Source organism: Anabrus simplex, chromosome 1 (genome assembly GCF_040414725.1).
Source record: "Anabrus simplex isolate iqAnaSimp1 chromosome 1, ASM4041472v1, whole genome shotgun sequence".
Classification (NCBI taxonomy): Eukaryota; Metazoa; Arthropoda; class Insecta; order Orthoptera; family Tettigoniidae; genus Anabrus; species Anabrus simplex.
The window spans coordinates 475156192-475300370 of record NC_090265.1 but is presented as its reverse complement, the minus strand read 5'-3'; the positions used below and the strand labels follow the sequence as shown (position 1 = coordinate 475300370).

The 144179-nt window shown below is 40.9% G+C and overlaps 1 protein-coding gene across 1 annotated transcript; it reads left to right on the top strand.

Moving 5' to 3' along the window:
• The first annotated feature begins 64771 nt into the window (after positions 1-64771).
• On the top strand, positions 64772-66426 carry LOC137498973 (uncharacterized). Its single transcript, XM_068226908.1, has 2 exons — positions 64772-65322; positions 65678-66426. The coding sequence occupies exons 1-2, from the start codon at positions 65108-65110 to the stop codon at positions 65922-65924; spliced, it is 462 nt and encodes a 153-aa protein (XP_068083009.1). The 5' UTR covers positions 64772-65107; the 3' UTR covers positions 65925-66426.
• The last annotated feature ends 77753 nt before the right edge of the window (positions 66427-144179 follow it).

The window sequence follows — 144179 nt, the reverse complement described above, 5'->3', positions numbered from 1 at the left end:
GTAAGCCTGGGTGTTCTGCCCGCCCCACATAATCATAGGAAGGTGGAGTTAAAAAGTAGAAAAGAAAACGATGATTCGGTAAAGGTTCAGTGCCATCGAGGTTATTCATAATCTCTGTTGAATGAAGACCTCGGTTAGAGTATGGTTCCAGTGTATGGGACACTCACTAGAAGTGCTTCACCAGAGAAGTGGAAAAAATCTAAAGAAAAGCAGAACGGTTTGTTCTCAGTGATTTCCGACAAAAGAGTAGCGTTACGAGAATGTTGCAAACTTTGGACTGGGATGACTTAGGAGTAAGGAGACCAACTGCTCGATTAGGTGGCAGGACCTATGCTCCGAACTGTTAGTGGAGCGATGGAATGGAATGACGTTAGTACAGGATTAAGCTTCATAATACGAAGATAAAGTTGGAAATCAGGAGGACAAATTGCGACAGATATTCGTTTATAGGAATGGGAATTAGGGATTAGTATAACTTACCAAGGAAGATGTTTATTAAATTTCCATTAAATTTCCAACTTCTTTAAATAAAGAAACGACGAGGTAAACAACTGATAGGGAGATATCCTTAAATGCAGATCAGTGGTGACTGATGATGATGATGATGATGATGATGATAAAGAATTATGGCCGTTGAAGTAACAATAAGGAAAACATTATGAAAGTCTGTAAGATTAACACCTTCCAAACCCAGGATCAGTGAAAGAGCAACAGTAAAACAGGAGTAGTCGGACAGGAAAGATGCCAGTTTGACCTAGCCGCTGAGCGTATAGAAATAAGGGAAACTTTCTCAGCAGGTTCACTGGCTTTCTAAAGAAGTTTTTTCGATAAATTCCTTTATACCGACACCCCTTAGCATATTTTCACTTGAAAGGGTGTTATAATAATCTATTATTATTATTATTATTATTATTATTATTATTATTATTATTAGTAAGCAACGTAAGTTATAGATTTATTGTTCGCTAGATGTAATATCTGGCGCTGCACGGGTAATATTTCTAGGTTACATTTAGGATTTGTATTACTTATTAACGTGTCCGCCTCTATAGTATAGTGGTTAGGTTGATTAGCTGCCACCCCCGGAGGCCCGGGTTCGATTCCCGGTTCTGCCACGAAATTTGAAAAGTGATATGAGGGCTGGAACGGGGTCCACTCAGCTTCGGGAGGTCAACTGAGTAGAGGCGGGTTCGATTCCCATTCAACCATTCTCGAAGTATTTTTCCGTGGTTTCCCACTTCTCCTCCAGGAAAATGCCTGGATGGTACCTCATTTACGGCCACGGCCGCTTCCTTCCCTCTTCCTTTCCTATCCCTCACAAGGCCCCTGTTCAGCATAGCAGGTGAGGCCGCCTGGGCGAGGTACTGGTCTTCCTTCCCAGTTGTATCCCCAACCCAAAGTCTCATACTCCAGGACATTGCGCTTGAGGCGGTGGAGGTGGGATTTCCCATTCCGAAGGAAAAACCAACCCTGGAGGGTAAACGGATTAGGAAAGCAAAAAGAAAGAACGAAAGATAAAAAGAAAGAAAGAAAGAAAGAAAGAAAGAAAGAAAGAAAGAAAGGAAAATCTGTTAATTATATGTGAAGTGAAATTTTGTGGATTTCTTTAATGTGATGTTGATTGATATTTTGCGAATTTTTTTTAGATTTAGAGTAATTGTTGTGTGTTTAAATTTAAGTTTTTAAATTATTTGGTTTGGTGTTAAACTTGTCCTTGTGGCAGGCCAGATCGTCTGGAAAGTAGTTGATCCTTTCAAATTAATAAAAATGCGTGATTTATTTACGCGTTGCGTTATAGATGTGATGTACACGATTCTAACTGCCATTACTGTCACCGTTCAGTTTTGCGACTCCGAAAACTGTGGATTCAATACTACAGTAATCTCGGTCATTTTGGACATTTTCTTCTCACCCTCATGTCGATAGGGGCTGAACTTGGACTTCATTGACATCCGGTGTGTCCTTTTCTTCCTCAGTTTGCTTTACGTCGCACTGACACTGAGAGGGCTTATGACGACGTTGGGATAGGAAAGGGCTAGGAGTGGGAAGGAAGCGACCATGACTTAAATTATTTGGCTGAAAATGGGAAACCACGGAAAACCACGGCTGCCGACCGTGCGGTTCGAACCCACTATCTCCCGAATGCAAGCTGATATCTACGTGATCCAAACCGCGCAGACACTCCCATGGCGATATCCGAAGTGTCACAATATCTCAGCGACCCCAAAAACTATGGATTCGACAGTAATATCGGTCGTTTTCGATCATTTTTATGTAACCCCCTTCTTTAGGGGCGTCTTACCCCCAGAGTACTTTTTTCCAGATAGTAAGTTACATGTGTATTAAGTTTGGTTGAGATCTATGCTGGAACACACAAACATATGTCCGTAACATTTTAATTTTCACCCGTTCTAACCCCCTATGCCAGTGGGGAAAGAACCTAAATTTTAAAAACCACATCCGGAGTTTCACTATTTCTCTCAAAGACCTCGACATGTATGGATTCGACACTAATATTGGTCATTTTCGATTATTTTTGTATGTCACCCCCTCCACAACCCAGATGCGTGGGGTGATAGGGTGTCCTACCCCCACAGTATCTTTTTTCAGATAGTTTTTTTAAAGTTGCTTTACGTCGCACCGACACAGATAGGTCTTATGGTGGCGATGGGATAGGAAAATGATAGGAGTAGGAAGGAAGCGTCCGTGACCTTAATTAAGGTACACTCCAGCATTTGCCTGGTGTGAAAATGGAAAGCACAGGAAACCAACTTCAAGGCTGCCGACAGCGGGGTTCGAACCTACTCTCTCCCGAATGCAAGCTCACAGCTGCGCGCCCCTAACCGCATGGCCAACTCACTCGGTTTTCCAGATAGTAATTTATGTGATCATCTACTGAAAGGTATACAGTGCCAGGGAGGGACTTTTTTGTTTGTTTGGTAGTTGCTTTACGTCGCACCGACACAGATAGGTCTTATGGCGACGATGGGATAGGAAGGAAGCGGCCGTGGCCTTAATTAAGGTACAGCCCCACCATTTGCCTGATGTGAAAATGGGAAACCACGGAAAACCATTCAGGGAGGTATTAAGTTATGTAGAAATGTAATAAGCATACCGACGACTTGGCGTTAGTGATATCTGTGCTGAAAGCCTGAAGTCTAATTTTAACATGAAAATAGGTGCAATGAGCATGGTAATAAAATTAGCCTTTCAAAGACTAAAGTTATGTGATTTGGTAAGATATCAAAAATTAATGTCAGGTTGGGAATACGAAGCCAGAATAGGTAGATAATTTCAAATATTCAGGTCGTGTATTCTCCCGGGACAGTAGTATAGTAAATGAGATTGAATCAAGGTGCAGATAAGCTAATGCAGCGACCTCGCAGTTGCGATCAATAGTATTCTGTAAGAATGAAGTCAGCTCCCGGACAAAAACTACTGTATCTCTACAGCGGTCTGTTTTCAGACCAACCTTGCTTTACGGTAGTGAAAACTGGGTTGACTCTGGATATCTTACTCATAAGTTAGAAATAATAGGCATTAAAGTAGCGAAAATAATAGCTGGTACAAACAGGTGGGAACAATGGCATAAGGGTACTCGGAATGAGGAGATAAAGGCTAAGTTACGTATGAACTCGACTGATGAAGCTTTACGCATAAACAGGCTTCGGTGGTGGAGTCATGTAAGGCGAATGGAGGAGGATAGGTTACCCAGGAGAACAATGGACTCAGTCATGGAGGGTAAGAGCAGTAGAGGTAGATCAAGATGACGATGGTTACACTCAGTTTCTAATGATTTCAAGATAAGAGGTGTAGAACTAAACGAGATCATAGAACTAGTTACAAATAGAGGATTATGGTGGCGTTTAGTAAATTCACTGAAGCTTGCAGACTGAACGCTGAAAGGCTATAATGAGGATGTATGTATATGTATAAATATATAAAGTAAGTAATATGTGTACGAAGTTTGGTTAGCAGGTATGCCGGAAGATACACACATAAATCAAAGGCCGTTCCCAGGGGGGAGCGGGGGGGGGGGGGGGGGGAATTCAACACAACCCCTCTCCCCCACACACAGAATAAAATGGAACTTGACAAATTTAAATAGTACATATCGGTTTTTAAATTCAAAATATTAAAACAGTACTATTAGAAAATTAAGCACTTGGAAAATAAAACAATTGAATTTAACCTATAGGAACTATGATCTTCACATCTGTGATCTCCCGAGAGACTGGGCGTGATAATCGAGTCGCATTATCAGTAGCTTCTTGTCAAGTGGCCGCGATTCAAGTTCTGGTCAATGCAATGGTTTTTGAAATGAAAGTTCACATCTCTGTTGTTTGGGTTCCACATAAAATATATATTCCACCGAAGTCTCATTCTCACTTATGGCTGACATAGTATGGACGCGGCTGAGGTGTGTTATTTTTAATGTGTTACTCAGATGGCTGGTTGTGCTACAATAGTAATTTCTGGTCCGTTGAGGAAAGCAATGGCGAACTACCTCATTCATCATGTCTTGTAGGCGTCATTATGGCGCCGCCATCGATTTTTGCGTTTTCCCTACAACAGCATAACTTTTGGTGGTGGTTTCTTGAGAAACCAACCAGCCCTTGGTCTAAACACTTAACAAAGTACTGCTTTATTTCATAAAGCAGTTAGTAGCTATCTTCATCCACACAGAACACACAGCACAGCCAACCAGCACAATAACACACAATAATAAACGCATCCCTTCCCGTAGGATTGGCATCTGGAAGGGTGTCCGTCCGTTGAACTGAACCAAGTCCACGTGAAGTGCTGACTTCACGAACAGGCCAGCAATAAGAAAAAGGTTTCCATGAAGTCATTATCAAACAATTCTTAGATATTTTCTCAAATTAACTTGAGGTTTTGTAACATAAGCAGGCAAGTTATTCGCCAAAAGTATGGGAATTTCCCCTAAAATATAGAAAAATAAGGGGTGGCAGAACCCAACTATCCCCTCCCTCTCGTCTCTACCGAGCAGTATCCAGTAGGACTATCAGTATAATACAAATCTGGGGGTATAATCGTAGATGCTATGAGAAAAGAATGAGCCGATTGTTTCAGGAATTAAGGTACGAGCAGTAACGTAGCCGGGATCGACCAATGCGGGGGGTTATAGTTAATAGAACATAATGAAGGTGCTTGTGCGTGCGTAGTGCGCGTATGCATGAGTGTCGTTATAGACTAAGAACACTGATACAAATGAATTATGTTGATATTCAGATTGCAATACCGACAAAGTACAAAATCTAACATTAAAATACAGATCAAGAACAAGGTGTAGTTTTACAACAAATGGTATGTTCAGGTTACAATCTAAAATCCAACTTCCGAGGCTTCTTAGAAAATAGATTCAAGAGATCTGTTGGTTTTTCGTCTCTGCGAATGTTCAAAAGAGCAACCCATTGAGTCGACTTTCACTCGTTTATTGTCAGTTTCCGTTAATTTTCGTTTGAAAAAGTTCCATTGGGGTGGGGCGGGGGTTCTGACGCACCAGTAACCCCTCAAATCAAATCAAAATCTCTTTATTTGCAAACGAGGTGTCTACTTCGGTGGCAAATGGTACACTAAAATACATTATTGTCAAGTACTAAATTTTAAATTAACAAGAGAAGATTTTTTTTCTAGAATACAATAATATACAATTTATGATAACAATTTTTTTCTATTAAGCAAACAGATCATCCTTAATACATTTATATTGTTTACAAAATTCTACTTATAATATCTCCTATACTTACAAACATAGTCAACTCATATACAATATGTGGAATTACTTCAAATAATACTATGCAACTGGTATAAGATTAAAATTTACATTGCATTTATTTACTTTTTTTAAACCCATTTTGGAACCTAAGTAGCATAACGACCTGCTGTGTCTTAACCAGAGCCCCCTTTTGCCACCACTCCTTGACAACGCTCCTGGATACAAACACATTTCTCAAACATGTTTTAAAAATAAAATTATCTGATCTCTGCGATCACCACTATTGTAGCTGGCTGCAGCTGGCTGACCGGGACGAGGAAGCTGTCTATCTCCTCGTTATTAATTACAGTACATAAACTTAATCCTACTTCACTTTTGCGACAGCAATTAAGAAGAAGGCTCTCTCTCCATCCCTTGCCATCAGAGGGCTCTTTACTTCTCCCGTCCTCTCCCTCCCGCCCGGCTATCGATAATCCCGCGTTCGGTCCGTGTTACTCATTTCAGAGTGGTGTGACGTCACGCGTGATTGATCGATAGTTTACACTGTCAGAAACCCGAGTGTAAACATTTTCACCGCCATAATTTCTTAAGTAAATGTTGGCATCTGTCAGAATCACCAGTGTGCTTCAACCCGCTCTGTGACGCGATGGATTTGTACCCATTATCAGTACCGTTCAAGCTTGCTTGTACTGGATTTCCGTTGTATTTAAACATATTAACGGTTGACGAAGAGTATCGATTTTATTCTCGTGCTTTAAGGGGATTTAAAATAAAGTCAAGTGTCAGCATGGGATACCGTGAGTACTTTTTCAACCTTCGCCTTTTATCAATAAATAGGTATTCACGTAACAGATTAGGTTAATGCTCAGCCGTCGAATCACTACGCTCCATCGATCGTGATAAAGATGTTGGAAATAAGATTTCTCCTTTCCCAAGGTTCAGCAATTCTCATATCTTCAGAGTGAGAGATTTGGTTCAGTCTTCGTATCAATATAAATGCAATATGCATCCTGAGGCTATAATGATAATGGACAGCGGATTAAAAGTACATCTGGCCCAGTTATGATGATGATGATGATGATGATGATGATACCAACAACAAAAACGTAGAAAGAGTTAAGTGTCAATTGGACATGAGATATCATCACTTTATTGACTATGCCAGCGCTATTTATAACCTGAGTGAGCGCCCTAATAAACGTGTAATGTCAATGAATTTTGAACTACGGCACAGCAATTTATAGTCTATAAATAAAATTGTAGGGGGTTCGCTGTCTGTAATGTTTAGTTTTGTCAATTTTTCAGATATTTATCCGTTTTAGGTCAACTCAAGACCGAGTCGGTGGATTTTATTTTTCGTGTCTTTTGTTTGTTTGTTTGTTTGTTCCACCATCACGGCAAAACGGCTGGATACATCTCGCCCAAACGTCATAATTAGTGTATACTCATCCAGGGGAAGGTTTTGATATGCATATTACTTTGAAATCTTTGAACAGACGGGTGGTTTATAGGAAAACTAGAACGGTTTTCCTCCATTTTCTCTTATACTATTGATTTTCAGTAAACTCCGTGGATTGTATGTGAAACGTCTCTTCATTATAAACCACTTTTGTTAGTTCATAATTTACCTTACTACTCAAATGACGGAGAAAATTACTATTTTCTGCAGGTATCATGCTCTGCATTGAGTGACCGACAGACCAACAACGAACCTACAGGTTACCATGGCAAGGTCTCTGACTGCGTGGAAGCAGGGAAGCAACTTATTGCCATTTTCGTCATCATTCCTATAAATTCGTGGTTGTTCATTGGGTAGAAAGCAAGAGAGGCGTCAATCGGCCGTTCTGCATGGATATTGGTGGAATATCGTTGGAGGTTATAAACCGTCCTTGAATAGGTTAAGTAATAAAACCATTAGTCATCTTCTTATCTGTTTACCTAAGAATCTCTGCGCCTAAATTTCTCCTCTGTTACCGCTTTCTTATATCCATAACTCACACCAGCATAATTTATTGAGGGCATTAGATTTTCCAATACATTCCCTTGGTATTTACATATTTGTCCTCATCCGGCTGTCCTCAGTTTATAATCCATTTTCTATTAATTTTACTTTTCTTAACTATATTATGTTCTTCCTTAATTACTCCGTATGTATGCGAGTGCTAATCCCGAAATCTGGACACTCTTTTCTTTGAGGAAATATTCTAAGCTATGCAAATGTATACATATTGACCCACGAAAATATCGAAATATGGATGCAATTTTAACGACGGTGCAGACCTTCGTTTTGGGATAATTGGTGGCTAAACGGTAAGTCGTATCACAAAATAGAAAGCACAATCGCTTTTCATTTTGGAGAGATCTACAACTTTGGTCCTATGACTTTAGTCGTATTTCTATCCCTTATACATTAAATAGAGCTGTATTTCTCGATTTCAAGTTAATTTCGTACTTTTTACACGTATATGTTATCGTTTAGCACACGAATAAGAAGGATAGAATCATGACATACGCCACGCACATTGATACGACCAGTGGCCATATGATAGTCAAATTTTATGATTCTAGCTGTCACATGAGTATAAAAAATATAAAGTAGTATGTGAAAACCGTACAAAATTTCACCCTATTCAATGACTGTAACTCAATCTAACCCATAAATATAAGAGATACGAGAAGAAGTCATAGGACCAACCATGTAGAACAATGAAAGAGGCGTCTGATGGTGAGGTCCGTTTGTAGATATGTTGTACGGTTTGTAACTCTCGAAATAAAGATCTGCACTTCTAGTGTGTCCATGCTTATCTGCTAGGTATATCAATAAAATCGTCACGACCGTGTGTCTTTACATTGACTATTTTGGCGAAATTTCCGTACAGTTATCCGTTTCAGGTGTGATAATGACCATCTAAATATTTTTTAGCATTGGCGCCTGTCTGTTTTTTGTTTGTTTGTTTGTCTATAAATTGGAAACTACTGGACATATTTCCACCAAACTTCATATTTAAAATCTACCTGTCCTTGGGTAGGTTTAAGGGCAAATATTGTTTCTAAGTCCCTGAAATGACTGGGGTTCTTTACGAAACGGAAACCGTGATTTTGCACACCCACAAAATATACACAACCAAATTTAATGGAAATCTACCTGCCTTAACGGAAATTAATTTCTAAACCTTTTCTCATGTGCATCATTTCGATACGAGGATTAATAAGGGAGATATCATTAACGGGCCGCTTTTCGGTCAAGTCCCACCGGACGTGACTAAAGAGCGGGTGCGTGTAAAGCGTATTTCTTACAACTTGAAAACTGCTGAATATATTTGAACCAAACTTTATATTTAGCATCCACCTGTCCAAAGGTAGGTTTTAAAGGTCAATAACATTTCATGTTCCCGGAATGGACTGGGGGTTTATAGGGAACCGAAATGGTGATATTACTCTCCCACAATATATACAGTACAAGACCAACCTGACTGGAAATCGACCAAAATTCATGGAAATCTATTTCTAAAACTTTTTCGAAAGGAGGATTAATAAGGGAGATATTATGAATGGTCGGTTCTGCAGGTTAAGTCCAGCGGACATAGCCCAAAATGTGTTGTACGTGGAGCAGATTACTTATCTATCTATATAAATAAAATCGTAACGACTGCGTGCCTGTACATTGACTATTTTGGCGAAAGTTTTGTACAGCTACCCGTTTAAGGGGCAATAATGACCATCTGCATATTTTTTGGTTTAGTTTCCTGAAAGTACTAATCTTTACCCCCTCGCCCTAAATCCAGATTGCGGCATAATCTGCCAGACGAGCAAGAAAATTTAAATTTGGCAAAATTATACGTTTTAGCCTTTAACGGACGGAAAACTTCCAAGATTTTTAAAATTTTCACTTTTTGTCCCCGAAGAATATCGAAATATGAAGGCAATTTTGATGATGGTGCAGACCTTCGTTTCGAGGTATTTCGTGGAATAAACGGGAAGTCCTATCACATAACGGATGGCACAATCTCCGTTCAATTTGGAGTGGTCTACAATCTTGGTCTTATGACTTTTTGTCGTATCTGTATCCCTTATACGTTAAATTTGTCTCTATTTCTCGATGTCAAGTTAATTTGGACTTTTCACTTGCATAATTCGTACTTTCAGTCACTTATAGGAAAGATAGAATCATCAAACTCTACACGAAAATTGGCCCACCCAGTAGCCATATGTGAATCAAATATTATGTATGTAGGTGTCACATAATTATCCGAAAGGTAATGCAATGTGAGATAATCTTACACAAATTTTACCCTATATTCAACGTTTCTAAATCAATCTGACCCATGAATAGATGAGATATCATAGGACCAGCCATTTAGGCTGCTAAATCCGGCGTCTTACGGTACAATACTTTGTCGATATGACGTACCGTTTAGCAGCAATTACCGAGCTCGACTGCTGCAGTCGCTTAAGTGCGGCCAGTATCCAGTATTCGGGAGATAGTGGATTCGAGCCCCACTGTCGGCAGCCCTGTTTCCCCATTTTCACACCAGGCAAATGCTGGGACTGTACCTTAATTAAGACCACGGCCACTTCCTTCCCACTCCTAGCCCCTTCCTGTCCCATTGTCGCCATAAGACCTATCTGTGTCGGTGCGACATAAAGCAACTTGTAAAAAATTGTAGCAGCAATTAATCTGTAAATGAGGGTCTGCAATATTGTAAACATGTGTATACCTTCGTATGTCGATCTATATATATTCACTGATGTCGATTTGTGGCGATCGATAAAGGGTGTGTCTGCTATTGTAATCAGTACTCCCCACACCAACTTTGACTGGCAGTAGGAATGGCGTCCTTCTCAAACTCCTGTGTAACTGGCATTAGTAAGGAAGGCTTACCATTGTAATGAATAATTCACTTCTCGATTTGACTTGCAGAAGGCAAGGGAGCATGCAATTTTGTTTAAAACTCCCCTACCTGACTGTGCTTGGTTGTAGGCAAGAGTGCTCGCCATTATAAACAAATGTACCCATCTAAAATGTGACTGGCATTAGACACAGTGACCTGCTATTTTAATGGAAAATCACCAACTCTGTGTGACTAGCAGTAAGCTGGCTGGCAGTAGGATAAGGGGCCTGTCATTATAAGGATAAATGCACAACTCAATTTTGACTGGTAGTAGGGAAGTTGCCTGCCATTATAATAAAAACTCCTCAACTGTAATCTGTCTGGAAGTAAGAAAGGGGGGCTGCCATTGTAACCAAAACTCCCCAAATCGATTGTGACCGCGCAGTAGGCAATGGGGCCTGCAATTATAATGTAAACACACCAACTCGATTGTGAATGGCAGTAGGCAAGTGAGCCTGCCGTTATCATCACAAGTCCGCGACAAACACTTTACATTGTAAACAACGTATGAGAATCTACCCATGCTGTTTCTCGGATAACGCTAAGAGACATGCAATTTTCAAACAATCTTATTTACTGCATGTACAGTATTTACTTCGATATCCGAATACAATGTAGAATACCGTAGCGAAGCACGGGTACATTTGCTAGTTCTTTTATATGATTCGGTGGTACACAGTAGGAATACATATAGGCTCTGATAGTTCCCGGTCGCTTGCGCAGTGTGGTTTATTAAGCGTCCACTCAGTATGCTCAAGTTTGCAGGATTGAATCGCATGTCTGTAGATTTACTGTTAAGTTAAGGAACCCATTTTCGAGGCAAAAAATCGTCATTCCAGCACATCATAAACTGATAATTGAAGGGAAGTCATGCTAATGTTTGGATCATCCGTCCATAGCCTGTTTTGTTGCAGCTTTCGATAACAACCTATTCTCCGCAAACTTTTACATCTGTATGTATCCTTCCTCCGTCATTTTCACTCCCTACAAATCCCTGAAATACAAACTGTGAGAGTTCAGGGTGAATCGATATATTTCCTTTCACTGTCCCTTTCCTTCAATGTAGTTAAATTACGTCGAACCGTTCTACCTTCATCGCCTTGATTCATTACCGGTATATTTTAATTTGTGATTAATATACCGCCCACCTCACCTTCAAAATCTATAACACTGCGTTTCAAAGCCTTCTATTCTTCTCTTTCTGGCGCAATTATGATTGCAATAATACCAATAATAAGAAACGAAGAGAGAGGTATTTGAAGTGGTAATTGAACATAAGAAATCCATCACTTTCTTGATTATGCCAGAGAAATTTGTAACCTATGTCAGAGCCCAAATAAAGGGTAGTATCAGTCCTCTCAGTGATGTGCAACAGAGATCGGTTCCTTTGTTGCTAATTCGATGCATGAATAATGAATGGAATAAAATTAGTGATGTGAAACGATGGTGATGGCATAGCGCAGGTCTATAAGGGGCACAACAAGATAAATGGTCGTTGCCTTAAGACCTATATATTGTTTCTTCAAGAGCAGGCACACAGCCACTCTACCTTACTGCCATTACATAGCACTATACGGACACTGCTGTGCCAGTATGTCCGTTGTGAGAAGGCAGGGCTGTTGGAAAATAAGAATAATTATTGCCGTACATAGTGTCACACGATTTCCGAGTCATAAGGACTCAACATTATTCCTAATAAACACTGCAAAGAAGAGTTTGGAATATCAAGTATGCAATGTAATAATAAAGTTAGAGAATGTTGTTCATTCTATCACAGAGAAGTACAAACTGGACATGTAAACTTTTATTAACTCAAAAAATGTTTTTCTTCCAATGTCTAACGCAAATAAAACAGTAATAATGAAAAGGTTACAATTCGTGAGTTTTAGTGAAGGTCGTCCTTTCTTCACTCTACTTTTGTACTGTGTATGATCTCCTATGGCATTGTTTAGGTCTCTGACAATCTGCGGTTTGCTTGCGAACAGTACATTCACATTCTCTTGAGGAAGAAAGTCCCATTGCATCTGAGCAACTCTAATGATATCTGGGAGTGTCTGTGGAGGTTGTGGACGATCAATAACAACTTTTTTCAACCTGTTCCATGCATATTCAATGAAGTTCATGTCCGGTGAATCAGCTAGCCAAACCATATGGTTCATACCCGTCTCTCTCATGAAGTTCCTCACCGATAACGACAAGCATTGTCGTGGACGAAAATGAATTCAGCACAATATTCATCCCTAATGTGTTGTACAAGTGGTCGTAAAATTTCATCGGTGTACCGCTTGGCAGTTAACGTCCATCGAACTGGTATTAAAGGTGTACGACTGCCATGCATAATCCCAACGCAAAATGTTACACCACCACCTCCAAAAACATGCACCACTGGAACAAGCTGGTACTTTCTATAGCGTCCTTCACGTCTCCACTCCCTTTGTCGTCGTGTATCTGGTCCAAATGACATCCGTGTTTCATTTGCAAACATGACGTTATGCCATTCATCCAACCCCCAATAAACATGTAGGATGGCCCCGTCTTCTCCTCTCAGAAAATGATGATTCTCTAAAGGAACACGTTGGATTGGTCGACATGACCGTAATTGTGCACCATGCATCCGATTGCGTACAATTTCTGGAGATAAACGGACCCTGGTTGCCTTCAAGAAGTCATTGCGTCATTTTTAAGGTGTCGAAGTCGGTTTTCACTGCACAGTTACCTTGATATACCGATCTTGACGTGGCGTTTTCACCCTCGGTCTATCGGTCACATCATTGCTCTAATGGTACCTTTTCCACAATTTTTGACACTGCATTTTGGGTAATCCCTACGATTCATGATACTGCTACTTGTGTATGTCCACCCTGAATCAATGCCACAATTCTGGCTTGGTCACACTGAGATATAACATTGCACATGAAGAGTAAACACTAGCTGAAGCTCGTACTACACAGTACACCAGTCTTCATCTGAAATATAGTTCAGCCCAGGGTGACTGTAGGCACGGAATCTGCTCTATTATAAACAAGCACTTTGTTGTTTACGCGTATACTGGGTTCTCTGTCTCTTGCAACGGGGCCACACACACCCTACCATATAATAGCATGCCTAATCCCACAATATTCCGATTTATTTTCTCGAGGTGTATGGTTGCTGTGAACATGTGCCGTATGACGCATGATAATAGCAGACCTTTCCCAGCCAACCATACAGATCAGTTACTACGACGCTACCCCTCGGAGTTTCTATGAACAGGCGCCGTGTTCTTGCACGATAACACTAGGCCTCACTCCGCCGTCCGTACGGGTGCTTGTTACAATGCTATACTAAGGGAAGTTATTAGAATGTACCGGGACCAACTGATATCCCTCTTTTTATTTTTAAGAAGTATTTAGATGGAAGAGGAACCGACAATGAAGGTTAGAGTTGTCGAGTCCTAACGTCAGGCATTTGGTTTTAATTTAATTTATGTCGAGAAGGCTCAATGTACCGTTCTTAGACCAGTGTTCTCAACCGGCATTCGAATGAGGTTTTTAGTGTATCATTATTATTCATCCAGAAAGTCTTTCACTAATATGTGTTTAATAATTAGAATCTGTCTGTTCTGAAGTGCGGTACAGAGAGTTTACACTGGAAATACTAAATACGTTCACTTTTAAACCAGAGGACGGGGAACCATTTTAAAAAGCTTCATCGTTCCGTGCATAACAGTACACCGCGTACAACATACCGTAACTGATTTTCAAGTTCTCTAAATCTGTCCTTCAAATATGTCAATAACCAAAAGAGTGAACTAATTCATTAACGTTTGTTGTTTGTCAGCAGTATTTACGTGACACGTCTTTAGAGCTAGTAATGTGATGATTCAAGTTGGCACTTCCCAGTTAGGTGGAACTGTCTTTAAAGCTAGTTTCATTCTCCTCAAATTTCCAGAAAAAATTATGTCTAATGGAGAACGTCAATACTGTCAACCGGAATTGGTCTTTGCCTGTATAACACAACACTTTAATGCTTGAAATTACAGTCCAATGTCAAATATGTGTGGGATTTCCTTGTGCCATTCTTGTACATTCCGTTAGTGTGACACTGAGTGGTCAGTGTCTAGGCTTTCACACTCCTCACGGCCCCGTGTTCAATTCCCTACTGGGTCGAGGGATTTGACTCGTAATCAGTTAATTCCTTCGGCTTCTAAACTGGGTTTTGGTGCTGTTCCCAATATTCCTGCAACTCATGTACAACACACAACACTATTCTCCACCACAATAACACGCAGGCAGGTTCCTCGTCGGAGGATCTGCCTTACAAGGGCCGAACCAGAATAGCAATGGGCACACGGTATTATTATTATTATTTATATTATTATTATTATTATTATTATTATTATTGTTCATTGGCTCTCAAATTTTCTGGACCGAGCTCGATATCTGCAGTGGCTTAAGTGCGGCCAGTATCCAGTATTCGGGAGATAGTAGGTGCGAACCCCACTGTCGGCAGCCCTGAAAATGGTTTTCCGTGGTTTCCCATTTTCACACCAGGCAAATGCTGGGGCTGTACCTTAATTAAGGCCACGGCCGCTTCCTTCCCACTCGTAGCCCTTTCCCGTCCCATCGTCGCCGTAAGACCTATCTGTGTCGGTGCGACGTAAAACAACTAGCAAAAAAAAATTCTGGATTTCTAAGCCCAACATGACGGGTTCGATCCCAGCTCAGTCCGGTGGAAATTTTGAGAACTATGGGACGTTGTTGTTATCGTTGTTTTAGATGTTGTTAGTCTAATCGTTGTTTTAATGGACACAACAATGTCGTTAACATCCGAAGCAAGGGTAGGCCTAAAACGCCGACTTTCAAATACGCCCTCAAAACACTGCAACTTGTCTTTGAAAAATACATTGAATAGGGCCTACGTCTCTGAGGTTTGTGACTGAGATGGTAGAGCACCGACTTCCTGAGCCCATGAGGGGATGTGATCCCGGCTCAGTGAGGTGATATTTGTAATTGATCAGTTACGCCCGTTTCTTGTCGACATATTCATCGGCAGATATAGAGAAAGAACTTCCGCGGGACAAAATATCCGGTAGCTTGGAGTATCCGAAAACCTTAACAGTCGCTAGTAGGACGTGACACCGACTGTTATTATCATCTTGCGGAAGTCATGATAAAATAGAGTCAAACAGGAATTACATACATTTCGAATAGAGGATTGTTGACCATTCAGTATTTAAAAATGTGAATAACGTTTACAGTATATAATAATGATATGAGTCAGTGATACAAAACACATCAAGAGAGCTAAAAATGTGAAGTACCTCGGAGAGTGGGTATCGGAGGACCTAAGTGAAACGATGGCTCTTGAACAAAGGAGAATCAAATTAGACAAGGCCTACCATGCCTGCAGAAAACTGTATGCCTCAAAGCATTTATCAAAGAATGTAAAACTGAGACACTATAATGCAGTAGTCAGACCATCAGTCCTCTATGCAGCAGAATGCCTATCCCTAACTTAAAAAAAACCACTGAGAGCCCTGGAAGTGCAAGAACGGAAATTCCTGAGAAGAATAATAGGGCCAAGGATCCTACCAGATGGAAGGCGATGGTACAAACCCAACAATGAGCTCTACCAGCATCAAGAAAACCTCCTAGATGCCATCAGGAGAAAAAGTCTGACTTTCTATGGGCACCTATACAGAATGGATCCTAATAGATTATCCCATAAGATCTTCAAGGTTGCTAACAAAGGCAAAGCTACTGGATTCCCCTGGACCAAACAAGTGGACAAAGATCTTGCAGAGCTTAATATTAATCAAGCCGCCATTACTGACAGAAATGCATACCGTTTAATGGTCAAAACTAAACCTTTCCTAACATCCCTTACATCAGCTAGCCACAAAGGAGCCGGGAATTGGTCAGAGGAGCGCAGGAAAGAATTCAGCGAGAAAATGAAGGAATACTGGGCCAACAGGAAGGCTCAAGAGGCCACTAAGAACACAATCCAGTATGCTAAAAGGGGCAGACGAAGACAAAAACACAGCTAGAACACAAGCACCGTGGTCCACAGATGGCCTAAACGCAAAGAGAGAGAGAAGAAAACATGTGTTTTAAATATCTTATTTAAGTGGTTCTTTACTCAGAAATGACAACTACCTATGTACATCTGCCAACTTACAGGCTTAACGAAGTCTGACGTAAGCATCTCACTCTGGAAGAAAGGAAGGGAAGGTAATCTAAAGAAGTCAATTCAAGAAATATTTCGTGTTGTGCGACAACTGACAAATCATTTTTGATGGAATAGAATAAGTAAAAGTAAACTCCAGCTGAGAATGGCCCGGAACCATCATGTCTTGTGACATATCTCATTGCGCCTGCGAAACCCGCTATGTGACGATGTTGTTGGAAAAATACTGACCCGCAGCACATACTTCATTAGGTATGAGAATTGTTTGAGGACATGGCACAATATTGAACCTTAGACGACAAATCCTAACCAGCCAAAGTTCTAAGCCGATATATTTCACATAGCGGTTTTTTTTTCAGGCGCAACGACGATGCAGCATTTACTGTGCACTGTCTCTTCTGACATGGGCTAGAACAAGTTTGTTTACAGTCTCATCTTTGGGTTTGACAGTGTGACATTTATTGACTGAGGTATGAGCTATGATAGTAACGCCTTCCCTTACGGAGCCGGTCTCTGTGATGAATGATGTGAAAGTGGTACTCATAGAGTGGGTTGGTGTATGCATTTCACTACGCTTGGCAGCTGCCTCTGTGGATCAGTGGTATAGTGTCGGCCTCCGGATTCCAAGATAGCGGGTTCAAACCCGCCAGAGGTAGTCGGATTTTTGAAGGGCGGAAAAAAGTCCATTCGACACTCCATGTCGTACGATGTCGGCATGTAAAATATCTCCGGTGACACATTTGATGCTTACCCGACAAAATTAATTAAATCTCAGCCATAGACGCCCAAGAGAGTTTCGGCTTAATCGGTCTGCCATCTAGTGGGGCTAGAGTAAAACGGAACTTCGAAATTGGCGAGCAAGCAGCCAGATGGCGTCAAATTGAAATGTCTGCACACAGTAGCTGAGGCCATACGATTATTATTATTATTATTATTATTATTATTATTATTATTATTATTAATACTAGGCTTGGCACTCTGATAAGCTATAGGAACTTCGCGAGAAAAGCAACGGGATACCTCGCTCGTCATTTCCGTAGTACACTTCTACAGTGACGCCTTGGCTACCAACTACAGCTGACGGTGTAGCTATTGGTGTCCAACTGGCCTTTGAGGTGAGAAAGAGAACTCGATATACGTATAACTCTTTTCAAGTAGATTACAATCATGGCACGTGAATGCTACGCAGAGTTCGTTTGTGTTACCCTTCGAGATTTGGAGCGTGATGGCATTTAGGAGACCAAGAAAGTGCACGCTTGTTCTCTACATCTTCGAAACAGTCTTCAGCCTCTAAGTATAGTAGAATATGGTGTTCTAAACTTCAAGAATCATATGATTTTTTTTTTTCATTCTAACTGCAAAGTCTTAATTCTTCTTAACTTAAACTTCTTCTTAACTTCTGTTATTAACTTACAGTTTCAGCTTACGACAGTATTTAGTGTAATCAAGTGGACTATTCTGAATGATGACGTATTTATTTCCAATGATAGGCCTAATATAAGCAAAGCAACATCATCTCCGTACATACCATGAAGGTCTTAGGAAGAGTGGAAAGTAACCTCGGCATTTGGTAGGGTAAAGTGATTAGCTCTACGCCCGGACAACTTTGACCCCAGGAATTCAGCTGAGTGAAACTCAGGGCCATGAACACCTCCGGAAGTGGAAATGGTCATTTCTTAAATGTTTAGACTTCCTGACAGGGAATCAAACCCACGTCCTTCCGGGTGAACTGTCGGGTAATACAACCTGTGACAATAAAGTTCGGTGAATAGTCCTGTACTATCAACATAGATGAACAATGCACGACAGTGACCTTACTGTCCGTCGAAATAGTCCCATCCCATAACTATGCACTGCTAAGATCGGCGATACATGTCCTGGAAACTTTGCAAGAAGGCTTCCTTTGGGATGGTGTTCAAACGCCTCGTCAGATTTCGTTGGTTGTCAGGAATATCGTCAAATCTCTTTCCTTTCAAAGCGAGTTTGAGTCGTGGAATAGGAAGAAGTCTGGAGGATTGAGATCTGGCCATTCCATGCTTTGCCGTTTCGTTTCAGGGTCGTACCTGAGACACCACGTTTCATCCTCAGTGATGACTGACGATACAGTTCAAGAAATTTGGTGTCGCACCCGCCGTTTCGACAAAATCCCGTGAAGCCTCTAAACGTGCCTGCTTCTGATCGTCAATTAAGTAGAGTGGCACAAGACGAGAACACGTTTTCCTCTTCCCTAACTTCTGGGTAACGATTTGTCGCACGGATTCAAGGTTAATCTGCAGTTCATCCGCTATCATGCGCACAGTTAATCGCCGATCGTTCGTGATTAATGTCCTCAGCTTCTCAATGTTTTCGTCACTGACGGCGGTCACCGGTCTTCCGCTACGGGAGTTGTCAGAAACACTTTCCGGCCTCCTCAAAAACGGGCGAACCACTCGTACACACACTTCAAGGACAGGGCTTGATCTTCATAAACACGTACCAGCATCGCATGGGTTTCTTTCGGTGTCTTGTCAAGCTTAAAACAAATCTGTACATTGATCTTTTGGTCGTTCATGTTCCTGTTCGCAGTTGAGAACCAACGCACTAAACACGCACTGTGTCAAACAGGTCTTACCCGGCACACACGATGCTCAACTGAACAACGTTGGGAGCAGGTGGTCAAAACCTGCTGCTATGCAGGTGCAGCATTGTGTGTCGCCAGCGTTGCCGGATCGACCGTTCTGACTTCATTCACCGAACTTTATTGTCACAGGTTGTATACACATCCATAATCCACAAAGGAAGGGGTTTGTATCCTTTTTTTTGTTTTTTTACAGTTGGCTTTACAATTTGCCTTATGTCACACTGACATGATAGTTCTTATGGCTATGATGGGATAGGAAAGGAATAGGATTGTGAAGGAAGCGACCGTGGGCTTAATTCAGGTACAGCCCAAGCATTTGCCTGGGGGTTTGGATTCTTTACGCATTCTTCATGTACTCTAGAGAACGAAGGCAATGCTACAGGTGAATAATCTTGATCAATGTAACTTATAGGAGACTTTATGATTAACCAACGTTTACCGGTATGAGTGGCCGTGGAAGCTATGGAGGCACGCCACAGCTACTATCAGATGTAGATTACATAAGCCTGTTAGTCTTGCACTCTGAAGTAGTTGCCAACAAATCTGAATGCTATTTGTTTAGGTTGTGATATAATAACGCCGGCCCGTAGTGTAGGGGTGACATGCTTGCCTCTTACCCGGAGGTTACGGGTTCGATTCCCAGCCAGGTTAGGGATACTGATCTCAGGGCTGGTTCGAGTTCCACTCAGACTACGTGATTACAATTGAGGAGCTTTCTGACGGGTGACAGAGGCCTCGATCTAGAAAGCCAAGAATAACGGCCGAGAGTATTCGTCATGCCGGTCACACGACATCTTGAAATCTTTCGGGTTGAGAGCGGTTGCTAGGTAGACCATGTCCGTTCAGAGCCTATCCTTCCGTAAGTTCTGTTCCTAGTTTTCAGAAGTAGCGTGAAGATGTTAGTCCGCCGCTTAGTAAACGTCAAGTGAGGAGTCAAAGAGAACCGCATCTCATTGATTGCGTTACACAAATGTAACGATACTCCAGTACAAAATTTTTATTTTTTGCGATCGCTGCAAATAGCAGGGAAATTTGAGTTAAACGATACAGAACCAGAAGGTCGGCCACGCGAGATCAGGACTCCATAAGCCGAGAGAATTCGGAGAAATCCTATCCTCAAGCAAAGGATAATGGCACGAGAAATGAAAAACTCTCTCCGCGAACGATGTCAGACATCATTATATGAGACCTCAGGTTTGGAGCGTGCCGAAGAAGCACAGGGCATCGAACTGCCATCTTGAACTGACTCGAAGAAGAAGGGGAAGACTGCAACATTAGCATGCCAACCAACTGCCAACACAACAAACTCACAACATGAGTCCACCCATTTACTAACAACTCTTCACTAACAATTCAACTCTAACAACTCCCAAGGCTGTCTCTTTATATACTTTGCCTGGCCAGGCTTCTAGAAGAGCATGACACAACATGTTTTAAAGTATCTTCTCTAGTGTCCAATAACCTATGTACAAATGGATAGAACATTCTATAAAACTCGAGTGACAAAGGCTTACGTCGGATTTATACATCATATTTACAGGTAATAATAAATTAAATACTATTAATTACGTGTTCTTACATTAAATAAAGTCTTATTAATATACAGTACATACAATAGACGTACCGTGACATAACCTCACATTTTTGTTACTTAAGATAGATCATACAACACACAAATAATAAATGATAAGACCACGAATTATACCAAATAAAGTCCGTAAAAACTACGTAAATAATAATAATAATAATAATAATAATAATAATAATAATAATAATAATAATAATAATACCTACTAATCGAGCTCGATATTTCCACTATTTACCCTTGGGTTTAGAGAATTGTTTCCGAGTTATACTACAGTAGTCCATTACACTTACTTGCATCAGAACCTCCGTGGCAGCGGGCCGGCCTTTCAGGGCTGGATTCCGTGGTTCAAATCCCCGTCAGTCCATATGAAATTTGTACTGGACAAAGCGGAGGTGGGACAGGTTTTTCTCTAGGTACTCCGGTTTTCCCTGTCATCTTTCATTCCAGCAACACTCTCCAATATCATTCCATTTCATCTGTCAGTCATTAATCATTGCCCCAGAGGAGTGCGACAGGCTTCGGCAGCCGGCACAATTCCTATTCTCACCGCTAGATGGGGGCTTCATTCATTCCATTCCTCACCCAGTCGAATGACTGGAAACAGGCTGTGGATTTTCAAGAGCCACAAAAGCCAAGAGACTAGTGGAGAAGTATGCGATTGGCAGTCACTGTCAAATAATCGTAACGGACGAGACATTTTTCACCGAGGAAGAAAAACTGAACCACTAGAATGATACACACATACACTTCTTGTAGTTGTCATTTCTGTATACACTAGCCGCCTCTGTATGAGGGACAGAACTAATGGAGTTATGATGAGACTTAGAACATGAGACGAAGATCCATCCATTTACAGTGCACTGTGTCTTTGGTATGAACTAAAACAAGTTTGGTACTTTCATCAACCCGTCTCAATCTCTACATTGACTTTGGTAAAATTTACTCAGGTGTGAGCACTGTTTGTAAATAACATTCCCTGTCCAATCGGTTACTGTGATAAATGGTGTGAAAATATGGCTTGTATGTTTGGTTGGTGCTTACGTTTCAGTGGGAATGGCGTCCGGTTCCATGGCTAAATGGTTAGCATGCTGGCCTTTGGTCCAGGGGTCCCGGGTTCGATTCGTGGCCGGGTAATGAATTTTAACCAACTGGTTAATTCCGATGGCTCGGAGTCTGCGCGTGTGTGTCGTTTTCATCAACGCTAGGGCCTGGTCCTCTCAGATACGCAGATCGCCTATAGGAGTCAAATTGAAAGACCTGCACGAGGCCTCTCCGGAGGCGACACACCATTATTATCAGTAGGATTGGCACAGTGATAAGGTTTTATCTTTAAACTCCTGTGGACTCAGTTTTGAACGAGTTTACATATTTTTTTTTTATACGTTGCTTTACGTCACACAGACTCAGATAGGTTTTATGGCGACGATGGGACAGGAAAGGGCTAGGAGTGGGAAGGAAGCGACCGTGGCCTTGATTAAGGTACAGCCCCAGCATTTGCCTGGTGTGAAAATGGGAAACCACGGAAAACCATCTTCAGGGCTGCCGACAGTGGGGCTCGAACCCGCTATTTCCCGAATACTTCAGCGACTGCAGCTATCGAGCTCGGTATGTATTAATCAAATGAATTTTAAGAAATGGTGCTGAATGAATGATATTTCTCATATATATACAGTGTACTGAACATATATCATTTATATACAGTGTACTGAACATATGTCTGAAGAGTAAGTTTATTTACACTTCTTCTTTTGTTCATTAGAAATGTAGACATTCCCCTGTTAACCGAACAAGTACAGACGGCTGGGACAACATGGGGAAATACGAACATGTTCTGCTAAATATGGACTTTTATTGACACTAGTATTTGAGGATGTGGTGGATGTGGCATTAAACAGGCATTTGTGTGCTAATAATAATAATAATAGTAATAATAATAATAATAATAATAATAATAACAAAATATGCCTTTGCTGGCGAGATGTAGTGTATACAGTGCACTATACAGTATATTCTGGTATGGGCCAGAATAAATTTGTTACTTTCATTGACCTGTCTCAGTTTCATCCTTGGCTTTGACAATATGAAAGTGACTGAGGTATGAGTGATGTTAGTGATACCATTCGTTATGCAGCCAGTCCCTGTTATGAATGGTGTGAGAATATCGCTCATAGGGTCGGCTAGTGCATGCATTTTTTTTTCTTTTTTTGCTATTTGCTTTACGTCGCACCAACACAGATAGGTCTTACGGCGACGATGGGACAGGAAAGGTCTAGGAATGGGAAGGAAGCGGCCGTGGCCTTAATTAAGGTACAGCCCCAGCATTTGCTTGCCGTGAAAATGGGAAACCATGGAAAACCATTTTCAGGGCTGCCGACAGTGCGATTCGAACCCACCAACCTCTGGCTCGGTGAGGAAAGCAACGGGAAACTACCTCACTCCTCATTTTCCTAGTACGCCTCTTCAGTGACGCCTATGCTATTTATGACAGATGTTGGCGGAGCTGTGGAGGATCAAACCAGCCTTCGGCTTGATTACACAAAATAATAATAATAATAATAATAATAATAATAATAATAATAATAATAATAATAATAATAATAATAATAATTTCAATTTCGTTTGGTTACTGTAGCCTGGATGCAGTCAAGTTTGACAGACATTCCGCGGAGTGTGGGGAGTGTCTGCTGTGCGGGATACTGTGCGAAACCAGAGGAACGTCTTGTGTGTTGTGCATGAGTTGTACAGAAGTGTAGGGACACCCAATCCATTGGAACTGGAATTAACTATTCAACGATAAAGTAACTCAGCCTGACCGGGAATGGAACCCGGGCCCACGTGAACCGAAGATTAGTGCGCTACCACTAAAAGAGGCATGATTTGAGTAAAATTTCTCGAACGCAGTTTTGATCACAAGAAGTAGGCTTGTCAATCAATTCGTTTCGTCCAGGCAAACGCGAACAAAACGCTGAGAGAGAGAGAGAGAGAGAGAGAGAGAGAGAGAGAGAGAGAGAGAGAGAGAGAGAGAGAAGCTGAAGAAATATCTAAGAGCTCCGCCCACTAACAGATAAGATGGTGCTTGGCAAATAGGACACTACCTTGACATCGTCAGCCATTAATGATGTTACATGTTCAAAGTTCAATATTCAATTCTAGATACCAGATTGCTGCTCTGTAAATGGACAGTTTCTACCTATGTTCTGTAACTGAATGCTCCCTGTCATTACCGAGTCTGGCGACAATAATCCCACCAATGGGTGGTCATGACACATACAGAATTTCGTAAAAAAAAAAAAGTTATAAATACAGAAGCGGTCTTTATCTTAACGACGGCGGGAGCATTTTTACTTATACATTTTCAGTCAACTTCATCGACACAATATTAATAACAATGACGTTAGGAAGGTAGCGGCCGTGGCTTTATTTAATGCACTGTCCCAGCAGTTGCCTGGTGTGAGAATAGGAAAACCCTCTTCATAGCAGCCGAATTGCAAATGATCCTTACCGCACAGCCAACTCGCTCGGTTCTTTAATGATGTGTGGCCTCTAGAGAGGCCTGTTCCAGATCTTCCGAGTTGACGCACATGGGAATCCTGCGCGTCTGTGAGGGTGGGGCCGTGCCTAGGAAGAACTTTAATGCTGAAGAGGGCACAAACACTGTACATTTCAGACAGCACAAATACCTATAGTGCGTCTACCTTAACAGAGATTATGGTATTAGATGCAATATTTGCCTCTAATTCAAACACGTATGTCCTGCAATTAGGTTCGGCCTTTTCTACCGCCGAGAGTTTGCCTCTTACCCAGTAATCCAAAGTAATACAATAAATAAACTTATAGCGTGGTATTATAGAGTATTTCCCTATCTTTCTGGTCATTTCAAATATAAAATAATACCAGCCCTATTTTTCACAATTATGTTATTTTGGTGCAAGTCTATATTATTGCGGACAAGTAACTTATCACACCCAGATGAAAAATCAATGATCAAAACAAATAAAGACATTTTTGTCTAGCTTGATGTTGATAGAATATATTCTCTTTCCCTAAAAGATTCATTTTACATAATAAAAAAGCTTTCTTTCGCCAGGTTGAATGGCTCAGATGTTTAAGGCACTGGCCTTCTGACCCCAACTATGCAGGTTCGATCCTGGCTCAGTCCGGTGGTATTTGAAGGTGCTCAAATACATCAGTCTCGTGCCGGTAGATTTACTGACACGTAACAGAACTACTGCCGGAATAAATTCCGGCACCTCGGCGTCTCCGAAAACCGTAAAAGTAGATAGTGGGACTTGAAGTAAATATTATTATTATTATTATTATTATTATTATTATTATTATTATTATTATTATTATTATTATTATTATTATTATTATTATTATTTTCTTTCTTTCTTAATCCGTTTACCCTCCAGGATTGGTTTCTCCCTCGGACTCAGGGAGGAATCCCGTCTGTAACGCCTCAAGGGCAGTGTGCTGCAGCGTGAGACGTTGGGTTGGGGATACAACTGGAGAGGAGGACCAGTGCTTCTACCAAGCGGTCACACCCGCTATGCTTAACAGGGGCCTTGTGGGGGGATGGGGAGATTAGAAAGGATAGACAAGGAAGAGGGAAAGAAGCAGCCGTGGCCTTAAGTGAGGTACCACCCCGGCATTTTCCTGGAGGAGAGGTGAGAAACCACGGAAAATCGCTTCGAGGATGGCTGAGAGGGAATTGAACCCCTTTCTATTCATTTCAGCTCCAGAGTTTGTGTGGACCCTGTTGCAGCCTTCATACCACTTTTCAAATTCCGTGGCAGAGCCGGGAATCGAATCCGGGCCTTCGAGGTTGGAAGCTAATCACACTAACCACTACACCACAGAGGCGGACAATAAGAGAGCTATTGTTAAAATTAAATACGACACAGAGAAGTTATGTAGCGAGTAACCTATTATTTTACTGACTGTAGCCTACGTTGGTAACTGAACGAGAAGAAATGTTTATAAATGTCTGAATTTATTAGTTTTTAAAACAAACCAGAAGGCTGTGTCACATAACATTCATCAATTATCGCACTTCCACCCAGCGCTGTATTTTGATGCAACGCCAATTCGATTGAACCTGGACAACTCATGAACACGAAAGAATTTGTGGAAGGAATAACGCCACTACTTGAGGATAGTGGACAGACCTAACGGTACGTAATGTATTTTAACTATTACTTTCCTAATATAATAACATTCGTAAGTTATTATTATTATTATTATTATTATTATTATTATTATTATTATTATTATTATTATTCTCGTTTTGGTCTTGTATGGACCACGCTATTTCAACTGCTTTCTCCTACCATCTTTCACATTTGCCCAGTGTTTCCCCATTCTTCTTCGGTGAGCATCCCTTCGTTCTTCGGTCCACTTCTTGCCAGTTTTCATTTTGGGTTTTGACTGAAAACTCTGTACTTCCCCGAATTTCTTCTTCAAAAAGTCACGTTCCAAGATGTCCAGCGATCCCCTGTTTTTGTAGTAGAACTTATATGGCTAATATTAATTTTTCTCGCCCAAAAATCTCTTCATCTGTGCACTAAAAATTTTCCTCCGTTCTTTAGTCCGTGATTTATTGGTCATGGTATTAATTTTCTCAGCAAAATGATGGTTGTTGACGGTTTTCTTTAAATTGTGGTCAATACTGAATAATATTCTGTGGGATGCCAATTTCATGAAAGTCGTTTTCTTTTTCACTAAGCCAGCTGTGTTTGGCCTTCAGTGAGAAAGCAAGGCTGAGAATCCTTTTGTTGAACCTGTCTTTGTTAATTTTGCGAATGTAGCTATAGAACTTTAATCGACTTTTCCCGATGGTGTTGGCGATCTTTTCAAAATACTTATAAAGCTCCCGATTCTCCCGTTTCATCCAGATTCCCTCTGAGTAGACTGGTGCAAAGATTTTCCTGAATTTTTCCTATTTTGTTTGTCTATGTCTTTAATCTGCCTGCTGTCATTTCTTGATGGATACAGTACTTTTGCATCCATCTCTTGGCACAGGTCAGAGAAAAGTGTAGCTTCCACTGAAATCCCAGTCTCATCCATGGCTGTGACAATATGGAAGCTGCTGGGGTATGGGTGGTACTGATTAATGACATTCAGAGCACAGCCAGTGTGTCTGACTGTCATGAAAGGTGTTTCTCATAGGGTTAGTTGTGCTACAATAGCACTGGCCCAGTGAGGAAAGCAATGGTAAACTACCTCTCTCCTCGTCTTGCCTAGTATGTCTCATTTTGGTACTGCCATTGGTTTTTGTGGTTTCCCAATTACTGCATACCCTTTGGTGATGCTGTTTGAGGATCCAACCAGCCTCTGAACTGATGACCTAACAGAAGATGTCTTTAATAAGTGATTTGTCTCCAATGATAAGGTTTCCTAGGCGAATAGTGCTTCAGTTTTGAAAACTGAATTGTAATGTCTTAATTTTGCATTCCTGGAGATTGATTTTTGTTATATCTGACCAAGATGAGTCTATAGGCCTTCTTATTTGGTTTACGATTCAAGCCTGATGTCTGAATGACCTCTCTTAAGTACCTGAATTTATTCACTTGATTAAATTTGTCGAATTTATTTATTATTAAATTTAAATTAAGAATTATAATTTATTATAATGTGTACATTTAAATCGTGCTCTGAACTTTGCCGTAACATACCTAAATAATACTAACGACGTTCAATCTCTATGGCATAAGGTAGGCCTAAAATTATATACAACAAACATGTAATCGGAAATCGGGGGCGTAACTAGGGAGGTGGGGTTCCTGGGGGTTAGACCCCACCCCCGAATTTTTACAAAAAGAATATAAACAGAAACTGAAAATAAACTATAAAGTAAATAAACATTCAGAGACATAATTGTAGAACCAACAGATCTGTGCTAATAATAATAATAATAATTTCGTGTGGCTATTGCTAGCCGAGTCCAGCCCTTGTAAGGCAGACCCTCCGATGAGGGTGTGCGGCATCTGCCATGTGTAGGTAACTGAGTGTTATTGTGGTGGAGGATAGTGTTATGTGTGGTGTGTGAGTTGCAGGGATGTTGGGGACAGCACAAACACCCAGCCCCCGGGCCACTGGAATTAACCAATGAAGGTTAAAATCCCCCACCCGGCCGGGAATCGAACCTGGGACCCTCTGAACCGAAGGCGAGTACGCCGACCATTCAGCCAACGATTCGGACAGATCTGTGTTGAATCTATAGTTTAAGAAGGCTCGGAAGTTGGATTTTAGATTGTAAACTGAACGTACAATTCTCTGTAAAACTGTTGTCCTTGATCGTATTGTTCTTTTTTTCTGTATTTTATGTAAGATTTTGTAGCGTACTGTAATCTGTACCTGTATCAGTGTCCTTATAATGACATGCCTTGCATGAGTGCACCACACACAGACAAGCACCTTAATCGTGTCTATTGTGTCCTATCGTCATTTTGTAACTAGAAACTCCCCCCCCCCGCCCCACATCGCCGATCTTCGCTACACTACTGTCAAAAATATCTAGGATTTTCACTAACAACACGCCTGTGTAAGAGTTTTGTCATATCATGTGCCTGGCCTCGCACAACTTTGTGTTGGCATCAGTGCGCCCCATTTAACGCGTACAGACGCACTATAAATTCCAGAGCGAGGGGAAATAACCAGTTTAGATTAAAATCTCTGACCGGACTGGAATCGAACCCGGGACTCGGCTCGGCTATCACTGACCCCTGAAGGAGTAGAATATAAATGCTCTCAACTACATAAATTCCACACTAAGTGGGATAGACTGTTTCTCTATATCCGGCCGTTTTTGCCACGGGAAATAAACCTGGCACTCTTTTCTGATGAAAGTTGAATGAATATTAGTGACATGATCCCCTCCAGTGCTTCTAAAACCAAACTTATTGATGGGGAAGAACTCAAGTCTCTCAAAGTTAACTGAGAGCGTCTGCTAGACTCTCTGAATAAAAAGGGACTATAGATCTCGCAAGCCCTTGGCTGCAGATCGACACTGCTTGCAGTGTCGGGTGGTCGGAATGACAGATATCACCACCGTTATGGTTTACATCAGCGGGTTTGGTACCTACCGGGTACCGCAGTGGCGTGCGGTGAACATATTCATTACCCCAGCTGCAAAAAAGATTTTAAAAATCGTAGCCCCTCTACACTCTCTAAAGTCAACATTACCATTTTATACGGCTGCATTTTTCGTGAAAAAGGTCTACCTGAGAAAGATCTTTCAAGAATGTTTTCAACCACACGCTCGCACATACTTCCAAATTGATATTCACAGCAGTGACGACACCATCATAACTTAATCTATAGCAGATTTTAAACGATGTACTTACAGTGTCATCCGGTGACGCTTCGTGATAGTAAAGTCATGGTTTTCACAAAAATACACTGGGACTATTTGTTTTTAACTTAAAAATCTTAATCTAAACTAAACAGAAAAAAAAACTGGTATTTTACCGTCGTTGAAGTCTTATAGTCTCACTCGCATACTGAATGTACGTGCATCAACGACAAACGAGGGAAAATATTTGTCACGACGTATAACACACGTTACAGAATTCGCGAAACCTTCACCTATAATACAAGAGGAACACTAGAAAAATTCACTATATTCCACCTTCACAGACAACCACTCGCGCTTAACTCTGTGTTCATGCTGAGCAGCCTAAATATTTTTCTGCGGCTATTGGAACACATAGTCTACATGTGCCATCGTGAATTGCTCAAAAGAACTGTATACATGCCAAAACCCAATACTAAAATATATTCTTCTATATTACAATTGCTTTCATTTACTGGCTCCATTTTCTATTAGCAAGGCGATGTGCAAGTGGCTATACTGTTAAGATGTTGATATTTTTCTTGCAGTCTCTAATGTGTGGCGCCGAAGACTTCGAGTGTCAAGTATTAAAACTATCACCCCTTACCTAAGCTAGCTGGCCTGTCACCGTAAATAGGGATGTATCACGCAAAACTTGTCCGCTAGGCAGCGTAATGGTATTACCCGGTATGCGCTTTCCGCTGCTCGATTGTTTTATATGAGACTTATATGGAGTATTCCTACATTTGCGATCATCGAAACGAAACTTTTGCTTTAAATGCATTAAAATGGAGTTACCATATTCTGCTAATGTTTTCAACAAGACGGGAAATGGTATAGGTGCAATGACGATTGCGGACTTGGAAGCAGAATTGAAGAAAAGGGGCGAAAAAATATCCGGAAAAATGCAAGAGTTGATTGAAAGGTACCAGTAAGGAATAAATGCAGCAACTTCTTCTTTTAGCGTTTTCCTTAAGATTGAATTCTTAAAGTACAAATAGCATTTTGAAAACATTCGTAATAAGGTATTTTTTCTTTTCTTTGCCGGTTATAGGCGTACATAAGGCACGACATTGGTGTGACAGCAGTGCCTGGGGCTACATCCAGTACGACTGAAATTCATTTCCGTGTAGCGCACGAGTTTCAGGATATTGTTTCGGACCATAAGACAAATGCCGGTATAAAAATTTCAAATTTGGAAGTAATGTTCAGGAAGTCTGAAAATAATGGTGCTCCAGTGTCAAATTATAGGTCACTGTGTGATTCAGGGTACCGTACCGCACACGGTGTTATGGCTGTTTTCCTACTTCTATATCTTCTTCCTCTCGGAGTTATTTCCATGGTACCGGTGCCATACCATGACAATATCGAAGGTACAGCGTTCTCATTAAGTCTTCGTCTTTCACCTAAAATTATTGAAATAGGTCATATTAACTTTTTAGAATGTACTACCGGTACCTTATTATAAAATTATTTCTTAATTAGTACTAATTAGCTTACTTACCAGTTTCAGTAAATGACATAATCTTCAACTGTAAAATGTTTCGTGCAGACTTTGATATTAGGAGTCATACTTTTAATTCGTAGGTCCTGCCTATGAATCGCATGCAACCACTTTTTACGGAAAGCATCTTGCTTAGGAAATTGATGGTATGAATACGGTCGACCTTGATTTTGGGACATTGGGACACAGCAATAGTCAGGCATCACAATTTTCTTGTCATCTTTGTTGTCGTAACGATATTTTAAATCTTTAATTTCAGCATTTAACTAGGTAACTTCCATTAAAAACACATACAAACAAATGACGATCGACAAGCGCATACCGGGTACTACACGTGAGACATCTATCGGTAGTGTTTCAGTACATCCCTATTGCTGTCGGGGGAGGAGGCACAGCTCCGCCTCGAGAAAGCTTCAAGTGCATGCGTCACCCAAGTGACCTTAAATTTTGCTGGGGGTAGCTCTCGTTCGCGCCGGCAATGAAACCCAGCTCGCTGGAGAAGCTGAACTGCAGTACGTGCGAGCTGATTGTCGAGGCAGCTGTACTTGGCTTGGCTTAGAAGTTCGCAATTTTCAAACATTATAAAATGCGTTCTAAGGAATAATTGGAAAATGTTAATGCAAAGTTCTTTACCCCAGCAGCGCTGGGGTAGTTGGGTTTCAGTGCACGCCACTGCCTATCAGTATGGATAGTTGATCAATTATCGAGTCCGACTCGTTGGCTGAATGGTCAGCGTACTGGTCTTCGTTTCAGAGGGTCCCGGGTTCGATTCCCTGCCGGGTCGGGGATTTTAACCTTCATTGGTTAATTCCAATGGCTCGGGGACTGGGTGTTTGTGCTGTCCCCAACATCCCTGCAGTTCACACACCACACATAACACTATCCTCCACCACAGTAACACGCAGTTGCCTAGACATGGCAGATGCCGCCCAACCTCATCGGAGGGTCTGCCTTACAAGGGCTGCACTCGGCTAGAAATAGCCACACGAAATTATCATATCAATTATCGACATAGGACTGAGAGAATCACTGTAATAATCTTGACAGATCACGCCCGCGGTCTACAGGAAATATCTTTTCCGCTTTGAACTCTATTTTGGTTTTTTAAATGTAAGGTAAGGTAACGGTGTATTCTGCACGAAGGCAGGTCCGAACCTCCGCAGAGGTGTTCCTGAGCCGGAGTATACGTGCGGTAGAGTGGCCAGCTCCTTTCCGCTCCTCCATTCCCTTACCCCCACCAAGAGCGCGTGGCAACCCATCCAACTCCTGACCACGCCCAATGTTGCTTAACTTCGGAGATCTCACGGGATCCGGTGTTTCAACACGGCTACGGCCGTTGGCGTTTTTTAGGTAGAGAAACAATAAAGAAGGAACATTTAGGCCTACTAGGAGACGCATAGTAAAAATATCTTGCAGGCAAGCGCGCCGTCTTCGGGTAATTATTGGGGGAGGGGGGCATAATTAACATTAACACAGGCATGTGAAATGAGGAACAACTATTAATGCAAACATAACTATATAATATTAAAAAATAAACAGAAAAATAGAACAATAATAGAACTTGTTCCTCAAGTACATTTTTGAATGAGTCTTATGTAGAGTTTTCAATAATATTGAGAAGCGTACAGAAACATAGAACTTGATTCATAAATAAATATTTTGAAGGGATATTTTGTGTACGAAAGTATAAAAAGACCACAAGTAAAAAATTAAAATTTGCTTCATAAATACATTCTTAATAGGTCTAAATGTCCTTAATAGTCCTTTGCAATTCATGATACGAAACCTCTAGATGTACCGCCTGAACAGTCTCCACAGTCTGTTCGAGTGCCCGCTTTCTAATCTCATTTCTTGATATAAAACCATCTACCACCTTCTTCAAATTTAACGCCTTAGCAGCCTACAAAGACTACCAAACTCCACTTTTGGGGGTCGGGGGTTTGGGGGGGGGGGGCAAATGGCACTCTGTGCCCCAAAGTCGGCGCCAGTGTTTGTAGGTGCATCAGAAGTTAAAAAGGGAAGAAGAATTTCACACAATTGCCAAACTACTACACAAATAGTGGATCGAACCGAGAAATACAATTAAATTATTTTGTTTATGAGGAATAAGTAGGTATCACATAGTAGGATAAACACTAATAGAAGCATAGGATTCATAGTTGTCCTAGAATACACAGCACTGTTTAATATAACGAGGTTTTTATGAGTAACGCTTAATACCAATAAAACTACAATTAACTATTTTACATTTCTGAACACACCAAATTTAATATTTTAAGAGAAATATTTTACAGAAACAAAAGAATTGTCAGGCATTATTATAAAGGATGTGACGTTATCGATCTCTTTTTTTTAACAAGAAGAATTTCACACAATAGCAAACTACTACACAAATAGTGAGTCGAACCGGGAAATAAATTCAATTATTTTGTATTATGAGGAATAAGTAGGTATCACATCATTTTTTCTCAAACGTCGCATGCTAAATTTAATCTGTTTCGTACAGAAGGTGTGGTTGCTGTGGGAATAGTTTAATTCTGGACTTGTGTATCAGATTTTGTAATATCAGTCTAAAACAAAATATTTTTAATACGTCGCTTCACCGGTAAAAGGTTGTAATCCACAAAGCTCTTCCTATCGATTATTCTCCTTAAGACTGGTCACGCCTCCCAGCCACATATGGTAATGCAGTCCATCAGAACAAATTTTTATAGTGTTCATTTTCCTATGCCCATGTGTAAAGGAAAATTAACCTTACTGTACCGTACTATACGAATGTATGCTTGCATTACGTATTTACGCACTCCTATTGTATAATGCACGTTAGGTTCATTTTCGGTTACTCGTCGGCATAGGAAAATGAACACAACGGACATTGTTCTGATGGGCTGCATATCCATATGTGGTTGGGAGGCGTGACCAGTCTTAAGGAGAATAATCGATAGGAAGAGCTTTGTGGATTACAACCTTTTACCGGTGAAGCGACGAATAGAAACGGAAAGGATTGAAATCCTGATGGTGGAGATTGGTGCACAACAAACCGTATGCACACATTTCAACGAAACTCATCCAAATCTGCTACAATTTCAAAAGCATCCGTTTGTAGAATAGGAACAACAGTCAACATTCAAAATAGCACTCACATGTGAGGGATAAAAGAAGGTCCGCAAGATCGTCTACAGACCAAGATGTGCAACTTTATGTTTTACTAACAGCTCCAGAGAAACCACATTCCTCTCCCAAATAATTAGAAGCTGCGTTTGATATCTTGGAAGCAACTGCCTGGAGAATATTCCGCGGATGCTTTTGTGACTGGTAAAGTGAGTTGAAGTTGCAGCACTGTACAGAAATCAGGGACATTACTAGCAATGACCGAGTTACTACTATAAGAAGTTCGGCCAGTCCTTTTACAGTTCACAGGTCCCAAACTTCCATTTCTAAATATCTAACTCACCACTGTACCGGCCACGATATTTCAATTTTATTTTTCGCACTATCAGTTCCTAAATTACTCTGTTGTGTCGAAATGTCACTAAAATACATTTCAAAATTATTTAGTACTGAAATTTCACTAGCACAAACATTTCATTCCCCTGACATTTGTCCTGCATTCTTACTTGACGTTTCAACCGACACACCCGATTCGGATTTATCGCAATACGTAACACTATTGGCACTGCAACCTGTTATAGAATCTCCACCTACACGTTTAAAGAAACAATCAATTTTTTACATTTTAACAGACTCTTCCTTTTTACGTTCAATCTTGCGGTCTTGGAAAGCACTTAAATACCTATATGAACCAGTATATGATCTTATATCAACTTGTGCACACGTCACCAAATCACAAACTGAACTGACCACAACTGATTCTGAATGACCATCATGATCTGATTAATGCCGGATCAGGGATTTTCCTCGGAATGATCAAATGCGATCAAGTGTGAGTTTCTAGGGGAAAGATGACCTAACCCGAGCCTACAACTTACAATGATTGCGGGAAAGTACCTCGGAAGACCTGGCAACACTGACTGACAATCAGTTTCACTGTGTTGACATTTTTGTGTTTGTATGTTCTATCCCAGCCCAGTTCAACTGCCAGTTAATAGACAGCTCGCAGATTCAACAAACTGCATCGACCCTGAATTGCATCTGTATACGCATCGTTCTAAGAGAAAGTTGCACTATCATGTGCAACGTGAATCACATCCGTAAAAAGCAGACGAAATTTAGATGTCACATCACCACAAAAGAACAAGACAATTATTATAAACTGCATGATTTAATTTTGGCACGGAATAGGCTCACTCGTTTCACTTCAAATATAAACGAAATTACGTATTCAGGTATACTGTACTACAGAATGGCTTTGTGGGTCAACCGCACGAAGGGGGGACTTACGGGTCCGTTAGTTACGCCTCTGCTGGGAAATAAAGGAAAAATTCCAAGAGAAAAACGTATTACGATTGATATGATTCTCGCCAAAAGTCTTGTAAATTATTATTTACAGTAAATATATTATATGTTATTTTTTCTTGAGAATATAGGCTATACAACAGAGTTAAACAGTTAGAGTAATTTATGTTACCCTTGACTGCATGCTCCAACAATTTTCTATCGTTTTCAGGGTGTATAAGGTCAGGCCCAGTTAACCGGATGCCAGTAATTATGTAAACTTATCCGAGATAGAATGTTTTATTTTCTACCGTAAATGATGAATTTTTATTCTTTTGCTTCTGTTTCTTATTCTTTTTATTATTATTATTATTATTATTATTATTATTATTATTATTATTATTATTATTATTATTATTTTTAATGTAGGGATCCTATGGTGACCTCTGGCGTCATTTATGTATTACTAGCTGTTACCCACGGCTGTTACCCAGTCTGTGGACTTATGACTCAAACACACACCCACGGCTTCGCCCGCGAGGATTTGGCAAGTTGATTAAAATGCATTGTTCCCCGGTACTGTACTAAGACATTATCTGAAAATCCCTAAAGCATAAAAACTCACCGAAAAATTGCATTTCATTTACCCGTTTGTGGCATTGCCTTTTGGGGCTAAGATGACCAGGCTACTGGCAGAGCTAAATCTGGAACATGCGACATGGAACTCTACATGTGAGAAACAGTCCTCTTTTAAGAAAAAAAAGAGAGGTTTCTTTATGTCTAAAGGAGATTCCAAATACCGATTTTCACGTCTGTAACATCTTAGTTTTTGAGATATAAGTATCTTCATAAAGAGAATTCGACTCATTCTTCACTTATTTTCCATCTCCAGCTCAATTTGATATTCCGAAAACACGAAGTATGTGTTTCTTTACTTTTAAAGGGGATTACAAATACTAATTTTCACGTCTGTAACATGTTACGTTTATGAGATATACTGTAAATATATACTCATTTTAAAAACTGACCCACTCATTGGCTGAGTGGTCAGCGTTGAGGTCCTCGGTTAACTGGGTTCCGGGTTCGATTCCGGGCTGGGTCGGAGATTTTAATCCCGTATGATTAATTCATCTGGCTCGGGGAAAAAGGTTGTTTGTGTTTATCTCAACATTCTCTCCTTCATATTCACTCAACACACCACATTACTAACCACAACAGAAACACGCAATAGTAATTACATTCCTACACATGGGGTTGGCGTCAGGAAGGGCATCCAAGGTCAAATCCACATCTGCGACACAGTTCTCACCCGCGACCCTATATGTGTGGGAAAAACTATAGAAGAAGAAGACACTCATTCTAAAAATTCACCCGCATTTTTAATTATTTAACCCCCTTTTAAGAAGTGAATTTTCCAAAAGGAGTGTGCATTTATTTTTAAAAGAGATTACAAGTACCAATTTTAACGTCTGTAACATGAGATATATGTATCCTCATATAAAGAATTCAACTCCTTCCTACTCCTTCCCCCCCCCCCAACCCTTAAGTGGATTTTCTGAAAACAAAATTTGTGTTCTTTCATTTTTGAAGGAGATTCAAAATACCATTTTTTTATCTGTAACATGTTAGGTTTTTTTTATATAGCCTGCTAGCAAATGTACCCGTGCTTCGCTACGGTATTCTGCATTGTATACGAATATTGAAGTAAATACTGTACATGCAGTAAATAAGATTGTTTTAAAATAGCATGTTCCTTAGCGTTATCCGAGAAACAGCATCGAGAGGTCCCCATACGTTGTTTCCAATGTAAAGTGCTTGTTACGGATTTATGATGATAACGACAGGCTCACTTGCCTACTGCCATTCACAATCGAGTTGGGAAGTTTACATTACAGGCTAATTGCAGGCCCCATTGCCTACTGCGCGGTCACAATCGATTTGGGGAGTTTCCGTTACAATGGCAGCCCCCTTTCCTACTTTCTGACATATTACAAATTGAGGAGTTTTTATTATAATGGCAGGAAACTTCCCTACAACCAGTCAAAATTCAGTTGTGCAGTTATCATTATTACGACAGGCCCCTTTTCCAACTGCCAGCCAGCTTACTGCCAGTCACACCAAGTTGGTGAGTTTCCATCAAAATAGCAGGCCATTATGCCTAATGCCAGTCACATTTTAGATGGGTACATCTGTTTATAACTGCGGGAACGCTTGCCTACAGCCAAACACATTCGGGTAAGGGGAGTTTTGAACAAAACTGCATGCTCCCTTGCCTTGTGCAAGTCAAATCGAGAAGTGAATTATTCATTACACTGGTAGGGCTGCCTTATTAATGCCAGTTACACAGGAATTGGAGAAGGACCCCATTCCCACTGGCAGTCAAAGTCGGTGTGGGGAGTACTGATTACAATAGCAGACACACACTTTCTCGATCGCTACAAAATCGACATCATTGAATATATATAGTTCGACATACGAAAGTATGTGCTTGTTTACAATATTGCAGACCTTCATTTACAGATTAACTGCTGCTACACGGTACATCATATCGAGAAAGGAGTGTACCATAAGACGCCGGATTTAGCGGCCTAAATTGCTGGTCTTATGATATCTTATCTATTCATGGGTCAGATTGAGTTAGAAACATGGAATAGGGTATTTGGGTAAGATTATCTCACATTGCATTGCTTTTCGGATAATTAAGTGACAGCTACATACATAGCATTTGGCTCATATATGGCTACTGGGTGGACCAATTTTCGTGTAGAGTTTGATGATTCTATCTTTCCTATAAGTGATGGAAGGTATGAATTATGTATATGAAAAGTCCGGTGGGACTTGTACGGGAAAACGGTCCGTTAATGATATCTCCCTTATTAATCGTCGTATTGAAATGATGCACGTGAGGAAAAAGGCTTAGAAATTAATTTCTATTAAGGCAGGTAAATTTACATAAAGTTTGGTTGTGTATATTTTGTGGGAACGCAAAATCACGGTTTTGGTTTCGTATAATCCCCCAGTCAATTCAGGGATTTAGACACAATAGTTGCCCTAAAACCTACCAAAGAACAGGTGGATTCTAAATATTAAGTTTGGTGGAAATATATCCAGTAGTTTCCAAGTTATAGACAAACAGACAAACAAACAAACAAACAAACAAATAAACAGACAGACACCAGAACTGAATATATGCAGATGGTCATTACTACACCTGAAACGGATAACTGTACGGAAATTTCGCCAAAATTGTCAATGTACAGACACACTCTAGAAGTGCAGACCTTTATTTCGATAGTTACTGCTTTGAAACTGAACGACGTATCCACAAACGGACTTCACCATCAGACGTCCCTTTCAGTGCTCTACATGGTTGGTCGTATGACATCTTCTCGTATCTCCTATATTTATGGGTTAGATTGAGTTAGTCATTGAATGGGGGTGAAATTTTGTACAGTTTTCATATACTACTTTATATTTTTGATACTCATGTGACAGCTAGAATCATAAAATTTGGCTATAACATGGCCAAAGGTCATGTCAATGTGCGTGCCGAATGTCATGATTCTACCTTTTCTATAAATGTGCCAAATGATAACATATACATGTAAAAGTACAAAATCAACTTGAAATCGAGAAATACAGCTGTATTTAACGTATTAGGGATAGAAATACGACGAAAAGTTATAGGACAAAGTTGTAGATCTCTCCAAAATGAAACGCCATTTGCTTTCTGACATGTGATACGACTTACTGATTAGCCACCAATTACCCCGAAGCGAAGGTCTGCACCGTCGGTAAAATTGCATCCATATTTCGGAATTTTCCTGGGCCAAAAGTTATACATTTGCATAGCTTAGAATATTTCCTCAAAGAAAAGAGTGTCCAGCATTCGCGATTATCACTCGCATACATACGTGGTAATTAAGGAAGAAAATAATACAGTTTAGTAAGTTGAAATTAATAGAAAGTGGATTATAACTGAGGACATCCGGATGACGACAAATATGTAAATACCGAGTGAATGTATTGAAAAATCAAATGCTCCTCAATAAATTATGCCGGTGTGAGTTATGGATTTAAGAAAGCGGTAATCGGAGAGAAATTTAGGCGCAGGGATTCTTAGGTAATCAGATAAGAAGATGAATATTTGTGTTATTACTTAAGCTATTCGAGTACGGTTATAACCTCCAATGATATTCCGCCAATATCCCGCAGAATGGCCGATTGACGAGTCTCTTGCTTTCTACCCAAGGAACAACCACGAATTTAAAGGAATGATGATGAAAATGGCAATACGTTACTTCCCTGCTGACAAGCAGTCAGAGACGTTGCCATGGTAACCCATATATTCGTTGTCGGTCTGTCGGTCACTCAATGCAGAGCATGGTATCAGCAGAAAATAGTAAATTCCTCCGTCATTTGAGGAGTAAAGTAAATTACGAACATAACGAAAGTTGTTTATAATGAAGAGACCTTTCACATACGGTCCACAGAGTTTACAGAAAATCAATAGTATAAGAGAAATTGGAGGAAAACCGTTGTGGTTTTCCTATAAAACCCCCGTCTTTTCAAAGATTTTAAAATAATATGCATATCGAAACCTTCCCCGGGATGAGTATACTCTAAATATGAAGTTTGGTTGAGATCTATCCAGCCGTTTCGACGTGATGGTGGAACAGACAGACAAACAGACACGAAAAGTAAAAACCACCGATTCTGTCTTGAGTTGACCTAAAACGGATAAATATTTGAAAATTTGGCAAAGCAAAAGGAATTACAGACAGCGGACCCCCTACAACTTTATTTATAAGGTAATTTCGCTGCTGTAGAATCCTGGAGCTGACGTTGCCATGGTTACGGCAGTTCATTACTTTATTCGATTCCTAGAGCAGGGATAGAGTGGTGCCAATATCTCCAGAATGGTTGGTTTTAGGGCCTTAAAACATGGTTTTTGGGCTCGTAGGACTTATCGAGTTTTGTTCTTTACGTCAAGAGGATTAAATTGAGCTTTGTCTCGTCCTTATACGATAAATTAGATATTTTGCCTATATTAGCCTATTATTTTTAGATTCCCCCCGTCCCCCCACTTGGAATTGTTTTGAAAATAAAATACAGCCCATGTTACTCACTCTCAATGTAGCTTTCTATAGGTGAAGAAATTTTTAAAATCGGTTCAGTAGTTTTTGAGTCTATTCGTTACAAACAAACACATTGTTCCTCTTTATAATATTAGTATAGATTGTAGATCATCTCGCTGCTGTAAGAATACTGGAGCTGACGTTGCCATGGTTACGGCAGTTCATTTCTTTATCCGATTCCTGGAGGAGGGGTAGTGTGGTGCCAATATCCCCATAACGGTTGGTTTGAGGACCTTAAAACATGGTTTTCGGGCCCGCAGGGTTTACCGAGTTTTGTTCTTTGCGTCAAAGGGCTTAAACTGAGTTTTGTCGCGTCCTTGAACGATAAATCCGATATTTCGTCTATATTAGCCGAATATTTTTGTATCTCCCCCCATGGCCCCCCATCGAATTGCCTTGAAAATAAAATACAGCCCATGTCCCTCAGGAATAATGGGTATTTATATTAGTGAAATAATTTTTAGAATCGGTCCAGTAGCCTCTGAGATTAGCCATTACATACAAACAAACATATTTGACTTATGCTCATAAGTGGAGATAGTACATATAAATAAAATCGTAACGACCATGTGTCTGTACTGAACCCATCATTCACAGTCATACAAGCAGCGAGATAAGTTGCTGGGAGAGGAGTATCCATTTTTACATAATTACGTTTGAGGAGACAGACAGACAGACAGACAGACAGACAGACAGACAGACAGACAGACAGACAGACAGACAGACAGACAGACAGACAGACAGACACCATAATAAGCTCCAACTAGTCCAAAGCAGCAGTAGATATCTAAACTTATTTGCCTGCGGACGGGGAGGTCGAAATATCCACGGAATCCCTCGTAATAGGCGACTAAAAGGACTCTCAAGTTGGAATCAAGCGTTGGCGACGAAGTGTCCGTCCCTTAACTGAGTCTAGCACTGCTTCCACTTACTTGTACTAGGCTCCTCACCGTCATGTTTCTTCTTACACCTCCCTTGGTCGATACTTGTTCTCTTCCGACCCCAAAGGAATTAGGTTTGCGAGGCGTAGGGTGTCTTTCATTTTTACTCCCCTCTAGGCCCTTTTCTTTCTTTACTCTCATTCTTCGAAGGGTAGAATTTCTTCCGTATTCCCTTTCTGATTAGTTTTAAAACCGGATGGCTTCCCAGTTGTACTCCTTGTTAAAAATGCTTATCTCCTCCATCACCTAAACGTTAGTGTTATTACACCTCCAAGAAGAGTTAGAAGGACGGAGGAGGACTGAGAACCGTCAGCCATCGCCTTCTGCTTCTAAGCTGAGCCTACTGTACAGTCAGTTGTGTACGTTGGGTATTCAGCCCGAAGGCTGGTTGGATCCTCAACAGGTCCACCATTTGCTGTCATTGATTGCCTAGGTGTCACTGAAGAGGCGTACTAGGGAAATGAGGAGTGATGTAGTTTCCCGTTGCTTTCCTCACTCAGTCAGTTATACAGACACAATATAAAGGAACGAACTATGCCAGTGAAGTATTTTCTCCAGCAAGTTAAGTTCCATACCTACTACTATTTCAACATTCTGAGTAATAAAGCTACACCTGTGTGCTATGTCATAGGATTTACTCCATCATTCTGCGACATTTGAGATGTATTAGTCCATTATTAAAGCATAAATAATTAATCATATTTGGTATTTTAGCGCACATTAGTTATAAAACACAGTGGATACATCAATGATTCTAAATGTGTATACTGCATATTCCATTATTTTTGTTTTGCGTTTGTTGCGAATCATATCTGTGTAATTTTTTATGACTGAGTTTGCATCGATTCATCACTGCAGTTTGATTGAAAACATTTATTATCCGTCAACGTAATTTGTTTTTATGTGAGTACGCAATAAAACGATGGAAAATAATAATTCTACCCAATTTCATGCCATAAAATGTTTTATATGCGCACGCATCTATTGATCTTCCTCTTCATTATTTTAAAGTGCATAGTTTAGACAGATCATTGCAGATAGACTCCGTCGAAATTCCTTAGACTGTTATACAATTTACTGAGAATGAGTTTCTAGGAAATGTAGTCCGACGTCTGCGAGGGATGCTGTAAGAAAATGGTTCATCTATCCACTGCTTTTAATATGGTATATGATCTTTTTTTAAAGTTGAGGTACTAATTATCTCAAACTAACGATTTCCTTCTCTGTAGACCACTAGTGCCTACAAAAAAAAAATGAAATTCTTTCTTTCTTTCTGAAAGTAATGAATACAATCTGTTGCTCTTTTGCTTTCCTTCTTTCCTAAAAGTAAAGAGAGTGGGCGAGTTGGCCGTGCGGTTAGGAGCGCGCAGCTGTGAGCTTGCATCCGGGAGATAGCGGGTTCGAATCCCACTGTCGGCAGCCCTGAAAATGGTTTTTCGTGGTTTCCCATTTTCACACCAGGCAAATGCTGGGGCTGTACCTTAAGTAAGGCCACGGTCGCTTCCTTCCAACTCCTAGTCCATTCCTATCCCATCGTCGCCATAAGACCTATCTGTGTCGGTGCGACGTAAAGCCACTAGCAAAAAAAAGTAAAGAGATCATTATATATATGCTACTTTCCTTAATGCTCTTTCTTTCTTTTCTAAACGTAACGAGTTTCTCTGAGGCTCGCTACCTTCTTTAATCTTTTGTATTTTTTTCTAAAAGAAAAGTTCTCCTCTGTGGAATTTTCCACTTTCCTTATTCCTCCGCTTTCGTACTTTTCTGAAAGTAGACTGTTCATCTGGGATTTGTTACTTCCGTTCCCGCTTTCCTTTTCTTTCGTTCAGAGAGTGCAAACTTTAATAGGGATTTTTTACTTCCTTTTCCTTTATTTCTGAAAGTAAAGAGTTTACCAACGATCTACGGGTGTTGGGACATAAGTCATAGCAACTATATTTTTCCCCACAGTTTCACGGTGCTATCATACAATAGTCATATGTCCTGCAAAGCATGACACTCATAGTACATGGGCACAGCATGAGATGGCGGTGTACAGTACTGGACAGGTATCACGCACAGGATGATGGGACAGCAGTAGTATGAAAGGCTTCGTGCAGAATGGATATGACGAGGCAAGAACAGAGTGGGAATTACTGGAACACCTGCCATACTTACCAGACTTGTCTCCGTGCGATTTTGATCCCATCCCCAAAGTGAAAATAAAAACCATTGGGTGGGAGACGACTTGAGACACGAGAGGACATTCTCATCGCTGTGAAACATGAGATTCCTAAATTCACACATGGTGAGGTGACTGGTAGGCCTATCCGACGTCTCTCGCGTGATTGGCAACGAGTTATAGATAATCTAGGGGACTACGTTTAGGGTTTACCGTAAAGATTACTGTACTCTCTGAGAACGAACATTATTATTTAGCACAAGGATTTCATGGCTGACAATTTCGTCGTTTTATATCCTATACATGGTAAACCTACTCGGCATTCCTTATTCATTACCCTGCCCCTTCAGCTCCCTATTCCCATTTGTATATTTCCATGTGTCTGGTAGATCTCGCATCGGGGCCAATAAAATAGATGCAGTGACTAACCCTCCTATTAATTCCGTTAATTTCCTTTCGGACGAAATATTTAAAGTTGACGGGCGAATTATTACTTTCGTTATTTTCCTGTTTCCCGCTTGGCTTTCTGAAGTAATATTAGGAGTTTACGGGTGAATTGTTACCCCTGTTACTCTTTTAGGAGCTCTCGGATGAGTTGTTTCTTCTGTTGCTTTATCGCTCTCCTTTCTGATTAAATATTATTGGGAACTCACAGGCGAATTGTTAACTCGTTACATTCCCGCTCAGGAGTTAGTGGGTGAATTCATTTTCACGAAAGAGCAAGTTCATATCCAAAATTCTATAACCTATCCATCTAGTAGTGTATCGAGTTGGGAATCGATTTGAGGAACGAGAGATTCCGCTCGATACAGCCTTCTATAAACTACTTCTACTTCGGCGCGAGTAAGGTTTGCTATATCACTGGTGGTTTCGAACGTGGCGAACAAACCTTCGGTCAAACGGATATGTACAATCTTCATTACCATGCAGCGGTCTTCACTCCGTGACTGTCTCGTCTACGAATTTCACTCGTAGCCATCATAAAGGGAGTGACCTGACCGATCTTGAATCAACGCTGTTCACCGAGACAGATACTTGGGAAAGAAAGCTCTTAAGGGTGTTCATTATGAGTTTCTGTACAATGTCCGATGCGGGATCTCAATACTTTTCCTCCGTCCATATTATAACACGTTGGTTAGCGTGAAGCAACTGGTATAGAAATTCGTTATCGTCTGGAATCGAACTAAGAGCTTGCGTTCTAATACCAACGTATAGATAACGCTGCCGACCTAGAACACGGATTGCCATAATGGTGCCGGGAAACAGATACCGCTAATTCCAGATAGACCTCTAGCACAAAATCATATCCATGTTAATAAATATAATACGTAAATAAATAAAACATACCTTTCAAAAATGCGCACCTTGAACGAGCCGCGAGAGTGCAACGAAGGTTCCCACACAGTACCATCCGAGGCTGAAATGTGCCCCACAGCAAGGAGAATAGGCTTCTACTTAACAGCGCCTAGTTTTAGCTAGCCTTGCCGTTCTACCTTCGGGAAGCGGAGGGTTTCGTCCCCACCGTCGGCTGTCCAGAGATTGGTTTTCCGTGGTTTTGCCATTCTTCTGCACTAAGGTGAATGTGGGGACAGTTCCTATTTTACGCCATGGCCGCAGACACGTTACCTTCTCCGAAAATCACACCACTTCCACAAATCTCCCTGGCATGAGAGACTTGGAGGCCCGCCGTACCCTCTCCGAGTGCGGAACGAAAACTTACACCCACTCATGTGCCCCATTTGCGTTTAAAGCTGATTGCTTGCGCGGAATTGCTAAGCGTTTCTCTTTCATTCGTAGATGCAAGCCTCCGAATAAGGTCTCAGGAGCAGTGTGAGCCTCAGAACTAAACAGAGTAAACCTGCAGCATGCCCCGACGACACATACGAGAAGTCTTTGACCAGCTAGATGTGTTTGAGAAAGGCCGCATCGACCGACTAAGAGAGGCAGGTTGGACGTGTCGGCACATTGCCCGCCACTGAAAACAGTTCTGACTACACAGTGCATCGGGGTTGGACGCCGTGGGAACACACACGTCGGGAATGTTCAGGTGTTTCATAATGCGACAGGTTGTAAGCAATCCACAGGCAGTGTTCTTCATTATCTAGAGAGATGACACGGCAGCTGGTGATACACCTAGGCGGCTAGCAGATAAGGATTTGTCGGCGACCCGAGCATCGTTGAGCATTTCGGACTTCTGCGAAAAACGAGCAGCATGACAGCTTGCGGATTAGCGACAAGTGGTGTTCAGCGATGAATCACGGTTCTGTCTGGATACGACCGTCCTAGCCAGCGCACTGATCCGCGTCCCACCGAGAGGTGTGATAGTGCGGGGTGCCATTTCCTACGATTCTCCCTCCTCACTAGTGGTGATTGAAGGAACCCTGACGTCACGGTGATACGTCCTGTAAATTCTATGACCGTGTGTGCTTCCCAACCTGGCGCAGCTCGAAAACTCAATTTTTCAACAGGATAATGCCCGGCCTCATACAACACGTGTATCTCTGGCCGGCTTTCTTGATATCAACATGTTTGTTTGGGCAGCACTGTCTTCTAAGCTTTAACCTAGCGAGAAAGTTTGGAACCAGACTCGACGGCAACTTCGGCCAGCGGCAACTACGATAGAGATCAGTTGCGCCAGCTGTGGCAGGATCTTCCTTAGGAGAATACCCGACGTCAGTATGCCTTCAATCTTCGTGCTACGGGTGGTCCAACACCTTACCGAATCCATCCTGCAAGTGTTCATTTCCCTACAATAAATACTTGGTATGATACAATATTTTGACGTTTTCTTTATGTTGTACTAGCAAATGTACCCGTGCTTCGCTACGGTATTCTACATTGTATACGGATATCGACGTAAATACTGTGCGTGCAGCAAATGAGATTGTTTTAAAATTGCATGTCTCTTAGCCTTATCCGAGAAATAGCATGGGGAGGTCCACATACGTTGTTTCCAATGTAAAGTGAGGGTTGCGGAGTTGTGATGATAACGCCAGGCTCACTTGCCTACTGCCATTCACAATCGAGTTGGCAAGTTTACATTATAATTGCAGGCCCCAATGCCTACTGCGCGGTCACAATCGATTTGGGGAGTTTTAGTTACAATGGCAGACCCATTTCCTACTTTCAGACAGGTTACAGTTGAGGAGTTTTTATTATAATACCAGGCAACTTCCCTACCACCAGTCAAAATTGAGTTGTGCAGTTATCATTATAATGACAGTCCCTTTTTACTGCTGCTAGCCAGCTTACTGCCAGTCACACAGAATTAGTGAGTTTCCATGAAAATAGCAGGCCACAATGCCTAATGCTAGTCAAATTTTAGATTGGAACATTTGTTTATAATGGCGGGCACCCTGGCCTAGAGCCAAAAACAATAGAGTAGGGGACTTTCGAACAAAACTGCATGATCCCTTGTCTTCTGCAAGACAAATCGAAAAGTGAATTATTCATTAAAATGGTAGGCCCTCCTTACTAATGCCAGTTACACAGGAGTTGGAGAAGGACCCCATTCCTACTGCCAGCAGTCAAAGTCGGTGTAGGGAGTACTGATTACAATAGCAGACACATCCTTTCTCGATCTCTACAAATCGACATCAATGAATATATATACAGATGGACATACGAAAGTATATGAATGTTTACAATATTGCAGACCTTCATTTACAGATTAACTGCTGCTAAACGGTACGTCATATCGACAAAGGATTGTACCGTAAGGCGCAGTATTTAGCGATCTAAATGGCTGGTCCTATGATATTTTCTCGCATCTAATCTATTCATGGGTCAGATTGAATCAAAAACGTTGAATAGGTTGAAATTTGTGTAAGAATATCTTACATTTCCATTACTTTTCGGATAATTATGTGGCATAGCATTTGGCTCACATATGGGTACTGGGTGGGCCAATGTTCGTGTAGAGTTTGATCATACTATCTTTCCTGTAAGTGATTGAAATTATGCACATGAGAAGAAAAGGTTTAGAAATTAATTTCCATTAAGGCAGGTAGATTTCCATAAAGTTTGGTTGTGTGTATTTAGAGGGAGTGCAAAATCACGGTTTCGGTTTCGTATAAACCCCCAATTAGTTCAGGGATTTAGAAACAATATTTGCCCTAAAACCTCCCCAAAGGACAGGTGGATTCTAAATATGAAGTTTGGTGGAAATATATCCAGTAGTTTTCAAGTTAGAGAAAGACAAACAGACCAACAAACAAAGAAACAAACAAACAAACTAACTAACTAACTAACAGACACCAAGGAAACCTACCCCTGGACAGATGGATGCTATATATAAAATTTGGTTCAAATATCTTGTTAGTTTTCAAGTTGTAAGAAGTACGCTTTACACGCACCCGCTGGGATTTGTACCGAAAAACGGTCCGTTAATGATATATCCCTTACTAAATCCTGTTATCGAAATGATGCACATGAGAAAAAAAGGTTTAGAAATTCATTTTCATTAAGGCAGGTTGATTTCCATTAAGTTCGGTTGTGTATACTTTGAGGGAGTGCAAAATCACGGTTTCGGTTTCGTAAAAATCCCCACTCAGTTCAGGGATTTAGAAACGATATTTGAGCTAAAACCTACCCAAGGAGAGGTGGATTCTAAATATGAAGTTTGGTGGAAACATATCCAGTAGTTTTCAAGTTATAGAAGGACAGACAAACAGACAAACAGACAAACAGACACCAAAGATAAAAATGATGCAGATGGTCATTATTACACCTGAAACGGATAACTGTACGGAAATTTCGCCAAAATCAATGTACAGACACACGGTCGTTACGCTTTTATTTTTTGCGCTAAAACCTACCCAAGGACAGGTGGATTCTAAATATGAAGTTTGGTGGAAATATATCCAGTAGTTTTCAAGTTATAGAAGGACAGACAAACAGACAAACAGACAAACAAACAGACAAACGGACACCAAAGCTAAAAATGATGCAGATGGTCATAATTACAGGTGAAACGGATAACTGTACGGAAATTTCGCCAAAATAATCAATGTACAGACACACGGTCGTTACGATTTAATTTATATAGATGACGGATAAGCATGAGCACGTTGAAAAGTGCAGACTTCCACTTCGAGATTCATATCTCCTAAACGGTTTATGATATTAAGAAACGGTTTGCGCCATCAGACGCCTCATTTATCGCTCTACATGTTTGTTTCTAAACCATTTCCTCGTATCTCCAATATCAAGGGGGTAAATTGAGATCAAATTTTGAATAGGGTGAAATTTGGGTGCATTTTTAACATTTTACATTACGTTTTGCCTACTTATGTATAAGCTAGAATCATGAAATTTCGTACACATATGTCCCTTAATCGTGCCAATGTGCGCACACAACGTGATGATCCTATCATTCTTATAAGTGTGTCAAACAATGAAATATACTTGTAAAAATCACCAAATTTACGAACAATCCAGAAATACGGCCAAATTTAACGTATAAGGGAGAGAGATACGACAAAATGTCACAGGACCAAAGTTGTAGATCACTCCGAATTGAAGAGACATTGTGCCATCCGTTTTGTGATACGACTTACCGTTTAGCCAAAAAATAGCTCAAAAGGAATGTCTGCACAGTCATTAAAATTGCCTCCATATTTCGATATCTTTGGGGGGTAAAAAGTGAAAAATTTGAACATCTTGGAATTTTCCCGTCGGTTAGGGACCAAAAGCTATAATTTCACCAAATTTCAATTGTCTACTTCGTCTGGCAGGTTGTGCCGCCATTTTGATTTGGGGGATAGGGGATAAAAATGAGGAAATTCTCGAAAATTTTTAAGCCCACGAAACCTATAGGTTATCGTTTTGGATATACTATACGACTGTGTTCTTATGCTGAGCCCAAAATTTGAGCCCCCCCCCGCGTGCCCCCTTCAGGGAATTTTGAGAATTTCCGATTTTTCTAGGGATCCTGGGGTCATCAGTTTCCTCCGTACAAAGTTTCAAATTTCTGAGATTTCTGGAAGTGCCTCATTAATTCACGTCTTTTTTCATTTTTAAATATTTATATATACATCGCTCCAGCCCGACTTGCTTTTATATATATAGATGACGGATAAGCATGAGCACGTTGAAAAGTGCAGACTTCCACTTCGAGATTCATATCTCCTAAACGGTTTATGATATTAAGAAACGGTTTGCGCCATCAGACGCCTCATTTATCGCTCTACATATCTGTTTCTAAACCATTTTCTCGTATCTCCCATATTAAGGGGGTAAATTGAGATCAAATTTTGAATAGGGTGAAATTTGGGTGCATTTTTAACATTTTACATTACGTTTTGCCTACTTATGTATAAGCTAGAATCATGAAATTTGGTACACACATGTCCCTTAATCGTGCCAATGTGCGCACACAACGTGATGATCCTATCATTCTTATAAGTGTGTCAAACAATGAAATATACTTGTAAAAATCACCAAATTTACGAACAATCCAGAAATACGGCCAAATTTAACGTATAAGGGAGAGAGATACGACAAAATGTCACAGGACCAAAGTTGTAGATCACTCCGAATTGAAGGGACATTGTGCCATCCGTTTTGTGATACGACTTACCGTTTAGCCAAAAAATAGCTCAAAAGGAATGTCTGCACAGTCATTAAAATTGCCTCCATATTTCGATATCTTAGGGGGGTAAAAAGTGAAAAATTTGAACATCTTGGAATTTTCCCATCGGTTAGGGACCAAAAGCTATATTTTCACCAAATTTCAATTGTCTACTTCGTCTGGCAGGTTGTGCCGCCATTTTGATTTGGGGGGATAGGGGATAAAAATGAGGAAATTCTCGAAAATTTTTAAGCCCACGAAACCTATAGGTTATCGTTTTGGATATACTATACGACTGTGTTCTTATGCTGAGCCCAAAATTTGAGCCCCCCCAGCGTGCCCCCTTCAGGGAATTTTGAGAATTTCCGATTTTTCTAGGGATCCTGGGGTCATCAGTTTCCTCCGTACAAAGTTTCAAATTTCTGAGATTTCTGGAAGTGCCTCATTAAATCACGTCTTTTTTCATTTTTAAATATTTATATATACATCGCTCCAGCCCGACTTGCTTTTATATAGATGACGGATAAGCATGAGCACGTTGAAAAGTGCAGACTTCCACTTCGAGATTCATATCTCCTAAACGGTTTATGATATAAAGAAACGGTTTGCGCCATCAGACGTCTCATTTATCGCTCTACATATTTGTTTCTAAACCATTTCCTCGTATCTCCCATATTAAGGGGGTAAATTGAGATCAAATTTTGAATACGGTGAAATTTGGGTGCATTTTTAACATTTTACATTACGTTTTGCCTACTTATGTATAAGCTAGAATCATGAAATTTGGTACACACATGTCCCTTAATCGTGCCAACGTGCGCACACAACGTGATGATCCTATCATTCTTATAAGTGTGTCAAACAATGAAATATACTTGTAAAAATCACCAAATTTACGAACAATCCAGAAATACGGCCAAATTTAACGTATAAGGGAGAGAGATACGACAAAATGTCACAGGACCAAAGTTGTAGATCACTCCGAATTGAAGGGACATTGTGCCATCCGTTTTGTGATACGACTTACCGTTTAGCCAAAAAATAGCTCAAAAGGAATGTCTGCACAGTCATTAAAATTGCCTCCATATTTCGATATCTTTGGGGGGTAAAAAGTGAAAAATTTGAACATCTTGGAATTTTCCCGTCGGTTAGGGACCAAAAGCTATAATTTCACCAAATTTCAATTGTCTACTTCGTCTGGCAGGTTGTGCCGCCATTTTGATTTGGGGGGATAGGGGATAAAAATGAGGAAATTCTCGAAAATTTTTAAGCCCACGAAACCTATAGGTTATCGTTTTGGATATACTATACGACTGTGTTCTTATGCTGAGCCCAAAATTTGAGCCCCCCCCCGCGTGCCCCCTTCAGGGAATTTTGAGAATTTCCGATTTTTCTAGGGATCCTGGGGTCATCAGTTTCCTCCGTACAAAGTTTCAAATTTCTGAGATTTCTGGAAGTGCCTCATTAATTCACGTCTTTTTTCATTTTTAAATATTTATATATACATCGCTCCAGCCCGACTTGCTTTTATATATATAGATAGATGACTGATAAGCATGAGCACGTTGAAAAGTGCAGACTTCCACTTCGAGATTCATATCTCCTAAACGGTTTATGATATTAAGAAACGGTTTGCGCCATCAGACGCCTCATTTATCGCTCTACATATTTGTTTCTAAACCACTTCCCCGTATCTCCCCTATTAAGGGGGTAAATTGAGATCAAATTTTGAATAGGGTGAAATTTGGGTGCATTTTTAACATTTTACATTACGTTTTGCCTACTTATGTATAAGCTAGAATCATGAAATTTGGTACACACATGTCCCTTAATCGTGCCAATGTGCGCACACAACGTGATGATCCTATCATTCTTATAAGTGTGTCAAACAATGAAATATACTTGTAAAAATCACCAAATTTACGAACAATCCAGAAATACGGCCAAATTTAACGTATAAGGGACAGAGATACGACAAAATGTCACAGGACCAAAGTTGTAGATCACTCCGAATTGAAGGGACATTGTGCCATCCGTTTTGTGATACGACTTACCGTTTAGCCAAAAAATAGCTCAAAAGGAATGTCTGCACAGTCATTAAAATTGCCTCCATATTTCGATATCTTTGGGGGGTAAAAAGTGAAAAATTTGAACATCTTGGAATTTTCCCGTCGGTTAGGGACCAAAAGCTATAATTTCACCAAATTTCAATTGTCTACTTCGTCTGGCAGGTTGTGCCGCCATTTTGATTTGGGGGGATAGGGGATAAAAATGAGGAAATTCTCGAAAATTTTTAAGCCCACGAAACCTATAGGTTATCGTTTTGGATATACTATACGACTGTGTTCTTATGCTGAGCCCAAAATTTGAGCCCCCCCAGCGTGCCCCCTTCAGGGAATTTTGAGAATTTCCGATTTTTCTAGGGATCCTGGGGTCATCAGTTTCCTCCGTACAAAGTTTCAAATTTCTGAGATTTCTGGAAGTGCCTCATTAATTCACGTCTTTTTTCATTTTTAAATATTTATATATACATCGCTCCAGCCCGACTTGCTTTTATATATATAGATAGATGACTGATAAGCATGAGCACGTTGAAAAGTGCAGACTTCCACTTCGAGATTCATATCTCCTAAACGGTTTATGATATAAAGAAACGGTTTGCGCCATCAGACGTCTCATTTATCGCTCTACATATTTGTTTCTAAACCATTTCCTCGTATCTCCCATATTAAGGGGGTAAATTGAGATCAAATTTTGAATACGGTGAAATTTGGGTGCATTTTTAACATTTTACATTACGTTTTGCCTACTTATGTATAAGCTAGAATCATGAAATTTGGTACACACATGTCCCTTAATCGTGCCAACGTGCGCACACAACGTGATGATCCTATCATTCTTATAAGTGTGTCAAACAATGAAATATACTTGTAAAAATCACCAAATTTACGAACAATCCAGAAATACGGCCAAATTTAACGTATAAGGGAGAGAGATACGACAAAATGTCACAGGACCAAAGTTGTAGATCACTCCGAATTGAAGGGACATTGTGCCATCCGTTTTGTGATACGACTTACCGTTTAGCCAAAAAATAGCTCAAAAGGAATGTCTGCACAGTCATTAAAATTGCCTCCATATTTCGATATCTTTGGGGGGTAAAAAGTGAAAAATTTGAACATCTTGGAATTTTCCCGTCGGTTAGGGACCAAAAGCTATAATTTCACCAAATTTCAATTGTCTACTTCGTCTGGCAGGTTGTGCCGCCATTTTGATTTGGGGGGATAGGGGATAAAAATGAGGAAATTCTCGAAAATTTTTAAGCCCACGAAACCTATAGGTTATCGTTTTGGATATACTATACGACTGTGTTCTTATGCTGAGCCCAAAATTTGAGCCCCCCCCGCGTGCCCCCTTCAGGGAATTTTGAGAATTTCCGATTTTTCTAGGGATCCTGGGGTCATCAGTTTCCTCCGTACAAAGTTTCAAATTTCTGAGATTTCTGGAAGTGCCTCATTAATTCACGTCTTTTTTCATTTTTAAATATTTATATATACATCGCTCCAGCCCGACTTGCTTTTATATATATAGATAGATGACTGATAAGCATGAGCACGTTGAAAAGTGCAGACTTCCACTTCGAGATTCATATCTCCTAAACGGTTTATGATATTAAGAAACGGTTTGCGCCATCAGACGCCTCATTTATCGCTCTACATATTTGTTTCTAAACCACTTCCCCGTATCTCCCCTATTAAGGGGGTAAATTGAGATCAAATTTTGAATAGGGTGAAATTTGGGTGCATTTTTAACATTTTACATTACGTTTTGCCTACTTATGTATAAGCTAGAATCATGAAATTTGGTACACACATGTCCCTTAATCGTGCCAATGTGCGCACACAACGTGATGATCCTATCATTCTTATAAGTGTGTCAAACAATGAAATATACTTGTAAAAATCACCAAATTTACGAACAATCCAGAAATACGGCCAAATTTAACGTATAAGGGAGAGAGATACGACAAAATGTCACAGGACCAAAGTTGTAGATCACTCCGAATTGAAGGGACATTGTGCCATCCGTTTTGTGATACGACTTACCGTTTAGCCAAAAAATAGCTCAAAAGGAATGTCTGCACAGTCATTAAAATTGCCTCCATATTTCGATATCTTTGGGGGGTAAAAAGTGAAAAATTTGAACATCTTGGAATTTTCCCGTCGGTTAGGGACCAAAAGCTATAATTTCACCAAATTTCAATTGTCTACTTCGTCTGGCAGGTTGTGCCGCCATTTTGATTTGGGGGGATAGGGGATAAAAATGAGGAAATTCTCGAAAATTTTTAAGCCCACGAAACCTATAGGTTATCGTTTTGGATATACTATACGACTGTGTTCTTATGCTGAGCCCAAAATTTGAGCCCCCCCAGCGTGCCCCCTTCAGGGAATTTTGAGAATTTCCGATTTTTCTAGGGATCCTGGGGTCATCAGTTTCCTCCGTACAAAGTTTCAAATTTCTGAGATTTCTGGAAGTGCCTCATTAAATCACGTCTTTTTTCATTTTTAAATATTTATATATACATCGCTCCAGCCCGACTTGCTTTTATATAGATGACGGATAAGCATGAGCACGTTGAAAAGTGCAGACTTCCACTTCGAGATTCATATCTCCTAAACGGTTTATGATATAAAGAAACGGTTTGCGCCATCAGACGTCTCATTTATCGCTCTACATATTTGTTTCTAAACCATTTCCTCGTATCTCCCATATTAAGGGGGTAAATTGAGATCAAATTTTGAATACGGTGAAATTTGGGTGCATTTTTAACATTTTACATTACGTTTTGCCTACTTATGTATAAGCTAGAATCATGAAATTTGGTACACACATGTCCCTTAATCGTGCCAACGTGCGCACACAACGTGATGATCCTATCATTCTTATAAGTGTGTCAAACAATGAAATATACTTGTAAAAATCACCAAATTTACGAACAATCCAGAAATACGGCCAAATTTAACGTATAAGGGAGAGAGATACGACAAAATGTCACAGGACCAAAGTTGTAGATCACTCCGAATTGAAGGGACATTGTGCCATCCGTTTTGTGATACGACTTACCGTTTAGCCAAAAAATAGCTCAAAAGGAATGTCTGCACAGTCATTAAAATTGCCTCCATATTTCGATATCTTTGGGGGGTAAAAAGTGAAAAATTTGAACATCTTGGAATTTTCCCGTCGGTTAGGGACCAAAAGCTATAATTTCACCAAATTTCAATTGTCTACTTCGTCTGGCAGGTTGTGCCGCCATTTTGATTTGGGGGGATAGGGGATAAAAATGAGGAAATTCTCGAAAATTTTTAAGCCCACGAAACCTATAGGTTATCGTTTTGGATATACTATACGACTGTGTTCTTATGCTGAGCCCAAAATTTGAGCCCCCCCCGCGTGCCCCCTTCAGGGAATTTTGAGAATTTCCGATTTTTCTAGGGATCCTGGGGTCATCAGTTTCCTCCGTACAAAGTTTCAAATTTCTGAGATTTCTGGAAGTGCCTCATTAATTCACGTCTTTTTTCATTTTTAAATATTTATATATACATCGCTCCAGCCCGACTTGCTTTTATATATATAGATGTCCGGCGCTCCCTTCTCGCTCCGCCAGCCAGCTACACGCGCGCCAGTGTGTCATTCTTCTAGCCTCGACGCGCAGCCCTCAGTGCGCATGCCTGGACCGTCGTGTGTGTACTATAAAGAGGAACTCCCGGCCTGTCCAGATGAGCTCTGGTTTCCCTTCAAAACGAATAAGCGCAGGGAATCGCTGACGAGACTTCACTTCTCTTGGGGAGCGGACGCATACTTCCCGTCGCAGCAACTTCAAATCTTTTGCTCGGCCGGGTGGCCTTCATCTATATTCGCTACCCAGCCGACCTCAATTCAAACATATAGGCTGGCACCTAGTTGGAGGTCAGCCTTCCCAACACCACCATGCACACCTGTCTTCTCAGCGGTGTTGATCCCGCTCTCACCGATACTGACATCTATCACGAACTCCGCTCAACTGGCGCCCCCATCTACGATGCCTGCAGGCTGTTGGATGGCACTACTGGATTACGGTCATCAAAGGTTCTTCTTTATCTCCCCAGAGTGGACGATGTGACCCGCCTCCTCGATACCGGCGTTACTATCTATCAACGCTCTTACCAAGTGGAGCCTACTCCTCCGAACATCATCGCCCAACTCAACACAGATCCTGCTAACCTGCCCGCCGAATTTGATTCTCCACCCAGGACGCCGCAAGAAGAGTCACTGCCCCCTTTTCCCACTTCCACGACCACGACCACCACTACCACCACCACCATTACGACTTCAGTCTCTACCACTTCCAATACTCCCCCCGCTACTGTAACAACCTGTCATCCTTCGTCAATAATGATATCATCCCTTCCTCTTACTTCACTTCCCACACAATCTATCCCTCAGCAACCCCCTACGAACGTCTTGGACTCCCACGCAGCACCGCCACTATCTCCATACCCTGACGCCGCAACAACAGCCAATTCTCTGTCATCGCCAACGCAGCTACCACCATCATCCACAGCTATGCCTAGCTGTGTACTTCGCGGCATCGACCCTACAATCTCATCACGGGAAATACTCCGAGAACTTCAAGCAGCTGGTGTCCCCGCCCGCCGTGCGTCCAGGATCCAGAACGACTCCGGTCCTACATACATGGTCAGACTACACCTTCCAACTGCCAACGATGTACACCATCTTATTCACAACGGAGCAACTATCTACCGTCATCGGTATAAAGTGGAACCCTCTCGTTCATCGCCCCTACAACTTCGTCATTCCCTTCCAAACACATCTCGTCGCCCCCGGCCAGCCCCTCCATCCTTCGAACCTCGTCAACCAGTCTGTCCGCCCCTTCCCCCGCCAAGTTTCTTCGCTACACCCCTTCCGACGTACGAACTCCTTCGTTTCCTCACTACCTCCCTTTGTAATCTCACCGCTACCCTCAATCTTCTAACCTTTCATCTCCACCCAAGCACACCGCTCTAACCTCCACACCTCGCACATAGCCCATCTGTCCTTGTAAATCTGTCACTAAAGCCATCGATAACCGACACGTCCTTTCTTCTCATCTCCATTACTTACTCATACCGCATTTTCCCCATCTCCCCCTCTTTCTCACTTCCTCTCAACCCCGTCATCTCTCCTGGCCAGAGAGAGGGCGACACCCTCTAGGTGGCCCGCCCCACCCCTTCAGGGTGGGGAATGAAAGCATTGAAACAACAACAACTGTCCAGATGCCCACTTGCCCCGGTGTCCAGCTCCAGAATACACCCTACGTCGAGCACGGAGGCTACTCCTCTTGAAAATGTGCTTCGGCCAGGTGGACTGAATTTCTGGCAGTACGAGGTCTCACCTCTGGACACCGCTCCTCTTGCCTATTCCTCTGCACATGTCCAGTCATACTATTACATGCCGTATATTTCCCTAATTAATGCAAGCTCCCTTGGTTTCGCTAAGTAAGAATTCCTCCAACATTGAACTTGCTTTTATGAACTCATCAAGGAAGGACTTTCAAAGACATTTGTGTCAGTGCTTCTGATAGTTTTCAACTATCAACTTTTCAGATCACAAGGACTATCTTTTCGAGATAGTAGTGGATGTAAATACTGCAAACTTGTATATAGTGTACAAAAGATAGACTCTTTCTCAAGATTCCTAATTCATTTTGCTTCAAGTTAAATTGAATTGTTCCTTGTATATTTTCGTTTTCCTTTCTGATGTAATGTTTGGAGTGAATCATTACTTCCACTGCTTTCCATTTTCCTTTCCGGCGGATTGTTATGAGTGCGTGGGTAAATTTTTCCTTCTATTACTTTTTCGTTGTCTTTTCGAACGGAATGTTAGGAAGAGGCCAAGAGGCCAACCGACCAAACAACAGCCAATGACAAATGGAACTACAGTTTTTATTGTGTATGAAGAAAGAAGTGTGTTTACCTTTTACCGCCAGACAACATTCTACACGTAAATGACGAGGTCATATGATAATGATTAAATCGTAATTGATAACTGTATGACAGTATCTTTCTACTTCAAGCTCACGACGTTATCATCTCATTACTGTCGTTTTGAAAGACGAATGGTATCTTACATCTGAGTCACAAGAAAAGTCATTCCACTCACTGGAATAGGTCAGTGAGATAACCACCGGTCCTGGAGCTACCCCCAGTCAAAAAGTGCTGCTAACATTCCATTTCGTCATCGGACATAGAGTAAATGCTCCACGGTATTCCTTTCTGGTTCCCACTCTGATTTCATTAAGCTGTGAGCATGTATAGCATAACAGTCTCATTTATCTTCAGAAATTTATGACAAAGTAACATTTCAATTGCACTAAAATAGGTCACCTACTCTTCGTTAGAAAATACTGCACTGAACGTTTCAACAATCTCCTTTCCTTTCAGATTGTAACACCGATCAAATACAACGGATTCCTGAATAATAACGCAATTTACCTGATTTAATTTTTCACATTTGTCAATATTTAAATGAATATGATTAGCAGCCTATGAGAGGAACTGTATAACAATGGCTCGCTATTGGTAACTACGCTGACTTTGCTAGCATTTTGATTATTGGCTATGGTCCCTACCATAGCTTTGCCGTATATTCCCTCAATTTTAACTGGTTGATTAGTTACGATACTTAATGAAATGAAAGGGTACAAAAAGTACTCTACCGAGCTCGATAGCTGCAGTCGCTTAAGTGCGGCCAGTATCCAGTATTCGGGAGATAGTAGGTTCGAATCCCACGCTCGGCAGCCCTGAAAATGGTTTTCCGTGGGTTCCCATTTTCACACCAGGCAAATGCTGGGGCTGTACCTTAATTAAGGCCACGGACGCTTCCTTCCCACTCCTAGCCCTTCCCTGTCCCACCATCGCCATAAGACCTATCTGTGTCGGTGCGACGTAAAGCAACTAGCTAACTAAAAAGTACTCTAGTAAAAAACAGAGAGCGTATAAAAGTAGATACCTCAGAAAACACTACATGTGCAACCCTAGTTAAAACAAGAACAATCACCACCACCAGCTTACTGAGAGGCCATTGATCCTTATACTTCATATCCTGATATTGAAATGAAATGGCTTTTAGTGCCGGGAGTGGCCGAGGACAAGTTGGGTTCGCCAGATGCAGGTCTTTCGATTGGACTCCCGTAGGCGTGTCGTGAAGAGGGTGAAATGATGATGAAGACGACACATACACCCAGTCCCCGTACCAGAGAAATTAACCAATTATGGTTAAAATTCCCGATCCTACCGGGAATCGAACCCAGGACTCCTGTGACAAGGCCAGCACGCTAACCATTTACCCATGCAGCCGGACATTTTCATATTAATGAAATCATTCATCAATAAAGCTCGGATGTTTAAGACCTAAAAATAGCCCAAATAAGCAAGCAAATATGACCTAAAAAGTGACGAAATATGACCTCAAAAGCGATTAAATATGACGTAAAACTTCACAAAATATGACGTAAAAATTTCAAAATATGACCCAAAAATGATTAATCTAAATATGGTCCTTTTAAAATATGTTATAAATCGAAACGAAAAAAAATTCTTTGATACGTATTTGTTAACTAAATTCTTTATTCTTACTTTCATATTAATTTTCTGAATATACATGTTTAGCAGTTATCAAACATTTGTGAACACATTCCTATAAAGTAGGCCCTACAAATTTCGCTAAGAATATCAGGTCACACAACATTTTAAGTTTAAAAGTCAAAACATGTTTGCACCCTTAATTGGTGGATTGAAATACGAGAAATTTTTTAAAACATTACTTTGGAACGTTTAAGCTCAGAATATATTAATATTATTCAAATGCGTTAAAGTTTAAACTGAGCGCCACGAAACAAAGTAAGTAGATGTCTTTCGATACATTATGATAGGGCGGCAGGGAAAATAGTGCAAACTCACATAACTTTTTCATTCTTCTCCGCGGGTGGTACTGAAGTGTATGACAAGGTTCATCTTCAAAGAATCAGGCGCGAAAGACCTCCGATTATCACTTAACACATTCTTGTAAGAAGAGAAGCTCCTTTCTACGCCACGAGACGTTATTGGTGCATATTTAAATAATATTAAATCACTGCTGTCGAGTATGCACTCATCATGAAGTGTACTGGTACCTTCTCCTCTAAGAACATCATTTCTCTTGCACACACAGCGAAAACCGTCACTTCGATTTAGCATGTTTTGAAGTTTCCTTTTCACACTGACGCCAACTATTCCATGTGATTGTTGTGCTGAAAGTTCAACACTTCTCATAATTTCAATACTTGCATGAATTTCTAAGCTAGCAGCTTCTAAACGAGCAATTGCACTCGATATAATTTCAAAGTTCGACTTAATATATGCCAGACTTTCTGACAAACTGTTGGAAAACAATTCCTGCGCAATCTTGATAGAAGAGGCAGAGTATTCCACTTGTATTAAATACAGATGTGATACGGAAAAGCAGTTTTGTGAATACTAGTTCTCATTCGGAAAGTTGACGATAATTTTGCACACCTACAGCTGTCGCCAAACCAACGAAATATGACCGAAATATGACTTTTCTACGAAAATAGCTCAAAATATGACCTTATGACAAAAATAGCCAAAATATGCATGTACATGACAAGTAAAAACCACTTCATTGTGACGATAATCGCCTGATTTGCACCAAAATCCAATCAGGCAAGAAAATAGTGACAAAGAAAAAATATGACTTTTTTCTAAACATCCGAACCCTATTAATCAGTATTAAACCGAGCGGAGTGGCAGTGCCATGTTAACGCACTAGAGCTAAGGAGCCAAGCTCTGCATTGGGAACACGAGCGGGTTCAAACCCCACGTCGGCTGTCCTGAGAATGATTTCCCGTGGTTTCCCATTTTCACTTCCAGGAAAATGCCGGGACAGTTCCTATCCATAAGCTACAGCCGATTCATTCCACCTCCTTACCCCACTTCATTCACCATCTTTCATTTCATCTTCATTAGCTCCGCAACTGAGGTTCGCGTCAGGAAGGGCTTCCGGGCGTAAAACAGGGACAAATCACATGTGCGACGCAGTTCGCACCCGCGACCCCACAGGTGTGAAGCATGATATTAGAGAAGAGATGATGAACTTTAAATGATAACAGTCGGGCTGAATGAGTTAGATGTACTGGCCTTTCGAAGCCAATCTGGCGGGTTCGTTCCTGTCTCTATCCGGTGGTGTTCGAAGGTGCTCAAATCCGCTAATCTCGTGGTGGTACATCTACCAGCATCTTAAAAAGAACGGAACTCCAGAAGAAGAAAATCCAGATACCTCGGCGTCTCCGAAAACCTTAAAAGTAGTTAGTGGGACGTAAAAATAAGATTATTATTATTATTATTATTATTATTATTATTATTATTATTATTATTATTATTATTATTATTTCTTAGTTATGACCATTCAAAGGGCGCGTTTGAACTTGTTCGTTGGCTGGATGGTTTGCGCCTTCTTATACTCCCAAAATCTTATGAATGCAGGGTAATGCATCTTGTGTTCTGTGGAACACTTCCTACGAGTTTCCTTTTTACTGTTATTATTAAATGATAATATTCGCTATAGATTGCCCTAAACGCCGCGCTAGTCTTTTTTCTAGCATAACAGAACTACCGGTACTCAAGTTTATTGGCAAAGTATGTATTGGATATATTATGTAGCCTATATGAAGACAGTAAGTCAATAAATATTGTATTACGTAAGACCACAATACGGGACGATGTATTCAAAGTTTGACACTGATTTTTCCATACTCGAGTCCGATCAATTGTGTGAAGAACAGTTATTTTATTAAAGCCAAGAATGATAACTTTCCAGCACTAGCCTGTTCCTAAATCAGTGTCGCCAAAAACCTTCCTGTGCTAGTTTGACGTTAAACATTTAGATAAAGAATAGTGGCATTGTCAAAAATCGAACTCGGGCCGATCGTCTAACTACTACGCCAACCCTTCACACACGATGGAAGACAAAATAATTTATTTTCTAGTTTAAGTGAAACAAACTCTTGATATTTCTAATCTGTTTTGAATAATATTCACCACTTCAAAAATAATCGGGAAATAATTGAGTTCGTTAAATATTTAAAGTGTGGCTTCTGCTCTGGTTTATTTATATAAGAAGTGACGAAGCAATTTCTTTTCTCCTTTAAAAGATATAAAAGATGTTTAATCATTGACGTTATCAGCTGTCTGCATTCCTCTGTTGATGTGTTTTGATGTTCTCCATAGCAAAGTGGCGCAGCCCGCCAGCCAGACAGGCACAAGACCGTACTCTTCCTTGTTCTCATGATAGACTGCAGACGGTCGGGGATGAAGGGGGTGAACAACCCTCACTGCGTGTGTACGTCTCGTGGCGGGGTGAGCTGGAGAGTGGCTCCCAGAGCCATCTGTGGCCCGTACCACGTATCAAATCCGACAGCCTGTCATGGCCCCCATCCACGCTCCCGCTTCTCACTCATCAATGGCTTCCCTTTGTGCCTGATATTTATGACTACACACTTAAAAAAAATAACGACCAAGTGTGGATGGTGATTATATGAGAATTCCACAGGATGTCTCGAAATTAACGCTGACTTAGAAATAAGATCAAGAATGTTGTCAGTACTAAGTGAAACTCTCAAAGGGACCTTTATCTGCGGTGATCATTTATAGTTGTAAAAGGTATTTTCCTCCTGTGCGTGGGGTTGGTAGAATACATCCATGGTTTTCTGTCCCAATCTTAGGAGGCGACTAAAAGGGGACTGAGTGAATTGGCTGCGCTGTTTCGTTCACGTAACTGTGAGCTTGCTTTCGGGAGTTGGTAGGTTCGAACCTCTTAAAGCTCTGAATATGGTTTCCCAATATTCCTAATTTTCATACCAGGCAAATGCTGCGGTGTTCCTTAAGTAAGGCCACGGTCGCATCCTTTCCAGTCCTAACTGTCCTCTTTCACCACCGCCATAAGACCTGTCCGAGTAGGAGCGACGTAAAACGAAAATAAGGGAATTATATGCAAGCATTCGTAATAATAATAATAATAATAATAATAATAATAATAATAATAATAATAATAATGCTATTTGCTTTACGTCCCACTAACAACTTTTACGGTTTTCGGAGACGCCGAAGTGCCGGAATTTAATCCTCAAGGAGTAGTTTTAGGTGCCAATAAATCTGACACGAGGCTGACGTATTTGAGCACCATCGGGAACCGCGTGGTTCCTAGCTGAGCCTGGCATTATTTTCACCTACTTGTAATGGGCTCCTCGATTTCATCTTCCCTATCTGCACTCCCTTGGTCAACTTTTGCTCACTTCCGATCCCGGTGGTATTAGGTTGGTTACGTGCCAGATGCGACCGTGCCGGATGCGACCCGGCCATTATCGTGCCAATAGCGACCGAGCGGACATGCACCGTGCCGCATGCGACCCATCAATCACTTACAATTGATCTGCATTAAGGGCTGTCACCAATTGGCAGATTGCTTATCAGTAGCTAACTTGGTCTTTTCTAAAATAAAGGTCTGACACCGTTGTTAGCAGGTTCGAGTGCCGTTGGTCGAAAGAAAAATATGATAATGTTGCTGGCTTTACGTCCCAGTAATTACTTTTATGTTTAAGGAGACGCCGAGGTGCCGGAGTTTAGTCCCGCAGGACTTATTTTACGTGCCAGTTAATCCACCGACACAAATATGACGTATTTGAGCGCCTTCAAATACCACCAGACTGAGCCAGGATCGAACCTGCCAAGTTGGAGTCGGAAGATCAGCATCTCAACCGTCTGAGCCGTCGAGCCACTTAGCCCGGATGAAAAAAATTTCACCATGAGAATGTAAGCCGGCAGGGTAGGAAAGTTGGTGCATACAATTTGTAATCACTAGATTGCATACCAAAAGCCTGGATTCAAATCTAAACTTCTTCGCAGTGTTCAAATGAAGTGAGGCAAAATGATGCTGTTGATGGTGATTCGGCCGTCGGATAGGGACGTAAAGCATTGAGCAGACCCCTTGGTATTATTCGAGAGGAGTAGGGTACGTGCCGATACCGGGTTTCATCTTTCCCTACCTCATTATCATAATCTCACATCCAGACGCGCAGGCCTCCCATGTGCGTCAGGTAGAAAGTCCTGCACCAGGCAAGCCGAACACGTCCCCGGACACTCCCGGCACTAATAGGACACGATAAGTAAGTAGGCCTAAGTCGTAAATAATTTCAGGGAATTAGGATCTTCTTTTGTTGCTAGTGGTATAACGTCGCACCGACACAGACAGGTTTTAAGGCGACGATGTCCGACTCGTTGGCTGAATGGTCGGCGTATTGGCCTTCGGTTCAGAGGGTCCCGAGTTCGATTCCCGGCCGGGTCGGGGATTTTAACCTTCATTGGTTAATTCCAATGGCCCGGGGGCTGGGTGTTTGTGCAGTCCCCAACATCCCTGCAACTCACACACCACACATTACACTATCCTCCACCACAATAACACGCAGTTCCCTACATATGACAGATGCCACCCACCCTCATCGGATGGTCTGCCTTACAAGGGCTGCACTCGGCTAGAAATAGCCACACGAAATTATATTGAACCATTCTGTTCATTGAAGCAATTGTATTAATTTGAGTATTGGATATTGGAATCATACTAGGCCACCCACGAAGCCGATGTCTTACAGTATATGTCATAAAGGGGTCCAGAAGAAGCGTTCTTATGTGAAGTGAGCGCGAGCGTCATTATGAGAAATCTCCAGAACTCATTAAAAGAAGTTATGTCCCAAGCCAAGCCTCTTGATGAAGTTTGGGGACGCTTTCCAGTTCGCGGCTAAACTTATTCTAGGAGGGAAGAATGAAATAAATTAATATCTTTAGTTACAGAAGAGTTGCATTGGATTGGAGACAAAAATTGCAACCTGTATTATTTCCGCTTTAGTTTGATAGGCATTAGGGCTGCATTAATTAATGCATTCGCTAATTTGAGCCCATGATATAATTAATGCGGGAAAGTTTCCCGGGCACGCTAAGATTGCACGCAGCCAAGCGGCTTGATGACGCGACCCGGAATTATAAATTAAGGCCGCCAGGGCATATCAGAGTCATTCTTGGACCGAGAGGCTGTGGGAACGAGTCGTCATACTGCGTGTTGGTGCTGAGAACGACGCTTTGTCTTCAAGCTACATCGACTGCCTGTACTGCTATTTCTGCAAAGATGTAAGTAATCAACTTGAATATTCAGAGGAATTGAAGATTTTCCCTGTGAGATTTATGCTATGGGGAGAGGAGGTACTGCTTACATGAGACTAATGAACTAGTAGCTCCCTATTTCTGTGAGGTCAAGGGTTGCAGACGGAATGCTAGAATTATTATTGGCTCAGGTTAGGAATTCTAAAACTATATGTTGTCCATGTGATAGGGTGATAGAACAGTGACGGAGAGTAGTAAAGAAACTCTTGTGTACCAGGTTAAAACTCTGAACGAGACTTGGTCAGTGTGACGTGTGAGACACGCTAACAGTGAAGACAGGCATCGAGTTTGGACAGTCTGTAATATATGAATTTATTTTCAGTTACCCCAGCATCAAGTCAGAACGAGGGTTTGACAGCATCATTGCACAGAAGCCACAACCAGGAGCTGAAGCCAACACAACAACGGGCATCGATCCAGGAACGTTGGGAGCACCTGACCAGCACAACATCGAAGAGGACACCTTCCGACTACAGAGGGAGCTGTACGAAGACGCTACACCAGCAAGAATGTCTCCAAGTGGTCAACAGTATCTGATGCAAGCCCGGCAGTCTATCAGAATGTGGTAGATCCAGTGGTCCACAGGGATGGCCGCTCCGCTATGTTCTCAAATTTAAGGTCAGAGCTTTCCAATTCTGTTTCAAGCATGTCATTTAAATTTAGATAGGAATATGGGGGCCGTCAGTCAACTAATTTGTGGTAATAGGAGAAGTTCCCTTGTAATATAGAGCTAGGCCTCAAACTCGAACCCCGTACTTTAAGGTAGATGTTATTTGTAAAGTCCTTGTTAGTGAAGTTATGGTTCATTGTAATTGCGTTATTTTATTGTACGTGTTTTTGTAAGGGTCTGATTGAACTCATTTGGGCATAGGAGGTTAGTCTACAGATAGGTACTTTTATGAGATCCCATTCAGGCATTTGTTTCTGCAGACGTAGAAGTGTATAGTTATGACCAGATGGTGACCAAGTCGTGACCAGGAATTCACCCAGATTCACTGATAGTGTGCGCGAGTCCAATATTTAAGAGGTTTGAGCCCATAAGAGGCAGAAGTAGAATTTGCAGTTGGTATGAGAGAGCCGAACCATTGAGAGTTTATTGAAGATATTTTGGAAATGCCTAGTATGGCAATGTGACGATCGCTTAATGATTAGTGTTTTGTAGCACCAGGATTTAGCCCATGAGAGGCATTAGTAAGATGAGCGAGATTGCTGAAGGTATGGAGACGAGGGCAGATAGCCCAGGTATATTTAAATGATGGCTTTAACAGCTGACTACGTGAAATGTACTTTTGAAAGGCAAGACTTTAGCCTGTCTCCTCGGTGGAGCTCATAAATTAGGGGGACTGCTGCAAGTGGAGGGGTGAGAATGGAGGTCATTGAGCTTGACGTCACAGGCTGGTGTGTTGGTCGTCTGCAGTATTTCAAGTATGCTAGGAGGGGAAGAAACGACCTTCTTGTTTTGAAAGCAGAGAGAGAGATTTGTTTTATGTCCCATTTGTTTTACGTAATATTTTAACACTGGCCCGTTTTATACTGACACCCTTGTATGTGTTGATTGGATTCTTTCATTTTGTTTGCATAGGTATCTTGGACACCTTACCTGTCATAGGACTAGGGTTCGTGACCAAGTCAGGTCATGGTAAATTTTGTGGTGATTTTGTTAGCACCGGGGTTCGACGGCGCGAGGCATTGTAAATTTTTATGGGAATCATTGTTTTTGTGTAATTAAGCAGATATCCATCTCCAAAACTTCGTTACTTACATCATTGTAACATGCTTGTTGCAGCTCACGAGTTATTGTGAAGGCAGTGAACTGATAGTCATCGGCTCAGCGTCATTTTCCCATCTCATATCGAAATGATCTTTTATTTGTAAATAATTCAATTTTATGTAATAAATCCCTATTTGTTAAACTTGGAATGCAGCGGTGTTTTCTGTTAGATATTTTATTTTTTTAATTTAGTCGAATTCTTACCTGAGTAGGCACATGTCCTAGTGTTTTATCTTTATGTTGCCCCGTTATACCCATGTTATCCCTGAGAAGAGCGTTCTACCGGCTGATTGAAGAGGACAGTGTTCAGGTAAGACTATGTGCACCAGCTCACGTCTGTGAGAGTTTGTTCACTACTGTACTCTAGGTTCGAGACCGGCCTTCGCCTGGACGGAACTTTATAGTGCAGTAGGGCACATAGTTTACTTGGCGCAAGCCATCGTGGGGCTCGATATTGCTGTAATGAGGGCTACCCAGACAGTGTAAACAGAGCGCCATAGTTTACTTGCCGAGCAACGTGGTGGCCGAAATTCCGTAAAGGGCTAACCATAGCGCCATAGTATAATTGACCAAGCAACGATGGGGCTCGATAACTTTGAAAAAAGGGCTAACCATAGCGCCATGGTATTAATGACGACGAGTAACGAATGGCCCGATGTTTCTGTAAAAGGGACCAGAGCGCCATTGGCTACATTGTGAACTTGGTGTGGCTAACTGAGGACCCGATATTGCAGTAAGGAGGGTCATACAGCTTATTTTATTATGCCATCAGGTGATGCTTGATATTTGTGTAAACGAGCTCACATAACCAAGTGGTATTCTGCTGTTTTTCCCCATAAAATAGGGCTATAGGTCATAATGTGTGTCTATAAAGGCAGGACCTGATATTTTGGTAAATAAAGGTCGTGCAAGGCTTGATTTCAGGCATATGTTATGACAGCTGCATTCGATTAGGTGTTACGCAGGTATACCAAGTCTGGTCGGTGATCGGTACTGTTAGCTTGAGGATATATTTGGAGTAGGTTGTTAAACTTGTGAAGTTGAATGACTGCCAGTTCAGAGAGGTATTTTGTGAGGTTCTGTCTTTGATCTTACCATTTGTTTATGGATATTGCTGTTGATGGTGTAGCGAGGATGTGCTGATTTTGGGGCTCCAATTGAAGCGATGGATGATATTCGTGCGGGGATTTGACCTGCAAGGTGTTATGTTTTACAGGTGTATAATCGTATAGCTTGGATTTTGCATGTGGTAGTTTTAGCTGTTTTTTATGTCATGTGTTGGTGAATTTTATGTTTGTGTTGTATATATGTTTTGTATCATAGTGTTGTACTGACGGTTACCCTATGTTTGAATGACATGATATTAGATTGAGGTAGCCAATTTAGGCTTTGAAAGTTCGAGAGTTTAGCAGTAGAAACATTTTGATAAATTAGAAAGTGTAGGAAATTTAGAGTATTTGAAATTTAATCGAGAACATACGGAGCGGCTTTTCCCGCCGGACTTTATAACCAGTGAGTCGAATGTCGGTAGACATAGGAGAGATGCTGAGGCAACTCAGCGAGCAGATGAATGAACAGTTTGTGGCGCTTAAAGAGGAGGTAGGAGCTATTAAAGGACAACAGACTACGCTTAGAGAGGATGTAGGAGCTATTAAAGGACAACAGACTAGGGATAGTGAGCGATTCAAAGAACAGTTTGTGGCGCTCAAAGAGGAACTTAGGGAAGATATAGGTGAACGTCTGAACGAACAAGTGACTAGGAATCGTGAGCTATTGGTTCAGAACGGGGAGCGTTTGAACGACCAAGTCAGTGCACAATTTAAAGAACAGGAAATTAGGAACTCGGATCAGATAAAGGAACTGAAGGAACACTTGACCGAACAAGTAGTACGCACCGAAACACGGGTATCTAACCAAATAACTGAGCTAAGGGAGCACACTAGCATTCGTTTGGAGCAATTGACCTCTGAAAATGAAGCGACTAGGGAAACCATAGCAGAATTAGATACCAAAATAGAAAATGTACGGCTGTGCTGTGTTACCACGACCGAAAAGTTAAGTCAACAGATGGAAGAATCGCACAGAACGGTAGAGAAGCAAATTCAGGAAGTAAAGAATAGTATCGAGGGGATAGAACAGCGCATGGAAGAAAAAGATAAGGAGACTCAGTCCGAACTAGGAACATTTAGAGAAAACTTGGTGGCAGTCGTAGTCCGTATGGATCATACTCAAGAAGAACTAGTCAGAATAGAAGAAAAACTAGAGGCTAGGACTCAAGAAGTGGTAGACAAATATGAAAGGACGACCGAGAAAAATAAGGCTAAAATTGCTGGACTAGAACTGGATTTACGACAGACTAGGAAGGAAGTCAGCGCGGAGGTCCAGGGTTTGAAGAAGTGCCGTGAGCAGGAACAACGGACAACCGAGAAACGTATACTAGGGTTAGAACATGAAATGGAGAATATACGTGATAAGTTGGACCAGTTAAAAATTGAGGAAGACAACGGAGTAAAGAAGCGGAAGCTGAGTAGAACTCATAGCCCGATGGAACACCAGTATGGAGATGACAGCCTGAATGAAAGTCAGGAAGAGGGACATGAGATACTAGGAGAATCATTTAGGGCTAAGCCAAGGATGGGAAATTCAACCCTATTCAGTCAAGACAGTGTATTCCCGGGTTACCATTGGATTAGGGCACCCGAGGAGAAACCGAAGAAATTTGAGGGGAATGGAGAGGTCACACCCCGTTCATTCCTGAAAGAGTTAGAGACCTACATGGACGAAGGACAGATACCACCGGAACGCAGACTACGCACGGCAGAAAAGTATCTTGGAGGGATTGCTGGAGCTTGGTTTAAAGCGTTTGGGCAATCATTTAAGAATTATGATGAGTTTAAACGGGCATTCCTGAATAAATTCTGGAATCAGGGACATCAATTGGCGCTGAGAATGGAACTCTACGCACGAAGATATGCGAATAGTACCCCCACTAGACTAAGCGAGTTCTTCATCTCCCAATATTTACGTTTGCAAGAGCTAGATCATCAGCCTGAAGAGTTGGAAATCGTCACAACCATTATCAGACAGCTGCCTGTAGAGGTACAGAGGGCTCTTATCGCGGCTAATGTAACGACGGCGGTAGCAGCAGAAGAAATGCTTAGGCTTTGGGACCAAACGTCTGCTCTGCATCAACCACGTATACGGGCCATAGAGACTGTCCATAATGTAAACATACAGGCAGAAGAGCAGATGGAAGAAAGAGGCCACAAGGAATGTCAAAATTCCGGCACTCAAACACCTACCCGGAGGGAACGAGAGGAAGAAAATCCGAAACCCAGAGGAGATACGAACTGGCGACCTCGAAGATGGAGCACATGGCAGGAGGAACCGGACCGATGGAAAGGGCAAGAACACCGAAGAAATTCATTCGAACAACGGCGGAATGACCGGCCGTACTGGAGACGAGACGGTGAACGTTACAACTCTAGAAGCAACCGCCAGCGATGGAATGGGAACCGAGCGAGATACGACAGGCCAAGGGAGAGTTCACTGCGCCCGAGAAATGGTGAGAGACAAGACGGCGCCTACCACTCAAGAGGGAGAGAGTCGGGGGAGATGTCAACACGCGACACATGGCAGGAAGCAATACGGAATCACAGTGCTGCTAACTCTCCTGGAGCTGCGAGCTTGGCATACCAAGAATTTCATAATGGCGCCAGGCCAAAAGGTTTCAACCCAAATGCACCTAGCTTTGCCGAGATCGAGAGAGAGGATAAAAAAAACGAGAAATTTAGTGCCAGGAGATAGAATATTTCGCGAGGATGCCGGTTGGATGACTATAGCTATACATAATTGGGTTATCACTCCTGATGATCTATTAGAGGATCCTAATAAAAGTAATTTGCCCAGACCGAAAGAATTACCTGTAATTTATACCAGAATTCACGGTTTAAACGTACGCTGTCTGGCTGACACTGGAGCCACGGTCAGTGTAGTATCACAGGCCTTAGTTTCGGACATTCAAAGTAGAGTTCGTATCCCGTCTATACCAATTTCGAAGGTAAAAATTAAAGGGATTATACCTGACAAAGTCACGTCCTGTAAGGAGCAGGTATTACTCGACATCCAGATTGGAGATTTACTGGTGTCACATCCATGTATTGTGCTGCCTAAAATGGAATACAATCTTATATTAGGAGCCGATTTCTTAAGAGAATACGAAGCTGTAATTGACATGGGTACGAACTCTATCATGTTAAAATTAAATGGTAACCAGGAACGAGTAGAATTAAACCAGAACCAGGGTTACCAACCCGGGGAACGTATTTGGACAATGGACATGCAGACGGAAGAACTTGATTCAGAAAAATGGCTACAGGATCACGAAGAAATTATTCCAGAGTTCGAAATTATGGTATCCGAATTGGAAGAACAGCGAGAGAAAGAAAAATTTCTAGAACTGTTGCCGAGTAAAATCGAAGAAGCAAAGATTAGTCCGGAAGACAAGGGACGGCTACAGGAGTTATTGATGAGGCATGAGACGGTCTTTGGTTCGAGGCCTGGAAAGATCCCGAATTACCAATACAAATTATGTGTAAATAACTGGGAGCCTTTCAAACAGCGACCATATCCAATTCCAGAGAAGATGTTACCCCAGGTCCGGGAGGTAATCGACGACATGGAGAGGAACGGGATAATCGCCAAGTCCCCGAGTCCGTTTTTGAATCCGTTATGTGCAGTGCCCAAGGCGAATGGAACGGTGCGCGTGTGCCTTGACGCACGATCTTTGAACCAACGCCTAGTCCCCGAGTATGAGAGACCTCCAAACCTTAAGGATATTCTCAAGAAGTTCGGAGATATGGAATTTTTCAGTACGGTAGACATGACTTCAAGCTTTCACCATATCGTTTTGGATCCAAGTACAAATATGCTTACTGGATTTTTATTTGACAACCAGACGTATATTTTCCTACGTCTTCCATTTGGCCTAGTCTCAAGTTGTGCTGCTTTGATAAGGGCACTGGAATCGAACCTCAGTCCCGAGGTAAAAGAGTTTACGATTCGGTATATCGACGATATTTTAATCTGCACAAAAACCCTGGAAGAACACATGGAAAAATTGAATTTACTATTTCAGGACCTCGAGAGATGCAATTTCAAGGTTAATTTTGAAAAGTCACACTTCTGTCAGCGCAGGGTATTGTTCCTGGGGCATGTTGTCGATGGTCAAGGTATCCGGCCCAACCCAGCTAAAATTGCGGCGATACAAAATTTTCCTAGGCCGATCAAGATTAAACATGTTAGGCAGTTCTTGGGCCTAACGAACTTTTTCTCCAATCATTGTCCCGGTTACACGGATACAGTAGCGCCTCTTCAAGATATGTTGAAGACCAATAATAGATGGAAATGGGGAGAAGAGCAAGAAAAAGCTTTTGTAAACTCTAAGGTACTTTTAGAAAATTCTGCAAAATTGGGGTACCCTAGCTTCGATAGGAAGTTCATCATACAGACGGACGCTTCTGCAGTTGGAGTCGGAGCAGTGCTGTACCAGGAAACACCCGAGAGGGAGCATAAAATATCATATTTGGCTTTCATGAGTAGAAAATTACGCGGACACGAGTTGAAATACACGACCACCGAGTTGGAGATGTTAGCCATAGTTACTGCCTTAGCTCACTGGAGAAAGTATGTGTACGGATTCCCAGTAGTGATTAGAACTGATCATAAAGCACTTACCTTCATTCTTAAGACGGACATGGCTAATGCACGGGTCAGTAGATGGGCACTTTACGTCCAGCAGTTCGACCTCACGGTAGAACATTGCCCAGGGAAACTGAACATACTAGCTGACGCGTTGAGCAGAAATCCTAATCCGGAGGAACTTACAATACACCTAACTCTGTTAGACCAAGAGGATCAGAATATACTGGAGAGACTTCGGAATATTCATGAGGAACAGGAAAATTACTCAGAGACCGGACGGCTAATCCAGTACTTTCGGAAAGAACTCCAACCCGGGACTCCACAGTACGCTGAAGCGGAGCGCAAAGCGGTAAATTACCACTACTTTAACAACATTTTGCATAAATTTGTGGATGAAAATCATACGAAATTTAGAATTGTGGTACCTCCGCGACTACAGATTGACGTGATATGGATAGCTCATCACTCTACAGGACATTCAGGAATTGATAAAGTGGTAGCAACACTGCAGGAAACTTTCATGTGGCCTAAAATGAGGTCGATGGTACAGAAAATCCTGCGTACCTGCGACATTTGTCAGAGGGTGAAACCAAATCCGTACCTTTTAAAGCAACCGCCACGACCACTGATACCTACGGGACCACGTAAATTATTCGCAATAGACTTCTTCGGTCCCTTACCCTCTGCTACTAGGGGCTTAAAGTACATCCTTGTCTGTATGGACGTCTTCAGTAAATTTGTTACATTATGCCCTATTCAAAAGGCGAATACTCGTTCAACGCTATCGCAGATCAAAAGAAAGATAATACCCATTATGGGTAAGCCTGAGAGCATATTAAGTGATCATGGGAGTCAATTCACTGCTGCAGGGTTTAAGCGTGAACTAGAAAGACTAGGGATCAAGCATGTCTTATCCAGCATCAGACATCCGCAAGCTAACCCGAGTGAACGTATCATGAGGGAGATATCCAAGTATTGCAGGATATACTGCCCTAGAGAACATTATAAGTGGAACACTGTAGTGCCCATTATTACAGAGTGTATTAACACAACTAGACACGAATCGACCGGTATGATTCCAGCATGGATTCACAATAATGAGCTGCCTAAACGTCCTTGGGAAAATGTAATTCCGTGCCCTAGGGACCCTCAACTAGCTCAAGAGATATGTGTTAATAACGTTGCAGAACACTTAAAAGCACAGGCTGAGAAGCGGCTGCGTAGAACTAGGAATAAAAGATTTCATAGACCTTTACAATTGGGCGAGTTAGTGTTAGTGAAGACACCCACTGTCTCTAACCCTACAGAGAGATATTACCATAAGTTCGCTGAGCTATACACTGGACCGTATAGAATAATTCATAGTTATGAAAATAACTCATACAAGGTACAAAGCTTGGACGCTACAGTGACTAAGGTCTTTAACTCATCAAACCTTAAGCCCTTTTTCCAACCCGGCCAATATCAATTAGATAATCTGGAAGAAGAAGAAGAAGAAGAAGGAGGCGAAGAAGAGGAAGAAGAACCTGAGGACGAAGAGACCGAAAATCTTGCCAGAGAGGAGGTTATCATTCCGGAAGAAGATGAAAATGACAGCGAAGAAGAGCAACCAGAGGTACCCAATGGAGAAGAAGAAGAAGAAGAAGAAGAAGTGAATATGATTTCTCAAGGTGACCAGAAACAGATATCTGAGCAGCGCAAAGAAACGGAGTGTCAAGACTGCGAGAGTAACCACCGGAGATTTCTAGCTCTGCTGGATGCTTATTACCAAGTTAGGAAGGATAGGGAGGCTATCATGTCTGTAGCTGAAGATAGTCCCATGCCCTGAAGTTTTGAATATTGACAGCAGATATGATTGCAATGAAAAAATGATCTTGGATTTTGGGAAAATAAAATTCTTGACAGAATTTTATTTTGTCGTTCACGGGGGGCTATGAACCATTCTGTTCATTGAAGCAATTGTATTAATTTGAGTATTGGATATTGGAATCATACTAGGCCACCCACGAAGCCGATGTCTTACAGTATATGTCATAAAGGGGTCCAGAAGAAGCGTTCTTATGTGAAGTGAGCGCGAGCGTCATTATGAGAAATCTCCAGAACTCATTAAAAGAAGTTATGTCCCAAGCCAAGCCTCTTGATGAAGTTTGGGGACGCTTTCCAGTTCGCGGCTAAACTTATTCTAGGAGGGAAGAATGAAATAAATTAATATCTTTAGTTACAGAAGAGTTGCATTGGATTGGAGACAAAAATTGCAACCTGTATTATTTCCGCTTTAGTTTGATAGGCATTAGGGCTGCATTAATTAATGCATTCGCTAATTTGAGCCCATGATATAATTAATGCGGGAAAGTTTCCCGGGCACGCTAAGATTGCACGCAGCCAAGCGGCTTGATGACGCGACCCGGAATTATAAATTAAGGCCGCCAGGGCATATCAGAGTCATTCTTGGACCGAGAGGCTGTGGGAACGAGTCGTCATACTGCGTGTTGGTGCTGAGAACGACGCTTTGTCTTCAAGCTACATCGACTGCCTGTACTGCTATTTCTGCAAAGATGTAAGTAATCAACTTGAATATTCAGAGGAATTGAAGATTTTCCCTGTGAGATTTATGCTATGGGGAGAGGAGGTACTGCTTACATGAGACTAATGAACTAGTAGCTCCCTATTTCTGTGAGGTCAAGGGTTGCAGACGGAATGCTAGAATTATTATTGGCTCAGGTTAGGAATTCTAAAACTATATGTTGTCCATGTGATAGGGTGATAGAACAGTGACGGAGAGTAGTAAAGAAACTCTTGTGTACCAGGTTAAAACTCTGAACGAGACTTGGTCAGTGTGACGTGTGAGACACGCTAACAGTGAAGACAGGCATCGAGTTTGGACAGTCTGTAATATATGAATTTATTTTCAGTTACCCCAGCATCAAGTCAGAACGGGGGTTTGACAGCATCATTGCACAGAAGCCACAACCAGGAGCTGAAGCCAACACAACAACGGGCATCGATCCAGGAACGTTGGGAGCACCTGACCAGCACAACATCGAAGAGGACACCTTCCGACTACAGAGGGAGCTGTACGAAGACGCTACACCAGCAAGAATGTCTCCAAGTGGTCAACAGTATCTGATACAAGCCCGGCAGTCTATCAGAATGTGGTAGATCCAGTGGTCCACAGGGATGGCCGCTCCGCTATGTTCTCAAATTTAAGGTCAGAGCTTTTCAATTCTGTTTCAAGCATGTCATTTAAATTTAGATAGGAATATGGGGGCCGTCAGTCAACTAATTTGTGGTAATAGGAGAAGTTCCCTTGTAATATAGAGCTAGGCCTCAAACTCGAACCCCGTACTTTAAGGTAGATGTTATTTGTAAAGTCCTTGTTAGTGAAGTTATGGTTCATTGTAATTGCGTTATTTTATTGTACGTGTTTTTGTAAGGGTCTGATTGAACTCATTTGGGCATAGGAGGTTAGTCTACAGATAGGTACTTTTATGAGATCCCATTCAGGCATTTGTTTCTGCAGACGTAGAAGTGTATAGTTATGACCAGATGGTGACCAAGTCGTGACCAGGAATTCACCCAGATTCACTGATAGTGTGCGCGAGTCCAATATTTAAGAGGTTTGAGCCCATAAGAGGCAGAAGTAGAATTTGCAGTTGGTATGAGAGAGCCGAACCATTGAGAGTTTATTGAAGATATTTTGGAAATGCCTAGTATGGCAATGTGACGATCGCTTAATGATTAGTGTTTTGTAGCACCAGGATTTAGCCCATGAGAGGCATTAGTAAGATGAGCGAGATTGCTGAAGGTATGGAGACGAGGGCAGATAGCCCAGGTATATTTAAATGATGGCTTTAACAGCTGACTACGTGAAATGTACTTTTGAAAGGCAAGACTTTAGCCTGTCTCCTCGGTGGAGCTCATAAATTAGGGGGACTGCTGCAAGTGGAGGGGTGAGAATGGAGGTCATTGAGCTTGACGTCACAGGCTGGTGTGTTGGTCGTCTGCAGTATTTCAAGTATGCTAGGAGGGGAAGAAACGACCTTCTTGTTTTGAAAGCAGAGAGAGAGATTTGTTTTATGTCCCATTTGTTTTACGTAATATTTTAACACTGGCCCGTTTTATACTGACACCCTTGTATGTGTTGATTGGATTCTTTCATTTTGTTTGCATAGGTATCTTGGACACCTTACCTGTCATAGGACTAGGGTTCGTGACCAAGTCAGGTCATGGTAAATTTTGTGGTGATTTTGTTAGCACCGGGGTTCGACGGCGCGAGGCATTGTAAATTTTTATGGGAATCATTGTTTTTGTGTAATTAAGCAGATATCCATCTCCAAAACTTCGTTACTTACACCATTGTAACATGCTTGTTGCAGCTCACGAGTTATTGTGAAGGCAGTGAACTGATAGTCATCGGCTCAGCGTCATTTTCCCATCTCATATCGAAATGATCTTTTATTTGTAAATAATTCAATTTTATGTAATAAATCCCTATTTGTTAAACTTGGAATGCAGCGGTGTTTTCTGTTAGATATTTTATTTTTTTAATTTAGTCGAATTCTTACCTGAGTAGGCACATGTCCTAGTGTTTTATCTTTATGTTGCCCCGTTATACCCATGTTATCCCTGAGAAGAGCGTTCTACCGGCTGATTGAAGAGGACAGTGTTCAGGTAAGACTATGTGCACCAGCTCACGTCTGTGAGAGTTTGTTCACTACTGTACTCTAGGTTCGAGACCGGCCTTCGCCTGGACGGAACTTTATAGTGCAGTAGGGCACAATATATATTATAGGCGACGATGGGATAGGAAAGGGCTAAGAGTAGGAAGGAAGCGGCCTTGTCCTTGATTAAAGTACACATCGACTTTCACATTTGCCTGATGTGAAAATGGGAAACCACGGAAAACCATCTTCAGGGCTGCCGACAGTGGGATTCGAACCCACTTTCTCCCGGATGCCAGCTCACAGCTGCGCACTCCTAACCGCACGGCCAACTCGCCCAGTAGGAAATTTATTGAACATCTCCCTTGGTAAATTATTCCAATCCCTAACTCCTCGTCCTATAAACGAATATTTGCCGCAATATGTCGTCTTGAGTTCTAACTTTATCTTTATATTGTGATCTCTCCTACTTTTAAAAACACCACTCAAACTTATTCGTCTACTAATGTCATTCTACGCCATCTCACCATTGACAGCTCGGAACATCCCGCTTAGTCGAGCAGCTCGTCTTCTTACTTCTAAGTCTTCCTAGCCCAAGATTTGCAATATTTTCGTAACGCTACTCGTGTGTTTTGTTACCAAACATTATCGATTGTTTTCTGAAAGGGATTCAATCTTAATTTCGGAGTCCCTGGTACAGCGTAATTAGATTCTGATACAAATTTAGATGTGACTAGCTAATGTACCCGTGCTTCGCTACGGAATTCTACATTGTATTCAGAATTCTAGTTTAAATACTCTACATGTTGTGAATAAGATTATATTAAACTACATAGCTCTTAAAGTTACTCAGAAAAGCGACGGGCAAGTCACCATTTGTATTTTCGCATGTGAAGACTTGGTTAGGAAATTATAATGGCAGGTCCTCTTGTCTACTGTCAGTCACAATCAACTTGGTAAGTTTTCATTATGATGGTAGGCCCACTTGCCTACTGCTAGTCAGTGGAGTTGGGCAGTGTGATGATAATGGCAGGCACTCACTCTCTACCTGTCTTTTTACATCATCAGAAAGACTGTCTTTGTGGTTTTGCCAACTAAAATCATCATAGGTCATTACAATGAAGTCAACAGAAATGTCGCAGTTACAAGCAATGCTATCATAATTATGAAATACTCGATAAAATAGAAAACCGCACATTTTCTCATTTTTAACAGTACTATGCTGCCGATCTAACAGTCCAAAGTTCCCGACCTGGAATAACCAGGCCGCAGACAGCCATGAACAATCCTCTCCCATTATTCCTTTAAGTGTGCACACTGCTCATTCCAATCCGTGCCACAGAGAAGGAATCAAATGCGTGGAGTACTATGATAAACCAGTATGTTACGTACCAGTAGTACCAGAAAATCGATGAACCAGAGGAAAGTCATGCTAAAGAAGAAAGTTATCTAACTCCACATTCCCCTGTGGAGGGGGGCGGTAGAATTACACCCACGGTATTCCCTGCGTGTCGTAAGGGGCTCTCAACTTGGGAGCGTGGGTTAGTGACCACGGGGCACTGAGTTGAGTCCTAGCACTGCTTCCACTTATTTGTGCTAGGCTCCTCATTTTCATCTATCCTATCCGACTTTCCTTGGTCAAATCTTGTTCTATTCCAACCCCGACGGGATTAGAACTTTCTAGGCCTAGAGAGTCGTTCGTTTTCACGCCCTTCGTGGCTCTTGTCTTTCTTTCGCTGATATCTTCCTTTTTCGCAGTGTCGGATTCCTTCCATTTTTCTCCCTGATTAGTGTTAAATAAAGGATGGTCACCTAGTTGCACTTCCTCTTAAAACAATAATCACCACCACCACCACCACCACCACATTAACACGTAGCATTTCTCCTCTAATGGTTGGCGTCAAGAAAAGCATCCAGCCGTAAAAGAATGCCAAATTTGCTACACACCCTGACCCGCAGTAAGAACCGGATAGAATGGGGAGTAATAGAAACGAGCCCAGTGGCATCACTGCTCGCTTCTCACCAAGGCAGTCCGGGTTTGATTCCCGGCCAATATTTGTGGGATTTACGAAATGAAATACCACGCCCATTTTCCTGGAGATGAAAAATGGGAAACCACGAGAAATAATTTTCGAGGATGGCCGACGGGGTATTCGAACCCAGCAGCCTACCGAAGTAGCTCTAACTAGTCGTCCGGCAACGCACTGACCTAACCTGCTTGGTACCTTCTCCCAGACATGGAGGCGCAGCTCCATATATGGAGATATTTTAGGAAAATACTATTTATCTGCTAATGGCTTTACGTCTCACCGACACAGATAGGTCTTATGGCGACGATGGGATAGGAAAGGCCTAGGAGTTGGAGGGAAGCGGCCGTGGCCTTAATTAAGGTACAGCCCCAGCATTTGCCTGGTGTGAAAATGGGAAACCACGGAAAACCATCTTCAGGGCTGCCGACAGTGGGATTCGAACCCACTGTCTCCCGGATGCAAGCTCACAGCCGCGCGCCTCTAACCGCATGGCCAACTCGCCCGGTGGGAAAAGACGTAAACGCATCACCATATTTCGTGTTGCAAAACGAGTTTCCCCCAGAAGTGTTATGTAAAGTAGAGGCAGTAGCTGCTTATAAGACTTTTTGAAATTACATTGCACTTCGTTTAACTTACCTTATCTTGGGTGATGACACAACTTATCAAATGACAATTTGCTTGTCAACGCCGGTCGCATCCTGTCAACGCCGGTCGCATCCGGCACGGTTACAGATAATGCGGTCGCTAGTGGCACGGGTCGCATGCGGCACGGTCGCATCTGGCACGCCACCATTAGGTTAAGGCACGCCGTAAGTTGTCATTCATTTACACCTCCATCGTCACCCTTCCCTTTCTTTTGCTGATACCATAATTTTTCGGAGGTCGGATCTCTTCCATATTTTCCTCTGGTTAGCGTTAAGAGAGAATGGTGGCCCAGTAGTTCGTGCATAATTTCGTGCAGTTCATATACTTTATTTTATTTTATTTTATTTTATTTTATTTTATTTTATTTTATTTTATTTTATTTTATTTTATTTTATTTTATTTTATTTTACTGTCACTCTCACGCACTGTAATTCACAATCACAATCACAATCACTCAGTGATGTACTCATCTCCACTCTCTATGACCTTCTGTCAAAGTTCAGGTAGCAGTTGAATGCCTCGCCTGTAGAACGTTTTTGGTTTTAACTGGAAGAAATCTGTTAAGCATTGGTCAAGGGAAGTTTCGTCAGGAAACACTTGCCCCTGCATGGGGTTAGAAAGAGAGCGGAAAATATGGAAATCTGATGGGTCAAGTTCAGGGCAATGCTGAGGATAAGGAAGAGGTTCCCAGCCAAATTCAGATATCACACCTTTGGTCGATTGCGCTGTATGTGGACCAGTGTTATCATGGAGCAATAAGACTGGTTGTTGTCTTTGTCTTTTGTTGTCAATAGCAACGGCGAGCCGTCTTAGCTGGTCACTATACACAGCAGAGGTAATCGTTACGTTTTTCGGAAGAAGTTCACGGTGAAGAATGCCATCTTTGTTCCACCAAACACACAACATGATTTTCTGTGTATGGGCACTATCCTTGGCACGGGGAGTTGCTTTTTTGAAGGGCTGAGCCACTCTTTCTTCATGTTGACATACAGGCACCATCTCTCGTCACCGGGGACAATGTTCGGAAGGAATGCTTCGTGCCTATCACAAACCAACCGGTGCCGGGCAAGCAACGACGAACAGATGTTTACTCGTTGATTTTTGTTACTGTCACTTAGCAGCATGTGTGGTACCCATATACCCAAGTTCTGTACCTTACCCAACGAATGCAAATGGCGTACAATAGTTAACTGATCACATTCAAAAACTTGCGCCATCTCCCGCGTTGTTTGACGAGGATTCTCATGAAGCAACTCATTCAAGCGATTTTCGTGAAAATCTGAAAGTCATCCAGAACGTGGATCATCAGACAAGTCAAACCCTCCTGCTCGTAAGCGGGAAAACCATTTTTGTGCTGTTCTTTCAGCAATTGCTTTATTCCCGTACACTTCAAAAAATTGTTCTCGCAGCTTCTGCTGCACTGGATGCTCGGTTAAATTCAAAGAGTAAAATGTATCTTAAATGCTCACTTTTCTCAACTTAACATTCCATATCCGTGTTTGAAATATACATAAATAATACGTTCACAACCAAGAAAACCGGTGTTTCACAACACACAAACTCCAAACTTAGTTAAAACAACGGAATAACGATAAGCAATTCCTTCACGCCGCATTGTTGCCAACCCGAAAGAATACCGCACGAGCTTATGCATCGACGCTATACTTCCTCTATGAACAATAATTATCATCACCACCACTGCCCGACTCGTTGGCTGAACGGTCAGCGTACTGGCCTTCGGTTCAGAGTGTCCCGGGTTCGATTCCCGGCCGGGTCGGGGATTTTAACCTTAATTGTTTAATTCCAATGGCCCGGGGGCTGGGTGTATGTGTTGTCTTCATCATAATTTCATCCTCATCACGAAGCGCAGGTCGCCTACAGGCGTCAAATGGAAAGACCTGCACCTGGCGCGCCGAACCCGTCCTGGGATATCCCGGCACTAAAAGCCACACGACATTTCATTTTCATCACCACCACCACTGTAATTACTTACTTCAGAGGTGTAAAGACATCATGATTATCAATCCCTTTCCCTCCTTTTATCCCTTACACTTTCTTGTTGTGTGTTGAACGTCGCATTAAGAGAGTTTTTCTACGATGGGAAGATATCCGTCATGGTCTAAATTAAGTACAGTTCCAGTATTTACCAGTTGTGAAAATGGGGAAAAAACGGGACGCTGTCTTTAGGGCTACCTACCGATAGAGGGGTTCGAACTCACCACCTTCCGAATACAAACGGCTACACGACTCGTACTGTGTAAACAATTCACCCATTTTCTCTCTCCATGTGTGTGTGTGTGTGTGTGTGTCCATATGTGTCATAATAAAGCTATTGATTAATAATGCTATTTGCTTCACGTCCCACTAACTACTCTTTTACGGTTTTCGGAGAAGCCGAGGTACCGGAATTTAGTCCCGCAGGAGTTCTTTTACGTGCCAGTAAATCTACCGACACGAGGCTGACGTATTTGAGCACCTTCAAATACCACCGGACTGAGCCAGGATCGAACCTGCCAAGTTGGGGTCAGAAGGCCAGCGCCTCAACCGTCTGAGCCACTCAGCCCGGCAAGCTATTAGTTTTAAGTTTCACTAACTACTTTCAAAATCTTCGGAGAAGCCAAAGTACAGATATTTTTACCTCGCAGAGAAGTTATTTTACTTGCACCCGAGGCTTGTGGAAGCTATTTCAGTATGGTACTTTCAAATATCACCGAACTGAGCCGGGCTCGAACCCGAATCGTGGGCTCAGGAGTTAGCGCTCTGACAGCTGAGTCACTTAAATTGACTCTGTGTGTGTGTGTGTGTGTGTGTGTGTGTGTGTGTGTGTGTGTGTGTGTGTGTGTGTGCGGGCGGAGGTGATAGTGTACATCACGGTATCATCTGCTGGCCATAAGAGGCAACTGGAAAGGGATAAACTCTAGGGGTTCTCAACTTGAGAATGTGGGTTGGAATCCTTGAATGTCTCTCATTGTTGTCACTTTTGCTAGGCTCCTCACTTCCATCTTTCCGAAGGAAACTAGGCACTTCACAGTGCCAAGGTTGGGAATAATAGAAGCTTGTCTCATCTGTATGATCTGTAACGGAGATGTCTTGTGTTGGATTAAAGGATTTCCGGAAATTGTATAATACTTCACAATCGATATTCTGATAATGCCCGAGTTTCATGATGAAACAGAATTTTAAATGAACCTGTATGGCGAAACTAACATTCTTAAAATATCAACACTTACGCTGGGGAGGTAACCCACTACCCTACTCAGGCAGAATAAACAAAAGAGAACTTTTTTCTAGCATAGACGATATTGGGATTTGAACGCACGTCTCCTATTTCATATGTCCATCATAATGCATACAGTTACACAGATCACGGATCGGCTGATGTCTTTGATCAAATCCTTCAAATCTAAACAGATTGTCTTTAAATCGTAACCCCAGATAATTACTGATATTAGACACAGAAATCTTCAGGTTTATATAATGTGAAACGAGAAAGACTGTACTGAAAACTAAACTCAAACGCTTCGCAGGGATATTGATCCGTATTCTCAGAAAATACCAAACCTAAAAGACTACCATTCTATGTACAGTGTTCTGGACTGTAAAAGCATCAAGCAAAACAATTATAGATATCTTTGTTGGTACCAACACGCGACTCAGGCAGTAATCATACTCGCCAAGTAAATCAATTGTTGAATACTCTGTCCGAAGTGCCAAAAAATAAATATATGAAGCAGAAGAGGAAGAATAAGAAATAAGAGAATAATTTCTTGGAGCGGATGGAGAATGAAAGGAAACTACAAGAAAGTGAACCAACAACAACAGTAATAATAATAATAATAATAATAATAATAATAATAATAATAATAATAATAATAATAATAATAATAATAATAATAACCACTGGCATATTCACTGGCATTTTGGAAGGGATTGTGCGATCAGTGGTTGAGAAGAAATTGGATGGAAACCAGTGTGGTTTCAGACACAGAGAGGCTGTCAGGATCAGATTTTCAGTATGCGCCAGGTAATTGAAGAATATTACGAGAGGAATAGACAGCTGTGTTTATGTTTCGTAGATCTAGAGAAAGCATATGACAGGGTACCGGGGGAAAAGATGTTCGCCATACTGGGGGACTGTGGATTTAATGGTAGATCATTAAAATCAATCAAAGACATTTATGTGGACAATTGAGCTACTGTGAGAATTGATGGTAGAATGAGTTCTTGGTTCAGAGTACTTACAGGAGTTAGACAAGGCTGTAATCTTTCACCTTTGCTGTTCGTAGTTTACATGGATCATCTGCTGAAAGGTATAAAGTGGCAGGGAAGGATTCATTTAGGTGGAAATGTAGTAAGCAGTCTGGCGTATGCTGACGACTTGGTCGTCATGGCAGATTGTGCCGAAAGCCTGCAATCGAATATCTTGCAACTTGAAAATATGTACAATGGGTATGGTATGAAAAATAGCCTTTCGAAGACTAAATTAATGTCAGTAGGTGAGAAATTCAACAGAATTTAATGTCAGATTGGTGATATAAAGCTGGAACAGGTATTTAGGTTGTGTTCTCTCAGAATGGTAATATAGTATGTGAGATAGAGTCAAGGTGTAGTAAAGCTAATGCAGTGAGCTCGCAGTTGCGATCAACAGTATTCTGTAAGAAGGAAGTCAGCTCCCAGACGAAACTATCTTTACATCGGTCTATTTTCAGACCAACTTTGCTTTACGGGAGTGAAAGCGGGGTGGACTCAGGATATCTTATTCATAAGTTGGAAGTAACAGACATGAAAGTAGCGAGAATGATTGCTGGAACAAACAGGTGGGGACAATGGCAGGGGAGTACTCGGAATGAAGAGATAAAGGCTAAGTTAGGAATGAACTCGATGGATGAAGCTATACGCATAAACCGGCTTCGGTGGGGGGGTCATGTGAGGCGAATGGAGGAGGATAGGTTACCTAGGAGAAGAATGGACTCTGTTATAGAGGGTAGGAGAAGTAGAGGGACGATGGTTAGACTCAGTTTCTAACGAGTTAAAGATAAGAGGTATAGAACTAAATGAGGCTACAGCACTAGTTGCAAATAGAGGATTTTGGCGACGTTTAGTAAATTCACAGAGGCTCGCAGACTGAACGCTGAAAGGCATAGCGGTCTATAATGATAATATATGTATGTAAAATAACCATCTCTATTGCACTGTCAGCTAGTCAGTCATTTCACAACATCGCGTGTTAGATCTCTGCTGAGTGTGTTTGAAAGTAACAACTCCATATTGCAGGTTTCTGGCACGTTAAAACACTCGCCGGGAGAAAATTCTGAAACACCATCATCTCCCAAACCTACATCTGTGGTCTAGGGTTAGCGAGCCTGCCTCATACCGGAAGGTCCCGGGTTCGATTCCCCGCCAGGGCTCGAACAAGGTCCACTCAGCCTACGCAAGAAGAATTGAGGAGGCATCTGGCGGTGAGATGGCGATCCCGGTCTAGACAGCCAAAAATAACGGTCGAGAGGATTCGTTGCTCTGACCACGTATCATCTCGGAATCTGCAGGTCTTCAGACTAAACAGTGGTTGCTTGGTATGCCAAGGACCGTCACGGATTTATCGCCATGGTGTGAAAATGGGAAACCAAGGATAAAACAATCTTCAGTGCTGCCAACAGTGGGGTTCGAATCCACCATCTCCTAAATGCAAGCTGGCAGCTATGTGACCCAGGACGTGCAGACAATTACTCGGTGTGTTAATTCTTGACACCTGGAGAGGGTGTAAGATATAATAAATCTCAGATATTAAGGAGATTAAGAATGCGGTAAAGCGCAAGTCAGACAGGCAACCGTGTTAATCCTTGATCCTTGGGGAGGGTTTAAGATACAAGAAATCTCAGGTATGCAGGGGATTAAGAATATGTGACTACAAAATCTTGCTAGCCACACAAGGCCAAAATATGATTTTTCCGGTTTAGAGTTGATGATGCTGCTGCTGCTGCTGATGATGATAATAATAATAATAATAATAATAATAATAATAATAATAATAATAATAATAATAATAACGAATTGTGATTAATTAAGATTACGTTTATTAGAGATTACGACGAATTCACTTCGCAACGAATTGAGCTCTAATTTGATATGATAATTTAAGTACTAGATGAACTGAGTTACTAGAGAAGCAACGAGTTAGTTTACGGTCGTGGTACCATTTACGTGGCATGTCATAAATAAACCAATAATTATTGCAGCAGTACTAGATATACATTACTCCTGATCTTAACAGTACTTTCTTGTGGCAGCTACGACGTGAACTCTTGGTAGCATAGTGAAGGCTCTCTTATACATGTTGATCTCTTGATGTGTCTGTTATAATTGACGAGACTCATCTTCATGCGACCACCAAAAATCTCTTGTCCGGAACACAAGGTTATCACGCGTATGCTAACCTTTTCGAACAACAAAACCATTGATTCAAATGCTTTACTTCCCACCCACTACTCAATTTTTGTACACCTCTAGAGTATAGTGTGCTTCGTAATTTGACACCAAGTCATAAATACGTCTTTCTATGAAGAAAAAATATAGATCAGGTTAATAATGGAGTTCTTGGCGTGTGATGGAGACAAGCAGCAAGGAAACTTAACGGTTCGTAGATATTACTCCGCGACAACGGACGGCATATAGTATCGAATGGACTATTTTTTGTAATTCTAGGCGTAACCTCCTGCCTTTGTTCCCTTATCTTTATATCAGCAGTCAATAATAATAATAATAATAATAATAATAATAATAATAATAATAATAATAATAATAACGTGCTAGAGGAATTCCAAGTTGACAAGGAAACAAGAGAATTGATCAACCAAACACAGACCGACACAAGATCGAAAGAAAAATTTTTTGGAGAAATTTCTGAACCATTTGAAATCAAAACAGGAGTCAGAAAACGGGCTGGACTATTTCCCTTACTACTTTCGATTTAGTTCTGAAAAAAGATATTGGGATTTAGCAAAATGGAACTAAAGGTATTGGTGCATGTATCCAAAACAAAATTCGCCTGGCATTTGCTTATGACATCTAAAAAAAGACAGGAAGCAATACAGTCTGAAAAAAAAAACTCCATGACAGCAGCCAAAACAGGACTCCAAATTTATTATGAAAAGGCAAAGTATATGGAAGGGACTAGATCATGTTTCAACAGTCAACCATTAATCACCAAATATGGAAATAACGCTCAAGTAGAAAAATTTAAGTATCTAGGTGAACTTATTGAACCAGCAGGGTTAAATTAGCAAGCTAACAAAGAAAGAATTGCAATACTCTACATCAAAGAGCATACAAAATTACTTGGAACAGATACAATAAAAGAATTATATATCAAAGAACGCAAAATTGCGACATTAAAACACAGTAGTTAAAACAGAAGCATTTTATGCTTCTGAAACCATTCTAATTGTTGGCCAATATCGAATAAAGATGATCGAAAAACGAGAAAGAAAAATCCCCAGGAATTTTTTACGATCAAAATGCGAAAATGGAATTTGGATGAAAAGGAAATCACATGAAATCTAAGTCACAGAAAAAAATCACAGTTACAATAAGGGAACGGTGTTTACAATTTTATGGTCACTTATAAAAAATGGGTAGTAACAGGCTCACAAAGAAAATGTTAAACAGCCTTATCAATGAAAAATCACAATAATTGGCTAAAAGAAATCAGTGAAGACCTAAAAGGCAATAATGAAGAAAACATTCAAGATAGAATAAAATTCAGAACCTTACTTCACAAACACAAATTTTCTGTAAAGCCTTCCCGACTAAATACAGGATGGACTGATCAATGTAAAAAGGAGCACAGCGAGAGGATGAGATGTTGGGAAGAGAAGAAGAAAACCAACAAAAAATGCTAATAAGTTCAAACGCACTCCTTAGTTGGGCATAACGATCAATAATAATAATAATAATAATAATAATAATAATAATAATAATAATAATAATAATAATAATAATAATAATCCAAAACCAAAACTCAAACCAGACCCCATGGCACTATAGCCCTTGAAGGGCCTTGGCCTATCAAGCGACCGCTGCTCAGCATGAAAGCCTGCAGATTACTAGGTGTCGTGTGGTCAGCACGACGAATCCTCTCGGCCATTATTCTTGGCTTTCTAGACCGGGGCCGCTACCTCACCATCAGATACATCCTCAATTCTAATCACGTAGGCTGAGTGGACCTCGAATCAGCCCTCAGGTCTAGGTAAATATCCCTGACCTGGCCAGGAATCGAACCCGGGGCGTCTGGGTAAGGGACAGGAACGCTATCCTACACCACGGGGTCGCCAATAATAATAATAATAATAATAATAATAATAATAATAATAATAATAATAATAATAATAATAATAATAATAATTTTACTTCCGTTGTGCTGAGTGGCTCAGTAGGTTGAGGAGCTGGCCTTCTGACCCCAGCTTGGCAGGTTCGATCCTGTGATATTTGAAGGTGCTCAAATACGTGAGCGACGTCTCGGTAGATTCTGGCACGTAAAAGAAATCCTGCGGAACTAAATTCTGGCACCTTTGCGGCTTCGAAAACCGTAGAAGTAGTTAGTGGGACGTAAAGCAAATAACATTATTTTTTAAAGTTTTACTTCGCACTCTCTACTTTTACAGTTTTCAGAGACGCCGAGGTGCCAGAATTATCTTTTTCCGTAAGAGTTTCTTGCATTTCGGTAAGCCTACCGCCGTAGCGTGTTCATAAATACCACGGACTGAGCCGGAATAGAAAACGCCAATTTGGGCTCACTTTACTGCCTGAGCCACTCAATCCCCAGCGCTGTTATTTTGACGTATCCATAGAAGATATAGATGAGGCGCTGTCTGGCCGAGGCGGTTAAAGCGTGATCGGTTCGCCCGTCAGGAAGTCATAAAATTTAAGAAAAGAGATTTCCACTTCTGTAGGTGCATATGGACTTGAGGTTCACTCAGCCTACACCAAAAATGAGTATCAGGTTCATTCCTGGGACAAAGGCGGCCGGGCGTGGAGTTAACCACTCTACCCCACCAAGTGCCGACTTCACGGATAGTGGAAGTCTTTACCTTCCACCCCTCCCAGGGCATTCACGGACTGTACGGAGAAGACTTTTGGAGATATCTAGAGCCCGGATTTTTATGCATTAATAGGTTAGAATGCAAACTTACTGAAGCGAGTAGCAAGTATAGTCTACCTTCACAACGACTGTGCTATGGGGTTTGCATAGAAATTAGGGGTACGGCCCATCAGAACCCCTACAATTTATGTTACTCTTGCTTCAATAAGGAAGAGTGGGTAGCCGACACAACCTACTAACCAAATTAGTTTGCATAACCTATTACTGCATAAAAATCCGGGGTTTACGAGATAACGTTGCTTTGTTTTTATAGCAAATTCGAGTAAAACGAGGTTGTTGCTTGCTGAAAAATATTGATAACTGCTGTTAATTTGTTATCCATTGGTACTGGAGATTGTTTACTAAAAAAAAGGGGCCAATTTTATGCAGGTGTGTGAGCATTTTAACACGTTACAATACCATCTGCTTGTGCTAGGACTCGAACCCAAAACCCTCATCACAGGAGGTACAGCTCAGTCACTCAGTTCATTGTGAATAGATATGCAGATTGGTCACATTCTCTTCAGATTAACTCAAGCAGAGAGGCGATGAAGAAAACGCAGTTCATTTAAATTTCAAATATCGGTCGGAACCACGATATTGACGCGATTCATCTAAGGTTAAAGACAGCACATGTCCAGCCTGACCAGTCGTTCTCCTTTGATACCGTCACCGTTCTCAAAAGAACACGCATCTCAACTTCGTATTCTCCTCGCTCATTCACGTCATGAAATCCTTTTCGTTACGGCTGCTAAACTTAAGTGTGGGTATAACTCAAATCTCTTTGATCGCTCTTTAAATATAGAACCATTTATAAAGCGAGGAAGGAAAAAAAGGAAGGACACGAGTTATGAAAGTTGTCTTATACCGTTTCAAAATGTTTAAATCCTTTCCTCTTTTCTTATTGTGACACATTCAAATGACAAAATATGATGGCTTAGGATATAATAAAGCCTCTTATGTCTAAAACTATACCTTGGAAAGGTCAATGTTCACGGAAAGTTGAGCCGTATTTCTAGAATTATCTTCCCTTTCTCGTGGCAGGACGGAGACAACCGACCTCCATTGCTGATGCAATTAGAAAATATTGCATATCACTACTGATCTTGGTAAACCTACAGATTTTGATACCATATCCTTCAATGTGCTTTCTATCTGGGTCGGGGTAAATCATTTAACATATACGATTACGAACCACATTGGTAAGATATAGTGTTTACAGAGCTCTGTATCTTCAGGTATGGGCTAGAGCAAGTTTGTTAATTTCATAGAACTCTCTCAGCCTTGGCAATATGAAAGCGACTGAGGTAGCTACGAGCAATACTATCCTTTATGCAGCCACACTTGCTGTAATGAATGGTGAGAAGGTGTAACTTATCGGATCGGTTGGTGTATGTCTCTTTTTGCTAGTGGCTTTACGTCGCACCGACACAGATAGGTCTTATGGATAGGAAAGGCCTAGGAGTTGGAAGGAAGCGGGCGTGGACTTAATGAAGGTACATCCCCAGCATTTTCCTGGTATGTAAATGGGAAACCACGGAAAACCATCTTCAGGGCTGTCGACAGTGGGATTCGAACCCACTATCTCCCGGATGCAAGCTCACAGCCGCGCGCCCCTAACCGCACGGCCAACTCGCCCGGTATTGGTGATGCATTTCAGTGAGCGTGGCATACTGATATGGCTCGGCGAAGAAAGTAATGCGAAATTACCTCAATCCTAATTTCCCTAGTATGCCTCTTCAGTGACGCTCAGGCTACCCATGAAAGCCGACAATGGAGATCCACCCAACCTTCAGGCTGAGGATTCGATAAGATACGATTTATTTAGTTTAGACGTCAGTATAACAGTAGTTATGTGACATAAATACACAGAGCTGATGACAAAAATATACTTCGTCTCTAATTGAAGTTGTTGTAGCTGCAAGTGGTGCGGATATGGTATTCACAAGCTGAAAGTAACAGACAATAAAGAAACGAGAATGATTACTGGTCAAAGCAAGAAGTAAGAATGGGTAGATATCACTCGCAGTAAGGAGATAAAGGTTGTTAAAGGTGAACGCAATATTCCTGTGGAACGTAGCGTTGTACTAGTTACTGCTGATTACTGAATTAAGAGGTACGACTGTGCAATCCTCCTGTCTTAACATTAATCAGAGGAAAGAATGGAAGAGGTCTGACCATTCGAAGGATGACAGTATCGGTGAAAGAAGGAGGAGAACCACGAAGGACGTGAAAATGAAATACGTCCTACATGTCGAAAATCTTATAGTCTACCATCGGGGTGGAAAAGAACGGGAGTTGCCCAAGGGAGGTCAGAAAGGGAGAATCCTGGTACAAGTAGATGGAAGTAATGCCGTACTCAGCGGTTCCCCTTGGTCTCCAACCCACATTTCCAAGTTGAGAGCTGAACATTTAGCCAAGGACCCGACGATACGCAACACTGTCATCATTCCTTCTTTTTTTTTTTTTTTTTTTTTTTTTTGCTAGTTGTTTGACTGAGCACAAACGCATCAAAGGCTTTCTGCCACGTAAGGGTGGGAAAGGGCTAGAATTGGCCAGGTAGTGGCCGTGGTCTTAATTAAGGTACGGCCCCAACACTTGCTTGGTGTGAAAGTGGGAAATCACGAAAAATAATCTTCAGGGTTGCCGGTGGGATTCGAACCCGAAAAATCTTCCGAATGTAAGCTCACATAAACGCGACCCTAACCGAACGGCCAACTTGCTCGGTTATCATCAGTTTTAAACAAATTAAACAATTTTAATGATATTCAAAGAGATCTACCGGCTAGGAGAAGTTCTGAAAAAATTCTAATCTCTTTTGCACAGCTAATAAAGGGAAAGGAAGTTTCTCACAAGAATTGGATGACGCAGGAAAGTGTCAGAGGGCTTTACGTTCCATCTGAGATCCAATAGCGAACCGTGTGAGAGAATAGAGAAGATTACCAGCAAAATCAGAAAGAGGAGGCTGATCTTTTACGTACAACTAAAGTGAATAAATCCAGAGAGGTGGGCGTATAGAATACTCGCTCTACAGGGACAATCATCCCAGATGGCTTAAAAAGTTAATTCGAATCGGAAACAAGCAAAATATATGATTATACGTAGGAGCATGATTTTTTCGCATTAATTTATGTTCCATTTTGCGAAAAGGAAACCATTTTTAGCTTTAATTTCACGTTAATATTTCCTAAAATTATTCACAAAAAGTTTAATTCCTGAGATTTGTAAATTATTTATGTGTAAGGTAGATAAATAAAGGGAAACAATATTGATTATCATTCGTTATTCCTTATCTAATCTTGATTAGGACTATAATATAGCTCTAATCAAGATTACAAAACAAATTATCCTTTCACTCTATATGGCCATACTATTAAGGGATTTCCTAGAATATGAATACGAGGAGATACTTCTGTCGAATTGAGATATCCTTATTCTGTCTTCTGTTTTCCTTCACACACGTGATAGTGGAATACATTTTCAAGATCGGTTTTTAAACGAATTTCACTGCAGTTTCGCATTTACTGCAAAATAAGTAAATTTCGCTTTGAAATGAAATGTCGTATGGCTTTTAGTGCCGGGAAATCCCAAGACGGGTTCGACTCGCCAGGTGCAGGTCTTTCCATTTGACACCCGTAGGCGACCTGCGCGCCATGATGAAGATGAAATGATGATGAAGACAACACATACACCCAGCCTCCGTGCCATTGTAATTAACCAATTAAGGTTAAAATCCCTGACCCGGCCGGGAATCGAACCCGGGACCCTCTGAACCGAAGGTCAGTACGCTGACCGTTCAGCTAACGAGTCGGAGCTGCTTTGAAATGGCCTTGTCGCTAAAATTCGCTGTAATTCGCGAAAACAAAACCACTGATTTCTTAACCAGAATCATATTTTATGATATCTCAAATCGCTTCAAAATATTTTTGTCGCGTTTATCGTTAATGTGAAAATATAATGCCTCTAACATTCAACCTCAATAGCGTTTGGTGTTGCAAGATGCAGGGCATAGCAGGCAATCCAGTAGATGCTCTCTGGTCTGGGGTTACTGTTGCCGACAGGGAAGTGCCATTTCTGGAGATTACTCTTGGAACTTGCAACTCCGGAACGAAAACGACTGAGTGAACTCCATACAGTCCAATTTTGTTCATGCCCAGGTGGGAGGCTTTCCAAAGGGGGAGGCCAGGCAGAGTAATTTTCAAGTCGAGAAATCTGCATTTACACTGACTGAGAGAGCAAATGCAACACCAAGGAGGAGTGGTTCGAAAGCGATGAAAGTTGGGGAAAAAAACAGAGACGGCACGGACGAATAATTGATGTTTATTTCAAACCGATATGCAGGTTACACAATGCGCACGGCATCGACTCAGTAGGATGTAGGACCACCGCGAGCTGCGATGCACGCAGAAACACGTCGAGGTACAGAGTCAATAAGAGTGCGGATGGTGTCCTGAGGGATGGTTCTCCATTCTCTGTCAACCATTTGCCACAGTTGGTCGTCCGTACGAGGCTGGGGCAGAGTTTGCAAACGGCGTCCAATGAGATCCCACACGTGTTCGATTGGTGAGAGATCCGGAGAGTACGCTGGCCACGGAAGCATCTGTATACCTCGTAGAGCCTGTTGGGAGATGCGAGCAGTGTGTGGGCGGGCATTATCCTGCTGAAACAGAGTATTTGGCAGCCCCTGAAGGTACGGGAGTGCCACCGGCCGCAGCACATGCTGCACGTAGCGGTGGGCATTTAACGTGCCTTGAATACGCACTAGAGGTGACGTGGAATCATACGCAATAGCGCCCCAAACCATGATGCCGCGTTGTCTAGCGGTAGGGAGCTCCACAGTTACTGCCGGATTTGACCTTTCTCCACGCTGACGCCACACTCGTCTGCGGTGACTATCACTGACAGAACAGAAGCGTGACTCATCGGAGAACACGACGTTCCGCCATTCCCTCATCCAAGTCGCTCTAGCCCGGCACCATGCCAGGCGTGCACGTCTATGCTGTGGAGTCAATGGTAGTCTTCTGAGCGGACGCCGGGAGTGCAGGCCTCCTTCAACCAATCGACGGGAAATTGTTCTGGTCGATATTGGAACAGCCAGGGTGTCTTGCACATGCTGAAGAATGGCGGTTGACGTGGCGTGCGGGGCTGCCACCGCTTGGCGGCGGATGCGCCGATCCTCGCGTGCTGACGTCACTCGGGCTGCGCCTGGACCCCTCGCACGTGCCACATGTCCCTGCGCCAACCATCTTCGCCACAGGCGCTGCACCGTGGACACATCCCTATGGGTATCGGCTGCGATTTGACGAAGCGACCAACCTGCCCTTCTCAGCCCGATCACCATACCCCTCGTAAAGTCGTCTATCTGCTGGAAATGCCTCCGTTGACGGCGGCCTGGCATTCTTAGCTATACACGTGTCCTGTGGCACACGACAACACGTTCTACAATGACTGTCGGCTGAGAAATCACGGTACGAAGTGGGCCATTCGCCAACGCCGTGTCCCATTTATCGTTCGCTACGTGCGCAGCACAGCGGCGCATTTCACATCATGAGCATACCTCCGTGACGTCAGTCTACCCTGCAATTGGCATAAAGTTCTGACCACTCCTTCTTGGTGTTGCATTTGGTCTGTCAGTCAGTGTATTTTCTTGCTGTAAAACCAAAGTGGTTTAGAGAAAGCCTCTGCTGGACCTCAACCTTGGGTAGCTCCTACATAGCCATATAGCGGGTGGGATTGCTGATGGACCTGTACAAAGGGCACTAGGAAAGTTTTGCAATGTGTGTGAACGCTTTAGACTTTTTCAAAATAATTTCCACCACACTCAATACACTTCACCATACGTCGAAACCAGTCACTGAACCAACTCTGCCACTTTTCTTCGGTTACATTTTCACACTCTTTATCTCATGCTGCCAGAAGCTCCTCGTCGGATGCAAAACGCAGCCCTTTCAACTTCATCTTCACTCTGGGAAGAGTGCGATGTCACATGGGGCAAGATCAGGATTGTATGGAGGGTGATCACGCACAGTAAACCCTGATCTGGCAAGAAAATCCATTGTTACATTAGCACGATGTGCTGGAGCATTGTTGTGATGCAAGAGCCAGGTGTTGAGCCGTAACCATGGACGGAGCTGCTTCAGAGCCTGGATGACCTGAGGCAGACAAGTCTCACTGTACCACTTCGCAGAAACAGTCCTTTGTGTTTCTAGCACAACCCGAGTCAGGATGCCCCGTTTAATGAAGAATACTGCAATCATCCTTTTCTTCACTGACCTTGACTTTCGCACAGTCACAGGAGTACCCTCATCTTCAAACAGCCATACTTGTTCTGGGATATTGTTGGGACATCGTGATAATAAAGCCAAGTTTCGTCACCTGTAACAATGCGATTGACGTTACGCGAAGTCCCGTTTTCAAACTATTTTAGCATTTTTCGGCACCATTTCACTCGATGTGCCCTTTGTCCCTCTGAAAGTGAATGGGGCACTCACAGGGAACAAACCTTTCTGACATGGAGATGGTCGTATAGAACTGAATGAATAGCTGGTGCAGGGATGTGGAGGATCTCTTCTACCCGCCGATTTTCAGACGGTTGCCCGGAACGAGGATCGTCTTCAACCCCAAAATTTCCCCCCTGAAACAAGCGGAATTTTTTTGTCCGATGTGAACAGTCTTTCCCCAGCACATGAGTCGTTTCCTCCAGGCTCTAGTCAACCGTTAATCTACGAGCAAAATTGTAGCGGGTAACTGCGCGATATTCACCTTTAGACCACACTGACATCTTAACTTGCTTTCAGTCCCACTACTTGGTAACAACTGGTGTGAAGGTCGCGCCTTGCTGTCTTCTAGACAGGTTTTCACCCCTCTTTTCATCCCTCACCATAACAGGGGTGTCCAGCCAACCGTTTTTGGGTATTGCAAAACTTTCCTATTGACCTTTGTATAGTTCTTTCTGCATTGGCAGCTACTTCCCGACGAATATCTCGTGGCGCTATCCCTGCAAGGTGGTAGAGGTGTAGGTCTCAGACAATCCGTAATAAGCCTACATGTTTCATTGAGTGGCGTGAACTTTGTTTGTATCAAACTGGGCACGCATATTTTGCAGTACTGTAACATAATGCAAGTGTTTGAGAGCCCCATGTGCTACCAGTGACCTTACGAAGGATGTTATTCCTAGCTTCTATCTTCAGTCTTGTATTCTGACAATGCTGTTTGTAAGTCAGAGTACGATCGAGAGTGACTCCCAGGTATTGTGGATGAGAGGTGTTTACTAAACATAATCCTTGCCATGTGATTTTACGTACGTGACGTGCCTAACTCTGCTTAAGATGGAATGCACACAGTTGGGTTTTTGCTGGGTTTGGACGATGATTGTTAAAGTAATAGGCATCCAATTCTCTCAATACATTTGTTAGGTGGGCTTCAACTTCTTAAAAAGTGCGTGATGATCTCAAGGAAGGAAGCTTAAACTGCAAAGAAGTCCAAGACAGAACCATCTTCATAAAGGAAGTTGTGGATTTGAGGGAAAGTCGAGAGACACGTCCGGCTAAACCGCGGAACATCTCGGCGGAAGACCGTCCGTCAGAAGAGAAGCCTGAGATTTAAGAACCTTTGCTACAATGTAAACAAAAAGATGTAAAACTCTGAAAAAATATGGCAGGTAGCTTGTGCGTCCATAGCCCATAGCTGGCTGTATCGATGAAATAATTACGAACAGCGCAGTTCCCACTTAAAGTTTGTTTTCTCCATAGAAAATGATACATCAGGTACTGTCCCTTTGACTGAACTGTTCACAATTTTGTACCAGCTGCCTCTGTGGATCCGTGGTAGAGTGTCGGCCTCCGGATCCCAAGATAGCGGGTTCGAACCCGGCAGAGGTAGTCGGATTTTTGAAGGGCGGAAAAAAGTCCATTCGACACTCCATGTCGTACGATGTCGGCATGTAAAAGATCTCTGGTGATACATTTGGTATTTACCCGACAAAATTAATTCAATCTCAGCCATAGACGCCCAAGAGAGATCCGGTTTACTCTAGGTCCGCTAGATGGCAGACAGAGTAAACCGATACGTCGAAATTGACGAGCAGACAGCCAGATGGCGTCAAATCGAAATGTCTGCAAAACGGCAGCTGAGGCCATACGATTATATAATTTTGTACCACAATGCCGCAAAATAGGAACTAGTTTACTCTAAAAGAAATTTGTTTGAGTATTTCCCACAGAATTTCACAACGATAAGATAACATTCCAGTCCTTCGTCTGCGTAATAGTCACTTGCACATTAACTTTGAAGGGAAAAGTAATTTGTACTCGAGGTGTTCCGATAATTATAATTGCACTAACCTAGTGAAAACTGTAGCTTGCAAGTACACGAGCTGCGAACTTCGAGTCCTTGGAACTCACGAGGTTCCTTGCGAGCCGGGGCAGTAGAATACAACAGCAGTATTCCCAGCTTGTCATAAGAGGCGACTAAAGTGGGGACCCTCAGAGTTGTCAGCTTGGGAGTGTGGGTTGTAGAGGTGGGCGAAGTGACACTGTTGAATGTTCGATACGGGACAGCGAGTTGCTTCGGAGCAGTGTGTCGATACACGTCCCACTTCCGTCTCGGACTACACGAAAGCAGTGTTCTGTACACAGCATCTTGACAGTATTTCCGCGATGGCGTGGTAAAATTAGCAGTGTTGCCAACGCAGCATTTTGCCCACTAAATCTAGACCTTTTTTACTCTTCGTCATTGGGAAAATTTTAACACACGGTGTGCAGTGGGAAATCTAGTATTTTTGATGCTAATGTCAGTGTGTATTTTGATTGTTTATCCAATTAAATTTTTATACAGTATAATAGAGGGTGCAACAATGTAATAATTCAAATTCTAGTTCTTGACGTTGATAGTCGTGATACCAGCGAGCCCGAAAAGACCTGAACTGTTGGCGGAGCTGACATGTATGGGATTTCCTTGGTTTCCCATTTTCACACCAGGAAAATGCTGGGGGTGTACCTTAATTAAGGCCACGGCCGCTTCCTTCCCACTCCTAGACCTTTCCTATCCCATCGACGCCATAAGACCTATATGTGTCGGTGCGACGTAAAGCAAATAGCAATAGATTTCCTTGATGATAGGAAGAAGGATCACTTCAGTGCGTCATAGTAATAACAGTTAAGCGGTTCAAGCTTGAGAGTGGTTGACAGTACGCATATGTGGTGATGTTAAATACGTTCACTCTTTAATAATAGTGTTTTTATAGCATGTACGTGTTAGTGTGTGAAATGGGGAAAGTTAAACCGAAATATGTACAGAAGTTTAGATCCGAGAGGTTGAAAGATAAGAATTCTTGTGAATGTATTATTGAAATCCTAGGGGGAAGGTATTCTGTAAGTACTGTCGTTGTTCAGTTGTGGCTCGACATGCGGGCAGAGGCAAAAACAGAGATAGGCTGCCAATGGAGTTGTAATCCAGCCAAAATGAGATGAATGTGAGTTTTGTAACATTACAAAATGTGGTGAAACCACCTCTAATGAAGGGCCATTAGCATTGTTTGTGCCCGACTCGTTAGCCGAATGGTCAGCGCACTGGCCTTCGGTTCAGAGGGTCCCGGGTTCGATTCCCGGCCGGGTCGTGGATTTTAATTTTCATTGGTTGATTCCAATGGCCCGGGGGCTGGGTGTTTGTGCTGTCCCCAACATCCCTGCAACCCACACACCACACATAACACTATCTTCCACCACAATAACACGCAGTTACCTACACATGGCAGATGCCGCCCACCCTCATCGGAGGGTCTGTCTTACAAGGGCTGCACTCGGCTAGAAATAGCCACACGAAATTAAAAAAATTAAAGCATTATTTGTGTGCTATTATACATCTATCTTATCTTGTGATGACTTAGGAACTCTATGTAAAACTAAATTTAAGGGAATCAGTGCTTATGACAATTTACAATTACACAGGACTACTGCAAGTGTAGCAGTATTATAAAGAATGTTTTCAGGCCATATTTTGCAAATGATCTTGAAAAGGTCATTGGTGATAGTCCTTACAGCAAATAATTTGATCCAATCAACATTATCGAATGCCTTTTCTAGATCTACGAACGCCATGTCCTTCTTATGTCGATCCTCTAAGATCAGACGTAAAGTCAGGATTGCTTCGCGTGTTCCCACGTTTCTTCTGAAGCCAAACTGATCTTTTCCCAACTCAGCTTCAACTTGTCCTTCCATTCCTCTGTAAATGATACATCTTAAAATTTTGCAGGCATGAGATACTAAACCAATGGTGCGGTAGTTTTCACACTTGTCAGCACCGACTTTCTTGGGAATAGGAATAACAACATTTTGTCGAAAATCAGATGGCACTTCTCCTGTATCATACATCTTACACACTAAATGGAATAACCTTACCTTGCTCGTTTCTCCTAAGGCAGTCTGTAATTCAGAGGGAATGTAATCATTTCCAGGTGCCTCGTTCCTATTTAGGTCTCCCACAGCTCTGTCGAATTCTGACTGGGTGTCCCATTTCATCAGCATCAACCGCCTCTTCTTGTTCCAGAACCATATCATATACCTTTTTACCTTCATACATGCCGGGAGAGCTGGCCGTGTGGTTAGAGCTGCGCAGCTGTGAACTTGCGTCCGGGAGATAGTGGGTTCGAACATCACTGTTGGCAGCCCTGAAGATGGTTTTCCGTGGTTTCCCATTTTCACACCAGACAAATTCTGGGGCTGTACGTCAATTAAGGCCACGGCACTTACTTCCCATTCCTAGGCCTTTCCTATTCCATCGTTGCCATAAAACACATCTGTGTCCTTGCGACGTAAAGCATATTGTGAAAAACTTCATACAACTGTAGGATATGCTCCTGCCATCTTTCTGCTTTGCCTTTTTTCCTAGAAGTTGTTTTCCATCTCAGCTCTTAATATTATTACATCTAGATTTCCTTTATTCATATGTTTCTTTGATTTTCCTGTATGCAGCATCTACCTTTCCTAGGACCATGCATCCTTCAACATCCTTGTACTTCTCCTTCAGCCATTCCTCCTTAGCTGTCCTGCACTTTCTATCCACTCTAATTACCTGTATTCTGGTCTGCTCTTCATTTCTTGCATTCTTGTCATTTCTTCTTTAATCAGTCAGATTCGGTATCTCCTGAGTTAACCATTGATGGCTGATTTTTCCTTCCTTTCTAACATTTCTTCAGCAGCCCTACTGCCCTCATTCTTCACGACTGTCCATTCTTCATCTACTGTGTTTCCTTCAGTCTTCTCATTTAGTCTTTGTGCAACATGTTCCTCGAAACAATCCCTCATACTCTTTATTTTCAACTTGTCTAGATCCCATCTCCTTGCATTCCTTCCTTTCTTCAATTTCTTCAACTTCAGATGGCATTTCATGACCAACATGTTGTGGTCAGAGTCCACGTCTGTTCTTGAGAAAGTTTTGCACTCCAACATCTGGTTTCTGAATCTCTGCCTAATCAGTCTATTTGATACCTTTCAGTGTATCCAGGTCTCATCCACTATAAAACCGTCGTTTATGGTGTTTGAACCACGTACTGGCAAGGACTAAGTTATGATCAGTGCAGAATTCAACCAGGCGACTTCCTCTTCCATTCGTTTGTCCCAGTCCGAATTCTCCTACCTTCTCTTCCTTAGCCTACCACTGCATTCCATTTCACCATCCCAATTCGATACTTGTCCATTTTTACATATTGTATTAAATCTTCTATCTCTTCATGTATTCTTTCGACTGAAATGGCGTATGGTTCTTAGTGCTGGGATTGTCCGAGGACAAGTTCGGCTCACCAGATGCAGGTCTTTTGATTTGACTCCCGTAGGCAACCTGCGCGTCGTGATGATGAAATGATGATGAAGACGAAACATACACCCAGCCCCCGTGCCAGTGAAATTAACCAATTACGGTTAACATTCTCGACCCTGCCAGGAATCGAACCCGGGACCCCTGTGACCAAAGGCCAGCACGCTAACCATTTAGCCGTGGAGCTGGACATTCTTTCAATTTCCTCATCATCTGCTGAACTAGTAGGCATATAGACCTGCACTAATATGGTGGGCATTGGTTTGATGTCTATCTTGACATCAATTATCCTTTCACTATGCTGGTCATAGTATCTTACCCGCTACCCTATTTTCTTATTCATAATTAAATGAAATCCTACATTTCCCCTGTTTGATTTTGTGTTGAATATTCTGTAGTCGCCTGACCAAAAATCCTGCTCTTCCTGCCAACGTACTTCACTTATACCAACTACATCTAACTTTAGTCTATCCATTTTCCTTTTCAGATTCTCTAACCTACCACAACTATTCAAACTTCTAACTTTCCACGCTCCGACTCGCACAATGTCAGTATCCATCTTCCTGATGATCACCCCCTCTCGTGTAGTCCTCACCCGGAGATTCAAATGGGGGACTATTTCCCCTCCAGATTATTTTACCCGGGAGGAAGCCATCATTAGTGCATCATTCAAACAGAGAGAGCTGGATGTCTTCGGAAGTTAGTTACGACTGTAGTTTATCGTTGCTTTCAGCCGCGTAGCACTAAAACACCGCTAAGCCATGCATCATTATTACAACGCCATATCAGTCAATCATCTAGACTGCCGCTCTTCCAACTTCCGAAATGCTGATACTCCTCTTTCGATGAACCATTCGTTAGTCTGGTCTTTCGACAGATGAAGTTGCACCTGCGGCTCGGCTATTTGCTTCATTGGGACGCGCAATCCTCCCCACCGCGGCACGGTCACATGGTTCGGATGGGAGGGCATTTCTAGCAGAGGAAGTAAATACCAAATGGAAGGAGTTATTTTAAACAAGAGAACGCCAGGAAATACCCTAATGGATTTTTAAAATACGCATATCTTTACACTCCGTACCAGATAGCTCTTCACACTGCAGTTATGAGACCAGGCTGAGTAGAGTGCTCCAAGTAGCGGGTTCGATTCCAGCTCAGTTCAATTTATTTGTAGGTACTCAAATACATGGGTCTCATGTGAGTAGATTTATCGGCATCTAAAAGAACTAATGCGGGAAAAAAATTCTGGTCCTTGGCTTCTCCTAAAACCGTACAGTAGTGTCCGGATTCATATGCACTAAAAACTCCGAAAATATGCATGCTCATATGCACTAAAACTCTGAAAATAAGCATGCTCATATGCACTAAACACTCCGAAAATATGCGTGCTCATATGCACTAAAAACTCTAAAATGCATGCTCACATGCACTAAAAACTTCGAAAATATGCGTGCTCATATGCACTCAAAATTCTGAAAATATGCGTGCTCATATGAACTAAAAACTCCGAAAATATGCGTGCTCATATGCACTAAAAACTCTGAAAATATGCAAGCTCATAAGCACTAAAAATTCTGAAAATATGCGTGCTCATATACACTAAAACTCTGAAAATATGCATGCTCATATGCGCTAAAAATTCTGAAAATATGCGTGCCCATATGCACTAAAAACTCTAAAAATATGCATGCTCATATGCACTAAAAACTCCGAAAATATGCGTGCTCATATGCACTAACAACTCTGAAAATATGCGTGCTCATATGCACTAACAACTCTGAAAATATGCATGCTCATATGCACTAAAAACTCCGAAAATATGCGTGCACATATGCACTAAAAACTCCGAAAATATGCGTGCTCATATGCACTCACTCTGAAAATATGCGTGCTCATATGCAATAACAACTCTGAAAATATGCATGCTCATATGCACTAAGAACTCCGAAAATATGCGTGCTCATATGCACTAACAACTCCGAAAATATGCGTGCACATATGCACTAACAACTCTGAAAATATGCGTGCTCATATGCACTAACAACTCTGAAAATATGCATGCTCATATGCACTAACAACTCTGAAAATATACATGCTCATATGCACTAAAATTCTGAAAATATGCATGCTCATATGCACTAAAAACTCCGAAAATATGCGTGCTCATATGCACTAACAACTCTGAAAATATGCATGCTCATATGCACTAAAAACTCCAAAATATGCGTGCTCATATGCACTAAAAACTCTGAAAATATGCAAGCTCATAAGCACTAAAAATTCTGAAAATATGCGTGCTCATATGCACAAAAACTCTGAAAATATGCATGCTCATATGCGCTAAAAATTCTGAAAATATGCGTGCTCATATGCTCTAAAAACTCTAAAAATATGCATGCTCAATTGCACTAAAAACTCCGAAAATATGCGTGCTCATATGCACTAACAACTCTGAAAATATGCGTGCTCATATGGACTAACAACTCTGAAAATATGCATGCTCATATGCACTAGAAGCTCCGAAAATATGCGTGCTCATATGCACTAACAACTCTGAAAATATGCATGCTCATATGCATTTAAAACTCCGAAAATATGCGTGCTCATATGCACTAACAACTCTGACAATATGCGTATTCATATGCACTAACAACTCTGAAAATACGATTGCTCATATGCACAAAAACCTCCGAAAATATGCGTGCTCATATGCACTAACAACTCTGAAAATATGCATGCTCATATGCACTAAAACTCCGAAAATATGCGTGCTCATATGCACTAACAACTCTGAAAATATGCGTGCTCATATGCACTAACAACTCTGAAAATATGCATGCTCATATGCACTAACAACTCTGAAAATATGCATGCTCATATGCACTAAAATTCTGAAAATATGCGTGCTCATATGCACTGACAACTCTGAAAATATGGGTGCTCATATGCACTAACAACTCCGAAAATATGCGTGCTCATATGCACTCAAAATTCTGAAAATATGCATGCTCATATTCACTAAAAACTCCGAAAATATACGTGCTCATATGCACTAACAACTCCGAAAATATGCGTGCTCATATGGACTAACTCTGAAAATATGCATGCTCATATGCACTAAAAACTCTGAAAATATGCAAGCTCATAAGCACTAAAAATTCTGAAAATATGCGTGCTCATATGCACTAAAAATTTGAAAATATGCATGCTCATATGCGCTAAAAATTCTGAAAATATGCGTGCTCATATGCTCTAAAAACTCTAAAAATATGCATGCTCAATTGCACTAAAAACTCCGAAAATATGCGTGCTCATATGCACTAACAACTCTGAAAATATGCGTGCTTATATGGACTAACAACTCTGAAAATATGCATGCTCATATGCACTAAAAGCTCCGAAAATATGCGTGCTCATATGCACTAACAACTCTGAAAATATGCATGCTCATATGCATTTAAAACTCCGAAAATATGCGTGCTCATATGCACTAACAACTCTGAAAATCTGCGTATCCATATGCACTAACAACTCTGAAAATATGATTGCTCATATGCACTAAAAGCTCCGAAAATATGCGTGCTCATATGCACTAACAACTCTGAAAATATGCATGCTCATATACACTAAAACTCCGAAAATATGCGTGCTCATATGCACTAACAACTCTGAAAATATGCGTGCTCATATGCACTAACAACTCTGAAAATATGCATGCTCATATGCACTAACAACTCTGAAAATATGCATGCTCATATGCACTAACAACTCTGAAAATATGCGTGCTCATATGCACTAACAACTCTGAAAATATGCATGCTCATATGCACTAACAACTCCGAAAATATGCGTGCTCATATGCACTCAAAATTCTGAAAATATGCATGCTCATATGCACTAAAAACTCCGAAAATATGCGTGCTCATATGCACTAACAACTCTGAAAATATGCGTGCTCATATGGACTAACTCTGAAAATATGCATGCTCATATGCACTAAAAACTCTGAAAATATGCAAGCTCATAAGCACTAAAAATTCTGAAAATATGCGTGCTCATATGCACTAAAAATTTGAATATGCATGCTCATATGCGCTAAAATTTCTGAAAATATGCGTGCTCATATGCACTAAAAACTCTATACATATGCATGCTCATATGCACTAAAAACTCCGAAAATACGCGTGCTCATATGCACTAACAACTCTGAAAATATGCGTGCTCATATGCACTAACAACTCTGAAAATATGCATGCTCATATGCACTAAAAACTCCGAAAATATGCGTGCTCATATGCACTAACAACTCTGAAAATATGCGTGCTCATATGCACTAACAACTCTGAAAATATGCATGCTCATATGCACTAACAACTCTGAAAATATGCATGCTCATATGCACTAAAATTCTGAAAATACGCGTGCTCATATGCACTAACAACTCTGAAAATATGCGTGCTCATATGCACTAACAACTCCGAAAATATGAGTGCTCATATGCACTCAAAATTCTGAAAATATGCATGCTCATATGCACTAAAAACTCCGAAAATATGCGTGCTCATATGCACTAACAACTCCGAAAATATGCGTGCTCATATGGACTAACAACTCTGAAAATATGCATGCTCATATGCACTAAAAGCACCGAAAATATGCGTGCTCATATGCACTAACAACTCTGAAAATATGCGTGCGCATATGCACTAACAACTCTGAAAATATGCATGCTCATATGCACTAAAAACTCCGAAAATATGCGTGCTCATATGCACTAACAACTCTGAAAATATGCATGCTCATATGCACTAAAAACTCCAAAATATGCGTGCTCATATGCACTAAAAACTCTGAAAATATGCAAGCTCATAAGCACTAAAAATTCTGAAAATATGCGTGCTCATATGCACAAAAACTCTGAAAATATGCATGCTCATATGCGCTAAAAATTCTGAAAATATGCGTGCTCATATGCTCTAAAAACTCTAAAAATATGCATGCTCAATTGCACTAAAAACTCCGAAAATATGCGTGCTCATATGCACTAACAACTCTGAAAATATGCGTGCTCATATGCACTAACAACTCTGAAAATATGCATGCTCATATGCACTAACAACTCTGAAAATATGCATGCTCATATGCTCTAAAAACTCTAAAAAAATGCATGCTCAATTGCACTAAAAACTCCGAAAATATGCGTGCTCATATGCACTAACAACTCTGAAAATATGCGTGCTCATATGGACTAACAAGTCTGAAAATATGCATGCTCATATGCACTATAAGCTCCGAAAATATGCGTGCTCATATGCACTAACAACTCTGAAAATATGCATCCTCATATGCATTTAAAACTCCGAAAATATGCGTGCTCATATGCACTAACAACTCTGAAAATATGCGTATCCATATGCACTAACAACTCTGAAAATATGATTGCTCATATGCACTAAAAGCTCCGAAAATATGCGTGCTCATATGCACTAAAACTCTGAAAATATGCATGCTCATATGCACTAAAAACTCCGAAAATATGCATGCTCATATGCACTAACAACTCTGAAAATATGCGTGCTCATATGCACTAACAACTCTGAAAATATGCATGCTCATATGCACTAACAACTCTGAAAATATGCTTGCTCATATGGACTAACAACTCTGAAAATATGCATGCTCATATGCACTAAAAGCTCCGAAAATATGCGTGCTCATATGCACTAACAACTCTGAAAATATGCATGCTCATATGCATTAAAAACTCCGAAAATATGCGTGCTCATATGCACTAACAACTCTGAAAATATGCGTATTCATATGCACTAACAACTCTGAAAATATGATTGTTCATATGCACTAAAAGCTCCGAAAATATGCGTGCTCATATGCACTGACAACTCTGAAAATATGGGTGCTCATATGCACTAACAACTCCGAAAATATGCGTGCTCATATGCACTCAAAATTCTGAAAATATGCATGCTCATATTCACTAAAAACTCCGAAAATATACGTGCTCATATGCACTAACAACTCCGAAAATATGCGTGCTCATATGGACTAACTCTGAAAATATGCATGCTCATATGCACTAAAAACTCTGAAAATATGCAAGCTCATAAGCACTAAAAATTCTGAAAATATGCGTGCTCATATGCACTAAAAATTTGAAAATATGCATGCTCATATGCGCTAAAAATTCTGAAAATATGCGTGCCCATATGCTCTAAAAACTCTAAAAATATGCATGCTCAATTGCACTAAAAACTCCGAAAATATGCGTGCTCATATGCACTAACAACTCTGAAAATATGCGTGCTTATATGGACTAACAACTCTGAAAATATGCATGCTCATGTGCACTAAAAGCTCCGAAAATATGCGTGCTCATATGCACTAACAACTCTGAAAATATGCATGCTCATATGCATTTAAAACTCCGAAAATATGCGTGCTCATATGCACTAACAACTCAGAAAATCTGCGTATCCATATGCACTAACAACTCTGAAAATATGATTGCTCATATGCACTAAAAGCTCCGAAAATATGCGTGCTCATATGCACTAACAACTCTGAAAATATGCATGCTCATATACACTAAAACTCCGAAAATATGCGTGCTCATATGCACTAACAACTCTGAAAATATGCGTGCTCATATGCACTAACAACTCTGAAAATATGCATGCTCATATGCACTAACAACTCTGAAAATATGCATGCTCATATGCACTAACAACTCTGAAAATATGCGTGCTCATATGCACTAACAACTCTGAAAATATGCATGTTCATATGCACTAACAACTCCGAAAATATGCGTGCTCATATGCACTCAAAATTCTGAAAATATGCATGCTCATATGCACTAAAAACTCCGAAAATATGCGTGCTCATATGCACTAACAACTCTGAAAATATGCGTGCTCATATGGACTAACTCTGAAAATATGCATGCTCATATGCACTAAAAACTCTGAAAATATGCAAGCTCATAAGCACTAAAAATTCTGAAAATATGCGTGCTCATATGCACTAAAAATTTGAATATGCATGCTCATATGCGCTAAAATTTCTGAAAATATGCGTGCTCATATGCACTAAAAACTCTATACATATGCATGCTCATATGCACTAAAAACTCCGAAAATACGCGTGCTCATATGCACTAACAACTCTGAAAATATGCGTGCTCATATGCACTAACAACTCTGAAAATATGCATGCTCATATGCACTAAAAACTCCGAAAATATGCGTGCTCATATGCACTAACAACTCTGAAAATATGCGTGCTCATATGCACTAACAACTCTGAAAATATGCATGCTCATATGCACTAACAACTCTGAAAATATGCATGCTCATATGCACTAAAATTCTGAAAATACGCGTGCTCATATGCACTAACAACTCTGAAAATATGCGTGCTCATATGCACTAACAACTCCGAAAATATGAGTGCTCATATGCACTCAAAATTCTGAAAATATGCATGCTCATATGCACTAAAAACTCCGAAAATATGCGTGCTCATATGCACTAACAACTCCGAAAATATGCGTGCTCATATGGACTAACAACTCTGAAAATATGCATGCTCATATGCACTAAAAGCACCGAAAATATGCGTGCTCATATGCACTAACAACTCTGAAAATATGCGTGCGCATATGCACTAACAACTCTGAAAATATGCATGCTCATATGCACTAAAAACTCCGAAAATATGCGTGCTCATATGCACTAACAACTCTGAAAATATGCATGCTCATATGCACTAAAAACTCCAAAATATGCGTGCTCATATGCACTAAAAACTCTGAAAATATGCAAGCTCATAAGCACTAAAAATTCTGAAAATATGCGTGCTCATATGCACAAAAACTCTGAAAATATGCATGCTCATATGCGCTAAAAATTCTGAAAATATGCGTGCTCAGATGCTCTAAAAACTCTAAAAATATGCATGCTCAATTGCACTAAAAACTCCGAAAATATGCGTGCTCATATGCACTAACAACTCTGAAAATATGCGTGCTCATATGCACTAACAACTCTGAAAATATGCATGCTCATATGCACTAACAACTCTGAAAATATGCATGCTCATATGCTCTAAAAACTCTAAAAATATGCATGCTCAATTGCACTAAAAACTCCGAAAATATGCGTGCTCATATGCACTAACAACTCTGAAAATATGCGTGCTCATATGGACTAACAAGTCTGAAAATATGCATGCTCATATGCACTATAAGCTCCGAAAATATGCGTGCTCATATGCACTAACAACTCTGAAAATATGCATCCTCATATGCATTTAAAACTCCGAAAATATGCGTGCTCATATGCACTAACAACTCTGAAAATATGCGTATCCATATGCACTAACAACTCTGAAAATATGATTGCTCATATGCACTATAAGCTCCGAAAATATGCGTGCTCATATGCACTAACAACTCTGAAAATATGCATCCTCATATGCATTTAAAACTCCGAAAATATGCGTGCTCATATGCACTAACAACTCTGAAAATATGCGTATCCATATGCACTAACAACTCTGAAAATATGATTGCTCATATGCACTAAAAGCTCCGAAAATATGCGTGCTCATATGCACTAAAACTCTGAAAATATGCATGCTCATATGCACTAAAAACTCCGAAAATATGCATGCTCATATGCACTAACAACTCTGAAAATATGCGTGCTCATATGCACTAACAACTCTGAAAATATGCATGCTCATATGCACTAACAACTCTGAAAATATGCTTGCTCATATGGACTAACAACTCTGAAAATATGCATGCTCATATGCACTAAAAGCTCCGAAAATATGCGTGCTCATATGCACTAACAACTCTGAAAATATGCATGCTCATATGCATTAAAAACTCCGAAAATATGCGTGCTCATATGCACTAACAACTCTGAAAATATGCGTATTCATATGCACTAACAACTCTGAAAATATGATTGTTCATATGCACTAAAAGCTCCGAAAATATGCGTGCTCATATGCACTGACAACTCTGAAAATATGGGTGCTCATATGCACTAACAACTCCGAAAATATGCGTGCTCATATGCACTCAAAATTCTGAAAATATGCATGCTCATATTCACTAAAAACTCCGAAAATATACGTGCTCATATGCACTAACAACTCCGAAAATATGCGTGCTCATATGGACTAACTCTGAAAATATGCATGCTCATATGCACTAAAAACTCTGAAAATATGCAAGCTCATAAGCACTAAAAATTCTGAAAATATGCGTGCTCATATGCACTAAAAATTTGAAAATATGCATGCTCATATGCGCTAAAAATTCTGAAAATATGCGTGCCCATATGCTCTAAAAACTCTAAAAATATGCATGCTCAATTGCACTAAAAACTCCGAAAATATGCGTGCTCATATGCACTAACAACTCTGAAAATATGCGTGCTTATATGGACTAACAACTCTGAAAATATGCATGCTCATATGCACTAAAAGCTCCGAAAATATGCGTGCTCATATGCACTAACAACTCTGAAAATATGCATGCTCATATGCATTTAAAACTCCGAAAATATGCGTGCTCATGTGCACTAACAACTCTGAAAATCTGCGTATCCATATGCACTAACAACTCTGAAAATATGATTGCTCATATGCACTAAAAGCTCCGAAAATATGCGTGCTCATATGCACTAACAACTCTGAAAATATGCATGCTCATATACACTAAAACTCCGAAAATATGCGTGCTCATATGCACTAACAACTCTGAAAATATGCGTGCTCATATGCACTAACAACTCTGAAAATATGCATGCTCATATGCACTAACAACTCTGAAAATATGCATGCTCATATGCACTAACAACTCTGAAAATATGCGTGCTCATATGCACTAACAACTCTGAAAATATGCATGCTCATATGCACTAACAACTCCGAAAATATGCGTGCTCATATGCACTCAAAATTCTGAAAATATGCATGCTCATATGCACTAAAAACTCCGAAAATATGCGTGCTCATATGCACTAACAACTCTGAAAATATGCGTGCTCATATGGACTAACTCTGAAAATATGCATGCTCATATGCACTAAAAACTCTGAAAATATGCAAGGTCATAAGCACTAAAAATTCTGAAAATATGCGTGCTCATATGCACTAAAAATTTGAATATGCATGCTCATATGCGCTAAAATTTCTGAAAATATGCGTGCTCATATGCACTAAAAACTCTATACATATGCATGCTCATATGCACTAAAAACTCCGAAAATACGCGTGCTCATATGCACTAACAATTCTGAAAATATGCGTGCTCATATGCACTAACAACTCTGAAAATATGCATGCTCATATGCACTAAAAACTCCGAAAATATGCGTGCTCATATGCACTAACAACTCTGAAAATATGCGTGCTCATATGCACTAACAACTCTGAAAATATGCATGCTCATATGCACTAACAACTCTGAAAATATGCATGCTCATATGCACTAAAATTCTGAAAATACGCGTGCTCATATGCACTAACAACTCTGAAAATATGAGTGCTCATATGCACTCAAATTCTGAAAATATGCATGCTCATATGCACTAAAAACTCCGAAAATATGCGTGCTCATATGCACTAACAACTCCGAAAATATGCGTGCTCATATGGACTAACAACTCTGAAAATATGCATGCTCATATGCACTAAAAGCACCGAAAATATGCGTGCTCATATGCACTAACAACTCTGAAAATATGCGTGCGCATATGCACTAACAACTCTGAAAAAATGCATGCTCATATGCACTAAAAACTCCGAAAATATGCGTGCTCATATGCACTAACAACTCTGAAAATATGCATGCTCATATGCACTAAAAACTCCAAAATATGCGTGCTCATATGCACTAAAAACTCTGAAAATATGCAAGCTCATAAGCACTAAAAATTCTGAAAATATGCGTGCTCATATGCACAAAAACTCTGAAAATATGCGTGCTCATATGCTCTAAAAACTCTAAAAATATGCATGCTCAATTGCACTAAAAACTCCGAAAATATGCGTGCTCATATGCACTAACAACTCTGAAAATATGCGTGCTCATATGCACTAACAACTCTGAAAATATGCATGCTCATATGCACTAACAACTCTGAAAATATGCATGCTCATATGCTCTAAAAACTCTAAAAATATGCATGCTCAATTGCACTAAAAACTCCGAAAATATGCGTGCTCATATGCACTAACAACTCTGAAAATATGCGTGCTCAGATGGACTAACAAGTCTGAAAATATGCATGCTCATATGCACTATAAGCTCCGAAAATATGCGTGCTCATATGCACTAACAACTCTGAAAATATGCATCCTCATATGCATTTAAAACTCCGAAAATATGCGTGCTCATATGCACTAACAACTCTGAAAATATGCGTATCCATATGCACTAACAACTCTGAAAATATGATTGCTCATATGCACTAAAAGCTCCGAAAATATGCGTGCTCATATGCACTAAAACTCTGAAAATATGCATGCTCATATGCACTAAAAACTCCGAAAATATGCATGCTCATATGCACTAACAACTCTGAAAATATGCGTGCTCATATGCACTAACAACTCTGAAAATATGCATGCTCATATGCACTAACAACTCTGAAAATATGCTTGCTCATATGGACTAACAACTCTGAAAATATGCATGCTCATATGCACTAAAAGCTCCGAAAATATGCGTGCTCATATGCACTAACAACTCTGAAAATATGCATGCTCATATGCATTAAAAACTCCGAAAATATGCGTGCTCATATGCACTAACAACTCTGAAAATATGCGTATTCATATGCACTAACAACTCTGAAAATATGATTGTTCATATGCACTAAAAGCTCCGAAAATATGCGTGCTCATATGCACTAAAAACTCTGACAATATGCATGCTCATATGCACTAAAAACTCCGAAAATATGCGTGCTCATATGCACTAACAACTCTGAAAATATGCGTGCTCATATGCACTAACAACTATGAAAATATGCATGCTCATATGCACTAACAACTCTGGAAATATGGGTGCTCATATGCACTAAAATTCTGAAAATATGCGTGCTCATATGCATTAAAAACTCTGAAAATATGCATGCTCATATGCACTAAAAGCTCCGAAAATATGCGTGCTGATATGCACTAACAACTGTGAAAATATGCGTACTCATATGGACTAACAACTCTGAAAATATGCATGCTCATATGCACTAACAACTCTGAAAATATGCGTGCTCATATGCACTAACAACTCTGAAAATATGCATGCTCATATGCACTAACAACTCTGAAAATATGCGTGCTCATATGCACTAAAATTCTGAAAATATGCGTACTCATATGCACTAACAACTCTGAAAATATGCGTGCTCATATGCACTAACTACTCTGAAAATATGCATGCTCTTATGCACTAACAACACTGAAAGTATGCATGCTCATATGCACTTACAACTCTGAAAATTTGCATGCTCATATGCACTAAAATTCTGAAAATATGCGTGCTCATATGCACTAACAACTCTGAAAATATGCGTGCTCATATGCACTAACAACTCTGAAAATATGCATGCTCATATGCACTAAAAACTCTGAAATTATGCGTGCTCATATGCACTCAAAGTTCTGAAAATATGCGTGCTCATATGAACTAAAAACTCCGAAAATATGCGTGCTCATATGCACTAAAAACTCTGAAAATATGCAAGCTCATAGCACTAAAAATTCTGAAAATATGCGTGCTCATATGCACTAAAAGTCTGAAAATATGCATGCTCATATGCGCTAAAAATTCTTAATATATGCGTGCTCATATGCACTAAAAACTCTAAAAATATGCATGCTCATTTGCACTAAAAACTCCGAAAATATGCGTGCTCATATGCACTAACAACTCTGAAAATATGCGTGCTCATATGCACTAACAACTCTGAAAATATGCATGCTCATATGCACTAAAATCTCCGAAAATATGCGTGCTCATATGCACTAACAACTCTGAAAATGTGCATGCTCATATGCACTAAAAACTCCAAAATATTCGTGCTCATATGCACTAACAACTCTGAAAATATGCATGCTCATATGCACTAAAAGCTCCGAAAATATGCGTGCTCATATGCACAAACAACTCTGAAAATATGCGTGCTCATATGGACTAACAACTCTGAAAATATGCATGCTCATATGCACTAAAAGCTCCGAAAATATGCGTGCTCATATGCACTAACAACTCTGAAAATATGCATGCTCATATGCACTAAAACTCCGAAAATATGCGTGCTCATATGCACTAACAACTCTGAAAATATGCGTGCTCATATGCACTAACAACTCTGAAAATATGCATGCTCATATGCACTAACAACTCTGAAAATATGCGTGCTCATATGCACTAACAACTCTGAAAATATGCATGCTCATATGCACCAAAATTGTGAAAATATGCGTGCTCATATGCACTAAAAGTTGTAAATATGCACAAACAATAAAACAAAATACACTTACTAGACGACTTATTTAATTTTAACTCAATGTTAAATTGATGAACATGTTCAATTCCTTGCAAAATGATGCATGTCAGTAGGTTTTGAAAGTTTTCAGGAGTCAATAACTTTCTGTTGTCGGCCAGAATTAATTTATACGCTGAAAATGATCGTTCTACGTCAACGGATATAGGTGGGTAATACTTGAACATTGGCACTGACTGCTCGGAACATTCTTCTGGCAAGATCTTTAGGCATTTTTAGTTTAATCTGGTTAAACACTCCAGTAGACGAAGAGCAAGTTAAGAGATGAACACACTTGTTTTGAGCATACTGTGGGAAACTACTGTAAGGAGAAGGAAAGGGGAATGTCAGAAAGAAGGAAATAGCTCTTGTGAAAAGCGTCATTATCCGTCTACCTGCTTATATTGCGACACTGAAAGTTTGTTCCTTGATCAAGGAATGCAAGGGATGTAAAACATACAGAGTTCATTAGATTTTTCATTTCGTTCGGAAATCTTAGATATACAATCACACATAAGAGAAAAATAAGTCTGTATGTGCACTTACGCTCAAAATATACACTGACGTTCAAAATATGAATTTGCATGTACGCATATGCATTTTTTAAAAATCCGGGCCCTAGTAATAACAAATGTACTTTTATTATTCGTTTTATTACTTATGGACTTTTCCTAATTTATTAACTTCGGCACTTGTGGATTTGGCCTAGTTTTACGGTCGAATACCCTTCCGGATGCTTGCCTTATGTGGAAGAAAGGATCCCTATAGAGTATTTCTCTTTTGGTTGTTAGTGTGATCTATTGTACATACAATATATGAAGATATGTGTATTAAGACGAAACCATATACTCAATCCCCGAGCCAGGGGAGTTGACCATTCACAGTTAAAATTCCCAGCCCGACAAGGAATTGAACACAGGGTCTTCTGATTCGAAGGCAGTACGCAGACTACTCCTACTACTACTGCTACTACTTATATTACTTATTAGAAGTGAATGGACCACTAAGGATCACGCTACAACTTCATTTCTTTCTCTTCGTGCGGAGTTTTCCCTGTGTCCGATACTCCTTCCCTACTTCGTCCACCAGGATGTTCTCACGCAAACAAGGAGATTTGATGCGGATGTCTGCGAAAGGTTGGGCATTTTACTTTCTTAAGAAGCAACTTCACACCGCAGCAAGCTAATTAATGCAATTCTAGAAATTAAATGGAATATTTTCATAGTATGAGCGTTCTAATCTCTAAACAGGCGTGTCGGCTCTTAAAGGGCGTGCCATTAAGACAAACCCATTCGAACCTCGTAAAAGATCCGCAAGCACGCTTTTAAGTAGTGGTGCAAGAGGCTCTGTTTATATTATACAACCATTCGTAGGAGAGTACTTAAGCTAAATTGGTGTTTACTGCAGCTCTCCCTTCACGACTCTGTTAAGGAGGAGAGAGATTGCATGTCCTTGTTCCTCACTAGAAGGCATCTTAGGAAGAGATACTGAAATATGTGGCGTTAACTAAACCGATGAAACGATAGAAAGAAAGGTTCTTAACTTGGGAGCGTGGGATGGCGACCACGGGGCCCTTGGCTGAGTTTTGACATTGCTTCTACTTTCTTGAGCCAGGCACCTCGCTTTCATCTGACCAATCCGACCTCCCTTAGTCAAATTCTGTTCTTTTCCGACCCAGACTGTATTAGAGTATTCGAGGCCTAGGGAGTTCTCCATTTTTACGCCCTTCATGGCCTTGTCTTTCTTTAGCCAATACCTTCATTTTTTGAAGCGTCGGATCCATTCCATTCCCCCTTCCTGAAGATATAAATGGTCGGAAATTTAATTCTATGTAACTTTCGTTATGTAGTATTTATCGATACGACCACTAATAATATAAATAGTGAGAAATACATTTTAGGCCTTCCCCTCAACTACCATTTCACTTAGCGTGATTAAAATGATTTATAGCCTAGATTTTAGTGGCTCATTCTCCGACTATGCATACCAATTTTCATTGCGATAGAACAACTAATAACGTATATATTTAAGAATTAAATTTTTGGCTTTCCCCTGAACTACCATTTCACTCAGCGTGAATAAAATTATTTATAGCCTAGATTGTAGCGACATTCTCCGAATTTTCATACCAATTTTATTAAGATAGGACCACTAATAACATAAATATTTGAAAATTAAATTTCAGACCTTCCCCTAAACTACCATTTCTGTCAGCGTGAATAAAATTATTTATGGCCTAGATTGTAGCGACTTAATCCCCGACTTTGCATACCGATTTTCATTAAATTCTCTTTAGCCGTTTTCTAGTGATGCGTGTACATACATATATACAGACAGGCAGACAGAAATTACGGAAAAAAATAAAAAGTGTATTTCCTTGTTATTGGGGACATGACCGATAAAGAAATACCATTCATTTCAAATTCTGAGCAATATACAGACAAAACTCTTATTTTATATATGTAGATAAGGTACCGGTACGGTATCAAAAAATGGAAAGCTCCCACTTATCACTGGTTATTTATCTTCAGTTTCTTGATGAAACTTTGACCGAATACCACTTCAAAACTGTCGAAGAAAGAACGACAGAATGCCACGGTGATCCTCATTTCATTCGATTTAGAGTTTGCGAACAGCAATCCTACTTATTCTACTTAATAATAATAATAATAATAATAATAATAATAATAATAATAATAATAATAATAATAATAATAATAATAATATAATAATACTAATAATAATAAGAAGAAGAAGGAGAAGAACAAGAATAAACTGCTTCAATAGTAAGCTATTTTTCTCATATTTCTCCCACGAGAATAGAGTTTGTTTGTCAAAAGGCAAATTTTCAACGTCCGTGCTTTTACACCCGCCGTTTCGAGCAATAGTTATAACAATAATGTACGAGATATACAATTTATGTTAAACTTATCGTTTTGATTAGTACCCAGAATGAGCAATTTAAGATTATTTTTGTTTTGCACTTGTTTGCTAGCACAGAGAACAGCAAAACAGCGGGATATAATTATGAGGCTGGGGCTGACAAATGCCCTACCAGCGGAGAGGAAGTAAAATGGCGAAGTTTACCTGAATTTTTGTAGTCTTTAGAGAGCCCACTCCAACAGATTGCGTCATTGAGGTCAGCTAATAGATGAGTTCAGGAAAGGAAATGTTTGCTGGCGATGGAGATGGTAAACTGCTTGCCAAGCCGTCATGAAACTGCGTGAGGAGTGCAGGAACAATTCCATATTTGGAACCAACCGTCAATCACAATACTGGTGTCTTTAAGACATTTTTTGTCCTCGCAATTCTTCTTGTAGTGCCTGAGAATGTCCTTTCACTACGTAGAAAAATGGAGACATTACTGCAGGTTGGTCACAATCGCAGCAAAGCCAGCACGATGTTCGGTTGTCCTCATCAGTCTACTCGAATCTAGCCCTTTCCAATCAAATAAGTTCCTCAGCCAAGAGTGTTTCCTCTGACCGCGACCGCTACGTCCATCAATTTTACCCCGTATGATCAATTTTAGTAAGTTGTACTTATCTTTCCTCATAATATGCCCAAGGTATACACTCAAACATTACTTCCCTCCCCATTCGCATGAGTACGACAACATTAGAGATGTACTCAGTCCACGAGATCCCTAACATCCTTTGGAAAAAATCCCTAACATCCTTTGGAAAAACCCACGTCTCTAAGGCATTTATTTCTCTAATGGTGTTACATTTCAAATCCATGTTTCAGCGCCATACAGAAGCACGGTATACCCAGCATCTGACGAAGCTCTGACGTGTATCAAACCAAGCTTTCTGTCAGAAAGTAGATTCCCCATTTTCAGAAAAGGTAGCACGAGCCATTTCTATTCGAACAAAGATCACTAAATCCGAGTCAGTCCTCAGTAAAGGCTACCTTACACGGTCAATATTATTGAGTCAATATCGATATTGATCAATATATTGACCGTGTAAGGAGCATATTGAAACAATAATATTGATGGCAATCATATTGAAGAAAATAAAATCCGTCCGATTTTTATTGAACGCCCGTCAATATATTGAGGCGGCTTCAATATTATTGCCACGTGTGAGGTGTATATTGCCACATGGTGCAATAAAACGTCAGTCAGTCTGTAGACGCGGAAGAGGTTGGTTCTATTTCGTGCATCCCAGGTTTCTTCAACTATTTCACTTATGGTAGTTGCAGCCATGTAATATGAAAATTTCCAATCTTCAAAGCTGTTGCCTGTTGCTAGAAATCTTAATGTGACTGCAAGTTGATCCGCCGGTGAAATGACCTTCCTCATAACCGTATCCTGCTTTATTATAAATGGTGAAACCAATGCAACTAGGTGTTGAAACAGCTGTTCATCCATTCTTTAAAAAATTCTGTAGTCATCTGGCTCACTGTTGAGTCCTCGAAGCAATTCCCCATATCCATGACTTGTACGTCTATTTAACCAGCTTTTTGTCCACACTGATTTTGCCTCCTTCTTTTCCTCTTCTTGATGACCAAAGCAGACGCGATTAAAACCCGTAGATCCATCCTCCCTGACTGCACAATTGAAACTGACACTTTATTGATCAATATTATTGAGTCGTGTGAGGGCTACAGCTTTTTTTTTTTTTTTTACCAATATTGCGTCAATAATATTGCTTCAATAATATTGATCGTGTAAGGCCCGCTTAATCCAGCTGCCAAGGTGCTTAACCTTCTACTGCGTACTGTTGCTGTTAGGCAACAAATAACTTTTCACCTGTATAAATGGCTAAATATTGTAGACAGAGGTAGTTTTACGGCACACCTTCAACTGTACAGTCAATTAAACACATATACCAGTGATGCCTTGCTTTTTTTTTTTTTTTTTTTTTTTTACAACCAAAGGTACTCCTTCTACCCCGTCAACATCCACGCGTACCAACCACCGTTTATTTTACTTGGGCCCTCCCCATCACATTACCACAGGGTTCAGGAGTACCTCTGGCTCAACCTCAAAGACATTACCGACTTACGGTCGTGCAAGTTGTACTTGCGCCTTGCAGTACGTATCCATGGCCAGTAGGCAGTTATGTTCGGTCTTTGAATGTTAAAAGCTTAGCGTACAATCGTGAAAACTCGTGTATATATCCCATTGTGGCAATCCACATCACATACGAGTGTTACGCTATTAGCCCCAGTTAAGAATTGCTGGTACATCTAGAACACTGAACGTGAGCTTGATATTTTCTTCACCAAACGAAAATGACAACTAATTCATGCAGTAGAGGGTTATTCCGAACTTGTTCAACTTGTTCTCTACATTTTCATAAGAATGTGCGTATTACGAGTTCTAGTAATGGTCATCACCTTGGTTTTGTCGGTGTCATTTCTGAGTCCAAGTTTATTACCTTCTGGTACAGTTCTGTCTACCAGACGCTGAATACCTTCAGTTTCATCATGGCAGTGTCATCTGCGTACCTCAAAATATTGATCAACCTTTCGTTATCTTTTACTCCATCTTCCACTTCTTGAAGAGCAGCTCGAAGGTTCTGCTCAGAATGCAAAATAAACAGCAGGGGAGATAATATGCATCCTTGCCGTACTCCCTGTTTGATCCTGGTAGCGCGAGTCTCGGTGTTTTCAATTCTCATGGAAGGGTTTTGATGTTCATATAGCTTTTTGGCAAATGTAATATCTTCACTATCTATTCGTACTGTGTTCAGTATTCGCAGAAGACCTGAATGTTTGACACAATCGAACGCTCGGGCATAATCAATGAAACAGATACGCGTATATACATAATTCTCTTTAGACTGGTCTCTGCAATTTTGTAAACATGTACCGAGCTCGATAGCTGCAGTCGCTTAAGTGCGGCCAGTATCAAGTATTCGGGAGATCGTGGGTTCGAACCCCACTGTCGGCAGCCCTGAAGATGGTTTTCCGTGGTTTCCCATTTTCACACCAGGCAAATGCTGGGGCTGTACCTTAATTAAGGCCACGGCCGCTTCCTTCCCACTCCTAGCCCCTTCCTGCCCCATCGTCGCCGTAAGACCTATCTGTGTCGGTGCGACGTAAAGCAAATAATAATAATAATAATAATAATAATAATAATAATAATAATAATAATAATAATAATGATAAGTAAACATGTCATCAAGCAGAACAAGGCCTCAAGTGTCCCAAAGCACTTACGGAAACCAAACTGTTTGTCAAATATGTTCAGTTCTCATTTTTTTATGAATTCTGAAATGTATTGTCTTTAGAAACAATTTAACAATTTGACTTATGAGACTAATGAGCTGGTACTGGCTAAATCTAGTGCCATTTGGCTTCTCAGGAATGGGGATTAGAAGTTATTTAAGCCATTCCTGTCCTGTATACTACATTTAAAAGACTGGTTAGTAAATTAACACTGTTTTCATCAAGTAATTTTAGAATTTCAGGGTTAATATCATCTGGACTTGCTGCTCTACCAGTTTTTAATAAAGTTAAGACCTTCCATAGTTCACTGAACAATATTTCAGGTCCAGGCTCTGTACTTATTAGGCGTCATAGTGAAAGATGGTTTCATCCTTCTCCAAATAGACCTTGCACGTGCAGTAGTTCCCCCTTTCTTCCTGTGATTCCTCGCAGTAGGATTGCATAAAAAGCTACTATGGAGATTTACAAGTTGAGTGTTTACTTGGCATAATTCCCGGCGTATGATTAGAAATGTCTTATCCAGTCTAATTTTAAAAGCTCTTCCGGTTAGCACTATTAGTTTTATTTGACATTTCCTAGGTAAGAGATAGATTTTTTGTGACGAACACGCTAATGGTTGATAAGGAAGAGTTATTACGAGCACGTACGTCACGCCAACCGAAGTGTTATTTCTGGTAAAGCTAATCGCTATCGGTCACTATCAGTTATAAGATTTCACCAGACATACCAAGGAAGGGATACTTGCAATTTTGATGAAGGATTCAAGTTCTGGTTATCGTATCTCACTAATACAGGATTACTAAAATTTTATACTCAAACTTCTAGGGATGATAGAAGAGACAAAAACAGATACAGATTTTAAAAGTTTCTTTTTAACTATTGGCTTTACGTCGCACCATGCATGCCACGTGGTGTAGGGGTAGCGTGCCTGCCTCTTACCCGGAGGCCCCGGGTTCGATTCCCGACCACGTCAGGGCTGGTTCGAGGTTTACTCAGCCTACGTGATTAGAACTCAGGAGCTATCTGACGGTGAGATAGCGGCCCCGGTCTAGAAAACCAAGAATAACGGCCGAGAGGATTCGTTGTGCTGACCACACGACACCTCGTAATCTTCAGGCCTTCGGGCTGAGCAGCGGTCGCTTGGTAGGCCAAGGCTCTACAAGGACTGTAGTGTCATGGGGTTTGGTTTTTTACGTCGCACCGACACAGATAGGTCTTATGACGACGATGGAACAGGAAGGGTCTAGGAGTGGGAAGGAAGCGGCCGTGGTCTTAATTAAGGTAATTAAGGCCTGGTGTTAAAGTGGAAAAGCACGGCAAACCATCTTCAGGGCTGCCGACAATGGGGTTCGAACCCAAAATCTCCTCCTAATTTTCCGAGAACCTTGCAGATTGGAACGTATGTGAGACAATCATGGGATTCCATTTGACTCAAATATTAGGTTTCCAGTAGGGAATCATAATATGATTACATCAACTAGGAATATCAATTAATCGAATTTGCAAGTGCTCAGACTTCTAAAAGAAAAACAGCGTTTCGCCGCAAGTGACAGCGAGCTCATCAATTAGAACGCCACATCTCTCCGATCTCACATGCTCTGCAATCTCGCTTGAAGCAGTGCACTCTTTACTTTTTACGATAACCTGCTAAGACTTTGAGACTTCACAGGGCTACAAAAGCTTAGGCAGGAGATATCTGTAAGTCTCCGAAAATGTTCCAATGGATTGATACATTCTGCAACAGGGAATCTCATGATAATTGGTTCCTCCACGCTGTGAAAATCCGGGATAAAACTCGGAAAGGAAGGTGGAGTCGTAGAGTTGCTGACCTTTGTTAGTTTTGCGAAAATAAATATCTCCTGGCGTGTTTGTATCAGTTTGTATTTGATTTCCTCGTTCAATGAGCTTATGTGTTCCTGATTATCAACTTTGGGTTAACTGGAAACAGAATTAATGCGGAAAAATCCAGCTCTCAAACGAGGGATTCAATGCGTTAATGAGCAGCAGAAACCATCGATGAACGGCAAGGGGTTTTCCGAGCCGAGTCGTGCCTTACCGAGTCGACAGCGCCAAGTAGATTATTCCTCGACCTGTTCGGAAATCGAATATGGGACCCTCTGAACCGAAGGCTTCGACGTTGCCCATTTAGCCGAGGAGCCGGACACAAATTCTCGCAATTACAGACTGCCGTTCTCCATATTGCGTGGAGGTGGAGCACTGATTGCGCTGCCCATTTTACCGTTGCATGGCGATATATATTTCCGAAGTATAAACTAAACGCCGAACTCAAGGCAGCCTATTATGACAGTGCTATCAGCGTAAGGAATGAAGTTTACTCTATAAATCAGTGGGAACCTCATCCGTCAAAGTCAGGTCGTTTCGGAAGTGTGTCAAAGTCGGATAAGTTTTAATGCGTGAGGTAGTTCCCTGGCTTCTGATCTCTTTCTCTTTTAGTTCCCCCGGTTCTGAGGATCGTGATCTCCAAGGCGGCTGTTTTACAGTTTTCTCCGTCTTTTGCGGTCCTCGGTCAGACGTGCTGAAATACGTGTAATGCTGTAATTTAATCTGTCTGCCTCACACCTTAGTCTGTTTCCAGTCACTGGACCGGGTCAGGAATGGAATGAATGAAGCCCCATGTAGCGACGAAGATAGGAATTGTGCCGACTGCCGAAGCCTGTCGCACTCCTCTGGGGCAACGATCAATGACTGGCAGATGAAATGAAATTATATTGGAGAGTGTTGCTGAATGAAAGATGACATGGAAAACCTGAGTGCCAGGAGAAAAACCTGTCCCGCATCCGCTTTGTCAAGCACAAATCTCACATGGAGTGATCGGGATTTGAACCGCGGAACCCAGCGGAGAGAGGCCAGCGCGCTGATGCCTCTCAATTTAATCAGTAATTTCTGAAATGATTTTGTGTGATGAAAATCCAAAAATGTCAATATTTTCGACTTTAGTGTTCCAATTCCCTTAAATAGCAGTGCACGCAAGTTCTTAAATTCCTGCTGACTGTTTCGCTCATGGCTCCAGTGACTAATCTAGTTTTATAATATCAGGAATTTCAACCAATCAACATCTGTATTCCACGATAAAATGATCGATTTTGAGTTACGGTACTTACGCACTTGTTTTTTGTTTAAATTCATCATAACACCGCACTGAAACATCTTTCTGTATACCTCCGTTGATATAATATCGTGCTTCCCTTCTCTTAAAAGATACGTTTACGTAACTGCGTTATCCTGTTGAAGTTGACAGCCAACACATTCGTAGACTGCGGCTAAAAGAGTTTTAAATGCAAAAATAAAACAGTACATTTCCGTGCTCAAAGTTTTGTTCTCGGAATAGGTTATGAATTCCTATGTACTATGATTGATTTCTTTTATATGTATGCACCTTTGTTCTTAGTACTTATTTAATTTGTAGTTATTTGCTAAATAAACTCCCAAACCCCACGGCACTTAACGCCTTTGAAAGGGCCTTTACCTGCCCAGCGACAGCTGCTCAGCCCGAAGGCCTGCAGATTACGAGGGATCGTGTGGTCACCACGACGCATCCTCTCGGCCGTCATTCTGGGTTTTCGAGACCGGGACAGCCATCTCACCGTCAGATAGCTCCTCACTTCTAATCACGTAGGCTGAGTGGACTTCGAATCAGCCCTGAGGTCGAGAGAAAAATCCCTGACCTGGCCAGGAATCGAACCCGGGGCCTCCGGGCGTGAGGCGGGCACGCTACCCCTACACCACGGGGCCGGCCTTATTTGATAAATAGTCACAAAAGTGCTACTTATCTCCAAGTAATCTCTAGATAATTTCTGGAGGTTTCGTTATATTACCTCTGATAAACCACAGAGAAAGGAAAGGATTGCTAGGATACATAAGAAATTACTCGAATTCGTAAATTCTAGTGTTTGAAATAAGCGGTCAATAACAGGGTAGACCCCGAACAAGTTATGGTTTTGGATGGTGAACCACTAGTGACAGGGAAATTCAAGTAGCCCTATCTAGGATCCGTCGTAACTCCTGATACCTCGTCAGAGGCTAACGTTAGGGCAGGGTACTTTCGATATAAGTACAATTCTGATCAAACCTAGAAAACCCACTATATTTCATCCTGCACTGTTATTACTACTTACGTGTGACCAGCTGTACGAAGAGCTCCTTTGTGAATGTGTAAAATAATACATCTATTTCTATTAGTTTGCAAGAAACTGCCAATTTTACAATGCAAGGGGAACGATGCTTCATTGTATATTTCACGTTGTAAGATGGCAGTTGTCTTAGCTAAGCTATGGGATCTTTTCTTGAAATAATAAGGCCTATTTATAATAACGCCATATCTCTACGAACCTCAAGGCGGGAATATGATACTACAAGCACATCTTTGCCGGGCTGAGTGGCTCAGACGATTAAGGCGCTGGCCTTCTGACCCCAACTTGGCAGGATCGATCCTGGCTCAGTCCGGTGGTATTTGAAGGTCCTCAAATACGTCAGCCTCGTGTCGGTAGATTTACTGGCACGTAAAAGAACTCCTGCGGGACTAAATTCCGGCACCTCGGCGTCTCCGAAAACCGTAAAAGAGTAGTTAGTGGAACGTAAAACAAATAGCATTATTATTATTAAGCACAATCTCTTGTAATTTGCTGTAAATAGTTTATGGATTCCTTGTTGAAGTACACGCGGTACATTTTCGATCAAATGGAATGGTACAATTTCGATCATAGATGTTTATATTTTTCTCAATGCAGATGATGCACAGAAGGTCAGAGGAGAAAGTTTATATGAAATGGTCAATTATGCACCTTCATTGACTCTCAGTCAGTTGATTATCGATTACCTAAAATTCACGAGACCCCTTCAAATAGTCAACCCAAAATGAATCACCATCATCCTCTCGCCGAATGTAATGAATGACTGCAATTCAGTATTAATTCAAGACCAGATAATTGAACCATTATGGATAATGCTTCAACGCCAAATTTTAATGTTACAAGCACTGTATCACTCCACGAATATATAAAAATATCTATAGATATCCACGGCAAAAAAAGTGAAAGGTTATATCTTCATCCCAATTAATATCAGTTCAACATTTTCAGATTGTTAATTTCAAAAAATCTCCTTAATAATGACAATAGCGTAAATATAACTAAAAATTGACATGGCAAGCCCAACGCATCTTCAAGATGGTACATCTCAACGAGAGCATTCGAAAGAAAACCAGTGTGGATTTTGTCATCTGGATTATAATTGTGAGAATTACGTAATTGTAGGACCTGGATTTAATACCAGAATTGCAGTGCATGGTATCATTAAATAATGTGTTGGGGGAAGAGGAAGGAGATAGGCCTACATTGTGTATCGAAAATTAATGTGATCCAAATTATTCTTTGTGTGGTCAGAATTATACCACCAGTGGTACAATTGCGTTCAAAGATAGGCTCGTCTGTTTCGTACAATATTTACAACGAGGGTTTATTTAAATACTATTGTTAATAATGTGTGCCATTGACTGATGCGGCTACTTCATTGCCAATATAAAAGAATGTTAATAGTACCGCAAATGAAGTGTGAGAGGATGATTAATTAATTTTGTTCGAAAATGTACCACCTTGCCCTAAATATCTCAACTTTGGTGGGATGAAACGGCGTGAAAAATCTCCCGAATATTGGATACTGGCCGCACTTAAGTATTCGGGAGATAGTAGCTACGAGCCCCACTGTCGGCACCCCTTAAGGTGGATTTCCGTGGTTTTCCCATTTTCACACCAGGCAAATGCTGGGGCTGTACCTTATTAAGGCCACGGCCGCTGCCTTCCCACTCCTAACCGTTTCCTGTCCAATCGTTGCCATAAGACCTATCTGTGTCGGCGTGACGTAAATCAACTTGTAAAGAAAGATGATTGATTGATTGATTGATTGATTGATTGATTGATTGATTGATTGATTGATTGATTGATTGATTGATTGATTGATTGATTGATTGATTGATTGATTGATGCTTGTTGTTTAAGGGGCATAACATCGAGGTCATCGGCCCCTAATGGTACGAAATGAGACGAAATGAAATTACAAATTAAAAACCCAAAATCCTCCGCTGACCAGAATTCAAAGCGTGAAGACGAAGAATGAATGGATGGATGGATATGAATTTAAAACGATCAGTGGATCCGACCCACACTGCCTCACATGCACAGAAGCTGGCACAAAACAATAGTATTACTGACCAAGGGACTGCTTGAATAGCACGATGCTGAATCGATTATGCTTATAGTCGAAACGGATCTAAAATCTAAGTCACCGAGCTCGATAGCTGCAGTCGCTTAAGTGCGTATTCGGGAGATAGTAGGTTCGAACCCCACTGTCGGCAGCCCTGAAAATGGTTTTCCGTGGTTTCCCATTTTCACACCAGGCAAATGCTGAGGCTGTACCTTAATTAAGGCCACGGCCGCTTCCTTCCCACTCCTAGGCCTTTCCTGACGCATCGTCGCCGTAAGACCTATCTGTGTCGGTGCGATGTAAAGCAACTAGCAAAAAAAAAAAAAAAATTCCAAGTCATCGGCCCCTCATAATGGTATTTATCGCTAGAAAAGTAGAACCATGGTACTTGTCATGTTACGGTGCTAATCAAGATTAGCGTAGACTCGTGGTATTCCACGTGTTATGGTACTACTCAAAGGTAAAGAAATTCGCACATGTATTACAGACCTAGGGTGTTTCACACATTGCGATGCCATTGACAGACAACACAAACCTATGGTGTTCATCACCTAAGTGTACTAACCACAGGGACTCGTACTATCCCGTAGTGTTCCTCATATAGTGGGTACTAATCATTGGCAAGCCAGAACCCATGGTGTCGCTCATATAGTGCTACTAATCACAGGTACTGTAAAAGCCGTCGCGCTCTCGTTTGCTACTAATCAAAATCCTAGTTGGTACCTAACATAGTGGTACTACGCGCAAGGAAAAGCGACCCATGATGTTCCCCGCGTGTTGGTACTAATCACAAGGAGTTTCATGGTTCTAATATAATCATCCCATTATGGCAGGAACAGAAAAAAAAAAAGACTCACAAAAACAGGCACCATGGCGTGCTTGTAGATTTAACCTACTAACATGGTGAATGTGACAATCACTGATGACAGTAAAGATGACCTGGTCCTAGAATTCACTAAAGTGTGAGTAAGTTGTGAAGACACTATGGTGACGTCGTGCGAAATATCATACAGCAGTTATAGACGGAACACTGCTGATCTTGCAGGTCGTTGCACTGGACGTGCTATTCCAGATGACTCCCGCCTTCTTCCATGGCTTCCACGGTAACCTAACTTAACCCCATGTGATTTGTATGGATGTTACATCAAAGATCTGTGTTCCATTGCACAAGCTTGGGTAACTGTGCACTAGCTGCGTGCAGAAGTTTCAGGGACATGTGATCCGTTGTATCGGAATGGTTGTCTAGTTGTGGATGGCTATCCACCTGTACTTCCTCTTAAATAATAAACAATACCAGCAGCGGGGACTTAGTGTTTGTACTCTATTTGTACTTCCCTTCAATTAATACACAACACATTCCCCTACTACAATTCAAGTAGTTTCTCACAGGGCAGATGCCGCCCACCCTCCACGGAGTGTCTGTCTAGGAAGGTTTCCGGGGGGGGGGGGGGGAGAGGGAGGCACGATATCCACAAGAAAGTAGAGATCGGAATATTCGGCCATTCCTCTTTATATTATGAAGAAATGCTTATTAATATAGTCTGTCGTTCATCTCTTACAAAAGCTTGCAGAATTAGGCCTACTAACGGAAACAAACAAAGTTGTGGCTTTTCGCTGCTCTTAAACGTAAAATGTTCTAATGCGCTCAGAGGTAGAACAAGTCACAAGGTCTATAACAAATAATTGTTCATTTGGTAGCTGGAAATTTAAATTAACATATTTTTGAACACAATTCTTCTTCTTCTTCTTCTTTATCTGTTTACCCTCCAGGTTCGGTTTTTCCCTCGGACTCAGCGAGGGATCCCACCTCTACCGCCTCAAGGGCAGTGTCCTGGAGCTTCAGACTCTGGGTCGGGGATACAACTGGGGAGGATGACCATTACCTCACCCAGGCGGCCTCACCTGCTATGCTGAACAGGAAACTTGCGGTGGGATGGGAAAATTGGAAGGAATAGACAAGGAAGAGGGAAGGAAGCGGCCGTACCGGCATTTGCCTGGATGAGAAGTGGGAAACCACGGAAAACCACTTCCAGGATGGCTGACGTGGGAATCGAACCCACGTCTACTCATTTGACCTCCCGGGGCTGAGTGGACCCCGCTCCAGCCCTCGTGCCAGTTTTCAAACTTCGTGGCAGAGCCGGGAATCGAACCTGGGCCTCCGGGGGAGGCAGCTAATCACACTAACCACTACACCACAGAGGCGTACGAAAAGAATTCTAGAAAGGAAAATACCGAGCTCGATAGCTGCAGTCGCTTAAGTGCGGTCAGTATCCAGTAATCGGGAGATAGTGGGTTCGAGCCCCACTGTCGGCAGCCCTGAAGATGGTTTTCAGCGGGTTCCCATTTTCACAACAGGCAAATGCCGGGGCTGTACCTTAATTAAGACCACGGCCGCTTCCTTCCAATTCCTAGGCCTATCCTATCCCATCGTCGCCATAAGACCTATCTGTGTCGGTGCGACGTAAAGCAAAAAAAAAAAAAAAAAAAAGAAAGAAAGAAAGGAAAATATCCAGCAGTAACTGTTCTCTTGAAGTCACGAGGTCGAGAAAGTGAGAGTGTAAATATGTTCGCTTGTCTCACCCCGGGACACTCTCTGGTAAGTGATTGTTTATGGTACTACCTTGCGGAGACACTCTAGGACCAAAAACTGTTGAAGTAGCCTCGTACTGCCTGAAGTGAAATCAAAAGTCAATATGATTGCGTGAACATCCGTTGTCTTAGCACAGGGAATTTCTATTAATAAGTCAATTGAAGGCAGTAAAACAGATTGTCCCGGGGTGATTCAAGCTAATATTTATCGTCAGTCCTCGACCTCGTTTCTTCAAGGTTTTCACCTGATATCGGGAGTGGATAATAGCCTATAGAGAAAAATAATTACTGGGTATTTTCCTTTCAAGAATTGTTTTAAAAATGTATTCGTTTAAATTTCCAGCTGCTAAATGAACAATTATTTGTTAAACAACAACTAACATCATAATAATCATCACCATCATCATCGTCATTGTCGTCGTCATGATGATTTACGAAAAGTACTGGAGGAAAGTTGGTCTCCCGCTACTTCACTTCCTGGGCTTTTCAGGCATATTCCTTCTTAGCAGGCATAACTCAAGACGATAGTTTTGTCGCCAAGAGCACAAACAACGAACTAATCAACATTCTGGTATGCAAATGAAAAAGAAAAGCTGGGTGTAAGAATGAGTAGCTCCAGAATGTGTGATGCGTGACAAACGATAGCGGGTAGCGACTCTCACTTCGCGATAAGGTTCATGCATTTTGGAAAGTGCAAAGTGAATTGAAGAGGCCGGATGGGCCCCGCGATGCTATTTAATTAGAGAAGCAAGGTGGTCATTACTACAAAAGTGTGTGTAAACATCTACTGTAATTACAACACCCCCCTTTCCGTCTTTTATATCCGCTTAGTGATATATGTCCAGACAGGGCTCATAAATTTAGTGCTCTACGGAAAACAATTGCAGCCATCCTCGTACAGGTGCTTACCGAGTGTATGACCTCTATACACCGAGCAAGTACAAACATCTTTATACCTGATATAAACAGGTCTATGAAAATGTGGTACTACATCAGAAATATATTTCAGAATCACAAAGCTGGCCTGGAGCAAAATATCAACTTTTTTTCACTATCCTGAACACTGGAAATGACTTTTTATGCAGGGTAAAATGAGACGAACTTCCAGAGAATCTTGGTATTTCGACGAGACTTTGCTTAATGGTCTGCGTAAGTTGTTCTCTACCATTATTTCGCTGTTCTAAACCAGGTCGGGTGCGTCATGTAAAAACCCCTCTTTCTTAATATAACTTGCGAACAAATAGACCCTCGGCTCCAAGCTTCCTGTTGAAATTGTGCAACGTATGCCTTGGTCCGTGCAAGTTACCAAGGCTCAATAAAACGAAATATTTACTGTCTTCTCAATAAATGAATGATCAATTAAATCAGCACTTCAATAAAGGCTCAGTATGTAAATAAAACCTCTGTGAAACACAAAGTGGACATTTCGACCATTTTACAACTATCACATGAGCTGTAATCTACACGCACTGAGCCGTGGTACAGTACAGCATAGATGGAAAGAGCAGACCGAACGCTATGATGCGCCAGCCTTACATGTGATAGGTTCGAACCCAAGACACGTGCACTTTTATATTTTTTATTCAATTAATTTGTACCGTTTCTCGATGTACGTGAAGTATTCTCTTTTAGACTCTTTTTTAGTTAATGAAAGTGTATGCGGCCTTGAGAAGGGCCGGTATGTCACCAGGGTTGGACGAAGACGGGATAGATATGCATGTGTGTGTCGGGGGGACCAAACTACACTAACAATGATTAAGTACATTAGCAAGTGCTTGAAGTGACGATCTACTTGATCTACGCGCATCTTGGCACGCTGCTGAAGTGACATTTTAGTGCGCTGTAGCATAGCCGGTGTTATTGATTTGCAGATTTCGGCGATGAGTTGTCGAAGGCGCTCAGGTTTTCCTACCTCCCGGGAGCTGTTTGTTTTAAATGACCCCATAGGAATAAGTATAATGGCGTTAAGTTCGATGTCTTGACGGACTAGGAGACAGTTCCACATCGCATTTTCTTCGATATGTCTCATTGCGATGGTTGCGGAGGATTAACGTCCAGTGTGGTGGAGCTCCATCCTGTTGAAACCACATCGTTAAACATTCACCAAGTGGCACAACCTCCTGCAGAAGTAGAAGTTCATGGTGTAGAAAGTGCAGGTAGCAAGCGCTTGTTAAAATGATCCTCAAGGAAATGGGGTCCAATAAGGCGATCACCCAAGATTCTACACCACATATTCACTCCCCATTACACTTGATAGGCTGCCTGTCACATGCACTTCAGTACTGCACGTTGTGGAATTTGAAGGTACCATTATTGTTGAATCGCAGTTCGCCCGAGAACAGGATTTTCGACATGAATGCTTCATCCTTTTCCATAGTTCCACACAGCCACTGATAGAAATTCATTCAAGCTTCGAAATCCCATTCGTGGAACTCCTGGTTTAGGTGTAGGTGGTAGGAGTTATTTTTAGAGTACGTTTCTCCTCACTTCATTGTTTTGTACGTCTGAATAGGTCGAAACAGCCTTAGAACATTGAGAAGCATCGTCGGAGAGAAATAGGACTCAGGATCAACCTCACAATATGAACATTGAGCCCCGACTGCAACGGTGTACTGCTAATGCTGGTGCCTATATTGAAATATGAAATGGCAAGGATCATAGTACATGACAGAATTGAAAGCAACCATGTAAAGTTGTTAATGACAGAATAATAGTGAAATAAAAATATGGATATAATATATATATAAATGGTGGACATAATGGTGGATCACCCTGTACGTATTAAGGATCCTAAGCCTATTCAGTGGGTTAACATGTGATATATGAATATGTAGCCTACTCGGTGCTGTGTCCCGGTGTGGAAATAACTGAACAAATGTTAATGCAATGTTTGATTTGTTCATTCATCGTGGTACCGAAAGTTCAGTATCCAGCCTATATAAGTGTTTCCATTTATCCTCTCTGAAATCCATCAACCGTAATCGACAGAATAATTATGCGTTGTATTCTTAGGACGTTCTACAGTTCCACCACTAAGTGGGGTGAATGTGCAAACACTCGTCGCTTCACTTTCTCTAGCATACTCGGCTGGTGAGTACTGCGCTCCTGTATGGGAAAACAGCGCGCACTCGAGCAAGATTGACGTACATCTCAATGAAAACATGAGAGTTTTTACTTGTACAGTGACTGCCTTTTTAGCAATCATTGCTTCTCCAGATCTGAGGAGAAACGCAGTGAAAGTTAAGTTTTTCAAGAAGAACTTAACACACAGGAACTCACTCTTGTTCGATGCCTTACGAGATCCACCTGTGAAGAGGTTAAAATCCCGGAATCCACTCTGGACTGATCTACACTCCCATGAAAAATTCAGTGTAACAGAAGAATGGAGACAGCGATGGAAACAATGTCCACCCACCAACGCCTTTCTGATTAAAAACCCAAAGTCGAAAGCGCCAGGTTTCGATCTTCCTTGGCATGAATGGTCAAAACTCAAACGTTTCAGAAAAGGCCACGGCAGGTCCCGGTATGTATGTATGTATGTGTGTATGTATGTATGTATGTATGTATGTATGTATGTATGTATGTATGTATGTATGTATGTATGTATGTATGTATGTATGTATGTATGTATGTATATATGTATGTATGTATGTATTGTAACCGTTCATGACATCATCATATGTATATAGAGACATCCTGCATAGAGAATATGCAGTTTTCCGCGCAGTTCTACGTTAAATAGGCGCCAAACGAGGATATTCTTGACGGTTCCGGAACTCGAGTGGCTCGCTGTAGAGTCCCGCGCCCCTCCTCTCGTTGCACGTAATTGGAAAAAGAGAGTACAAGCGCTTGTACGAGAAGTTCGCTCCTTCTATGAGCGAGAGAGCTGGAGCGAGGGAAGTGTCACATGACTGAGGAGTAAGGTCACGAAGTAGCCTGAAAGAAGTCGTCTCAACACATGAGACAATATCACCCCATGTATTCCCCTAAATATCTGGTGGTACCAATGCGTAGTTTTCAACTGTTTCGTTGATATTAACTATAATAATTCAGAAATACTTGATGGATAATTTCGAGTTACGACTTCGATGAATGAGGAGATTTTATGCGGATTTATCATGCCAAGGACCATTCTACATAATACGAATAATAGGAAATACGCAGATAGTTGCTGGCACGAGGAGATTGAAACCAGGTGTTCGACTCTGACAGGGCCAGGAAAACTTAGAAATCCCAGGAGCCAAGCTCCACCCACTGAGAATTGATACTGACGCTTTGATGTTTGCAGACGAACCCGCGAAGGACTCGAAACGAAAGGTAATCAGTGGAAAGAAAGATGTACAGGCTTCAATTTGATATTTGTTACGTCTTTAATTCAGTTTGCTATGATCTGTATGTGATAACATTTTACTTTGATTATGTGTCGGAGCGGCGCGGGATTGTAAAAAGAGGTGGTCGATTGAAGTGAATCAATACGTGTGCAATCAGATCAAAAAATCAGATCAAAAATTATTGGTGCTCTATTGGTGGAAAAATATCTAATTCCCTCCATGGGAATTTAGAATACGTGTGCAGTTACGAAATTGATCTGAGTGAGTATAGTGAATTGTGCCTAATTATACGAGTTATGTAAATGATCGTATAAATGAGGTTAAACGAAGGAAGTGATCCAATAGAAGGATAGTTTGATAGCAGTGCTATAGTGAGGCTTGAACCTATAATAATAGTGAGCGGCTTATTAGCTACCATTTCAATAGATCGGGCAGCGCTCTCCGTATTCTCTCAAACGCAGTGAGTTGTGTATCATATCAATGATTAGTGAAATGGAGTGGGTCGACTAATGACCAGTAACAGGTAAAATATGAATATCTAACATTCATATCCTGCGACGGTGATCAGCTAGTGTGTGGTGCTCCGAGATTAAAGTACTTGTGGAGAACTGAGATTTGCTAATGAAAGTATCAATATCGGCCGACAGGACAATACCGATATAGGGCTAGGGTGCTTGAGTTTATGGGTATTCCTAGTCATAACAGAGTTATAATGCATGACACAATTAATGCATTTTTGACAAAATAGTTCTCCCTCATTTGCATATCTGACCTCCGAGAGCTTCGGGATTGAAGAGAGCCTGTGAGTATTTCGCCGTACAATTACTCCAGCGCAGCAGGGATATTCATGAACTCCCGACGCCAGACGAGGATCCAACCAACATGCAGGTGAATCGACAGAGGACGACGCTGCGGGCCATCGCAAGTGAAGACATCCTGAAGGCAGCTTAAATCCATGGCTGTACTTCCTGAGGAAAGCTGATTTCAGATATTTGAGTGTTGAGTGCATGTTTATACTTATGGGCATGATAGTTAAAGTCACATTAATGTAAATAAGTAGCATGCATGTAGATACTCTGAATTTTATTTGACCATAACGGTGTTTCAGAGGGATTGTAGTTATTTATCAGATTTTTTATTCTCCTCGTGGTGTTGAACCACTTATTTCATTTATTATGGGGTGATATTGCATGGTAGTTATAGGACCCTAGTATAACTTACAGGTGACGTGACGTAATGTAAAGGGATAAATTTTCATAGTATGATCCAGTCGTCCTACAGCTACAATTAAATGCTATGATTCATCATAGGAGTTTCCGATTATTTATTCTTGATTGCACGTCACATAATGGTATAAATTCCTCCTGTATAGACGTTAAGACTGCAAACTTCAAGACAACACAAGGTCAACTGTGGGGATGTAAGTGAATTATGTAGATAGCGATTAACTGTGATTTTTAAAAATTTTATTTTAAATTCTGAAGGTTAGGATCTTCTATTTAAATATGCATGTTCTCGGGGCATGAGAGATGAGAAGACGGAACTTGACTTGTAAGCTCGTATACTGAGAGTGCAGTGGTGTTTAAATATACGAGTTCCCCTGTTCAGTATATATGTATGGCGATGTAGAATGCCGCCTCGTGAATAAGATAATTGAGGCCAAATGTAGGCTGGCATATGATGTTACGCCGAGAGCTTTAATGATTCGAAGAAAGAGAATGTTTTTGCGATGATATGAATATTTAAGAATAGCAGGTAAAGTCTCGGGCTTTGCTCTGCAGAGAAGAAAAAAAACGAGTGCGCGACCTTGACCGAGTCGCCTGACAGTTTTGTGAGAGGATGGGGAGGCTAGACCTCAAGCGAAGTCTGTTCATCACTTTGTGAAAGGAGATACATTTAGTTCGCTCTTTTCTTCCTCTAGTATAATGGAGACATGCATAAATTAAAAAAAACACCATCGTATGGGTTCCCGATCTTATAGATGGGTGAAATCCCCCCATGTTTCTATTATTTTGTTTTATTAAAGTAAAAACCGCTATAGGATTTTCAGGTTGTTACACCCTCATACGTCGAAGTCCCTGGGTTCAAGTCCCGGATTCTGGCGAGGATTGTTGCCCACCATTGGCAAATGAGATGCCAGATACTGTTCTCCACATGGAGATGAAGTGCAGGGTGTTATGTTATTTCCTCCAGTGAATATCATGTGTCATATGATGTAATATATTGGTTGTTGATTGCTATGTTTATCGTTTATAGGAATATCGTTGAGTTGAAATGTCGTGTGTTATTATATTAGTGCATAGATAATCCCAATGAAGCATGCGTTATGAGGGAGTTAATACTCCGTACGATAAGTGAGACGAGGTCATTAACGTAGAAAGTGTGACGTAACTTTCATGTGTTTAAAATGCGCTCAGGGAATTTTGTAGTAACCCTCAGCTAACATGATATCAGGGCACCGTGATATTTAAATTGAATTATAATTCCATGAAATAATTCATGCCATAAAGGAGATATGCCTTTTGTGAAAGATATGTGTAAAGTGTTTTGATATGGTATATGATAAGGTCGTCCGTGTGTTAAATAGTTCTGAAAGCGGGACGCCCTTTCGATGTATTTTCAATGATCTGGAGGTTATGTAGTGATAGATGCGTATCTGGGACGGACAGAAAGAGATATCCAAAGCTCAAACCTAATTTATGAATGTATGTGTTGCATATGTAAATATCACGGTATATATTTATGTGGCGTATTATACAAGTGCTTCCTTAGCTAATTAAAAACGTGTTTGCAAAAATTATCTCCCTTCTCATTTAGTAGTATGTTCGTATTCCTCTGATAATTGAGACTCCTCCCCTACTTAGAATTAAATAGTTTAAGCAACTCTCCTGACATACCACATACCTATAAAGCTCTTCGGCCAGCCGAGTAAAGACTCAAGTAGGGGTGATGGACTTCGACTCCAGGGTCTGTTTGGGGGTCTCTTCAAAGAAATCCTTTCAGCCACATCACAAGCCAATTAAGATAAATTATTATGCACTGGAACCCTGGAGAGGTGCAGTATGTATGTTGGGTATTCAGCCCGAAGGCTAGTTTGATCCTCTACAGCTCCACTAACAGCTGTCATAGATAGCCTAGGTGTCACTGAAGAGGCATACTAGAGAAATGAGGAGTGAGCCAGAAGTTGCTATTACATATCAGTCTGCCAAGCCCACTGAAATGCACGCACCAACCGACCCTATGAGCGATATTTTCACACCATTCATAGCAGGGACTGGCTGCATAAAGAATGGTATTACTAGCATCACTCATACCTCAGTCACTTTCATATTGTCAAAGCCAAGGATGAGACTGAGACAGGTCAATCAAAGTAACAAATTTATTCTAGCTCACACCAGAAGAACTGTGCACTGTAAACACTACATCCTGCCAGCAAAGGCGTGGTGCCAATATTTGATAAAAAATGTGGGGATATTGTGAAAGTGCTGCTTGTGAGTGAGGTGTTGAGAACCAGACATTGCTTCATGTTGTTGAGAGCTGTCCACTGTCAGCATTTAAGGACGGTTTACGGGCTCTGCATGAAATGACACGAAGTGCAGTGGACTGGTTGTCGAAACATTCTTGTTCAATTACTTATCTATTTTGACTTATATGTGCATTGTATATGTTTGCATATTATGTTTGCAAATGCCGTACGATAATAATAATAATAATAATAATAATAATAATAATAATAATAATAATAATAATAATAATAATAATAATAATAATTGTTATGGGGATACCCGTGGAGCAGAAAGAGGTTAAAGAATGTGCCGGGGTGAATGGGTCTATCTACAATATCAAAATTACTTTAAAACTTGAACTGAAGGTTATATTTCTTTTAGAACTTCAAGCTTAACAATTTTTCACTGAATAAACATAACAATGAAACATCAGGTACAATGACAATATCATAAATTGGAAAATTCAAGATTCAGACCTTGACAATTCTGGGCTACAAGCCCCTAGGTTACAAATTTACAATTGGAAGTGGTATTTAGTTAAGGGCAGAAATCCCCTAACTCAAGAGCACTTGCTCTCTAAATTACAATATCTAGTCTTCCAAAGGCACACTTTACTGTTACAAAACTTTGAAAAAGAGCTAACAGGCTCTCAGTTTTCCCAGCCTACTCAAGGCAACATTACATGAAAATCTGACAATTTCTGGCCTCTCAAGCGACTATTTAGAAATTGAAATATTGTTACACAGAGGTATCTCGTACCCAACCTTCCTGGCCTTTGCGAAAAAAGAACAGGACAAATAGACGGCCCGAACACAAACTGAATGGAGGCGAACACTGCGCTCCAGATAATGAAATATTAAAACCTATAGGACTCTTGGCAGATGAAACAGGGGCTAATCCCAAGCTACTTGAGGTGGAACGCATGGAAATAACTGCAATACATTACAAAAAGGATGCAAAATCGCAGAAACCTCAAACAAAGATGAAGGGGAGTTCGAGAGGGTAACTCACTCTATATCCCCGATTTACAGTTAAAATGTTGATGAAGTTTGTACATTAGCCGAAAGAAAATTACATTTTAGAAAAGAAGGTTACATAGTTAAAGATTCGGACCTTCCCCTCAGATAAAGTAGCGGAGACAGCAAGAAAGATAGAATTTTATGTGGTCATTACCTTATAGATGTTCTGGCTGCCGACGAAAGAGGCGCCCGCCTCCTGCCTTAACACACACACTTAGAAAGACGACGATCAATTGGCAATGAAACACGAAAAGCCGCAACTTATATACCCTCAGGGAAGGTTCGAGAGAATTCAAGACTAATCCAGACCCGCCCTCTCAAATTTTATTGGAGAATTCAAAGTGAACAAGAAATGCGGGATTGGTTGAAAATTAATTACAAAAATTTCTTATTGGCTAGTTTCAAACCTGGCGGAGAGAAAGAGACGTGTTGCCAACCCGTAAATAAATGAACATAGAGTCAGTTATGGACAACCTAGAAATACAAAATTTCTTTAAGTTATTAGTCCTTTCACCTTGCACCAGAGTGCATGATCAAAGTTATTTTGGGTAGCGTCATCTGTGGAAAAATGTCCACATTTCTTGATATACAGCAGAACAAAACAAGGAGAAATTCAAGCAGTTTGGGAAACTACACAGTAACAAAATTACTTAATATTTCAGTAGTAACATCTTCTGATTAAAGCTCTAAGTTCATGTTGTATCAGTTTACACTTTTGTTCGATAGAGGAGTTTCTTAAGGCGCTGATTTTGAATGAGCGGACTAGGGGTGTACCTCCCGGTATAAAAATAATAATTATAATAACCACTAAGTGATTCAGAACGAGAGGTTTTCAGAATTCCGCGTTTCAGTCAGCACAGTAAACAGCTTCATCTGATGCAATATGATTCTCTGAACTGTACCTTCCATTATTTCCATGGCTTCTTGAGGAAGCGACGCATCTTTAGTTTATGGATACTGTCGGCAAGCCAACTGATATCGCGTGTGGTGTTTGAAACTTAAACGAGTACTTTAGAATTAATAATAATAATAATAATAATAATAATAATAATAATAATAATAATAATAATAATAATAATAATAATAATAATAATAATAATAATAATAATAATAATAATAATAATAATAATAATAATAATAATAATAATAATAATAATAATAATAATAATAATTGTACCGGGAGGTTTACCTCAACCCCGCACATTTAAAAGAAGCGCCTTAAGGAACCCTGTCTATCTAACAAATCTCGAAACTGCTACAGCATGAAGTTGGGACATTGATCATAAGATGCCACTACTAAATAACAGAGGAATATGTTATTTTAAATTTGCCTAAACTGACTGGATTTCTTTGTTGTGTTTTGGTGTATCACTAGAAGTTCACACTTTACTCCATAGATGGCCCTCCTAAAAAACTGAGGTCGTGCACTCTGGTGTCCTAAAAACTGAGGTCATGCACTCTGGTGTCCTAAAAACTGAGGTCATGCACTCTGGTGTCCTGAAAACTGAGGTAATACACTCTGGTGCAAAGTGGTATAATTAGAGATTTGAAGAAGTTTTGTATTTATAGGTTTTTTCAACTGAATTGACTTTTATTATTTGGATACTTGAAGGTTTGCAACTCTTCCTTCTCATCCCGCCAGCGTTGGTTTTTAACCAATCATAAAATTTTCTGTATTTATTTTTCAGTCAATCATAGGCTTCTTGTAACTGTTGATTATCCAACAAAATGAGAGGGTGTGTTTGGATTTAGTTCAGAGCCTTCTCGAAACTTCCCCTTGGGTATGAAAGCTGTGGCTTTTTCAAGTTAACTTGTCTTATTGATCGTCGAGTTCTGAGTGTGTTAAGGCAGGAGGCGGGGACATCTATCTTCGGCAGGCAGAACTTCAGCTAAGGTAATGGCCAACAGTTTTTGCATCTAAGTAGTTATCTCCGCTATCTAACCCAAGGGGAAGGTTCTAATCTTTAACTATGTAATCGTTTGTTTCCTAAAATGTAAACTTTCTAATGTAAATTTTCATAAAGACTTAAACTGTAAATCGGGGAATAGAGAATGCGTTACCCTCTCGAACTCCCCTTCAACTTATCTTGAGCTGACTACGATTTTGTAAATGTTTTTCTCCTATAAATCATAAATTAACTTGTCCTTCTAGTCACCTCAGTAGTTTGAGATTAGCCTCTGTATCATCGAGCTGCGAGCCCAAGTAGGGTTTTAAAACTTGGTTTTCAAGGAGCGCAAGTGTACGCCTCCAGTGCAGTAATTTAACCTGTTCTTCTTTCTCACGAAGGCTCAGTTGTATGGGTACTGGATACCCTTATGTAATCTAAATTGTAAATTGTAGATTGTGCCTAGAGAGGCCATAGACTGAAGGGTATTGTGTAAAGTTGCCTTGAGTAGGCAGTAAGAAATCGGGAGCGCAGCCTCCTTGGTAGAACTTGGAGAGCATGTAAGCCCTTTTCTGATATTTGTGTAATAATGGGTGGTGCCATTGGAAGGCCGTAAATTGTAACTGTTGGAGCAAAGTGCTCTTGAAAATTGTGTCTTCGGAGATATCTCTCCTTATCTAACTAAACCATATTAGCGACGTTGTAAACTTGTTAATTTGGAGCTCGAAGCTCAAAATTTGTAAATTACCAATCATTGAGTTTTCTATTCTTGTATCAAACTGCTATTGTACCTGAAAACTTGTTATTTCACCAAGTGAAGAGTTTTGTTAAAATTTGATATCTGAAAAAAATATAACCTTTATTTTAGAGCTTTAAATTAATCTTTGTCTCTCGTAGATAGACCATTTCCAGCCCACACCTTCTTTCACCTGTCTCTGTTCCACGGAAACTCCGTAATAATAATAATAATAATAATAATAATAATAATAATAATAATAATAATAATAATAATAATAATAATAATAATAATAATAATAATAATAATAATAATAATAATAATAAATAATCATAATCATATGGAGACCTTCTGCCTGCTGTCATTTCTTGATGGATACAGTACTTTTGCATCCATCTCTTGTTACAGGCCAGAGTAAAGTGTAGCATCCACCGAAGTCCCAGTCAACACCCATGGCTGTGACAATATGGAAGCTGCTGGGGTATGGGTAGTGCTGAATAATGACATTCAGAGCATGACTAGTGCATCTGAATGTTATGAAATGTGCTGCTCATAGGGTCAGTCGTGCTGCAATGGTACTTTCTGACCCAGTGTGGAAAGCAATGGCAAACTACCTCACTCCTCAGCTTGCCTAGTACACCTCATTTTGGTGCTACCATTGGTTTTTGGGGTTTCCTTATAACCGCATAACCTTTGGTGGTGCTATTTGAGGATCCAACCAGCCTCTGGGCTGATGACCTAACAGACAGACAGACAGACAGACAGACAGACAGACAGACAGACAGACAGACAGACAGACAGACAGACAGACAGACAGACAGATGGAGACCTTCTGAGGTGATGCCATCTAGGCAGCCTGCCAACCAATTTCGTCATTCCTATTGTACTATTGTCTATCAAGGAGAGTAGAATTCTTGTGGACGGGTCCTATGGCTGAGTTAATTTAACTTTTCGTGTTATACTGACAATGACATGGAGATTTCTGACCGCTCACACTTCATCCGGGATGGAAACCACGAACTTGGGATCACGAGCTGGACACTTAACCACTGATCCACCGAGAAAATATTTTTGAACTGCTGAGTGCCGACAGGAATTTCCACACAGACACTGTTTTAATCCTGATTGCTTCCCTTATAATAACAGCCTGAGGCACTGCAAATAACTGCTGTTTGCAGCATTATACGGGATAATGAAATATCGGAACGAGAATACAGTAGTTCTTATTTACAGTAACTGATTTGTAACTGTTTCTGCCTCTCGTCACAAGGCATGAGCCTGGCAAGGAAAATGCTTGGATGAAGTCCATTATCCAATTTCGCTGCTTTTAACGTACATAGAACTGTATCTCCGTATAACAAGAGGAACCACCCCTCTTTAACGGCCTTAGGTTACAGTAACTTAAATCTGCCATTTGAATCTTGCTATTGTAGTTTTTTCTCCATGGTTTACTCAGTCGCATATCTGGTGGTCGCAGGATCAACCACTTACCTACAGTCGGTGTTGCCCAGGGTAACCAACTGCAGTTCCAATTTCTCACAATCTCCGTGGGGACTTCATCAGAGCCTTTCCCTGTGTGGAAGGCCTCGAACTGGCTCTGCACAGAGGTATCAAAATAAGAATTTAGAGCGATGGGGATGCTCCCGGATGGAGTGTTTTGCTGTGGAATATTGCAGAACTCGCACCATTTGCTGACTTTTTGTAAATTTAGCGCAGTTAACGTAACAAGGTTTTGGATGGACGTCATGTAATCCGGATACAAAGAAAACCCCATTTGTCCTTACACTAAATCAAATAGGGTTTGCATAGAGCCCCAGAGTCCTACCTGGCCACAAGTAGATCCGCAATAGAATTACCTATTCTTTCACCTAATCGCCAACGATTCTTACACGAATTACCTATGTTAGCAACGATTTTCTTCTATGTTTTCCACATAACACGAGTCAATACAATTTATCCTCATGGTTCATTAATCGAAAGCATCGTGTATGTATCCAGACAGCCCTATGGCTGAATTGTTAGCATGATGGCTTTGGCCCAAAGTGTCCCGGGTTCGATTCAAGGCTTGGTCGGGGATTATAACATTAATTGGTTTATTGTCTGGCTCGGGGTCTGGGTATTTGTGATGTCTTCAACATTAGAAATCGTCTTAGGTAGGGCCCCATCCTCACGGACGCGCAGGTCGCCTGTAAGATGTTTACTCGAAAATGACCTGCACCAGGCCTCTCCGGAGGTAATACGCTTTTATTATTATTATTATTATTATTATTATTATTATTATTATTATTATTATTATTATTATTATGTATCTACAGAATATTCAGTCGCTAAGGGGGTAAAAAGGGGGTTAATTTTTAAAATGAGAATATCTATATCTCAAAAACTTAAAGGTTTAGAGTATTAAAAATTGGTATTTGGTATCTCCATTAAAAATAAAGAAACACGTATTTTTTTGTTTTCGGAAAATCCCATGAAGGGGGGTGAAAAGGGGGCGAAAGTGGTTGAACACCTTTTATGAGGAGACTTACATCTCAAAAACTTAAGATATTATAGTCATAAAAATTTAAATTTGGAACCTCCTTTAAAAATAAAGGAACACGTATTATTTGTATTTGGAAAATCCGAATAATGGGGGTGAAAAAGGGGGAGTGAATTTTTAAAATGAGTGAATCTATATCTCGAAACTGCAAACGTTTTCAGACGTAGAAATTGGTATTTAGAATCTCCTTTCAAAATAAAGAAACACGTATTTTTTTGTTTTCGGAAAATCCCAATATGTGGGGTGAAAAGGAGTGAAAAATTGGTTCAAAGCCTTGAATAAATAAATAAACATATATCAGAAACTGAAGATAATACAGACCTGAAAATAGGTATTTGGGATCTCCTTTAAAAATAAAGAAACATGTATTTTTGTTTTTGGAAAATCCAAATAGTGGAGAGTTGAAAGAGGGGTAAATTTTTAAAATGAGTGTATCTATATCTCAAAACTTTCAAAGTTTACAGATGTAAAAAATGGTACTT

Bases quoted from the DNA above. Each gene is read 5' to 3' on its own strand.
- LOC137498973 (XM_068226908.1), top strand. From the start codon at position 65,108: ATGCGGGAAAGTTTCCCGGGCACGCTAAGATTGCACGCAGCCAAGCGG. The intron at 65,323-65,677 runs GTAAGTAATCAA...ATTTATTTTCAG, and splicing joins ACTGCTATTTCTGCAAAGAT to TTACCCCAGCATCAAGTCAG.